The 138,400-nt window shown below is 45.6% G+C and overlaps 1 protein-coding gene across 3 annotated transcripts; it reads right to left on the bottom strand.

Annotated features, from left to right (window-relative positions):
* Nucleotides 1–39,773: 39,773 nt before the first annotated feature.
* Nucleotides 39,774–92,413, bottom strand: PURB (purine rich element binding protein B). Of its 3 annotated transcripts, XR_015869453.1 has the most exons (3): nucleotides 89,572–92,413; nucleotides 53,605–53,665; nucleotides 39,774–40,687 (listed from the first exon to the last, which is right to left on the bottom strand). XR_015869453.1 is itself a non-coding variant. In XM_088443288.1 (1 exon), the coding sequence occupies exon 1, from the start codon at nucleotides 92,183–92,185 to the stop codon at nucleotides 91,196–91,198; it is 990 nt and encodes a 329-aa protein (XP_088299414.1). In that variant the 5' UTR covers nucleotides 92,186–92,413; the 3' UTR covers nucleotides 85,153–91,195. The 3 variants fall into 3 exon arrangements, 1 of the variants encoding a protein (XP_088299414.1); XR_015869454.1 differs by lacking the exon at nucleotides 53,605–53,665; XM_088443288.1 differs by lacking the exons at nucleotides 39,774–40,687; nucleotides 53,605–53,665 and having other exon boundaries at nucleotides 85,153–92,413.
* Between the last annotated feature and the right edge of the window lie 45,987 nt (nucleotides 92,414–138,400).

Genomic DNA, 138,400 nt, shown 5'->3' with positions numbered 1-138,400 from the left:
TCTCCCTGCCGGATGTGCCGCTACCTCTGCGCTGCTATGTAGTGGGCAGAGGAGCAGCTGACCTGGCCCCCGCTGTGCCCCTCCAACTGGCCCGGGTAAGTAGCCCCCTTCTCGGCCCACCTGCTTAGAGCAAAGCACCTTTGTTCATTTTACTTGGAGATCATCTTTATTGGGGTTTTGATCCATACTTACGTGGCCTTCCACCACAGCGGTAAGCAATTCAGTGAGTTGTTAACTTTCTGTCATTTTTATTTCAAATAAACTATTTTTTTTCTGTATGTCATATTGTTATCTTATTTTGTATACATATTAAGCATTGTGTTTTGTAATATTAAACCTTATTTAATTATCGGTGGTCTGTCTATGCGCCATGGCTGCATTGCACACGCGAGGCAAATGAATTGCAGTTGAGCTCGAAGAGAGGATTCACTCGCAATTGATTGACAGGAAGAGACCGTTTTGTGGGTGGTTACTGGAAGTTCCGGCCAAGACGCAGGCGTGTCGGGGGTGTTTCCTGAACGTGTCCGGCTGTTTCCTGGGCATGTACTAGCCAGCATCTGCGATCACGCACACAGAGAACAAAGCTCTGGCGTCTCAGTTACCACGGCCATTCTGAGTGACCATAGACTTACTCAAGGAGTCCATGTTTTCAGAATCTGCTTACAATGCCGCGTTTGTGTATGCAGTTGTGGGCAGCTATGAGGGCTCTGGTGGGCGCCTCAATACAAAAACTACCGTCGGATGCATTAGCATATTTTAGCAATTGCTCAGCGGCAAAAATTGTGAATGCGTTTCCATTAGCGTACAGCTCTGAATCAGGCCCAATGTAACGACTATGGTATACTACGGTGATATCCCAGACTCAACACACATAGGGGCATATCCAATTAGCCGTGGGGTTTACCCCGCGCGCGAGTCCCCGCTGTCTGACTTTACCTCGCGCCTCATGTAGGTGCGAGGTAATTTCTGCGTGAGGCCGCCCTATTCAACCTCACGCGAGCGGGTATAACACACTGACTCTGCAGTTCTCGCAGAATCAGTGTGTTCTCGCGCGTGAATCCTGTTCTAAAGCTATTTAATTGAATAGCTAATCCCCTCGTTGCGGGACTTTTACACGATAATTAGCCACGGGTGAAACCCCGCGGCTAGTTGGATATACCCCATAATATTGCACAATCACATTATAATAAAACAGCAGTACATTATTACATTAGAGAGCAGTCCTTAATCATAGATTGAACGATAACAACAACAGATCAGTGATCAATGTTGTAGAAATATCTGATCAGTAAGAAAGGATGTCCTTCAGTAACTCAGAGTTGTATATGGTCAGTCTGACTACAACTTTACAGACTCAAGTGGTTCGATAAATCTGTATGTACAGCTTGTCTCTATTTTTCCCATTTGATTACTGGTTGAGTACCTTGCATAGGAGCTTATGATTTTGACTCTTGTCTTACCCTGCTGGACCTCCAGTCCCATTGCCTAATCTGCAGCACTTGGGTGCACCATTGCTTTGCCTTTCTGAGTCTAGAAATTGTCAGCACCAGCTCTGCAGTCAGTGTATCTTCTCACAGTAGCCCTGCAAACCTTTCCTGCCAGCTCTCCTTGATTGCTACTCTTTCATGGAGTCTCCCTGATTACTCCTTCATTATGTAGCTTGTTTTTTGGGGAAAAAAAGTAATCAGAGATATATACATTCCAATGGAATCATCAGTGCCATTTCCCTGCATTGGTTGATCCCTATGGATACATGTAATTTCATATAAGGTTTCTCGTGGCCACTTATATGGAAAGAAACCCTTGTAAAACACATGAGCAGGACCTGAAAAGTATTAGTGTGTTTTCAACAACATGTAGATCTTACTAACTGCTTTGGGGCTTGTTTCCATTTGGATGTAAGCCAGTTATATAACACGCCTCTCAGATGTAGCAGTACACCCCACTTTACCACCACGCTCATAGGTGTTGCATTCACAAGCTCCCTGAAATGCTATTTCAAAAATAGGCAAGTATGCTGCAAATATCACTTTTCTCTACTATTTGGTACATTGTGTATTGAATACAAGGTTAAAATCAGCTGTAAAAAGGCAGCAATGAACAAGCCGGACCACTGTTCAGGTGAGAAGACGGACCTTACTCTACTTCCATACTTCCTAGAACCGTGCAGTCGATATATTTGACTCGGGAGGTACGAAGTTCATAACCTCCGCCCATCTAAGGAAAGTAATTATATTTATGGTATATGTATGATTTTTTTTATATTTCATATTGATGAATGGTACCATTGCTTTGGATCATTTCATCTGATATTAGTATCCTGCATTCTATTATTAGTAGGTCGATTTATTCCATAGGTTCTATAGCGCCAGGGTCCTATTCAACTTCTTATAGGCTATTGAATGCCCCTCAATATCAACAAAAAAATTCTGAACATTTTTTTAAGGTTAAAATAGCTGATAGTCACCTTTATATGTTTGCCAAGAATTGCCATAATACTTGTTTTTAAGAATACTCCAGAAACATTTTGCCATTTTTCTAACATTGGAGTCAACATCACACATCCTTTTAGCTGAGCCCAATATGTTTGCAGGTCTTTTGAATTGTTGTGCTGTCAGTTTTCCCACCAGAAAGGTGCAATGATGTAATCACATGTCTCATCAACAGAAGCCTAAGCTAAAGCTTCTGTTTTCCCTTTTCATGTTGGACTTTAGGACTGTGATGTCATACCTCCCAACATGACCCTCTCCAGGAGGGACACAATGCTCTGGTCCTGGACTTCCCTGGTAATTTATGATTGGTGGCGGCTCCAGGGGTGGGGCTGCAGCACTGTCCAAAATTCAAATAGGGGAGTCACTCCAACTGCCAGTGAGTCCCAGCCAGTGATGTTTGGCAGTGTGTGAAATGACAGTTGGTGCAGCTCCCCTATTTGAATTTTGAACTGTGCTGTAGCCCCGCCTCTTACAAGGGAAGTCCAGGACCAGAGCATTGTGTCCCTACTGGAGAGGGTCATGTTGGGAGGTATGGTGTTGGTCCTGTATATAAATGAATGATTCCTTCTTTACAATGGAGCTGTAAGAACTCTACTATATCTAGAAATGGAAGTAAACACAGCCACATGTCTTATCAAAATGCATTTTTATTTAGCAAAATATACACATTTATTTATTAAACATCACTGGTCTTCTGTTCTTGACCTAACATAGATTTTAACCCACCCAAGCCCAAGATAAAGAAAAAAAACCCCAGCAGCACAGGAAATGGGAGGAAGAAAATTAGTGACCTGCCAGCACTCTGCAGAGGTAACGCATAGCACTCCTGCTATTGCACAACTACAGGTCACAGCACGCTGGTACGTCTGTTGTAGCATATAGTATCTGGAGAGCCACAGGTTTCTTAAAGATGCTGTATATTATGGTCAGGCAACCTGTTGCTCTCTAACATGGTTGGAACTACAAGGACTTGTTAAAAATGGGATGCGCTCATAATACTGACCATGGGGATTCAATCGGCCAGAATGCTGGTGCCGTAATCCCGACACCTATCAAAATCGCGACGCTGTCATCCCGAAGGTAAGTAGCGGGGTTAGGGATAGGCACTAAGGGGGGAGGGTTAGGTTTAGGGTGTGGGGAGGTTAGGTTTAGGCATTGGGGGGGATGGTTAGGATACCGACTGACAGGTGTTGGTATTCTAACCCTGTCGGTATTCTGACCGCCGGGATTCCGTACCCAACCCGTTAAAACCATCACTATATCAATATACAGTGCAATTTTACCCTTCAGAAGCTGCTGGTTGCTTCCTCCTGTGATCATCAACTTATAAAGAATTTAGCGGGTTTATTCATGCAGCAGTGAAACGAGTGGAGAAGTGTGCCAGTGGAGAAGTTGCCCATTGCAACCAATCAGCTCCTACCTATTATTTTATAGACTGTACTTGATAAATGCAACCTCAAAGCTGATTGGTTGCCATAGGCAACTTCTCCACTGGTACACTTCTGCACTCTTCTCACTGCTTCATGAATAGATCACCTACAGTAGATGATGTTCCCGAGGCTGCCTGGATTTTTTTCTTTTTCCCTTTCCTCCTCTCTTTTTCCTCTCTTCAGCACTACCCCCACTGTTTTCTCTTCCTCTTCCTTCTCCTCTTACTCCATCTCTCTTTTCTCCCACACGTCTATTTTTTGTGTCAGCACTTGGTTTTATCATATAGATTATCCATAGCATTATTGGCAGAATCTATAGGCGTGTATATAGGTGTAAGCGGTGTATTGGAGGTTAGTCCACATGATGAGTAGCTTAACAAAGAATTCGTTTTTTGACCAGGTAGAACACAGGATGCCAGTCAACACAGGGTTAAAGCAGCAGGTACACAATGCAGGAATATAGTGTAACAGTCAGTGCTTGAAGTGGCGTGGTATAATATACCGTCACTCAGAATGCGGGAAAAAATAAAGCGGATCCCGCAGGAGGTGCAGTGACCTATCAGCAGCGCTGTCCTGTGCTTTCAATCAATACTCTAGCAGCAGAGGCAGAGGAGAAGACCATGGAGAGTGTGCTCCGCACAGGATATGCACTTCTGAGCTGCCTGCTGAGTGTCTGGGGGCCTGTTACCATCGGGCAGGGGATGAGGCTGGCTGGTGATATACTGCAGTGCCCTCTCTGTGATATACAGGACCAGGAGAATACACAGCAAGGCAACGGAGAACTGTGGCTGCAGAGGAAGTAGTATGCGGGGATCATGTCCATGTAAGATGCCAGCAGCATGTGGTGAGACAGAAGGTGGCTTGGTCACAGGGGTTGGGTACAGGATGCCCGCACTCAGGATCCTGGCATCCCGACTGGGTTAAAATACCGACACCTTCCAGAAAGAACCCTACCGCTAAACCTAACCCTCCCTCCCCGCAGCCTAAACCAAACCCCCCGCAGCCTAACCCTCTCCCTTGCAGCTTAACCCTAATCCTCCCCCTAGTTCCTAACCCCAACCCCAGTACTTTCCGTTGGGATGGTGTCTGACTGGTGTTGGGATTCTGACTCTGTTTGGCTGGCTGTGTCTCTGTATTGCTGAGATGTGGATTAACAGTCAGTCTACCTGACTGCTACACTGGGTCTGTACAGTGAGTTCGGTTTGGTCTCGGCTGGTTAAGGGGCTGTACAGACCTACCTCACAGCTGATCTATACCTGAATGCTGCTGAGAGACAGTCAACCAAACAGGGTTCCTGTGACCAGCGCTAGTTTCTGGTCATATTAGAGCCCAGAAGCAGGCCGGGAACCAAGCGCACTTCACACACCACCTGCTGCAGCTGCCCATACTAGAAGTGGGTCTGCATAGTGGTGACAGACTATTCACAAATGTCCCCTAAACGGCTGATACCAATGAATATCTATTCCAAATCATCACGCTGCCAACTGCAATATTGTAGACTTTCATCACATCCATGGAGCGGTAACTATAACAATTTTGATCATATGCCCTATGCACTAGACTTGCTACACCCGTTTAATATGTTTTTAGAGAAAAAAATGTAATTGGGGATTGCAAGTATTAGGGAAGTCACTGTACTTGCCTAATTATTGAGTTCTGGTGGCTACTGATGCTTTAATATACTGACAAATTTGAATTATTGTTGTGAGGTTGCTGAAGGAACCTTATTTGTGTGTATTTTTGGTTTTGTTTGCTTTAAGATTCAATTAGTCACATTTGTTCATCTACCATTTCATCATGAGTGCCGATTGGGGTATTCAATTTTTAATAATATCAATATAACATGACTAATCCCTAAAGCTTCTGGGGGCCTGCGGTGGCCCCTGGCCATTTGATTTAGGTCCAGCCAGTGTTGTGTGGTACAGTATCTGGAGCACATACCTGCACATACTCTTTGTAGTGGCAATAGAATGTAAGTGGTTACTAGCGGTTGTGACACAGTGGTAAGAGTCTCCCTCAAAGAGACACTCTGGGGCACGTCTTATGGCAGACATCCACTAGCAGACCTAAAAGCGACTGCACGATTATGACATTGTAATTGTGCAGTCGTTTCACAGTCTGTGCTGTGCACTGAATGAGCAGTCGTTCAGTGTAGGCACATCAATCATCCCCTAACATGCTCAAGCTGGAGATCAGCTGACTGTAGTCCCGAAGGACATCACCGGAGCACCGATCACTGGAGGTAAATGTAATTAACAGAGGGTCTCGATCGCGGGGCTCAGCGGCGGCCGGTCAGCGCATGTGCGGGCACTTGTCATGGCATTTTTTGCAAAAATACCGTGATCAGTGTGTGGAGGGGATTCACAGGAACAGAGATTTCTCGCAAGCTCTGTCCCTGCAAGGGATTTTTGGTAAATCCCTGTGATATTGGCTGAATTCACAATGTGGATTCAGTCGGTAATATCCAGGGCCGGCTCCAGAGGTCGGAGCACCCTGTGCCGGCCCCCTCCAGAGCACCCGATCGCGACCGAAATGGGGGTGTGGCCTAATTACCATAGGCCATGCCCTCTACGTGACGTTATTAGGTGGCGTGTCCGCCTCCAAATAACGTCAGTCTGGGGGGAGCCTCACTTGCTGGGCTTCCCCCAGCACTCTCCCATCACTGAATGGATGCCGCACAGCTGCGGCGGTGGGGGTCCCCAACCTCCCGATTTAACCACCCACGGGCCACTTCGGCCCACGGGTGGAATAGTAATGTCCCGCTGAAATCGGGATGTTGGGGAGGGGTGCGCCCTCTATAGGTGGCGCCCCTGTGCAACCGTTCAGGTCGAACTCCCCTAGAGCTGGCCCTGGTAATATCACACTACAATCTGCATTCAATATGCGGATTGTAGTAAATAGAGCCCAAAGTAACTAGTTCAACCCAGGTGACTGCAATCATAAATTAAGTGGGAAGTCCAGGAGCAGAGCATTTTGTATCTAATGGAACGCATCATGTTGGAGGGTAGGCTATAGTGGGGGGCGTGGCCTATATTGACGGCACCGTTTAATATAGCACAGAGCAAGGCAGCTGCTTGCCGGGCAGTCATCAACTGTTTTAACTGACCCGGCGGCAGCTGCAGGCAGCGAGCTGTTTGATGGGGCCCAGCAGCTACTGGGGCACTGCACTACTGGGTAAATCTCATGAGACTTTGCAAAGGGGTCTAAGAAGGATGTGCTAAGCTCTGATTGGAGGAGTCCATCACATGCTCCTCTGACCCGTGGAGATCAGCAGCAGTGCAGCCTCACAGGAATAACATTGTGAGGCTCTGCCGGCTGACTGGGCTGTGGCTTCCTGTGAGTACATACAGGAAGGGACTGGGAGCTCAACTCTCTTCTCTGCTAACAGCAGGTCAGGTAAATCTTTTGTGGGGGTCTTGGACAATAATTAATGTATGTTTGTTTTTCTGTGGGGGACAATGTGTTTTATTTTTGTTCTGGTGGTCCCTAATGCTACGTGATAACAGCACCCACTTTGGGTCATATAATTGCCTAATGTTAGGGACCACCAGAACAGAGAAGCCTTGACGCAGCATGGTAGCTTAAATATATGCAAACTGAGGGCCTGATTCATTACGGATCACTATTGCGATCGCAGCTGTTATTACGCACGCAGTTCTGCTGCAAAAATATGCTGATGTTTGTAACCGCTCACCCGGCATAGAGACGCCCACTACCGCTCTCGCACATCCGCAAGACCTCGCAATACTGCGTATACATCAGTAACATCCAGTAACATCGGACCCTCATGCAGAATTACAGCAGGTCTGACCTGTCTCAGAAATTGCAACTCTCGTCGCAGGCTGCGAATGCCATCGGTGGCTAATTTATGCATGCCCAGGAAACTGCGTGCAAATGGACAGGCACGCCTGCGTTTCTCCAACCACTCCTCTGTCACCACTCCCAAAACACTGACGTCCCATCACTCACTCTGTAATGGCTTTGTATCTGCATACGTGATCACCGTGCGATTGCAATATCGACCGGCACACGTGCACTGCGATGCATACGCATGCACCATCAGCCAATCTGTGTACGCTGTTGCGATCTGTGATGAATCAGGCCCTGAGATGTCTGTATTTATATAATCATGTAGTATTCAAATCCCATTGCTGGTCCTTTGCAGAGTGCTGGGGGAACATTTTCCCCCTTCTTGTCTAGATTAACCCTGCCCTCATGTACCTGTGAAGGGCCATTAAGTTGATTTGAACAACCACCATTTTATATTACTGTTCTGAAGGCATGGATGGGATCAGCATTAGGAGGGTGTTCTGGTTCCTTCAGTGTCATTTAAAGGATTTTTGGGTTCCTTCAGGGGAGTTGGCTCTCAGCTTATGCCAGGTTCACACTAGACGATATGTCGTCCGATCTGCAGGGTGTACCTGCTATGTCGCTGACTATGCGCACTCACCGACATCACCCGTCGGACCAGCATGCAGGTCCAGCGAGCGATCTCGTCAGTGGGGGCCATGCTGTCAATTGCAGCATGGCCCCAGCTGTCGCTCCCGGCACCAGCGAGTGCGTACACACTTGCCGATGCCGGGTCCCGTCATTAACAAGGTCAGTACACACTAGACATCATCTAGTGTGTACCGGCCTTTAGATATATTAATGTATGTCCTATGATCATGTATGCAGTTATATGACCCATAGTGGGTGCTATTATCACGTAACGTTAGGGACCACCAGAACAGAGAAGCCTTGTCGGACCTGGTGGCTTAAACATATCTTTGCAAATATATGTGAACTGAAATCTCTGTATTTCTATAACCATGTAGTATTCAAATCTTATTGCTGATCCTTTGCAGAGTACTGGGGGAACATTTTTTCTTGTTACTGAACATCTGACATCCTCCCTCCAGCGGGGGCAGAAGACTTTGGGCCCTGGATAAAGCCTTGGGATGGATCGCAGGGTAAAAGGCCTGGTGGCAAAGACGGGTTGGCGGGGGTTTATTTTGTGCTTTTTGTTTAAGTTTTTGCATGAAAACACCAGGACTGGGCTTTCTTACTGAGAAGTTAGCTTGGGGGCAAACCATCCCAGGAAGAAATATACAATTAGAGATGAACACAATAAGAGAGGTAATTATAATACACCTGCCATTCTCTAGAACTCAGACACTTATTAAATACCCAGGCAAATCCATTTGGATGTCATTATAAGTATAGTGAATGTGTACACAATGCAAAGGCTGTATTTTCTTTTAATTAAATACAGGATGTGCTGCTGCTAGTGACTGGGAGGAAATAAAATACTAATGGGATGTAAAGGACACTGTGCAAATAGTATAGTTCATGTCTGATGAAACAAGTTGGCTGCTGTAAATACTTTTTTCTCCTTTGATGAGCTGAATGTAGCTCTGTCTGAGCTGACTCTCTCAGTGCGTCTCATCTTCTCTCTTCCCATGTACCGTAAATCTTTTATATCTGTCAAGCACAGAGAATAAATATAAAGCTATATACCCTCCCTTCTGTATATGCTGATCCGTGCTGTTGTGCAATTCTCAACCAGTACAAAACCAAGCGTCTTCTCTTTTTGTCAAAGTTCTGCCACTGATCCCTGTCATATAGGAATGTGTAGAATACCTGTTATGGGATGTGTCTAACCCATCATCTACCCATATACTTGTGGTTTGGTGTTGAGTACACAGATAGAAACATGTTCTGCTTTATTTAGCTGCAGCGACAAAGTTTTATAAACTGTAGATGTTTCACCTAATAATCAATAATGTTGATTTTTATCTCAATTTATGACTGCGCTGGGGATCCAACACACAGAAACCCAAGTTGGGCAGTAGGGGGAGACAAACCCTGGACCTGAACATACTACTAAAGCTCTACCTGTCCTAAGGGATCATCATATAGACTTAACGCCCCCATACATCAGCAAATGATTGCAGCAATCGTGCAATTTGCAATCGATTGTGTATAAAAATCTTTCCCTTTTTGAATCGATTGTGGCAAATCTGCAATCGATTGTGTATAAAAATCTTTCCCTTTTTCAATTGATTGCTGATGTATGGGGGCCTTAAGGGGTCTATTTATTAATGTGATCCCTGCTGAGAATCATGTTGCATGATTTAAATAGGCTTAACAAATTCTTTACATGCCATCTAATTTCCTGCAGTAGGCAAAGCATTATTCTCAATGGGGACTAGTATCTACGCCAATATTCCAAGCAATGCCTGGGCCCTATAGCTGACGCCATCTTGCATGCGCAGATTCAGTTTCGCTATTATTTCACTGCAAACTACTTCGCTGGGACAGACTCCTGTTAGAGCCGATTGCAAAGGTCTTTTGTTGTTCACACCCCCAAAAAGTTATTTCTTATAGCTGCACTATACAGTTTTAAGAAATTATATTTTTAAGGACCACCGATGATAAATAGAACCCTTAGAAAACAGATCCCACAGAAATACTATAAGATTCAAAGGGATCCCAGAGTCAATAACAGGTTTATATGCTTACCTTGAAGTGCTATTTAATACTATACGACCTGACATAGGGCCTGATTCAGATCTGCTCGCTAGCACTGAGCGCTCGCAAGCGGGTCGTTGTTGGCCAAGTGCGCAAGCCGTCGCTCCGGGTCTCATACCAAAGGGGGCGTGCTGTCGATGCTGGGGGCGTGGCTGGCCAGACGGAAGCGTTCCCATGGGAACGCCTACCGTCTGGGGCCGGCCCCACTGACATCACAATTGATATCAGTGGGAGTGCTATCGGCTCTGATAGAGCTGAAAGCATTCTAGGGCTTGCGGCAACCAGACCCTACCACAAGGGTCTCGTCGCAAGCCCAATGGTCACGATGGTCTCCCACAGCTATGCGAGCGGCCAGGAGGCCGCTCTAAAAAAACAGAGGGACGGCCCTGATTCAGAGCGAGCGCTCGGTCAGAGCGTCCGGCTCTGAATCAGGCCCATAGTTCCTGATTACTGTCAGATGGATTACAGCGGCACTGAGAGAAAGGATGCACCTTTAGGATGTGGGACTGTCCCAAACACTCATGGTGGTGCTCACATAAAGGATCATTGTTTTTTCTTTAAGGGAACAACAATATATTTCTACCCAGAGTTTGCACCCTCTACTTTATCTCGCAGGATGTAGGGGAGACTTTAAGGTGCACAAAGAATTTCTATTACATCTAGGGGGTGGAGGAGTAATCTGAAAAAACAGACCATCTCTATATTCAGTATTTCCTGATATCAGCAGACTGGAGCCTCAGTACTTAGCAGGGAGAATATAATAAAATCTTGTTTTATTCAGGGTTGCCAACATTTGGCTCCCTCCTTCCGGGAGGGAGCTGTCTGGCAACCACACGGATAATGTGTCATTGGGGGCGGGACATAGGGCGTGACAGCACAAGTCGCTGATTAATGCCGAGATTAATGGCATTGTGAGCCAGGGGGCGGGGCTACGATGACGCGACTCAGTGCGAATCGCATCACCGGCGCACCCCCCCCCCCTGCTGCCGGGGATTATACAGCCGGCTTGCTGGGGCTGGGAGGCTTGCCTGCCCTTCCAGGGGGCCGGGAGCGGAACCCGATTTTCGGGAGGATCCCGGCCGCATTCTGAGGGTAGGTTAAGTATGGCTGCAAAATACATGTAAATCCTCAATCTTAATTCATATTGCTCAGCTCACTACAAATCGTTATCTAATCACACACCTGAGAACCTTCCTGCATTAGACACTGGGGGGTGTATTTACTAAAGTGGGTTTTTTAAGAAGTGGAGTTTTTGACCATAGCAACCAATCAGATTCTAGTTATCATTTATCTAGCACCTTCTAAAAGATAAAAGCTAGAATCTAATTGGTTGCTATGGGCAAACATCCCCATTTCTAAAAACCCGCAATTTAGTAAATATACCCCTGAACCTCTTTAAATAAATAATCTCTGATAAATCTCATCAAGTCATCATCATTTTCTAAGAAACAACTGAACACAGGGCCTGATCCAGAGTTTTAGGTCAATTTGATATTTACGTAAATCTCCAATGGTGTTTGATCTGTGCTTACACAGGAACTGCTCATGTGCAGATCTGGGCCTGCGAATTCTCTCGCAGTGCCACAAAAGCTGCAGCATGATTGACATGCTGCTGGCATTTAGGGCGGTGACGGGCAGTGTTCTAGAAAATGGGACCGTGTCTGCCACAATTTCTGGGCGTGCAGAAGCCAGTGCCTGCGTCCTTGGACACACCTTCACTTGGCCCCCGGCAGCCTGAGGCTTACTCAGATGCCCGCAGGGTAGCAGCTGTGCAATATGGTACAACTAATATGCTAGTGCAGCAGGAGGCGTCTGGTGTAAACAGACGCCTTCTGACAGCATCGCAGATCTGAGTGCTGCAGCCTGAGATGCAGCATTGAATGTTCTGCGGGACCACCAGTAAACTGAGTAACCCTGAGGTTACTCATATTGTCCCTCGCAGCACCTTAGCCAGTGCCAGGAAGTCTGCATCGGAAGATACATAACCTGGCCTCGGCTTTCCCAGAAAACGGAAGCCAGCCCCGCCCACTCTCCGCTCACTCTCTGCCCCTAAACGGCAGCATCCTGTCAATCATTGTGCGGCTTGGGGGAACTGCGAGCGTTCTTGCAGAGGGAGACCTGCACATGTGCAGTGCAGATCCTGTGCTTGCGCAGGTCTCTCACAATCGGTGTTGTGCTCACACTATCAGGTTTGCATACAGCACTGAATCAGGCCCATGGACGCAGCAGCTGTGCCTGCAACATAAATCTCTGAATCAGGCCCACTTACTGATCTCGCTACTTCTGCACACTGCTTCTTGCTTTCTTGCCCTCCTCGAAAGTTTCTAAATTATCTTAATGCAGACAGTTGGAAGCGCTCTTGCAACGCTGTCTGGCTGTACCTGTGATAAATGTTATGTTCTGCTTATATTTGTTCCACTGACTGGAATATACAGCTGGGAATCATTTTAAATGAATCTCTGCAAACACTAAACAAATGTTTTATCTCTATCAATGCTATAATACAAGAGATGAATTAATCTTTAACCCCTTCATTGCTTTGGCTTTTCTCACCCCTGTGCTGAGCCTGCTTTATGACATTTTGGCTGATTACATTCCAAGACTTATGTGTGATTGTTCTATGCACTATCCATACAAATAATACCTTGTGTGACAAGAATCGCATAGACCGGAGTAAAATTCAATAAAAGTTTATTTTCTCACCACAGGTCAGTGCAGTGTTCACAGACAAGATGTTATAGCAGGAACCACAGAATCTTCCATACAGCAACACAGTTCTTTTAGTGGACCCTCAAGTCCAGGATCCCTAACACTATTCACCCCCTGGGCCTATAACCTGGGTGACTAATTCACCGTCAGGATCATTGTAGATTTGCACTGACACAACTGTAAAGACAGATAACAGGTGATGCTACTTAGCCTTGCTTTGTGGCTTACAACTGATCCCAGGAAAACCTGGACTGGATCTCATTACCATGCTGTTTATTGTTCCATCTCTGCACAAACCTGCTGCTCCTCATTAACCTCATGTGAAAGCATGCTGTCCCTGTCACACTCCTTCCTCCTTAGCTTCAACCACCCTGGTGAAGTTAAAACTTTTTTAGATGAGCTCTCTGCCTCGCCCACCTCTATTTGCATCATCCGTCCGGGAACACAATCCTCTGCCACTTTCCAGAGCTCGTCTTGCACCCCCTCTTCCTCCCCTAGCTTCACCATACGGTTGCTCGGAGGTTCGGGACTCACAAACCTTCTGGAAAGGGCATCAGCATTAAGGAGCTTTTTCCCTGGTCGATGCTGTACCTCAAATTTGAATGGCTGTAAAGCCAGATACCAATTGGTCACCCGGTCATTCACCTCCTTGTTTGAGTGCATCCACTGTACGGGAGCATGATCTGTGACTAGCCGGAATTCTCGCCCCAACAGATAATATTTTAACGACTCTACTGCCCACTTAATCGCCAAGCACTCCTGTTCCACAGTTGAGTACTGGCGTTCTCTGGGCAGCAATTTCCGGCTAAGATAGAGTATAAGTTTCTCCTCCCCATCTACCTCCTGGGAAAGGACTGGTCCTAAGCCTGTCCCAGAGGCATCAGTCTGCAACACAAACTGCTTCTTAAAGTCAAGAGCTTGCAAAACCGTCTCAACACACAAGGCTCGTCTTAAATCCTGCCAAGCAGTCTCTGCTGGCCTAGACCACATTATCTGGTCTGGGGATTGTTTCTTAAGGCACTCAGTCAGTGGAGCCGCCCTAGTGGCAAAATCAATCTGCAGTAATAACCCACCAGACCAAGGAATGTTCCGAGTTGTAATTTACATTTGGGTTTAGGCCAGGTTAAGACTGCTTCCACTTTACTGGGCTGAGGTTTAACCTTCCCTCTGCCTACGACACATCCCAAGTAATTCACCTCCACAATTCCAATGGCACATTTCTCAACGGTAAACCCATGTGCCCTTAAAGACTGTAACACTGCTTCTACCCTTGGAAGGTGTGACTCCCAGTCAGAGTTAAAGGTGACGATGTAGTCTAAACATGCAGCTGCATACTCCCTGTGGGGCCGAAGCAACTTATTCATAGCCCTCTGGAAAGTTGCTGGGGCTCCATGCAAACCAAAAGGCAGCATTTTGTACTGGAACAAGCCCTCTGGGGTAGAGAAAGCTGTTTTTGCTTTAGCAGCTTCAGTCAAAGCAATCTGCCAATACCCTTTTGTCAAATCAAGAGTGGTGAGATACTGACTTTTTGCTAATTCTCCACCAGCTCGTCAACCCGGGCCATAGGGTAGGAATCAAACTGAGAAACTTTAATTAACTTGCGAAAGTCATTACAGAATCTTAAAGCCCCCGAAGGCTTAGGCACTAAGACAATGGGGTTGTTGCATTCACTGTTTGACTCCTCTATGACCCCTAAGTGCAGCATCTCCTCCACCTCTCGTTTTACCACTACCCATTTGCCTCAGGTATGCGATAGGGTCTCTGCTTTATTATCACCCCTGGAGGAGTAACAATATCATGCTGTATGATTTGGGTCTTTCCCGGAATAGCGGAGGATACATCTTTGTTTCGTGTTACTAAGCTCACCACTTCCTGTTTTTGGCTAAGACTGAGGGTGACCTCCATGGGTACCTGACAGTCTGGGGTTTTCTTTGCCACTAAAGATGGCTGACTGGAACTTTCTTTCCAAGGTTTTAATAGATTTACATGGTAAATTTGTGCCTCCTTTCTTCTACCCTCATCATGTACCCTGTGATTTACAGGTCCCACTGCCTCTATGATCTCATAAGGGCCTCACCATTGAGCATACAATTTGCTTTCAGTAGTAGACACAAGCACGAGTATCTTGTTTCCCGGTTTGAAAGACCGGTCGACTGCGGTAACGTAATTGCGTTTCTGACGCTGTTGAGCTCTGTCCATATGTTCGTTCAGTAGTGGCGCAATCTGCCTTAACCGGCCATACAATTGGGACACAAACTGAATGATATTAGGATCTTGGCATGACTGTTGCTCCCACCCTTCCTTTAACACATCTAAAATCCCTCTAGGTTGCCTCCCATAGAGGAGTTTGAAGGGACTGAACCCCGTGGAGGATTGGGGCACCTCTCGAACTGAAAACCTCAAATAAGGCAGGAGTAAATCCCAATCTTGCTTTTCTTGTGACACCGCCCTCTTTACCATCTTTTTAAGGGTCTGCTTATAGCATTCTACTAGGCCATCTGTTTGCGGGTGATAAACTGAGGTGGTAATCCTATCTACCCTTAACAGTCGGCACAAATCTTTCATTAATTTAGATACAAAAGGGTTACCTTGATCCGTCAAGACCTCTTTTGGTATTCCCAGATGGGTAAATGGCATCAAAAGCTCCCGGGCTATAGTGCTAGATTTCATATTACGTAGCAGTATGGCCTCTGGGTACCTTGTGGCATAATCTACTACCACTAATATGTATTGATGCCCACGAGCAGATTTTTCCCTATCCGATCCATACCAATTCTCTCAAAAGGTACAGAAATAACAGGGAGGGGAACAAAGGGTGCCCGAAACCCTGGCCGGGGTGCTGTCTTCTGACACACTGGACATTCCTGATAATGGAACTCATTCAGAGTCTGTCGTAAGCGGCCGCTCGGTCATACGCCTAGCGATCGAGAATCAGAGAAGAAAAAGCAATTGCATGGCCGGGCGATCGCAACCAAAGTGACGCCCATACATGAACAAAGCACCTCCTCTAGCTAACGAGTGATAGCAGCTAGCGATCGAGTCAGTCGCTGTATGTTAATTTTCTTCTGATGGTTGCGGCCGCTTGTGTTGTGTGCAAATTACATCAAAAATTAACAAAAAAACGCATAGAATAAGCCATCCCCATGAAATATATTTATTCTTATTATTCTCTAATGCAAACACAACTGAATCAATTACAAGCCAATTAGAAGTGTTATTAGCAACAACAAACGATTATTAGCTGCTTGCATTGTGTGGCACAAAATAGAAACCTCAAACATAACATCAATAACATTCGATAGTATCGATTGTACTCTGGTGCTTGAGAGAGCACATACCCAACCTCAAGCTGTACGATCAGCCAGGCCTCTAACCTGCTCGCAGAGTGACGTTTTACTACTTCCGGTCTTCTATGTCGGCTGTAGCAGGAAATTTATGTACGCCCTGAAAACGGTGAAGAACGCCTGCGTTTTTAGAACACCACCCCCGTCAACACCCACAAACGGCCTTTCATGTCAATCAACTTTCGGAGCCACTTCCTGCTCGTAAGCCGTACGATCGACCGCATTTTGGATCGCAAGGTCTCGTACGCACATGCGCACAACTAACTGTACGCATGCGTGGTTTGTAAACATCGGATGCATACGACCAAGCGGCCGCTTACGACCGACTCTGAATGAGGGACAATATTTCTTTGCTGCTGCATGAATGCCTCGCCAAAAGAATCTTAACTGAATACGCTGGAGCGTTTTCTCCTCCCAAAAAATGGCCACCCCACAGGTGTGTATGAGCCGCCCTCAACACCATCTGCACGTGTTTCCGTGGAGCCAACAATTGGTCTACTCTCTTACCCTGCAAATATGTTACACAATATAACAAATCATTTTTCAATGCAAAGTATGGTACACCTTCTGTTGGTAAAGCCGTGATTACTTTACCATTTACTTCTACAACATGTTCAAATGCGTTTATCAAGTTCTCATCATTCTGTTGGTCTTGGCCAAAGTCCTGTAAAGACACTTCCTTGCGATGGTAATCCACTGTGGCTCAGTCTCACTCTCCTCATGCTGCTCACTGGCCGAGGAGGGTGTTACAGCCACCAAACTTTGGGATACTGCAGAGCTTAGCTGTTGGGACACCTCTGACGTGGTCCGTCTGCTGTCATCATGCCAAGTAACCACCTCTTGTAGTAATGGAAAGTCCTGACCTAAGATCAATGGGTAGGGTGGTCTGCTGGCTACCACCTTCAGAGATTGCCCTTTTATCACTGTCGGGAGGTGCACTCAGGGGCATTCTTCTACATCCCCATGTACACATATAATCTTTACCGGGGGTAGCACCTTATCAGCCCCGGGTGGAACCAGTTTGGAAGACATGATGGTTAATTCGCTGCCAGTATCCACTACGGCCCAGACCTTCCACTCGCACCATCAAATGAAGCAAGGTGGTTTCCACCGGAGAGTGCTTCCAGCAGCCATGCTGACCACTGGTCGAGTTGTTTTTCCAGTACTGCAGTCCATCGGCTCGCCCTGCTTTGGGCAGTCCCGGCGCACATGACTGGGCTTGTCGCAGTTAAAACACACAGCTGGATGTGGGTTGTTTGCTTTAAGAACTGAGACCTGGGTTCTGGGCTTAGGCACTGGATTGTAACCCTATTTGGTCTTATTCAATTTCCTAAGAGTCAAGTACCGTTCAATCACCACCGCTAACTCCTCAAGTGTTTGAGGATCAGCCTGTAGGGTCCACTGTTGTACCACACGGTCTAATACTCGTACAGCATGGTCCGAAGCCACCATCTCTTCTATATGCTGAGCCGAGCTTTTCTCCGGCTTCAACCATGCCTTACTCTGCCGGACTAATTTGGCCAGCTGGACTCTTGGAGATTTGGACGCGTTCAGCAACCATTCCTGAAACTCCTGAGCTTTGCTGGGGCCTGTCACTCCAACCTGCTGAGTATGGCTTGTTTCAGGTGAGGACAGTAGTTTGCCTCTGCTAGAGTCAAATCGACATATGCCCTCTGAGGTTCCCCTGTGAGACAGGGAGCAAGTCCGGCAGCCCACTCCTCCTTGGGCCATTTTAAACGTACAGTAGTACACTTAAAGTTGCACAGAAAAGCTTCAACGTCATCAGATGGGGAAAGCATCTGTAACACCTCTTGCTCACTCCCACCTTTCCTCATTTCAGTTAATTCTGCATGTGATAACTGAATTTGAGTCTGTTGACCCCGAATCAAAGTTTGCTGTTCTTGTACGTGTGGTTGCTGCCCTGCTGCTAGTTCAGCAAAACTTTTCAAAAGCTCCTCCATATTACACTGCTTTTCCACTTTGTGGATGAATATAGCAGGCTTAATCAACTCTCTCTTGCAAGCCAGATTCCCAGTAATCTATATCAACTGGCTTTCCTTAAAACTGCACTACATTCCCTGGTCTCCCAACCACATCCACAGGAATTAAGCAGTTTTATATTGTGCACAATTTGCATATACACATGGACAGATTATCACTGTGAACAGCTGCCGTTTTATGGCTGGCCTGCCACACTCACCTACCCAGCTTCTAGTAATGTGACTCAGACTCATGAAGCTGCTGTGCAGTGGGTAGCATCCTGCAATGTGTCTCACTGCCAGTATGGATGGATCCGGTCACTGTATCCGGGCTCTTGCTGCGTAGTAGTATCCAGCAAGGTGCCTGTTCGGGTGCCAAATGGGACAAGAATCATAGACCAGAGTAAAATTCAACAGAAGTTTATTTTCTCACCACAGGCAGATATACAGGTCAGTGCAGTGTTCACAGACAAGATGTTACAGCAGGTACATAGAATCTTCCATACAGCAACTTGGTGGACCCTCAGGTCCAGGATCCCTAACACATGGGGGGGGGGGGGGGCTAGAGGTGCACGTGCACCGGGTGCCAGATTTGAGGGGGTGCAGAAGGGCTGAGATTAAATTTTTATTCCTCCCTCACTGGCAGCAGCAGGGGAATACAACTGGGGTGTATGGAGTGAGAGGCCTCCGTAATAAGCTGCCAGCTGCAACTTGTTGATGGCGCTGAATCTAAAGGACACGTCCTGTAGGGGGTACACTGGTGGCACTAGCCTGGCCATACAGCCTGTTTATAGGTCTGATTGTGCCCCCCTGGCATATTACAGGCTGCTCAGCAGCATTTGGGGGGAGGACACGGTGATGCTCTCTCCGGATCACTGAGGCCACGTTGCTGCTTGTCCAGCTGGAAGACTGGATGTATGTCAGGGGGAGCACCAGACCTACAGCAGCAATAAGTCCCTGATCACACAGTCCCCGGGTGATGAAGGCAGAGCCCCCAGATTTCAGAGCAACTCTTGTTATGTGCAGTGGTCCCAGGAGAGAGCTGCTCCTCCTTGCCAGTCTGGCAGTACAGTGTAGAGAAAGCCTGCCTGAGGGGTAACAGCACACCAGACTCTCTCTCTATCTCTCTCATATCCCTCCTGCTAGATGGAAAATACTATACCTATAGGAGTCCTGTCACACACAATAATGAAGACACTATAGTCACACACCATTATTATTATTATCATCCTTTATTTATATGGTGCCACAAGGGTTCCACAGCGCCTTACAAAGTACAGAAACAAATGAGCACACAAGACAACAGTTATTAACAGTACAGACAATGCAGGACAAGTACATGATTTATAAACAATGCTGCATAACACCTAAATAAGCAGCAGGGTGTCAGTAACCAAGTTTTAGATGCCATTGTAAATGAAAGTAAAAGTAAGGCAAGAAGAAGCACGTGAGGGAAGAGGGCCCTGCTCGCGAGAGCTTATATTCTAAAGGGGAGGGTCAGACAAACAGGGGTGACACAGATGGGCTAGATAATGAGGAAGGAGCATAGAGTAGTGGGTTAGGATGAGCGCTGGAAAGCATTGAGGAAGAAATGGGTCTTGAGAGCCCATTTGCAGATTAATAGCCAAGAAGCCAAGTGATGGAGGAATTTTGAACGAAGGCCAGGGAGACAAAAAAAAAAGGGCAGCTACTCCAAGAAGTTGGAAGAGGCAAATGTCATGAGTGTCGAATGGAAAGAATGAGATGGAGGGTTCAGAAGGTAAGACTTGGTAGGAGTGACCCAAGGATAGCAGGACCCGAAGACCACCACCATGGAAACCTCCAGGCCAGGGTGTGTGAGAGAATGTGATGCCCCCAAAGGAGATAGCTGCAGGAGCAGTGGTGTCAGATGGGTAAATCCAGGGTTTGGTGATGGCAAGGAGAATCAAGGTGTTGCAGATGAAGTGCTCATGAACGGGGACCAGTTTGTTATAGACAAAACTGGCTTTCCAGAGGGAACAGGAGAGAGTGATAGAGTTAAGAGGCGAGAGGAGAATGGGATTATTAGGGTTGATGTGGTGTGGAGGTGATATTGATCTAGAGCAGGAGCATAAGGAGTGTGGGGGTATGTGGCTGGCTTCTGAATGAGGAAGGGTGACAGCAGGTGGTGGGTAAGGTGGAGGTTTAGTGTGGTGTAGGGGGGAAGAGGACAGGTAAATTGGAGAAAAGAGAGGTGCAGGGTTTAGTGGTGGTGCAGCAGGAGCATGGTGGAAGAGAAGTGAATAATACTGGAGTTGTGGGAGATGCAGTGGAGAGACTTATATGTGATGGAGAGACAGAGGAGGTGAAGGAGGGGGAGAATGTAGAGGGGACTATGGATGGAGAAAAGAGGTGAAAACTGGTGGTAGAGGGGAAAATAATGTAGCAGCTGAGTGAGTGAGGGAGGAGTAGAAGAAAAGAGACATAGTGTAGATGAGGCAGTTGGGGGGGAGGGGGAGTCAGTAGTAGTAATGAGTGTGAGATGCAGGAACAGTACAGTTCAAATATCAAAATCAGATAAAAGGAAGAACAGTGCTGGAAGATGTATAGGCACAACTACAATAGTATATTATACACAAAAAAGGAGTTTAGAGCTATTAAAGTTAGAAGACTTTAGAATTAGTATAAAGTATGATTATAAAAAAAAAAGGTATAGGTGTGAAACAGTGGTAGATACTACAGTGGTATAAAGATAAATTAATAATAATAATAATTTTATTTATATAGCGCTTTTCTCCTAAAGGACTCAAAGTGCTTTACATTTACAGTACAAAATACAAAATAAATCCCTACACTAGTGAAATGCTTGGGTGAATAGACAGTGGTACTGGAATGATTTAAACAGTGTAGAGAAGAAACACAAACATACAAGAATTAAATGTTTAGCAAGCATGTAGTTGCTTGCAATGTTGACGCAGGGTGTTGGCAAAAGGTGTGTCCAGGTTATAATGAAAGCTGGTGGCTGAGTAGTAGGGTTTCCAGAAGCTCAGAAGATCCTTGGAAAAATTAGCAAAGTTATAGAGAGTTCTTTTAAGACACAATACAGTAAAGTCACAAACCATAAGTCACTATACACTGTAGGGGTGTGCACCGGCCACTTTTCGTGTTTTGTGTTTTGGTTTTGGATCTGGATCTTTCTTCGTGTTTTGGATCTGGATTGGTTTTGCCAAAACCACCCTTCCGTGTTTTGGGTTCTGGGTTTTGTGTTTTGGATCTGTATTTTTTTGAAAAAAAGCATAAAAACAGCTAAAATCACAGAATTTGTAGGTTTTTCTGCTCCTATGCTATTATTAACCTCAATAACCTTAATTTCCACTCATTTCCAGTCTATTCTGAATACCTCACACCTCACAATAGTGTTTTTATGTCCAAAAGGTTGCACCGAGGTAGCTGGATGACTATGCTAAGCGACACGAGTGGGCGGCACAAACACGTGACCCATCTAGGCGTGAAACTGCAGTGGCAGACAGGATGGCATTGAAAAACTAGGCCCCAAACTGTACATAATGCAAAGAAAAAAAAGAGGTGCAAGATGGAATTGTCCTTGGGCCCTCCCACCCACCCTTATGTTGTATAAACAGGACATGCACACTTTAACAAACCAATCATTTCAGCGCCAGGGTCTGCCACACAACTGTGGCTGAAATGATTGGTTCATTTGGGCCCCCACAAAACAAGCTGGCAATTAATCTGTCCCTGCACAAACTGGCTCTACGGAGGCAAGAAGTCGTCCTCATCCTCCTCATCCACAGATTCCTCACCCTCTTCAGTGTTATGTACATCCTCATCCTCACAGAGTATTAATTCGTCCCTGCTGGAACCACAGGTCCCTCTGTACGTTCTGGAGGCTGGTCTCCCTGGAAGAGTTGATCATTCATTTTATGAACATCATCTTCTCCACATTTTGTGGAAGCAACCTCCTACGCCTTTCGCTAACAAGGTTCCCGGCTGCACTAAACACTCTTTCGGAGTACATACTGGAGGGGGGGCAACTCAGGTAAAATAGAGCCAGTTTGTACAGGGACCTCCAAATTGCTTCTTTTTCCTGCCAGTACAGGTACGGACTGTCTGACATGCCTACTTGGATGCTGTCACCGATGTAATCCTTTAACAGACAGACGCACGCTTGTCGCTGCTGCTTTGAGGATTCAAGTGCGGCTACAGCCCACACAATTCACAAAGACAGAAAAAAAAAAAGAATATTTTTATTGTTTGTGGAGCACACTTTGAGGGTTACACCACCCTCTAACAGACAGACGCACGCTTGTCGCTGCTGCTTTGAGGATGCAAGTGCGGCTACAGCCCACACAATTCACAAAGACAGAAAAAAGAAGAAGAATATTTTTATTCTTTGTGTAGCACACTTTGAGGGTGTCACCACCCTTTAACAGACAGACGCACGCTTGTCGCTGCTGCTTTAAGGATGCAGGTGCGGCTACAGCCCACACAATTCACAAAGACAGAAAAAAGAACAATATTTTAATTGTTTGTGTAGCACACTTTGAGGGTGTCACCACCCTTTAACAGACAGACGCACGCTTGTCGCTGCTGCTTTAAGGATGCAGGTGTGGCTACAGCCCACACAATTCACAAAGACAGAAAAAAGAAGAATATTTTAATTGTTTGTGTAGCACACTTTGAGGGTGTCACCACCCTTTAACAGACAGACGCACGCTTGTCGCTGCTGCTTTGAGGATGCAAGTGCGGCTACATCGCACACAAGTCACAAACACATTAAAAAAATAGTTTTTTATTTTTTGGAGCACTTCGTGAGTTACACCACCCTTTAACAGACAGACGCACGCTTGTCGCTGCTGCTTTAAGGATGCAGGTGCGGCTACAGCCCACACAATTCACAAAGACAGAAAAAAGAAGAAGAATATTTTTATTGTTTGTGTAGCACACTTTGAGGGTGTCACCACCCTTTAACAGACAGACGCACGCTTGTCGCTGCTGCTTTGAGGATGCAAGTGTGGCTACATCCCACACATTTCACAAAGACAGAAAAAAAAAGAACAATATTTTAATTGTTTGTGTAGCACACTTTGAGGGTGTCACCACCCTTTAACAGACAGACGCACGCTTGTCGCTGCTGCTTTGAGGATGCAGGTGGAATCTAGACGGGATTTGGAACCGAGGACACACTACCTCCATCAATTGTCTAAATCCCACTGCACTAATGTCGGATACCGGACGCACGTCTAACACCAACATAGCAGTCAAGGCCTCAGTTATACGTTTTGCTTCAGGATGACTGCTGTCGTACTTCATCCTCATCGCTAGGGACTGTTGGAGGGTCAATTGTTTAGTAAAAGTAGTGATGTTCCTACTTCCTCTCTGGGATGATGAACAACTCCCAGCAGCAGCAACAGCACTAGTAGGAAGTGGTTCTTGATCTTTCCCTATTTTATTTTTATCAGAGAAAGTTTGGTCCTCCATTTATGTTATATTGATATATACGTGCGGCTAAAGCGCACACAAACACAGAAAATATTTTTTTATTTTTGCTGGAGAGTAGTGCACTTTGTGGGTTACACCACCCTTTAAGAAATGAGCCAGCCGGCTCTTTACTTATGGGACACAGGCGCACGCTTGGCGCTGCTCCTTTGTTGATGCACGTGCAGCCACAGTGCACACAAGTCACAAACACAGAAAATATATATTTTTTTGGTTTGGAGTGTACTTTGGGGGTTACAGAACCCTTTAACGGTCAAGCCAGCCGGCCCTTTACTTATGACACAGGCGCACGCTTGGCACTACTTTGTTGATGCACGTGCGGCTACTGCGCACACAATTCACAAACACAGAAAATAATTTTTTTTTTGGTTTGGACTGGAGTGTACTTTCGGGGGTTACAGCACCCTTTAACGGTCAAGCCAGCCGGCCCTTTACTTATGACACAGGCGCACACTTGGCACTACTTTGTTGATGCACGTGCGGCTACTGCGCACACAATTCACAAACACAGAAAATATTTTTTTTTTTGGTTTGGACTGGAGTGTACTTTCGGGGGTTACAGCACCCTTTAACGGTCAAGCCAGCCGGCCCTTTACTTATGACACAGGCGCACACTTGGCACTACTTTGTTGATGCACGTGCGGCTACTGCGCACACAATTCACAAACACAGAAAATAATTTTTTTTTGGTTTGGACTGGAGTGTACTTTGGGGGTTACAGCACCCTTTAACGGTCAAGCCAGCCGGCCCTTTACTTATGACACAGGCGCACGCTTGGCACTACTTTGTTGATGCACGTGCGGCTACTGCGCACACAATTCACAAACACAGAAAATAATTTTTTTTCGGTTTGGACTGGAGTGTACTTTGGGGGTTACAGCACCCTTTAACGGTCAAGTCAGCTGGCCCTTTACTTATGACACAGGCGCACGCTTGGCACTACTTTGTTGATGCACATGCGGCTACTGCGCACACAATTCATAAACACAGAAAATAATTTTTTTTTTGGTTTGGACTGGAGTGTACTTTGGGGGTTACAGCACCCTTTAACGGTCAAGCCAGCCGGCCCTTTACTTATGACACAGGCGCACGCTTGGCACTACTTTGTTGATGCACGTGCGGCTACTGCGCACACAATTCACAAACACAGAAAATAATTTTTTTTTTGGTTTGGACTGGAGTGTACTTTCGGGGGTTACAGCACCCTTAACGGTCAAGCCAGCCGGCCCTTTACTTATGACACAGGCGCACGCTTGGCACTACTTTGTTGATGCACGTGCGGCTACTGCGCACACAATTCACAAACACAGAAAATAATTTTTTTTTTGGTTTGGACTGGAGTGTACTTTCGGGGGTTACAGCACCCTTAACGGTCAAGCCAGCCGGCCCTTTACTTATGACACAGGCGCACGCTTGGCACTACTTTGTTGATGCACGTGCGGCTACTGCGCACACAATTCACAAACACAGAAAATAATTTTTTTTGGGTTTGGACTGGAGTGTACTTTCGGGGGTTACAGCACCCTTTAACGGTCAAGCCAGCCGGCCCTTTACTTATGACACAGGCGCACGCTTGGCACTACTTTGTTGATGCACGTGCGGCTACTGCGCACACAATTCACAAACACAGAAAATATATTATTTTTTTAGCACTTGGGGGGAGCACCCCTGATGGACAGAGCACCCCCTGGACAACACTACAGCACCTCTTTAGGACTGGGACACTGCACAGGACTTTGGAGTGGACACAGCCCCTATGGAGAACTGACTGCACAACACAGTCCAGCCAGCCCCTATGGACTTTGAAGTAGTGGACACAGCCCCTATTAACAACAGCAGCACAGCACAACACAGCCAGCCCCTATGGACTTTGAAGTAGTGGACAACAGCAGCACTACACTACACTACACAGCCCTAACTCCCACCCTCCCTCTTCACTGTCCACAGCCGAGTGAGAAAATGGCGCCGACGTGGGTACCTTTATATAGGATCCAAAACCCGCGAGACTCGGAAGGCGGGATGATGACGTTTTGCCTCGATTTCAGATCCGAGTCAGGCGGGAAAAGTCGAGCCTGATTCGGATCGGACTCGGATCGGGGGGGCTCGGGGGGGTTCGGATTTCAGAAATCCGAACCCGCTCACCCCTACTATACAGTAAAGTCACACACCATAAGTCACACATATATATGTTGACTTTTACCTGGGAGTAAAAAGACTTCCTTCTCTTATGTGGACCACTCACACTGACACAGTTTCAAGGGAACAAATCTTTGTAAGTCACTATACCAGGGATGTCCGACCAGTGCACTGCCTTATGGAGGAGCAACGAGAAAATCCAGGTATGGGAAGTGAGGGGGGCGCAAAATTACTGCCTTGCCCCGGGTGACAGAAATCCTAGTTTCGGCCCTGGTCAAAGGATTTGCTCTGGATAGTGTTATATGACATAGATCGCAAAGGACCCCACACCACCTGCTTTACAGACCATCACTCTCGACAGCAGTTGGACTTGACCAAGCTAAAAGGGGCTGTGGCTAAATGGCACTGTGTATTCCCAGGGGTGAAGTACAGGATATTTATACAAGCATGTGTGCGGCTGAGTAGACATTTGGGGGTATATTTACTAAAAGTCGATCTTGGTCAGTTTTGTGTTGATTTGTTAGTGTGGATTAACAGATAGACAGTAAAAGGTCAACAGTGTCTACATAGACACCAGGGGGTAATTTACTAAAGGTCGATTTGGCATTTTGAGTGATTTGAGACGTGATTTTCATTCGATTTGGATTCAAATTTGGTTTTGAGTATTTACTAAAGGCCAAATCACATGTAAAATTGGACTTCAAAACGACTTTGGACTCAAATCGATCATCGGAAAAAACATTGGTACTTTTACATAGCCCAACACACAAAACCCTTATTTACTATCATTCGATTTGAAATCGTCCTCAAAATCGGACTTCAAATCACTCTTCAAATCCCCAATACAATAGACCTGCTTCATGCTTTTGATTTGAGCATGAGCAGGTCGGATTGACACAGATACATGCAGACATCAGTGAGATGCCTGCATGTATCTCACTGCAAAAAGCAATTAAAACGTTAAATTAAGAAAAAAATTGACGTGAGGTCACCCCCCAAAACACAACCAGCCCCGGACTTTGCCAACCCAGTTCTGGTTGACTAAGTACAGGGAAAAAAAATGAGGTAGGATCTCCCTGTACTTAGTACAACCAGCACTGGGCTATGGGAAGCAGAGCTGGTTCTGGATTTACAGGCAAAAATTTGTGTAGGGTTCCCCTGTAAGATCCAGAACCAACCCTGGACCCTTTCTAACGGGGGACTGATGCCACAGCCAGGGAAGCCCTATCACCGGGCTCCTCAGCTGCAGCATCAGCCCTGTTAGTCAGCCCAGGCCAGGCCCAACGGTTTATCCTGCGGCTCCCAACATTGACTTCAATGGAGGGAGCCGTTCATTGGCTGAGAGGCGGGGCATGACCTCTCTCAGCCAATGAACTCACAGACACGGAGGTTCAAAGGATGAAGCCGCGTCTGTGCGTTTCATTCGGGAAGGAATAATCATTCTGGTTAGAATGCTTATTCCTTAAAGCGATTGTCGGGTTTCTCATTTTATTATGTTAACCCATGGATGCCTACTGGAGAAGGGGACCACTGGAGGTAAGATAGGTGAGTATTGTGTGAGTGTATGTATGTATTAAAGTTATACTTTGTAAGGTGTGTGTGTGTTTCTGGCAACCTTTCTTTACAGGTGAACTGCAAGTCCCAATGGGCCCTTAATGCCCCGCATGCTGGTACTTGTGGTTCTCCAAGTACCAGCATGCGGGGGAGGCTTGCTGGGACCTGCAGTTCTACTGGAAAGACAATGTTTATTTATATCTCTTTTTACACCACACCTACACAATCAACCCACCACCCACCGCCCAGGGGTGGCGGGGATAACCCCGGGCTATCAGCCCAGGCTAGGGGTACCCTGGAAAGGGAGACCCCTTTTTTTTTTTTTAAGGGGTCTCCAATTCCCCAGGGATCCCTGGACTGGGCTGACTAACGGTCAGGGCTGATGTTGCGGATGGGGGGGCCCGGTGATAGGGCTCCCCTGGCGGTGGCATCAGTCCCCCATTAGAAAGGGTCCAGGGCCGATTCTGGATCTTACAGGGGAACCCTACGCAAATTTTTCCCTGTAAATCCAGAACCAGCTCTGCTTCCCATAACACAGTGCTGGTTGTACTAAGTACAGGGAGACCCTACGTCATTTTTTCCCTGTACTTAGTCAACCAGAACTGGGTTGGCAAAGTCCGGGGCTGGTTGTGTTTTGGCAGGTGACCTCACGTTTTTTTTTGTTTCATTTTTAACTCTGTACAACACTTTTTACAGCCAGATACATGTAGGCATCTCACTGATGTCTGCATGTATCTGTGTGACAACGAACTGCTCATGCTGAAAGTGAAAGCGTGAAGCAGTTCGTTGTGTCGGGATTTGCCGTTCGCTTTGGACATGAACTTGCCAAATCGAACAGCAAATCACTCTTCAAAACCGACTCAAATCGAATTTGTTTTGCAAATTGCAAAACAAATCGACTCATAGTAAATGCAGTGAAAAAAATGGTTTTCACTGCATGCGATTTGACTCGATTTGAGAAGTGCTAAATCACTCCTCAATTCATGCTGCAAATCGACCTTTAATAAATTTACCCCTTGATATTAGACAGTCAATAGGTCGACAGGGACAATAGGTTGAAGCACTAAAGGTCGACATGAAGAAGGTTGGCAGGTACAAAAGGTCCAAGCGTGCCCGAAAAATCACTCGAAGTGTCCAGATAAGCCAGAAACCACCAACTGTATGAAGAGGAGTGAGTGAGTCGAATAAACCATACCGGGGCATGACCAGAGATAGCTACTGGCTCAATCAATTCTGGATGAGGTGTGATCGGGCTGGACTTACTGCTGCGCCAGTCACATTCGTATCGGGCAGGATGCCAGGATTAGAGGCTTCCAGGTCCACTTTTGACAAAGCTGCACTGGATAGCAGTGAAAAGCGTTTGGTGGGCTTTTCAAGACCAATAAAGACCAATTTTTGACCACTGTGGAGCGCTTGGACCAGGACTGAACCAAGGGGCTTGACCCTATCTGGATTTAATCGGGACGCTATCATTCCCCATTCTCTTGTGATTCCATATAAGACACCGTGTATCTAGTGAGGACCGATCCTGGTGGACTTCCCATTATTAACATACGGGACTTTCTCCTCCAATGGTGATAAATCGGGTAAATACCTGAATTGTGGATTTTATCCCTATACTGAATATAGAGTCACTATTACTGACTATTTAGCCTACATAGTTCATTCCGTTTAACAGGAACAAGCTATATCAAAAACACAGTGGCATTAGTTATACGCTCAATGGACATTGGTCTTTTTTGTTGCAGTTGTTTTGATTCACTGTTTTTTAGATAGGAATATGTACAATTGTGCTTAATTATTGTTATAATTGTATTAAACCTCTGGTACAATCCTTCCTATACCTTCTAAAACCTGCCTATACCTTCTAAAATCGACGCTATTTGCGTACGCAGTCATACAGTAAAATAAAAGCCTTCAGACCTTGAAAATGTGTTTCCAAAGCACAAAGTATATTATTCAACATAAAAACTGTAGGTTACATGCTGTGATCTAAAGACAATTTAGCGCAAAGAAATTATACAGACCCAAGGTACAGTTATACATACGCACGCGCACTGGGACCAGTTACCGGCATCCATAAGAAACCTCCATCAACAGCATCAGCATGAAGACTCCAGATTGGAGTCTGTAAGCACATTTATACCCTTACAGGGATAAGCAATACAATAGAAAAGTTTGGCATGGTTCATTGGTTCCCAGTGCGGGTGCATCTGTTACAGGATACTTAACAAGTTGATTCAAATGGACACAGGTCAGCCTCCGACAGCCTATTGTCTCCTTATTCCCCCTACATGCAACTGCTAACATTACAAAGTACATTTTGGTGTTTTAACTTTGTACAGTCCATAAGTTGAGAATGCATGTTGCGATCTTCTCACCGATGACACCGGAAAGCTGTTGAGACAGAGTAGATCAGTACGCTACCAAACATGGTTGGTTTATCATGTGCTAAACCTTAGATATCAAATAATCTTTATTTCACAACATTAATAATCACTTGAGTAAACCTTGAATATTACACTTTAATATTAGGGAACTTTTCATGTAATTTGTGTAAGTGTAAGAGAATATTGCATAAAGTTGCTAATATGCGTGGTGCGTTTATTTGTAGAGTGAAACAGCGCAACTGTGCGTAATGTGCGGTGTTTATGCATGTGAGTCTATATATATATATATATATATATATATATATATATATATATATCATCCCTTACTAACATTTTTAAACTGTAATGTAATGTGTTATTAGTAATGAGTTGCACACCCAAACAGTGTGGAGACCCCCAGCTGTTTGCTGGTGCCAGCCTGTCTGACAGTGAAACTAAAGGTTTTCTTCTGCCTATTTACAAATTCAATTGTGCAGATCATTGTCTGGGTTATATTTCAATTGCCATAGCTATACCTGCCTACATGTGAGGTCTCTTAATTTACATGCAAAAACACCCACAGTATCCTGGTGTATTGTTTTTTCTAATTACTTTTCTCAGGAAGCTGTTTTTCTAGTTACTAACTGATACTGTGTTTGTTTTGGTATTTTTCTATGCAAGGTTGTCCCCAGAATGGGTTTGTCATGGCTTCTAAAAGGATTACCAAAAACATTGCCATCTGTACTTAGCTCGTGAGTTGTAACTTAAAATGGCGCTGGGAGATCAGTCGCAAAATGGCGTCTTGCAGATTCCGATTGTAGACAGATTCTTCCTCAGCCAATCATCCGGCTTCAACATTATGCTCACATGTTTTATTATTATTAACTCATCATCACCATTGCAGTTTTTATATGTTGATCTGCGCTGTAATTGTATTGGTATTATTATTTCATTAGGGAGTAGACTACTCCCTTATTTTTTAGCAGCAGCTATTACAACAACATCCTCCATTGCGCCTAATTCTTTAATTTGGTAAAAATCCTTTTGTTACTGCTGCGCCGGTCACATTCGTATCAGGCAGGATGCCGGGATTAGAGACCACCAGGTCCACTTTTCTTCTAATAAAATGCGAAAATACCCATCTTTGGGGGAGAAAGGGTTTACCTATGAGATGAGAGAGATTCCTGACTCACACAGACAAGCAGTTTTTTGGTGTTTATTACATCATGTTCAGGATGCATAGCAAAGACATCACATTGCTCTGAACATACTGTCGGCACTGGGATCACTGACCACAGTGCTCGCCCTCCTCGGCTGGTCACTCATTAAGCAGCAGAAGCCACTGGTCAAAGCAAAATGCTAAATTATCTTTTGGTGCATCAGTTTTGCTTGCAGCTCTCTCTGCCTCACTTGCTGGGGGGGATTTTTCTCAGAAGACCGTAAAATTAATTAACCAGTATAAAAACTAGGAGCAGATGGCCTTATATGTAAACGTTTGCATTCTGCGGCTACAGGTTCAAAGTACATGTGAAGCACGAGGTCATTGGAGCATCATGTCACACATGCTGAGCCAGGTCATTTTAGTAGAGCTGTGTGGTATAGGATGCCAGAGGAGGAATTTGCATAGTGTGCAGCAGATGTGTGCCTATATTATTGGTGTAAGTATCTGACAGTGACACTAAAGATCGATTGCATCACTGCCAGCTTTCAGATTTCTAGGAACAGAAGTGGTTCTGAAATACTTTCTCCCTTTTAAAAAAACCCCCCAAAAGACTGTATTGACCAGTTGCACAGACCTACCAATCCTATTCTGTATGCTGCATGTAATCCGTACAGGGCCTCGCTTAGAGTTATAAGCAGGGCCATCCTAAAGTATGGGTGCACAGGGCAGCTGCTCAATTCTAGGGGCCTTCAGGCAGGGATGGCCTGAGCCAGTGGGCATCTACATGGAGTGTGCAGCCGCTCACTTAGTGCATAGGGCAGCTGACTCAGAGTCAGGCAGAGAAGCATGCTCCCCAGCCTTCCTGATTATGAATTACGCAGAACAGCCAGGCAGCATATTCTAACTGCCTCCCAGCATGCAGCCACAGAGCCAGATTAAGAGGAGGGGGCATGTCCCCCTGGGCCTCCGTCTCTCAGGGGCCCTCCATACTTTAATCACAGCTGCAGTGAAAAGCAGGAACTACACTGCGAGCTGGAGAAGAGGGAGGTGGACTCTGTAATCCTTGCTTTACATTATGTTTTTTATGTTTACACACTGATTTTGTTTAAAGTACCAATAAATCTAAAGGTTTAAATTCATTGGCTGTTTACATTTTCTTCTTTGGGATCCACAAGGATACCATGGGGAATATTATGGCTGGATGACCAGGCACCAAACAGTGCTTTGGCTCCCAGAATGCCCTGGGTCCTCCTCCATATAAACTCCGCCCCTAGCCATAGGACTTCAGTTTGTTCGTTTTATGCGGCAGGATCAGACGCACCTTTGTAACAGGGGACTGCTCAGGCAGTCCTTAGCTTTTTATTTTCTGATTTATTTTATTTTTGGGGGGGGTTTTTTGAGTTGGCAGTACCAAGTGTCTGTATCAAGACGCACATACCGCGACTACATCTACCTCCGCCAGGCCGCAACATCAATAATTGTGCTGGTGATTTCGGCGGGTCGCGGCTGAGCTTAGTTGGCAGCAATGCTGCGACCCGGACTGCACCGGATGCTTGGAGATGTCAGGTAAGGCAATTCCTCACTTACGGGAAATCATGCGCGGCAGTCCTTGCTTCTGGTGTCAGAGACGCACCAGAAGCCACTGCTGTCAGGACCAGGGATTGTCCGCGTTCTTATTATGCCAGCCGGGGCCTTATCGTCTGACTCCGGGGATCGGCAGCAGACGCAATCTGTTACCAGGAGGCCAGCGTACTCGGCTGGTTAATGCCGCTTAGGGGAGGTAGGCGCTCCCCCAGCAGCAGGGTTGCTCCGCCTACCCTCCACGTGTATGAGACGCTCACGATCCACGCTCAGTGCGCCTGGTATCTGTTGGTCTCGGGATGGTCTGGGTCAGTCTCCCTGTATACCTCTCCCTTGGTTAAGGTATATGGTGCTCTATGTCCTACCATTCCTTTGCGTTGCTGTAGTTGATTTAGCGCCAACTGTAATTATATTACATGTGCATTGTATGTGACTGTTTGCTGACTGATACTATCACTGTTATTTCTTTCTGAGTACTTCACATTCATTGAGATTTTGTAAAGGCTGTCACATAACTGATTTTGCCTTTACTTTGAATATGTCAAAAGATAAAGAGCCACCTGTGCTGGTTTCATGTAAATCATGTAAGACTTGTGTGTCCTCACAGGATATAAAGGAGGGTTTGTGTGTTGTCTGTTATAAAGAGCCACCTCACCAGTCCGGTTTACCTGTTGTTGGACAAGAGCCATCTTGGGTTGTTTCTTTGTCCCAGGTTATGATGCAGGTGGTGGATCATTTGGCTACTCCGACAATACCTCCTTGGATGGGGTGTCCACATATGTTTACACCTCATATGCATTCCTCAATAAAGGATGTTGATGGCCATTCTAGTCAGAATATGGAACCATCTAATGTTGATAACAGACCGGTAGTGACTAAAGCGCCTAAACACAAGTTGTCTTATTTCAGTCTGACCAACATAAGGATTTAGATGCATCATCAGAGGAATCTGATGATGCACAGGATTCCTCACCAGGTTATACTTTTGGGGAGGAGGATCATCCATCTACAGTGGATGTTACTTCTTTGGTGAGGGCAGTTAAATCACTCCTAGATATTCAGGATGATGAACCGGCTCATGGTAAGAAGACTCCAATGTTTAATCACCACCGAAAGGTGGTCGAAACGGAGTTTCCTGTGTCTGAACAACTCACTGAGCTTATTGAGGAGGCATAGGGTAACCCTGGTAAGTGATTTTATGTAGATAAGAGAATAATATCATTGTATCTGTTCCCATCTTCTGTATGTGCTAAGTGGGAGGTACCTCGTACTGTAGATGCTCATGTAACGCATCTAATCAGAAAGGCTACATTGCCTATTCCATCAGCGTCTTCTCTGAGGGATTCCACAGATAAGAAGATTGAAGCCTGTGTTAAGGCAATATTTTCATCATCTGGAGCTGTTACCCGTACAGCTATAGCTGGAGCCTGGGTAGCCAAAGCTGTTGAAGAATGGATTGAGGCATTGGTAAACTCTCTACCAAATGCTACCAGAGAACAGATAATAAATATCTCCCACATATGTGAAGCAGCTTCATATCTGGGAGGGGCTGCAGTGGATGCTGGAATTTTAGCTTCTAAGCATCCATAGTAGCATGCAGGGCCCTTTGGTTAAGATCTTGGAAAGCTGATACAGGATCAAAGAGGGCGCTGGAAGTCTTACCTTTTCATGGCAAGGTACTCTTTGGAGCAGAGCTGGATAACATAATTAATACAGCGGGTCTGCCATCTAAGTCAAAGAGAAGAGCTAGGCAGGTTTCTTTTCAGTCCTTCTATCCTCAGGAAAGAGCTAAAAGACAGACTTTCTCTAGGCCAACTAGTTTTTGTAAGTCAAAGTGACAAACTAAGAGGTCTGGCCAGACAAGACGTTTAGCGCCTAAGCCAGACTACAAGCCCTCGGCCTGATGGAGCGGGCCTCCTCCTGGGAGAACCCAGGGTGGGAGATGACTTCTTCAGTTTGCGGATTATTGGCATCAAACAACTACAGATGCCTGGGTGCGAGAAGTGGTCTTTCAGGGGTATGCCCTCACTTTCAGGAGACATCCCCACCAGAAGTTTTTTGCCACAGAGCCACCATTAGATGTGGACAAGGCCTTGGCTTTTCAGGAAGCCAATCACTCCCTGCTACAGGCAGGGGTAATAGTCCCAGTTCATGTGTCCCAACAAGGAAGCCGAATGGGGAATATTGGCCTATACTGTATCTAAAAACCCTCAAAAGCTTTATCGATGTTCCCAAATTCCACATGGAAACTCTCCGGTCAATTATTTTTGCTATGGAGCCAGTAGATTACATGGTTTCCCTGGATATTCAGGATGCATATCTGCATATTCCAATTATCCCATCAGCAATTTTTTATGGTTTGCTGTCCTTCAGCAGCATTACCAATTTCAGGCTCTACCTTTTTGGCCTTTCTACGACTCCTTGGGTATTTACCAAAATCATGTCACGGCTTATCTCAGGCATTAGGGAGTCAGAATACTGCCATGTCTGGACGACCTCCTGATATTGGCATGAACTCTGGTGGTTTTGCAACACCATCTTCAACTGACTATAGCCTGCCTACAAGGGCATGGCTGGATCATCAATTGGAAGAAATCATCACTTTCTCCAACATAGCAGATGGTACATCTGGGAGCATTTCTAAATTCTCAGGCACAAAGGCTGTTTCTGCCAGAGGACAAGATTGTGGCCTTATGAAAGTGGATACACATGCTGCTGTGCAACCGAAGAGTATCCATTCTGACAGCAATGCAAGTGCTGGGATCAATGGTATCGAACTTCGACATGGTGGGGTATGCTCAGTTCCATTCCAGGCCTCTGCAAAGTTTGATTCTCTCCAGGTGGAATGGATAGCATCAGTTAATACGGTCCCAGATGATCTTTCTCACTATAGTGGTTTGTCACTCCCTCCTGTGGTGGCTAAAAAAGGAGCATCTAAACAAAGGGCGCCTGTTCTAGATTCCAAATTGGGTGCTTCTCACCACGGACACCAGTATTCGCAGATGGGGGGCAGTGGCATGTTATCACACTTTTCAGGGGAGATGGATAAATCAAGAAAGTTATCTGCCAATAAACATTCTGGAACTGCGATCAGTATACAAAGCACTTGTCAGGGCACAGGACTTGCTCCAGGGCAGGCCTGTCCAGATCCAGTCCGACAAATACTACTACAGTGGCCTATCTCAATCATCAGGGAGGCACAAGAAGTAATGCGGCCATGAAGGAAGAGACAAGGGTTTTTATTTGGGCAGAACGTAATCTTCCGGCCATCTCGGCAATATTCATTCCGGGAGTACTCAATTGGGAAGCAGACTTCCTAAGTTGCGAGGACATACACATCGGAGAGTGATCTCTCCATCCAGGAGTATTTCAGCTCCTGGTAAACAAATAGGGTCTACCAGAGATAGATCTCATGGCGTCACACCGCAACAACACGGTACCCAGGTACGGGTCCAGGTCCAGAGACCCATCAGCAGCCTTCGTGGATGCACTGGCAGTAAAATGGGACTTCACGTTGGTGTATCACTTTCCTCCAATTTCCCTGCTCCCAAGAGTACTCAGGAAATTGAAGCAGGAAGGCAGAACAGTAATACTGGTGGCTTTGGCTTGGCCCAGACGTCATTGGTTCACCAACATACAGAACCTGTCGGTAGACACTACGTATCCTCTCCCTCTGTGGCAGGATCTGCCAACATCCGGACTTGCCCCGTCTGGCTTTTAACAACGTGGCTCTTGATTCTTCCATCTTAAAAGCGAAGGGATTTTCCAGTTCTGTAATTCAAATGATACTTAGAGCATGGAAGCCTGCTTCTGCCCACATCTATTACAGAGTTTGGCATCTTTTAGTCAATGCTGTTCTCATAAGGAATATGATCCTAAGGTATTCATGATTTCCAGGATACTGGGTCGTCTGCAGGCCGGGTTAGACAATGGTCTCCGTCTGGCCACTTTGAGAGTGCAGGACTCTGCACTGTCAGTCTGGTCTCAGAAGAAGAGGTTAGAATTTGGTGAGTTCCGCCTCCTTTTCTTCCAAAAGTAGCACCGTGGGATTTGTCTTTGGTTCTTAAGGGGTTACAAGCTTCCCCATTTGAACCTTTATACTCTGTAGATTTGAAGTGGTTGATAGCAAAGACACTTTTTCTTCTTGCTATTTCTTCTGCTCGCAGAGTGTCTGATTTGGCAGCGCTCTCTTGTCGCTCCCCATTTTTCACCAGGATAAAGCTGTTCTTCGTACAAGGGATAGTTACCTTCCTAAGGTAGTGTCCCGTTTTCACGTAACTGAAGAAATTGTTGTTCCAGCTTTTCGGCTCCAGACCTTTCTGTAGGTGAAGCCTCTCTGGATGTAGTTCGTGCTCTCCGTATTTATGTGGAGCGCACAAACTGTGTTAGAAAATCAGATTCTCTTTTTGTATTATATGGTTTTCACAAACAAGGATGGCCAGCTAATAAGCAGACTCTGGCAAGATGGCTACGCATGACTATCCCTCAGGTGTACACACAGGCTGATCTTCCTGTCCCAAGCGCGGCGACCGCACATTGTACTCGGTCTGTAGGGCCATCGTGGGCATTCAGTCGTGGTGCCTCTGCTGAACAATTGTGCAAGGCTTCCACGTGGTCTTCAGTCCACACTATTCTTAGGTTTTATGCCTTTGATACTTTTGTTTCCCAGGATGCTTCCTTTGGGTGATGAGTTCTCCTTTCTGCTCAGGAGCGACCCCACCCTAGGGGAACTGCTTTAGGAAAGCCCTATGGTATCCCTGTGGATCCCTATGGACCCCGACAAAGAAATACAGATTCCTTCATCTTCTGTAAAGAGTGTTACTGATTTACGATGGTTCTTCCTTCTCCTCTTTCCTTCTCCTGCCTTTAGGCTTGTTAACAAAACTGAAGTCCTATGGCTAGGGGAGGGGTATATATGGAGGAGGACCCAGGGCATTCTGGGAGCGCAAAGCTTTAACTGTTTGGTGCCTGGTCTTCCAACCATAATATTCCCCATGGTATCCCTGTGGACACTATGGACCTCAAAGAAAAGGAGATATCTAGGTAAATCTACCATAACTTTATATTTCATTCCTGTGAATGGATGGGTAGGGGCCCCAGAGCATTGCTTTGCCCAGGGTCTACAATGCTGTTAATACGACCCTGGGGAGGAGTGAATCCAGCTGCACTTGTTGTGCTATAAGGGGGTGGTTTCAAATGTTTGGACGAAATTAGGGGGCAATGTATTAAGCTGCGATTCCATAAAATAGACAGCTTTCAGCATTTATTTGAAACAATAAGAAAGTTGCTGATTTGTGAAAGGGCGAACTGATAGCAAACCGCTGTTAGCCCTCCCAAAAATCCATCAGACAAATACAGGCACTTCTAAAGGCCCCTACACACCACACAATATTTTTAACGATTTGGCCAATTCTGACACATCGGAACGACAAATCGTTAAAAATTTGTAGTGTGTATGCACTACATTGTGTAGTGCGCGCTCCCGTCGTCCGCCTCATCGCCTGATCTTTTGTACATGCAGTAAGATCAGGCGATGCGGCTGACGATCCCATGCAGCGCTATGCAGGGGGGGGGGGCGTCATATTGGGCAGTAGGGCACCGTATTGCCCAGTGTGTATGGACTACGTGAGATGTGTAATAAAATATACTGTTGGGGGAAAAAATAAGATCTTACTTACTAACAATTATATAGACAGGGGCACTATTATTGATTTAAAACTATATGAGGGAAACTCCTTTTTGTATAACCTATACAGTATACAGTACATTAACAAACTGAGGGGGATCACTCATCTTTGTTATTTTCCTGACTCCCAACGACCAGTGGGACAAGGACAGGCCTAATACTGTTGTGCATTGGGCAGTGCATCCCTAGGTGTATGAGTCCCCTAAAGCAGAGTTTTTCAACCACTGTGCCGTGGCACATTAGTGTGCCGCGAGCGGTGTCAAGTATGCCGCGAGTTCAGCGAAGTCAGAGTTGACTTTATTCGTACTGTTGGCTGGGCAGTGTTGGGCTCTTCTGGGATGCTCAGGCGTGACATAGGTCACGCATGCCGTGTTGCATGCCCGTCTGCACACTGCTCCCAGCTCTGCACTGGGGGTCTGATTCAGACCCGGACACTAAGCTGCGATCGCACGCAGCCAGCTGATTTTTACCAACTGCGCAGTGTGCATGCACCAACCAGTCACTGCGAACGGGAGTCGCTCGCTCTCTACAAACTACCAGAGCGCAAGTTTGAGTGATAGAATGGGGGCGTGTGTGGGTGTTGACTAGGGCTGTGCTTGCACTAGCACTTGCGTGGCAGGGCTTTTTACACCAATTTAAGGACGTGCATAATTACATGTCAGCGTTAGCATACACGTCACCGAGCTGTTATACAGACAGTGGTGCTCGCAATGCTTAGAGCCCAGGGTCTACCTCAAGCACTGTGATTGCATCCGATGGTTCCAAGTTACCGATGGTTGCATACACAAAGAAGAGAGTAGCAGGTGCTGCTCATTGCAGTCAGATTGCTGTTTAAATGTGTATTTACGCCTAAGACAATTGAGTTTAAATGCAAGTACTTTTTTACTTTATTATTATGTGTGTTTACAGGTTCCAAATACATTTTAGTGAGATAACAATTTGCTTCATGTTTATTTACAATTAAAGACATTCCTAATTGTGTAATTCAAATGTCACATTAACCAATTTTTTTATTTTATAAATGGTGCTCTTTTCATGCTACTATGGAACTGCACATCCCAGCATGCCATAGAGGACATGTTTTTTTGTTATTTTGTTATCACAAAATTTAAAATGCATATTCCAAATAAAACTCTTGGATTTTAAAAATATTTTGTTTTGTTTTATGTCTCAAAATCTTATTGAAAATTAGAATTTCTACAATTAGAAATACAAATGTCCACAGAAATAGGACCAATGAGAACAGAAACAACAAAACAGCCAATAAAACAAACAAATAATACAATCTTTTTTTTTCTTTTTATTATATGTAAATAACAAATTAGTCATACATAAAACACTGAAAACAAATATGCATATAAATAGATATAATAGATATACACAAACACAGATAATAAAAATGATAATAAAAAGGGAAATGGACAGATATATACGAGCCAGAGAAATTGAGTAGAGGGGCGATGACAAAGAGGCTGGAAGCGAGGTAGGCGCAGGAGTGTAGAGAGCCACACGGGGGGCCCTGGTAAAGAGGGGGCGTGGCCTAATTTCAGAAGGTGTGGCTACGCCCCCTTGAAAAAAAAAGAGTTTTGCAGCGCCGCCAAGCGGCGCTGTGCGCCAAAGAGGGGGCGCTGTGAGCCCCTCAGCCCGGCGCAAAGCCAGTGGGGGGCGCGATCCCCCATTTTGTTTTATTTTTTAACAATCAATCTTATAAAAAAAAAAATACATGATTTTCTGGACTAATTTGGAATGGGTACACACTTGCAGATGTGGAATGTGACTTGTGCCATCACCAAATGTCCCTCCTTCACATCCTACAAATCATAATTCACCTCCAAATATGTCTGCTACATATGATGGCAAGATACAAGGTCAAATTATTCCTTGTAGGCTTTCCAGAGGCACTAAGCAAATCTTATCTTTGGCAAAAAGTTACATAAAGTTCGTGGAAAGATCTGGGGAGAAATTTTCCAAGACGATCAATCTTTTTTCAGACGCTTTACAGCCGACTCCGGAGATGTCAATTTCCAGATCCGGGTAGGCCGTTGTGTACCCTGCTCGGAGCTCGTTCCAGCCAGAGCAGGGCACTGGTCCACCTCACTCACACCTTCTGTTGGACCAGGAAGTCTGTCTTTCATCTCCCTGACATCTTGGCCAATTGACCTTAGAATGGAGGTTACGTCCACCATGCTGGCCTGGACTGTCTCAATGGCTGCAGCTTGGCGTTCCACTACCACCCTAAGCCCATTGATGACATGTCCTTTAAAAAAAAGAAATTACACGTTAGTTTTAGGCCTTGACAGATACAGAGACAGGTTTATGCAAATATTTACCAGATACAGTATGTGGGGTAGCTTGGCCAGCCACCAGATGTATTAATTGGCATTGGCCAATAACCCCCATTCTAAGGACCCCAAGAGCTGGATTTCTCTTTTGGTTAAAGCCAAGATGTCAGGGAGGGGACCCCCTGGCCCATTTTGGTGTTGGATCCAGGAATTGACTTTTGTCCGGAGTCGGCTGCAAACATCACTCCATCTAAATATTTATAAAAAATTTTAAAAATCATCTTGCTATGTTTAAAAATATATATAGAACATTAGGATCAAAAAAATTTTTTTTTTAATATAAATACTATAAATTTTAAGATTACATTTTCAAAAAATTTGCAACTTAAAATAAAAAATACCTTTTTCTCATAGTAGCAAGCGCATGAGTGGAGTGCATAAGATTGATCCGTAACTTGTTCGCCACTGAAAAATCTGGTTAGTGCCTTTTTATAGAGAGTATCCACTGCCGTCCAAACAATACTTTCACCTTGTATCTCACCATCTGGGGCAGACACATTTGGAGGTGATGTGTTTGTAGGAGGTGGAGGAGGAACATCTGGTATTGGCACAGGCCCACTCTCACCATCCACATCTGCAAGTGTGTCATCAACTTTATCTTGAGGTAATAAACCCATTCCAAATTCATACAGAAAATCAAGTATATCTGTGTAGCAGGCATCTAAATCACAGGACATATCCTCCTCCCTGACTGCCAAATTCATAAACGCAGGTGGTGCTAATTATAAGCATATGCGTTCGCAGGTATCAATGTGCATCCTACCCACGCAATCCACATGCGCACAACCACAACTAAGACACACCTATAAAACCACCCTTCCAGGTCACGGCCACTTTCTCGAGGAACTGCTAGATGGTGGGAGTGTAAGCTATGTCGCACAGGCAAACGCCAGCTGGGTCACTTGGTAAGGCACCTGTTGTATTAAGTATTGTATAGTGGAGATAGAATATAACAATAACCACTGTCCTGTGTTCAGGCGCCATTTTATTGGTGACAGCTAATCGGATCACAACATAGTTTATATAATGTATATTTGTCATTGCCATCATGAGATCCGCGAGTTTCAGTAGGAGGGAGCTGTGGATCCTGACCGAGATTATGGATCGGCGCCTGGGGTCCGTGGCCCCACATGTTCCCAACAGAATAAAGATGCGTGCCTACACGGAGGTGCGGAGAAGGTTTCGCGGCATAGGCTGCCGCTACACATTAGTGCAGCTGTAGAGGCGGTGGTCAGATCCGGAGGCGGACACTGGACCTACTAGCTCAATTGCGTGCTATTAACTGCCGCAGTAAGTCATTTTGCGTTGTGTATGCCTGTCTGTGTGTGTGCATGTATGTATGTGGGGGTATGCATTTCTTTTTTTTTTTAAAATCTGTATTGATTTTAATGGTCTGTTTGTAAATTTTATTGACACAAAGATGAAATGATCAAAGGCAACATAGGATAACACGATCAATAGCAAACCAGAAAGTTCTGTCAATCAGAATACAATTTGTCAAACTGCCATTTTTGTGTATGATTCTATATGTAGAAACATCAAAAATAGCAAGGAAACACGGGTCATATTGCTTCTTTAATGGAAACGAGGGAAGGCGGTATTTGTGACTTCCAGTTCAGTCCAATCCAACATTTTACTGCATTAAGCATGTGCCAGATAAGCTTCTGTATGTGTTTTGGGACTCCAGATATAGCTCTAGGCAGTAGGAAGTAGATGCGTGAGGTAGAATTGGTGACCTGGGTGATTAGATGGTGTTCACTACATCACACGGAGGCCAGATTTGGACAGGATCAAAACATATGGTGCAGCGTACCCTCCATACTGCAACCCTTCCAACAGTGGCCAGGGAGGTAGGGTAAATATTATTACTGAATGGGATGGTTACAGGAATATCCGTGAATGATACAGAAAAGCCCATGTGTGAAAGCTGTATAACAGGAAAACAGAGTTGCTGTCCATTTTCAGAATCAGCAAATAGAGCTGAGGCATTTCTGGAGTTGGTGCATACAGATGTGTGTGGTCTGATGGAGGTTAAATGAATAAGTGGATACAGATACTTCATCATATTCATAGATGATTTCACAAGAATGACACATTTACTTCATCAGAGAAAAGTCTGAAGTGATTAAGAAAATTGTAGACTATAATAGATTGTTATAAAACCAAACTGGTTACAGATTGAAGACCTTGAAATCTGATAATGGTGGACAATATCTAAACAAAGATGTGGAATTAATCGCGACCAAGAAAGAAAAAGATAGTGTAAGTGAAAGTTCAAATTGCACATTAGTGGAGAGAGACAGATGTATACTGAAGGATGCAAGCCTTAACAAGAAATTTTGGGCAGAAGCAGTGTCCACGCCAGTTTAGCTGAAGAATCGTATTCCCAAAGTTGCCTTAAAGACAAAACACCAATTGAAGCGTGGTCTAGAAGAAAGCATTCACATTTTTGGGAGTACCACTTATGTACACATACCCAAAGAAAGAAAACGCAAGCTGGATTCAAAGTCCATGAAGTGTATCATGCTCAGTTATTGCCATGAGAGTAAAGGGTACAGACTCTGGAATCCAAATACTAGACAGATTGTCAAGAGATGTTATATTTCAAGGAGCAACACAACTTATAAAAAAGTTGTGAGTTGGAAACTTAGAGCAAATATGTATCATTGGATATGCCAATAACTGGAGATATATCTTAACCAGAGACAGTGTGGATATCCAACCACATAAAAGAACTTCTGCAAGACCAAACATTGGAAAGCCACCAAGGAGATACTATGAGGAATTTGCAAATATTGCATTCAGTGAACCTAAAGATATCCAAGAGCAAAAGTCAAGAAATGACTGATGTGAGTGGAAATCCAAAATACCCAAAGAGACTTTGTGATTTGAGCCTCATAAGTATGTAAGACATCAACAATATCGAGAGTGGCAGTAGTCCTGAGTTCGTAAAGAAAGAGACTGTTGATGTAGTTCACACAGTCAGTGAAAAGAGTCTGACTGATACCCTTTTCAAGAAATGTGGACTTGAATTGGCTAAAATGTTGATATATTTCTACTTATCTTATCTTCAATTTTTTACAGGTTGCTACATTAAAGCTGAAAGTAAAAATTTTTTGTGTAACATGGAGAAGCTTGTAGCAAGGGGGGTGTTGAGCTGTTCAGCACTCTACTGCGCAGTCTCCATGATGCTCCTTTATGGAGGCATCAATGCATTACCAAGATGGCCGCTGTTAGGTCTTCTGTGAAGGCGCAGCGCCATCTTGTTACTGTGAATAAGCACCACAGTGGGGCACAGATGTGTCCCACATAGCTCTGAGCCAACACAGTAATATTCTAAGTGGAACCTCTTATCGTACTTTATGGAAAATTTTAAAAGTGGATTCTAAATCAGCTGTCTGATCTCCAGCCTTCATCTAAGCCCCCGCATTACAAACAGCGGCAGCTCTAGCCATCGCTGAGAGACAATACCAATAAGCGGACCTAGGATCAGCTGCCCTGCTTCTAGTTCTCTGCTGGCAGCTGAGGGGTGTTACTAGCGGCGGCAGCTTGGACATCGTCAAATCGATACAAACAAAAATCTCAACTGCTGCCACATTCGGCGATGGTGTGATCACACTCCTGCCAGAAACCGGAGTCTTGAAGCTGGGTAGTATATAATAACCGGTAAACCGTACTATTTTTTTTTCTTTTTCATATAATCTACTATATGATGAGACCCCCGCTTTGACAGCTGTGGTACCCCCATAGTTATGGGGTTACCCCTTAGTCAGTTAGGGCTTCATTTAGATACTGCAGTTTATTTTTATTTAGTGAACTTTTATTGACCCTACCCCTGTCAGCCCCTACTGAGCATGTGCGGACAAGGGGAAGAATTCATCCCTTGGTCAGTAACCCATTTTTGCGGGAAAATCCTGCCCCACTCATTGGTATCCTGGGTGTCCAGACAGAGATTCTTGTAGGTGGCCTGCTGCTGGGGGTCCCCTGTCCACTCAGAGAATCTGAACAAACAGGGAGGAGAAAGAGGGGAAGGTTATAAAAGCAGCAATCCCCTGGAAGGGAAAAGAGAGCTCTGATGGGAAGCAGCTGGGCAGTAGGAGCTGCCATGAAGCTTGTATAGTGATTCAAATACCTGGAGGGGAAAGAGGAAGGGGGTGTCCTAGCCAGTAGTAACCCAGATGCAAAGCAGGACCCGCTGGAGGTCAGCGGCTGTGGTGGAAGCCAGAGTGCTGCCGCAGTGAAAGTATCCCAGCTGCGAACAAAGACCCAACGAGAACTCCTAGCTGTAAGGACCAGTGAAGAACTGGGAGGACCCCCCCAGTATGGAAGAGCCCCCTGCTAAATATGATGGCTGTGCTGTCGCTGCCCGCTGTTTAGAGGAGTACCCCACTGGAGTGTTATAACAAGCCCCTACAAGTGCCTTACCATGGATTATAAATACTGTACTCCACAGCAGAAGAGGAGTACCCCACTGGATTGCCATACCAAACCGCTACAAGTGCCTGAGGTGTAATTACACTCACCCTGGAGGCTAAAGAGCCCCGCTGAGCCTGCCCCTGCAGGGCCCCCTAAAGTAATCACCATCTGTACCTGTCAGCCACTGCACCAGGAGAAGACTTGCTGGGACTTGCTAGGAGAGCCGTAGGACCCCTTATGCTGTGGGCTGCCCAGAGAAGTGTCCGAAGACACGGAAGGTCGGCACGGAGGAGCTGCCTACGGGATGAAGGGGAAGGAGCCTGCACCGTGACTTGTCCACCAGCGCTGACCGGAGGGATGCCCATCTGGAGCAAGGCTACACTGGAAGGAGCCGAGGACAGCGTGCAGGGAAGAGACAACCCCAAAGGAAGAGGCTGCAGTAACTTCTCTGCCAGACAGAGCCCTGAGAAGGAGAATTTCCCCTGCAAGCATCCCTGTGTACTGACATCTGAGGACTGCTTCTTGGGGCTCTCGTGCGGTGCTTAGCATCCCGGAGCTCCACTGGATTTTGTGGAGGCTGAATAGTCACAGCTTGGGGTGAGACCTGTGCATTTCCCGTGTACCTGCCTATTTGCCTTTCCCCCTACCTTCCTCCTTTACTACCTCCCTCCACCCTCCGTGCCACCAGTAGTTTTGTCCCATTTAGAGGGCCCTGTATATATGTCCTGGGGCAGAATGAGGGATTTTTTTTTCCCACTTGGCACACAGCCATGTTTAATAGTTAGTGAGTAGTACACTTAAGTGCCTGGATTTGGTGTGCGATATTACCTAAGCAGTTATTAGGGGGGAAGAAGGGACAGGATACCCCCTTTCTCATATTCATTGCTTATCTGGTGTTTTATCTTTCTTGTGAACCTCCGGTTCATGCTGGGAGGGGACGTGATTTGGATTATTGTGTCAGCTCATGTCTGATGTAATTGTAATTGCTTTAAATGCTGGTTTGATTTATTATAATGTATATCTATTCTGGCCGGTGCCTCATTTGAATGTTGCATTTCTCAAAGCACTGTGTATTTCTACTGTTATACATTTTAAATGCTGGGTCTGTAATGAAATGTATATGAATGTAATGTTTATTTAACCCTGTGTAACCCCAAGTGACAACTCCTGTGGTAATAATGAGTGGCATATGCATGTATGTATTTTCTCAGCAAAGGCTCAAGGACTGTGTTTAAGTTATTACAAGTTGCAGGTGAACTACTGCTATCAGCATAGCCTCAGTGTTATCCCTATTTTTCTCCAAGGCTCAAAGACTGTGTTTAAATTATTGCAAGTTGCCAGTGAACTATTGCTACCAGCATAGCCTCAGTGTTGTTCCTATTTTTCTCAAAGACTGTGTTTAAGTTATTGCAAATTGCTGGTGAACCACTGCGTTCAGCATAGCTTAAGAGTTGTCCCTATTTTCTCAAGGCTCAAAGACTGTGTTTAAATTATTGCAAGTTGCCGGTGAACTACTGCTACCAGCATAGCCTAAGTGTTGTCCCTTTTTTTCTCAAAACAAAGGCTTAAAAACTGTGTTTCCTGTAGTGACCTTTACTTGCCAGCTGGGGTCACCGGTAGAGGACAGGAATGTTTTAAGTAGTTATCTTGGTATTGAATTCTGCAAGATTTTATTTTGTCTATTGTTTACAGTTTCTACTAATTGTAGTTCATTTATTTGCAATAATAAAATTGCGTTGTACCTTCCTCATTGTGTCTGTCATTGTGTCTGTCATTGTGTCTGTTTTAAAAGGGAAACACATTGCTTGCCCCTCTGATTAAATTCGAACCTGGTCCCTAGTCTAATATATGGGACATTACACAACTGAGGCAAACCGCTTTTAGGTACCAAGTAAGCTCAGGGGGATAGTACCTGATACACAATATTGACATACAGCAGAATTTTGTTACAGAATCTGTATGAAGCCAGCTGCAGGGATTCAGACGTTGGCATCCCCAGTCATGTCGGGATTCCGGCGCCAGTGTTTTCTTGGTGATTGGGATTCTGGCGCCGGGATTTCCGGTATTAACTACATCCCAGCGTTACAACCTATATAACATCTACGAACTATGAAAATACCACTCCACACTTAAGCACTGATGATATTAAGACAGAGGTTCCTTTCTATATACGAAAACGTTTCCCCTAAAAGGACTCATTGTTTATATCTGCTGCACTATAACCAAGTAACATTGGCAACATTGTTACAAGTCATTGTAAACACAATTGACACAGTTACAATCTTATGTGTCATATGTTGCAATTGATACATTTTGCATGTATTTTATGTGAGTTTTACGATAGGAAAAATAATTGTCTATATTTTCTGTGATTGATATTACTGTGTTTTTTTTGGATTGTGACAATGAAGGAATATTCACTTTTGATACATAGTAAAATATATACTTTTTTGGGTCCTGACAAATTCTAGGTATGTGCAGCCAATCTTTTTATAGATGCATAGTTGAAAATAGTATACCATATTCTTTATTGGCAGCAACCAAGGATCCCATCTACAATGGTTTTATTGTGAGCGCCAGTGTCAAATAGAACTTCGCTAGCTCTGAGAGACCCTGTTATAACCTGCATTAGATGCCCACTGTCACCCCTTATACAAGCACCGCTACCAATATGCAGTCTCCAGGTGGTGACCTCTATGTTCACCCTCCATCCAATAGTCTGTACAATCACATTACTTCTTAATAAACCACAACACTGGTTAAGTACTGGGCTGTTCCATGATGTGAGGGATCCGCTGGAGTATACTGTACTCTGCTATCACCTTCAACAACAGCACAGACATATTCAAAAATCAACAGATCTCCTGATATTATCCAATGCCTGACGACCTGGAATAAATCCAATTTGGTCAGGGTGTACCAAGGTTCTTGCCAACCGATTAGTGAAAATTTCTGCAAACAATTTTAAATCAGAGTTTAGTAAAGAGATTGGGAGATATCTTCTGCAATCGGTGGGATCCTTGCCAGGTTAAAAGAAAAACACTATTCAGCCTTGGTGGTGGCCTCATCAAAAGAGGTGCCAGAACTATGTCTCCTAAAATAGGAACTAGAAATGTTTAAATTTTTTTTATAATAAATGGGTGAGAGACCATCGAGGCAGGAGTGGAAGTGTTTTAAAGGGATTTAATAACCGTTGTTATTTCTTCTAGGGAAATATATTTTTTATGAGCAGCGGGTTGTGCTGCGGTAACGGCAGGTAATGGACAGGAGGCTAAGAATTCATCTATTTTGAGGGCGAGGGAAAAGCTAGGTGAATTGCATGAAAGGTCATAAAGTTTCTTAAAGAATTCCTGAAAACTGTGGCCGGGATGTAATAGGGTAGAGTTTTTAGTGCAGGACAAACTCTCACCTTCTCGCACATTTGGAAGGTGCGAGTTTGTCACTCAATTCGCAAATGTAATAGGGTGCGAGTTTAAGGGTCCCAGTTCAACTTACATGCGAGTGCATGGGAGTTAAACCTTGGGTAAACTCGCACCTTGTAATGCAACTTTCATTACAAGATGTGAGTTATACGAAAGCATGCACAGATCAGAGAGATCGTGTATGCTTCTGTGTGAAAAAAAGCTATAAAAGTGTAAAAATTAAAAAAAGAAAAATGATGTAGGGTATGTCGAAGTCAAATAATTGGTTATGATCGTTTGTAATTATTATCTGACGATCTAGTCATCTGTGGGCTGATAAAGAGTAGATCGGATGCTACTCTGCATCGGCAAAATCGGATTTGCATAAATGCATATATATATGTATATTTATATCTATGCAAGGTTTAGTCAGTGATGAGAAACAGGTTCTGTATACATGTCTGTGACTAGTAATTGAAATACACAAAGATACTGTGAAGTATTTAGGAATATTTTAATTGCAAAGTTAGAAACAATTTTCAGAAGTTTGACTATCGTTAGCAATTGTTTGCCTTGTGTTCAATGCTAATGTGGTTAAGAAGAACTGACAATTATATTCTAAATAAGCATAGGGAAGCCTTTGTTGAGTTATCAGACTTCTTGACTCCTGCAAAAGCTTGCTATGTCACCTGTGAGCAGAACAACTTCATTGTATATAACTCCTCGGAATTAGATTCAGACAGATATAATATCAAAAATGCCAGGTAATGGGTAAAGCTATATATATATATATATATATATATATAAATCCATAACACGTTCAATGATGCACATTTGCGCACACATGTATATACATGCAAACACATAGACGATCGCATGTGTATCCACATACATACACATAGATGCTTACATACATGCTCACATACATATACATAGTTGCTATTTCAATATACAGACACACAATGCATACTGATGAAGTCCTGTAAATATCTCACATTCACTTATGCAAGCACATATATAAAAGGTTCCCTAGCATTGAGCGTAATATTAGAGGATTTATTAGCTAATCATTATGGCGTAAAATGTATATATATGATATTTAAGGTATAGAACTTAGTAGACATGTTGTGTTTGGTATCATACTGACACCCTGTTTAATTCCAGATATCCGAATCTATCGGCGAAGGAGTCGCATCTTGCGTTCAGTGGTTATCGATTATGGGGAATTATTGGTTAGAATGTGTACTCTGTATGTAGAGTCTTAATCAGTTTTAACTTGTTTGGAGGGATGGACCATATCCCTATTGTCACCATATGAACTGTCCTATGGCCTGCATCGTACCAGAATGACAAGAATCAAGAACCAATGAAATCACGTATGCTTCTCTCTATTGTTGGTATAACACTCTGGAAGGTATATAGGCTTGTGCTTTTGGGGCTAGGGCCCTGATTAAGAGCCGGACGCTCTGACCAGAGCGCTCGCTCTGAATCAGGGCCCACCTCCATTAAAATGGAGCGTCCTCCTGGACGCTCGTATAGCTGTGGGTCACCACCCACAGCATATTCGAGCGTGCAAAAAGATGGTTCTATCAGAGCCAAAATCACTCCCACTGACATCACTAGTGATGTCAGTGGGGCCGGCTTCAGACGGTAGGCGTTCCCTTGGAAACGCCTCCGTCTGGCAGGCACGCCCCCGGCACGCCCACCAAAGGGGGCGTGCTGTCAGTCACCATCGACAGCACGCCCCCTTTGGTGAGACACTCCGAGCGAAGGAAAGTCCTTCGCTCGCCGGGTCTCGCACATGCGCACGACGGAGCTCCCTCCGTCGTGCGCATGCGCAGTGGGGAACATCGACCCACTTGCGAGCATACTGCCGCTCGCGAGTGGGTCTGAATGACCCCCTAGATCTCAGTCATACCCATTTGATGACCGCAGACATCATGATTGATGACTGGGACCTGGATCCGGGGTGCATGCGTATGTATTGGCTGTAGCTTTTGTATTTAATTGTCTTTGCACTAATTGTGATAGATCAAAGCATGTAACTTACTTTTTATTGCAATAAGAACTTTTTGTGCTTTGGAACCACAATCAAAGTCTGGAAAGCAATTATTACATGTTTAGTGGTATTGGGGTATTCATAGGTAAATACAGATAAATACAAGGCTCAGTGAGCCAGTCCTGGTTGTGAAACTATGGAGGACAAAATGAGTAGGGGTCTCGTATTAGCCACAACCAGCACCGGACTCTTTCTAGCGGTGGTGTAATGCCACAGCCGTGGGGCCCACTTCACGGGGACCCTCAGCCAAAGCATTAGCACCCCACGCTAGTCAGCCCAGGCCAGGGATCCCTGGGGAGCCCCCCAGTAAAGGGATTCCCCCTCTCCAGGGCCAATTCTTAAAATAACAAAACGGCAAGCCCGGACCCATCAGAGATAGTGCCATCCTCTAAGGATGGTGCTTTGCGAATGACGTGACAGCCGCTGCATTTCCCATAAAAATGTATTGGCTGAACGTTCATTGGCTGAGAGAGGTAAGTCTCCGCCTGTAGCAGCCAATGAGCGGTTCCCACCATTGACTTCAATGGTGGGAACTGCTAGGTTACTAAAGCACACTTTAGTGACCTAGCATGAACGTTCAGCCAGTGGGAAATGCAGCCACTGTCACTTCATTCGCGGAGTACCGCCAATGAAGGTAAGTAGGGACCAGGTAAGTATGTAGTGTAAGTGTGAGTGCATGTGTAATTAAATATTAAAACCTTCGGTGTGTATCCTGTTGGCTTTTTTTTGCAGGTGAATTAGAGGTACCAGTGGGTACTTCATGTCCCGCATGCTGTTACTTGTGGTTCTCCAAGTACCAGCATGTGGGGGAGGCTTGCTGGAACCTCTAGTTCTCCTGTAAAGGACAATATTATTTATTCTATTTTGCACACAATCAACTCAGCACCCACTGCCCAGGGGTGGCGGGGATAGCCCTGGGCTATCAGCCAGGTTTTGTGGTGCCCTGGAGAGGGGAAACCCTTTTATTGGGGGCCCCTAGTGTGGGGTGCTAATGCTTTGGCCGGGGGAACCCATGACATAGGTTCCATGGCTGTGGCATTACACCACCACTAGAAAGAGCCTGGTGCTGTTGGTGGCTAATATTGGGGACCCCTAATCATTTTGTCCCCCGTATTTCCACAACCAGGACTGGATTACTGAATCTGGTGCTGGTTGTTGAAAATACGGGGGACCCCTACGTATTTTCACAACCAAGACCGGCTCAGAAAAGCCCGGTGCTGATTGTGCTTTTAGGGGGGGGACCCCATGTTGTTTTTCTTTCTTTTTAATTTTTACACTTTTAGAGCTTTATTCACACCATGCTTCTGTGTAACTCGCATCTGCTCAGATATACTCACTAGCCTGAAGCAGGTTTATTATTTTGCGAGTTTTAGGTAAGTAATATTGTGCGAGTTAAAAACTTACACTCTATTACATTGGCCGAGTTGTATGTTTTCCATGGGAAAACATCTGGATGCGAGTTGTGGGAGGGTGAGAAACATGCAAATTTGCATGTTCTCACACCATATTACATTGCGCAAGTTCTAAAAATGTGTGCGTATAAGGCTATACTTGCACATATCCAAAACTCGGATCCTGTTATATCCCGCCCTGTGCGTGATACGTTTCGGATTATACATCAATTGGTGCTGGGTATCTTTAATTATATGAATTCTATTACAGATGCAACGGGAATGTAATTTAGCAGCTCGGAAGGAGTCTGCTTTATAGCCTTTGTCATAATATTAGTGCTGCAGCCAACGTAGACATTTGGTGGCTTTAGATGATAAAATGTGGTTAAGTTGGCCTCTCAGGGAACATTATTTATTGTGAATGGAACGTTTGGGGTGTCGTCGATGTTTAAGAGTGACCTCTCCAATCTGAGTTTCAAGATCAATAACAGCTTGACGGTCCTTGAGCTTCTGACTGTCACTATGAAATGGCTTCAAAAAGTGGCCTTGTGAGCCTCCCACACCACTGCAGGAGAAATCTCCATGGACTGGGTGAGCAAGAAAAAATCCTCAAGAGCTTCTTTGTGGCTAAAACATGATTTTTTTAAGTAACAGAGAAGTATTTAGTTGCCACCGTGGATGGGGGACAGTGACTGAAACAGCGTCAGGGGCCGTAATAGTGACAGCCAGTGAGTCCCACCAAGACAGGGGGATGACCCAAGGCCAAGATAGACCAGAAGGCGCAGCCCAGTTAAGGAAAAAAAAAGTTGATCCTAGAGTTAAAATTATGTGTGTGTGTGTTGGGGGGGGGGGGGGGGGAGAGAGGAGTTGAGGAAGGAGGGAGTACATGTATGTACATTCGCAATGGTTAAAGTTCTCTCCATGCATCAAAAAGTCATTTCAATTCTCGAAGGGATGGCTTTCAGGTTTTGGGAATGGTCCTAGATCATTTCTGGAGCAGCATTAAAGTCCCCACCTATGATGACCCGGCCTTGGGCTAATTTCTCTCGGCGAGGGAAAAAATCACGGAGCAGATCACTCTGACCAGGAGAATAGAGTGATTCTATTGTGACAAAGCACTGCAAAAGTTGAGCTACAACACTAGTAACACATAGTTTTTTTTCAAGCTTACAGTCTAGGGAATTGCAAATAAGAACCGCTGTACCTCTATGTCTTTTTGGGGAAGGTGTAATAAAATGTTTCAAGGAAGGCTCCATAGGAAAGAGGTCTTGGGTTCAATTCCCTCCGATTTCCACCCATAATCTAAAAATATACTAGTAGGTTAATTGGCTCCTGACAAACAATTAAGCCTAGTGTGTATGTGTGTGTGTGCATGTGCTAGGGAAGATAGATTGTAAGCTCCACTGGGGGCAGGAGCTGATGTGAATGGGCAAATTTTCTCTGTAGAGTATGCACTAGAAGAACAATAAGATCTATAAGATCTAACAGTGGTGTCCCGGTTCTATTTGAAAATTAACCCCTTCCAGAACATGTGGAGAGAAACAGTAAAAAGTAAACTGACTTACAGTAGCTAATGATAACAGTGGCTTGCAGCCAAAGAAGAAGTCAGGAGACAATAAGGGTGACCTGCAAAGAGAGAGAAGAAAATAAATGGAGGGGGGTGGGGGCAGACACAGAACAGAGATTAACAGTCAACAGTGAGAGCACAAAGCTATGCTTACTTGTTAAGTATATGCTTAGGGCTAGGACTCAATGGAAATGAATTTAGCTTGTCTTTATGATTAGCATTTTTTAGGATGTGTTATGAAAGATCGGACATTAAAAGGTTGACATTCAGAATGTCGACACCAAAAGGTCGACTGGCTCTGAATGTCGACAGTCAATAGGTTGACATGGTCACTAGTTCGACCATCATTCTATAGACATGCATTTATGTCGACATGGTTAAATGGTCGACACATAGAAAAGGTTGACATTTAACATGCCAGCACTAAAATGTCGACACATGTTTTTTGTTGGGGTGATTTTAGCCTATCCTTAAACCGAACTCTAAACTTATCCCTAAACCTAACCCTAAATCTAAACCTAACCATCATGAAAATTGCATATGTTGATATTTAGTGTTGACATGTTACATGTCAACCTGTTGAATTAGCTTTCTTCTATCTAATGAAAGCTAGACAATGGCAATAAATGCCTGATTGGTTGCTTTGGTTGTATTGCAGATTTGCACTTTTGACCAACGTTAGTAAATAAGTCTTAATGTGTCAAATACAGTCAGGTGCATAAATATTGGGACATTGACAGAATTTTCATATTTTGGCCTCTATTCACCACCACAATGGCTTTGAAATTAAACAAACAAGATGTGCTTTAACTGCAGACTTTCAGATTTAATTTGAGGGTAATTACATCCAAATCAGGTGAACGGTGTAGGAATTACAGCGGTTTCTATATGTGCCTCCCACTTTTTAAGGGGCCAAAAGTAATGGGACAAACTAAACAATCCTAAATCTAACTTTCACTTTTTAATACTTTGTTGCAAATGCTTTGCAGGCAATTACAGCCTGAAGTCTGGAACGCATAGACATCACCAGACGCTGGGTTTCATCCCTGGTGATGCTCTACCAGGCCTCTACTGCAAATGTCTTCCGTTCCTGCTTGTTCTTGGGGCATTTTCCCTTCAGTTTTGTTTTCATCAAGTGAAATGCATGCTCAATCGGATTCAGGTCAGGGGATTGACTTGGCCATTGCATAAAATTCCACTTTTTGGCCTTCAAAAACTCTTTGGTTGCTTTTGCAGTATGCTTCGGGTCATTGTCCATCTGCACTGTGAAGCGCCGTCCAATGAGTTCTGAAGAATTTTACTGAATATGAGCATATAATATTTCCCAAAACACTTCAGAATTAATTCTGCTGCTTTTGTCAGCAGTTACATCATCAATAAATACGAGGGAACCAGTTCCATTGGCAGCCATACATGCCCACGCCATGACACTACCACCACCATGCTTCACTGATGAGGTGGTATGTTTTGAATCATGAGCAGTTCCTTTCCTTCTCCATACTCGTCTCTTCCCATCACTCTGGTACAAGTTGATCTTTGTCTCATCTGTCCATAGGATGTTGTTCCAGAACTGTAATGGCTTTTTTAGATGTTGTTTGGCAAACTCTAATCTTGTCTTCCTGTTTTTGAGGCTCACCTATGGTTTACATCTTGTGGTGAACCCTCTATATTCACTCTTGTGAAGTCTTCTCTTGATTGTTGACTTTGACACATATACACCTACCTCCTGGAGAGTCTTCTTGATTTGGCCAACTGTTGTGAAGGGATTTTTCTTCACTAGGGAAATAATTCTTCTGTCATCCACCACAGTTGTTTTCCGCGGTCTTCCGGGTCTTTTGGTGTTACTGAGCTCTCTGATGCGTTCTTTCTTTTTAAGAATGTTCCAAACAGTTGATTTGGCCACACCTAATGTTTTTACTATCTCTCTGATGGGTTTGTTTTGATTTTTCAGCCTAATGATGGCTTGCTTCACTGATAGTGACAGCTCTTTGGATTTCATATTGAGAGTCGACAGCAACTGATTCCAAATGCAAATGTCACACCTAGAATCAACTCCAGACCTTTTACCTGCTTAATTTATAATGAAATAACGAGGGAATAGCCCACACCTGTCCATGATATAGCTTTTGAGTTGATAGTCCCATTACTTTTGGCCCCTTAAAAAGTGGGAGGCACATATAGAAACCGTTGTAATTCCTACACCGTTCACCTGATTTGGATGTAATTACCCTCAAATTAAATCTGAAAGTCTGCAGTTAATGCACATCTTGTTTGTTTCATGTCAAAGCCATTGTGGTGGTGAATAGAGGCCAAAATATGAAAATTCTGTCAATGTCCCAATATTTATGCACCTGACTGTATTTTGTACGATTTGTTGATTTCGGTGCATCGGAATGACAAACCGTGCAAAACATGTGCAAATCATGAGTGTCCACTGACGATAACAATGCCGATGCGCGTACCCGCGGGTCATTCGTTGTATCTTCAGATCTTACCTACTGCAAGATCTGGCAATCTCTTTAATTATGCACTGGAAATCGTTAAGGATGCACGATAGGCCGTTAGTAGATCGTTTGTCAAAATGAACACTTTATGCATGATATCGTTTGTCCAGGACTGGCAGAGAGCTGGCAGGTAGTTCAAGGGAAATCGTTAACATCACATCGTTTGCGAGTTGTTCGGTGTGTGGTCTCCCTAAAGCTGCATACACACACAACGATTTTGTTACCAACGATTTTATGAACGATTTTCTGTCAGATTTTTTAAAGTGTAATGAACGATTTTTTTGAACTACAAACGATTTTTGCATATTTCCTTAATGAAAATAGTTCAGTTGACAAGTCTGACTGAACTACAAACTACAAATATGAACGCGCATGAACGATAATCGTTTGACTCAGAAAGTGAACGATTTTTCCAAACGTTTATCGTTAAACGATATAGTTTAACGATAATCGTTAAAAAAATTGTGTGTGTATGCAGCTTTAGAAACTCATAAAGCAGCTGGAACGTGGCCAGGAGATCAATTTGATGCAGCTACTCGGGAGGATAACCTAAAATAAATTAAACATTCAGTGTTTACCTGGGCTCCTGTGTCAGACTATCCTAATAGCACATCTCTACTTCTCTCACTATAGTGTGATGGCCTTGTATGAACTGTGCACAGCAGGTGAGTGAGAATACCCTGCAGATTTACTTTTGACCTATTTTCCTTCTGTTTTCTAATCGGCTGAACTGAAGGGGGGCCGGGAAGCTGCATGGTTTAAAACATTTATCACCTTCATTGCAGATATTTTTAAATATTTTCCAGGGACTCTCTGTTGCTGAGTCGGTGCATCTAAATACAGCACGCACGATACTGTCTCAGTGGAGCTTTGTGCACACAATACCCATTATATCACACTCCTCAAATGGGTTGTAATATAATATTTCTGCTAATTAAAATAAATGTCATCATAGAATGACCTGAAAATAAGAATAAATGGTGAAACTAAGGAGACTTTTATTGCTCAGTTGGTCAGTGTTATAAATGAAGGACATTTCCAGGAACAATTCTCTGAAACCTGGGACTATTCTTGAAAATTAGGGTCAGTTGTCAACTCAGCATCGCCCATCCCCCTCCTCTATATATAGATGTGTCTGCTGCAGCTGCATACACACAGGACTGCGCTCCCAGCTGTCACTCGGCTACTTCGGCGTACACATGGAGCAAGCACATGGGATGGGAACATGAGAAATATTTTATGTAGACAACAATATCTTAGTCTCAGGGGGCAAAACAGAGCAGCGCCATCTGTTACGTTCTGCAAACCTGAGCCCAGGTCACATACATTCCCTGTCTGACTTCACCATTCTTATTCATGTTCCTGATTATTAGAGGTCATATGCACAGAGACACTGGGGTCTGTGTACTAAACCTTGGAGAGAGATAAAGTGGATGGAGATAAAGTACCAATCAATCAGCTAACTAATTTTTCAAACAAGCCTGTAAAGTGACAGTTAGGAGCTGATTGGTTGGAACTTTATCTCTGCCCACTTTATCTTTCTCCAAGGCTTAGTACATAGACCCCACTGATTTTAAGGGCTTTATTTATCAACCAGTTTTATCATTGACAACGAGTGATAAAAATCATTCCATATGATAAATGGTGCTCCAGCCAATCAGCTCCCAACTGTCTTTTTTCAAACAGATGACAGTTGGGAGCTGATTGGCTGGAGCACCATTATCATACGCAACAAGGTTTATCACTCGTTGTGAATCATAGAACTCGTTGATAAATAAGACCCTGAGTTCTAAAGCACATACTGAGACAATAGCCACATTCACAAGCTGGATCATAGTGCATGACTATGGAGCAAAAATTATAACCCTCAAATGGGCATTGTTAGCTTTTCAAAATGTTATATTATTTTTGCTAGGTGTCATTAAATATAATTATGTCTAATTTAACACAGATGCTTTATTAACCCAAGCAACTGACTTGTTCTGTAGTCTTATAAAGAGGTGAAGTCACCAGCCAGGTTTTCTATTGGTCACAGAACTCCTCCACCAGAATATTGTACTGACTGTCCATATCACACCACTGCTATCACTGTTTATATCACCACCACTGCTAATACTGTCCATATCACCACCACTGCTATTACTGTCCATATCACCACCACTGCTATTACTGTCCATATCACACCACTGTTATTACTGTCCATATCACCACCACTGCTATCACTGTTTATATCACCACCACTGCTATTATTGTCCATATCACCACCACTGTTATTACTGTCCATATCACCACCACTGTTATTACTGTCCATTTCACCGCCACTGTTATTACTGTCCATATCACCACCACTGCTATTACTGTCCATATCACCACCACTGTTATTACTGTCCATATCACCACCATTGTTATTACTGTCCATATAAATAAGACCCTGAGTTCTAAAGTACATACTGAGACAATAGCCACATTCACAAGCTGGATCATAGTGCATGACTATGGAGCAAAAATTATAACCCTGAAATGGGCATTGTTAGCTTTTCAAAATGTTATATTATTTTTCCTAGGTGTCATTAAATATAATTATGTCTAATTTAATACAGATGCTTTATTAACCCAAGCAACTGACTTGTTCTGTAGTCTTATAAAGAGGTGAAGTCACCAGCCAGGTTTTCTATTGGTCACAGAACTCCTCCACCAGAATATTGTACTGACTGTGCATAACACTGCTGTTACTGTCCATATCACCACCACTGCTATTACTGTCCATATCACCACCACTATTAATGTCCATATCACCACCACTGCTAATAATGTCCATATCACCACCACTGCTATTACTGTCCATATCACACCACTTCTATTACTGTCCATATCACCACCACCACTGTTAATAATGTCCATATCACCACCACTGCTATTACTGTCCATATCACCATCACCACGGTTATTACTGTCCATATCACCAACACTGCTGTTACTGTCCATATCACCACCACTGCTATTACTGTCCATATCACCACCGCTATTACTGTCCATATCACCACCACTATTGCTGTCCATATCACCACCACTGCTAATACTGTCCATATCACCACCACTGCTATTACTGTCCATATCACCACCACTGCTATTACTGTCCATATCACACCACTGTTATTACTGTCCATATCACCACCACTGCTATTACTGTTACACCACTGCTATCACTGTTTATATCACCACCACTGCTAATACTGTCCATATCACCACCACTGCTATTACTGTCCATATCACTACCACTGCTATTACTGTCCATATCACCACCACTGTTATTACTGTCCATATCACCACCACTGCTAATACTGTCCATATCACACCACTGTTATTACTGTCCATATCACCACCACTGCTATTACTGTCCATATCACCACCACTGCTATTACTGTCCATATCACACCACTGTTATTACTGTCCATATCACCACCACTGCTAATACTGTCCATATCACCACCACTGCTATTACTGTCCATATCACCACCACTGCTATTACTGTCCATATCACACCACTGTTATTACTGTCCATATCACCACTACTGCTATTACTGTCCCTATCACCACCACTGTTATTACTGTCCCTATCACCACCACTGCTACTACTGTCCCTATCACCACCACTGCTATCACTGTTTATATCTCCACCACTGTCATTACTGTCCATATCACCACCACTGCTATTACTGTATCACACCACTATTATTACTGTCCATATCACCACCACTGCTATTACTGTCCATATCATCACCACTGCTCATAATGTCTATATCTCCACCACTGTATTACTGTCCATATCACCACCACTGTTATTACTGTCCCTATCACCACCACTGCTACTACTGTCCCTATCACCACCACTGCTATCACTGTTTATATCTCCACCACTGTTATTACTGTCCATATCACCAACACTGCTATTACTGTCCATATCACACCACTGTTATTACTGTCCATATCACCACCACTGCTATCACTGTTTATATCACCACCACTGCTAATACTGTCCATATCACCACCACTGCTATTACTGTCCATATCACCACCACTGCTATTACTGTCCATATCACACCACTGTTATTACTGTCCATATCACCACCACTGCTAATAATGTCCATATCACCACCACTGCTATTACTGTCCATATCACCACCACTGCTATTACTGTCCATATCACACCACTGTTATTACTGTCCATATCACCACCACTGCTAATAATGTCCATATCACCACCACTGCTATTACTGTCCATATCACACCACTTCTATTACTGTCCATATCACCACCACCACTGTTAATAATGTCCATATCACCACCACTGCTATTACTGTCCATATCACCATCACCACGGTTATTACTGTCCATATCACCAACACTGCTGTTACTGTCCATATCACCACCACTGCTATTACTGTCCATATCACCACCGCTATTACTGTCCATATCACCACCACTATTACTGTCCATATCACCACCACTGCTAATACTGTCCATATCACCACCACTGCTATTACTGTCCATATCACCACCACTGCTATTACTGTCCATATCACACCACTGTTATTACTGTCCATATCACCACCACTGCTATTACTGTTACACCACTGCTATCACTGTTTATATCACCACCACTGCTAATACTGTCCATATCACCACCACTGCTATTACTGTCCATATCACTACCACTGCTATTACTGTCCATATCACCACCACTGTTATTACTGTCCATATCACCACCACTGCTAATACTGTCCATATCACACCACTGTTATTACTGTCCATATCACCACCACTGCTATTACTGTCCATATCATCACCACTGTTATTACTGTCCATATCACCACCACTGCTACTACTGTCCCTATCACCACCACTGCTACTACTGTCCCTATCACCACCACTGTTATTACTGTCCATATCACCACCACTGCTATTACTGTATCACACCACTATTATTACTGTCCATATCACCACCACTGCTATTACTGTCCATATCATCACCACTGCTCTTAATGTCTATATCTCCACCAGTGTATTACTGTCCATATCACCACCACTGTTATTACTGTCCATATCACACCACTGCTATTACTGTCCATATCACCACCACCACTGTTAATAATGTCCGTATCACCACCACTGCTATTACTGTCCATATCACCATCACTGTTATTACTGTCCATATCACCACCACTGCTATTACTGTCCATATCACCACCACTATTACTGTCCATATCACCACCACTGCTAATAATGTCCATATCACCACCACCACTGTTAATAATGTCCATATCACCACCACTGCTATTACTGTCCATATCACCACCACCACGGTTATTACTGTCCATATCACCAACACTGCTGTTACTGTCCATATCACCACCACTGCTATTACTGTCCATATCACCACCACTATTACTGTCCATATCACCACCACTGCTAATAATGTCCATATCACCACCACTGCTAATACTGTCCATATCACCACCACTGCTAATACTGTCCATATCACCACCACTGCTATTACTGTCCATATCACCACCACTGCTATTACTGTCCATATCACCACCACTGCTATTACTGTCCATTTCACCACCACTGCTATTACTGTCCATATCACCACCACTGCTATTACTGTTACACCACTGCTATCACTGTTTATATCACCACCACTGCTAATACTGTCCATATCACCACCACTGCTATTACTGTCCATATCACCACCACTGCTATTACTGTCCATATCACACCACTGTTATTACTGTCCATATCACCACCACTGCTATTACTGTCCATATCACCACCACTGCTATTACTGTCCATATCACACCACTGTTATTACTGTCCATATCACCACCACTGCTAATACTGTCCATATCACCACCACTGCTATTACTGTCCATATCACCACCACTGCTATTACTGTCCATATCACACCACTGTTATTACTGTCCATATCACCACTACTGCTATTACTGTCCCTATCACCACCACTGTTATTACTGTCCCTATCACCACCACTGCTACTACTGTCCCTATCACCACCACTGCTATCACTGTTTATATCTCCACCACTGTCATTACTGTCCATATCACCACCACTGCTATTACTGTATCACACCACTATTATTACTGTCCATATCACCACCACTGCTATTACTGTCCATATCATCACCACTGCTCATAATGTCTATATCTCCACCACTGTATTACTGTCCCTATCACCACCACTGTTATTACTGTCCCTATCACCACCACTGCTACTACTGTCCCTATCACCACCACTGCTATCACTGTTTATATCTCCACCACTGTTATTACTGTCCATATCACCAACACTGCTATTACTGTCCATATCACACCACTGTTATTACTGTCCATATCACCACCACTGCTATTACTGTTACACCACTGCTATCACTGTTTATATCACCACCACTGCTAATACTGTCCATATCACCACCACTGCTATTACTGTCCATATCACCACCACTGCTATTACTGTCCATATCACACCACTGTTATTACTGTCCATATCACCACCACTGCTAATAATGTCCATATCACCACCACTGCTATTACTGTCCATATCACCACCACTGCTATTACTGTCCATATCACACCACTGTTATTACTGTCCATATCACCACCACTGCTAATACTGTCCATATCACCACCACTGCTATTACTGTCCATATCACCACCACTGCTAATACTGTCCATATCACCACCACTGCTATTACTGTCCATATCACCACCACTGCTATTACTGTCCATATCACACCACTGTTATTACTGTCCATATCACCACTACTGCTATTACTGTCCATATCACCACCACTGCTATTACTGTCCATATCATCACCACTGCTCATAATGTCTATATCTCCACCACTGTATTACTGTCCATATCACCACCACTGTTATTACTGTCCATATCACACCACTGCTATTACTGTCCATATCACCACCACCACTGTTAATAATGTCCGTATCACCACCACTGCTATTACTGTCCATATCACCATCACTGTTATTACTGTCCATATCACCACCACTGCTGTTACTGTCCATATCACCACCACTGCTATTACTGTCCATATCACCACCACTATTACTGTCCATATCACCACCACTGCTAATAATGTCCATATCACCACCACCACTGTTAATAATGTCCATATCACCACCACTGCTATTACTGTCCATATCACCACCACCACGGTTATTACTGTCCATATCACCACCACTGCTATTACTGTCCATATCATCACCACTGCTCTTAATGTCTATATCTCCACCAGTGTATTACTGTCCATATCACCACCACTGTTATTACTGTCCATATCACACCACTGCTATTACTGTCCATATCACCACCACCACTGTTAATAATGTCCGTATCACCACCACTGCTATTACTGTCCATATCACCATCACTGTTATTACTGTCCATATCACCACCACTGCTATTACTGTCCATATCACCACCACTATTACTGTCCATATCACCACCACTGCTAATAATGTCCATATCACCACCACCACTGTTAATAATGTCCATATCACCACCACTGCTATTACTGTCCATATCACCACCACCACGGTTATTACTGTCCATATCACCAACACTGCTGTTACTGTCCATATCACCACCACTGCTATTACTGTCCATATCACCACCACTATTACTGTCCATATCACCACCACTGCTAATAATGTCCATATCACCACCACTGCTAATACTGTCCATATCACCACCACTGCTAATACTGTCCATATCACCACCACTGCTATTACTGTCCATATCACCACCACTGCTATTACTGTCCATATCACCACCACTGCTATTACTGTCCATTTCACCACCACTGCTATTACTGTCCATATCACACCACTGTTATTACTGTCCATATCACCACCACTGCTATTACTGTTACACCACTGCTATCACTGTTTATATCACCACCACTGCTAATACTGTCCATATCACCACCACTGCTATTACTGTCCATATCACCACCACTGCTATTACTGTCCATATCACACCACTGTTATTACTGTCCATATCACCACCACTGCTATTACTGTCCATATCACCACCACTGCTATTACTGTCCATATCACACCACTGTTATTACTGTCCATATCACCACCACTGCTAATACTGTCCATATCACCACCACTGCTATTACTGTCCATATCACCACCACTGCTATTACTGTCCATATCACACCACTGTTATTACTGTCCATATCACCACTACTGCTATTACTGTCCCTATCACCACCACTGTTATTACTGTCCCTATCACCACCACTGCTACTACTGTCCCTATCACCACCACTGCTATCACTGTTTATATCTCCACCACTGTCATTACTGTCCATATCACCACCACTGCTATTACTGTATCACACCACTATTATTACTGTCCATATCACCACCACTGCTATTACTGTCCATATCATCACCACTGCTCATAATGTCTATATCTCCACCACTGTATTACTGTCCATATCACCACCACTGTTATTACTGTCCCTATCACCACCACTGCTACTACTGTCCCTATCACCACCACTGCTATCACTGTTTATATCTCCACCACTGTTATTACTGTCCATATCACCAACACTGCTATTACTGTCCATATCACACCACTGTTATTACTGTCCATATCACCACCACTGCTATTACTGTTACACCACTGCTATCACTGTTTATATCACCACCACTGCTAATACTGTCCATATCACCACCACTGCTATTACTGTCCATATCACCACCACTGCTATTACTGTCCATATCACACCACTGTTATTACTGTCCATATCACCACCACTGCTAATAATGTCCATATCACCACCACTGCTATTACTGTTCATATCACCACCACTGCTATTACTGTCCATATCACACCACTGTTATTACTGTCCATATCACCACCACTGCTAATACTGTCCATATCACCACCACTGCTATTACTGTCCATATCACCACCACTGCTAATACTGTCCATATCACCACCACTGCTATTACTGTCCATATCACCACCACTGCTATTACTGTCCATATCACACCACTGTTATTACTGTCCATATCACCACTACTGCTATTACTGTCCATATCACCACCACTGCTATTACTGTCCATATCATCACCACTGCTCATAATGTCTATATCTCCACCACTGTATTACTGTCCATATCACCACCACTGTTATTACTGTCCCTATCACCACCACTGCTACTACTGTCCCTATCACCACCACTGCTATCACTGTTTATATCACCACCACTGTTATTACTGTCCATATCACCACCACTGCTATTACTGTATCACACCACTATTATTACTGTCCATATCACCACCACTGCTATTACTGTCCATATCATCACCACTGCTCATAATGTCTATATCTCCACCACTGTATTACTGTCCATATCACCACCACTGTTATTACTGTCCATATCACACCACTGCTATTACTGTCCATATCACCACCACCACTGTTAATAATGTCCGTATCACCACCACTGCTATTACTGTCCATATCACCACCACTGTTATTACTGTCCATATCACCACCACTGCTATTACTGTCCATATCACCACCACTGTTATTACTGTCCATATCACCACCACTGCTACTACTGTCCCTATCACCACCACTGCTATCACTGTTTATATCACCACCACTGTTATTACTGTCCATATCACCACCACTGCTATTACTGTATCACACCACTATTATTACTGTCCATATCACCACCACTGCTATTACTGTCCATATCATCACCACTGCTCATAATGTCTATATCTCCACCACTGTATTACTGTCCATATCAACACCACTGTTATTACTGTCCATATCACACCACTGCTATTACTGTCCATATCACCACCACTATTACTGTCCATATCACCACCACTGCTAATAATGTCCATATCACCACCACTGCTATTACTGTCCATATCACACCACTTCTATTACTGTCCATATCACCACCACCACTGTTAATAATGTCCATATCACCAACTCTGCTATTACTGTCCATATCACCACCACCACGGTTATTACTGTCCATATCACCAACACTGCTGTTACTGTCCATATCACTACCACGGCTATTACTGTCCATATCACCACCGCTATTACTGTCCATATCACCACCACTGCTAATAATGTCCATATCACCACCACTGCTATTACTGTCCATATCACCACAACTGCTATTACTGTCCAATATATGATAGTGCTTACTAACTTACTAGGAGCAGATGTAGCTGTAGCTCAGAGCGAGATTATTATCTGTAAATAAAGTTACTGCTCCTTTCCCTCCTGTACATTTATGGCTTATATTATTTCAGTTTCTACTAAAATATAGCTAGATAAGCCAACAAGATCCATCTCTTGGAGGAGATATCCCCCCCCCTCCCCCCAATTTTTTTTTTGTAATAGGCATGTAATCAATGTTTTCACTAAGGTAGCACCACCTTGAGGTAGTATACAGGCGGAGGTTTGTAATTGTGACCAGGGCCAAAACTATGGGTGTGCGAGCGGCGCCAACACACAGAGAGCTGCCCCACAGCACCTGCATCCAGGTAGCCAGAACTGGTGCTGCAGTGCCACCCGGAGTGTCAGACATGCACACTGCAGCGTGTACAGGTTGGATACGGGATGCTGGAGCTCAGGATCCCGGTGATCAGAATCCCGACACCAGCATCCCAAAAGGTTAGGACACCTGTCGGTAAGTATCCTAACCCTACCCCTAAATATAACCCACCCTCCCCGCAGCCTAAACCTAACCCCCTCCCCCCGCAGCTTAACCCTAACCCTTCCTCCCTGCAGTCTAACCCTCCCCCTAGTGCCTTACCCTAACCTCTAACCCCAATACCTACCGACGGGATGCTGAGGGTTGAGGTGTAGGTGCCAGGATTCTGCCCCCCCCAATCCATTTCCCTCCCCTCCATAACTCTCCTTATACCTGTTCGCTTATTTTGAAATGATTGACATGTTAACTATTGCATGATGATAATATCATACCATTTTTCAATAGATGTTTTCTTCATTAACGACTAAATACAAGTTTATATATTGATGACCACATTTTATTCTCTTCTAGTCTATATTGTAGTCATCTTTGTATTCAGTACTTATATCTATGTATAGCAAAAAGCTTAATAAAAAAAATGCACAAAATAAAATCTAATGTTAAAATAGTTTTTTAGATGGACCAATCAATTGGTGCACAGTACCTATCAGACTTTGGGGCCACAACACTGTGGGGTCTATTGATCATCGGAGGCCGTATGGCCCCCCCAATAATGAAGTATTCACCTCGCCACGGGGGATACCTATCGCGGGAGTTCCGGTGCCAGGACAGCTGCTCCAAAAAGCAGCTATACCCGCGATTAGTAACACTGCTACAGAATAGTAACGTTGCTCACCTGTCCCCGTCGCCGGTTTCTGCACATGTGTGACCTGAGGTCGCGCATGCGCAAAGTCGCTGGGGAGTCAGTGAGGAGGAAGCGGCAGAGGGATCCGCTCGGATCCCACTTCGCATCCCCGGAAGTCCTTCCCATAGGAGTAGCGGGGCTCAAGAAACAAGCGCCATCTGAAGTTTTCGGAGTTTGCTGAATATTACGTGGTTCTATCTGACCCCTGATGATGAATGGCCCGTTACCTTAAATATGCGGAAACTAGCGTTCCCGCATGTGTTATGGGCCATTTTAGTTATGATGAATAGGCCCCTGTTTTTCAGTAAAGGATTACTGTGGAAACACTGATCACTTCTTACGGAACTAAAGACTTTTACTGGGTAGAAAGCCAAGAAACATGAGAATCAATCATAGTACAGAGCCAAGAAGCCATATTGCCCCTGGCATTTAAGTCATTTCAAGCTTTTAGCAGCTTTCAAAAATCTCTCAGACATAATCTAAGCTTCACAGGAAGACCTAGGAAAGTGTGGAAAGTGTCTGTCAACTGTTTTCATTTGCAAAGGGGAATTGGTGTCCAATTAACGTTTGTAGTATTAAGGTATAATTCCATTTAGACCCTTTTGAGCATAATCTGTGATTAGTCTCCGGGATCAGGAATGCCAAGAGGGTACAGCCCAGGGCACATGGCCCCAAGTTGTTGAGGTCACACAGCAACTACAGGTGGTTCAGATATTCACAGTGGAGTGTGGACACCCCCCTCTGCCCCCCCCCCCCTCACACACACAACCTATGGTCCACACTTTTTTAAGGAAAAGTGGGGGAGAAAGAGACCCAAACCAGTATCTTAGGCCTCCAAGGTTTCTTAATCAAGCTCTGATCCACCCTTTGTGAGCTTCTGACCACAATGGTAAGGGTCCTGTTCCTATACTACTCATCACCTAACACTGGGTCTCCAAATCCCTGTGGTTTAATCTTAACTTCTGTCTTCAGTATATACCTAAAGTCCCAGCTCACAGCAGTGTAAATCTAACAGCATATCGTTTATATATCGTCCAGTGTGTATGCCTTGAACGATCGATGATGCGCGCTCCCGCGAGACGATAATATCCTCCATCGACTAAACATACAGCTCAATCTGGGGATATCGTTAGCGATGCTATCCTTCCAAATGCAGCATGGCCCCGCTTCCCCCCACCGTCGTTCGCTGTGGCCGACATCGGCAAGTGTATATACACTTACCGATGTCGGCACCCCCTCCGGGTCCGCTGCTGCCGATATCGGCTCATACACACATCATCTAGTGTGTATGAGCCTTTACTGTCATTTTTCAAACACAGCTTATAAAGTGACAGTCATGGCTCCCATACACTAGCGATGGATTGTCGCGTTCCTGCGATTCGGAGATGCCGGGTTGTAGGATCGGTGAAATCCATTTGCCAAATACGATCAAACTATGAATGTGATTTGCAAATTGCTGAAATTTAACATGTATAATTTCACTGATCCTCCGAGGGGTCGTGAAACATTGATGGCCGCCGGTCGGCATATATGATCCGATGGCAAGTGTATGGCCCCCTTTAGGAGCTGATTGGTTGGTACTTTATATTTATCCTCTTTTTAGTACTCTCCAATGCTTAGTATATCTACCCCACAGTCTCCAGCCTTATCCTAATTCAGCAAAATAAACAGAACAGCCTAACTAACCATAGCACTCTGCTCATGCAATCTGATGTCACTTTGCCCAGCAACTGAAGTCTGAACATAAAGACTGAGATAATATTAACCACGATTCTCAACTGCTAATTCCAACCTCCTTCTGTAGTCTAAAGGCCCCCATACATCTGCAATGAATTGGGGGAATTTTGATTTGTCCTGATAAATCGCCAATGTATGTGCATCCCTAATTGACATGTGGACAACCTGATTTGGCGATTGCGATCACTATTTGATCACAATCGCCAAATCAGGTTGTCCAACATGTTGCATTTCACAGATCAATTGGGGCTGGATTGCTAGAGTATGATAACGAACAGCCGATTTGCCAGACGTTACTAGTAAAATGATGAGCCTTTCAAGATTGGCTGATCTGTCTTTCCTGAAAAATACCTGCAATGTAGGGGCACAGATTGCTAGATTGATGAGATCGGTAAATCAGGCAACAAATGGTCAAATCGTTCAATCGTGGTTTTCTGATTGATGATGTATGGGGGCCTTAATCTTCACCCCTTCCCCTGTACCTGACGTAACTACCATTCACTGTAGTTGTTTTATTTCCCTACTAATATGTGAGTAATTTTCTCAAGCAACAACAGTCTCACAGAGAATTGCCCTGGCATCTAGTCTAGCACCTAAAATTTTTGTTTTCTTTTGTTTTTTCAAATGGTAAACCTTCCCCAACTTATTTCTAACTAATTAATTCTCTACCTCTGTACCCAGTGTTCAAGCCATTATACACAGAACATCTCACTGTGACCAATCTTGGAGAGGAAGGCAAAATTTACTAAGGTGCAGGTTCTAAAACCCGGCAGTTTGGTGGTGGTTTGATGGTGGGTTCTAAACCCCGGGGGATTGGTGGCGGTTTGGCGGTGGTTTCTAAATTACAGAAAAAAGAAGAAATACTACTCAGTGGCGCTGCACTTCAAAGCTGAAAAGGTTAGTAAACGAGTCACCAACTCCTGATAATGCAAAACATAAAAATACAACCTCACTTGCGCTTATGTATTTAGTCCCGAAAGTTCATAAAATGTTCAAGTTGCTCCAATACAGATGATCCACAGTACATGGAAAAAACAATGAAAAAATGAAGCTGGGTGCAATAGTGTAATACAGTCACTTCTTGAGTGCACACCACTGCAAAGATGTGTGTGATGAAAAAAGCCAAGGTGAAAAGGGATCCTCTACCAGCATAAAATCCTCCTCCCTTGAAGAAATATCACTCGAAAGTGAGGGAAGAAAGTATACGGTGAGATTCTCAAATGTATGCTTACTACTGGCAACGTAGTCATTGCATATAAAGGTATCTTTGGATTGTCAATGATGTGGAATCCTCACATCAGATAGAATCTCATCAACCAATGTAAATTAAAAAGATCAAAAAACAAGGCAGGCACCTGGTTTATAATATAATCCAAGACTTGGATATGTTTATTATAGCCAATAAAAGCCTACCATCAAAGATGGTCTAATGCTCATCTCTATATCCTTAACAGAAATTCTGATAAGGATATAGAGATGAGCCTTAGACTTTCTTTCCACCTTTTGGGTGATATTTCTTCAAGGGAGGAGGATTTTATGCTGGTAGAGGATCCCTTTTCACCTTGGCTTTCTCATCACACACATCTTTGCGGTGGTGTGCGCTCAAGAAGTGACTGTATTATACTATTGGTTTTTTTCATTGTTTTTTCCATGCACCGTGGATCATCCGTATTGGAGCAACTTGAAAATTTTATGAACTTTCGGGACTAAATTCATAAGCGCAAGTGAGGTTGTATTTTTATGTTTCTTAATGACAGCCCTATTCTATTCTATCATAATATTTGTTTTGACAGCGGTTTTGGCCTTAGTAAATCTGTGGATAGCAAAAACGCCACCAAACTGCCGGGGTTTAGAACCCACCGCTTAGTAAATTTTGCCCGAAGTCTTCTTAAATGCTGATCACCTCCCACTGTCACTACTGAATGTTGTTGATAGACCATTTTTAAAAACCAACGTTTATTTAAGGCTTACTGACTCTTTAACAAGTACCATAACCTTATCAACAGGTACTGGTCACCAGAGCTGGACTGGATAATAGGTGTTGGTCTAAGGTACAATTGCTTTTTTTATAATTTTAGAATTGCCAGCTAACTTCCTAATGGGTCTATTTACTAAGCAGTGTTAGGAGACAGAGTGAAAAGTGATAAGGTGCCAGCCAATCAGCTCCTAACTGTCATTTTTCAAACACAGCCTGTGAGATGGCAGTTAAGGTGCCAGCCAATCAGCTCCTATCACTTTTCACTCTGTCTCCTAACACTGCTTAGTAAATAGACCCCTAAAACTTAGAAGAAACCAGGTTGCAACAAACCCACTATTTCTTTCTTCAAAGGGGTCTTTCACATCTTGTTGTGTGTTATATGACCAGTTTATCCTTCTTTACATCTTGGCATGTGTGTAGTGTTTATAGAACTACCATTTACAGCAAGATTTCAGCAATCTCCATGAAGCTCTAGGGGGTCACCATTGCAGATTGGGTATTATTCTTGCATCCCTAAATATGAAGAGATACATATACAAGATAAAAAGAAGCATGTACAACTTATGTTGGGAGTCCTACTTATTCTACAAGAGAAAGAATGCTAAATGGCAGCTGGCAGGACATACTGACAGGTGGATTTAATGTCAGCTGTGTTAAGAAACAGAAGGTTCGTATATTTTAGCACTGGTAGAAAAATGCAGCAAGACACTAAACTGCTACCGAGTCCAGGGAACAGCTGGGACCTGCCAATAGCCTACTTGATTGAGTGCTCTCTAGTTTTGTATTTAGCCAAATAATAACTGTTTTATTCATTTATTTATCTATTTTGTGTGACTGAAGTTTTGCATATACAGTATATATTGTAACATTATTTAGTTTGTATTATTATTGAAATCTGCTGCTGTTAGTATTGTTCTCTCATTGGTCTAATTATAAAGATGCGGCACTTACAAAGATTCAGCGATAGAAAATCAGTTATTTACTAATAAATGGGCAGTGGAGTAAACCTCAGTGCCCTGTCAATGCTGGCTGGCAGTGGTAAGAGGCCAGTCCTGTATCTTTGCCAGGTCACGCATGCACAGTGGACTTAAAGTCTGGTTGGGCTTCCAGTTCCACTTTCATTCAGAAAATAAATAAAACACAAATACTTTTAGCTGTGACCCCCAAGCATAATTGTGCTTTTATTCTGGAGTGTAAAGTGCCAGTGTGCTCTTTATTTCTGGGAACTAGGGATTGGCATCATTAATGGTCTCCATAGATGGTAACATCAGGGATTTACATCAATGGCAATAAACCATCTATGGGAAAACCACTGATGGGCATCCCTGTTGTGTGTTATGGGACGGCAGTTGGCCAGTCAGGGAGGTAGCGTCAGCTAAGTGATGCAGGGGGGGGGGCACTTTTCCACCATCAATGGTGCAGAATCAAGGACCATCAGTGGCAAACCACCAATGATCAATGGCGATCCCTACAGGGATTCTAAGAGGATTATTCAATATGAAAGGTTAACTTCCCTGGCGAAGTTAACGTTTCATATCGGAGTTTTTTTCAGCGTAAAGGTATGGTGCGCGCTCCCGCTTATCCCCGTATTCAAAATAAAATTAACGAAAACGGGAAACTCCGAAGTTGGATTTGCGTAAAGTTACGAAGTTTTCCTTAAAATAATTGTAAGACCCCCCTAAAGTTGTAAAAATATGGGGGAACACTATGGGTACCCCCGTTTTAGCCTTTAATTGAAAGTCGGGGATTGAAATAGGTGTTTTTTTCCCGACATTGAAGAAGTGATGCAGAAGAGCACTTAGGTTATTTTTTTCGTTTTTTTTGAAGTGGTCCCATAAAATTTGGGGTACATGAAAATGGCTACTAGCATATTTTGGTGTCCCTAAAGTAATTTTTTTTAAATTCTGCATTTGTGCACCTGCCGCTATAATTCTATTCTAGAAAACACATGCCGCATACTTGCAGAATAGCCCTGAACCTATTTCCCTATTGTTTAACAATTTTTTCCCTTTTTTTTTTTTTGCAGCCCAATTTTTAAATTAATTTTTTGGGGTGTCCCTATTTTTTTTTTTAACTTTTTTTTGACACAGTTCTTTTTTAAATGTCAATCTCAGGGGTGCAGGCTATTTTTTTTAAGCCTGCACCCCTAAACCCCAATTCTGCACTTTTTTCGACACCTATTCAATGGTGAAAAGTTATCACCGTTTTTTATCAAAGACTTGTAAAAACTGCGATAAGTCTTTGAAATTGAATAGGGTGTAAAAGTAAAACAAGTGATATTAACGCAAAAACGTTAAAAAGTGCGATATTAACGCAAAAAACGATGTTATCGCACCCATATTGAATACCCCTATAAGAACTTAAGAAGCAATGGAATGCATCACTTTTCTGACAATCACAGAAACCAGAAATAGATGGGGTTCAGAGTCAGACACACAGATTGCACATCTGGTCTATGATCTAAGGAACCTAATATAGGCAAATTCGGTGAACAGGAATTACTAAGTAAAAGCTGACTGTAAGATGCAGTGATCCTGCACACACAGGCATTATGTCACTATACTGTACATTATTCTCATGACAGTGCTGTTTTTTTCAGTACTCTAACTGTTGTGGGGGTGATTTATGAAACATTCTAAATAGGAGGTGTTTCCCATAGCAACCAATCAGCTACTAGCTATAATTTTATAGAATGCACTAGATAAATGACAGCTAGGATCTGATAGGTTGCTGTGGGAAACACCCCCCTTGTCCTCTAAAGACGGTTTGATAAATCTCCCTGACAGCGCTTTGCGGTGTATGGTCTTGTTCATTCAGGCATACCATGTCCGTGTGTGTTCTATCCAGATTAGTCATACAAATAGTGCGCTCTTCAGAAGACTTCTTGTAGCATTGCTCCACCTTTACGCCCCATGCTCGGCAGAGACATCACATCATGCCAGATTGTGATATTTCCTAGCAAAGCGTTCTTTGTTTGTAATAGAGATGAGCGGTTCGGTTCTACTCTGTTACATTCGAATCTGAAAAATAGCATCTTATCAGCTATTTGGCTCTCATGTGTTGTGGAGAGCCAATAGGATAAATCCAAACTTTCGCTAATTTGGCGAAAAGATCAGAGTAGAACCGAGCTGCTCATCTCTAGTTTTTAAGATTCCGTTTTTAAGTACAATAAAACACCTGCACATAAACTCTATGAGGTTGTTACTGGAATGAATAGAGAATTCTAAGGCACATAGGCAAATATACTAATTTAAGAACACCTGAAGGAGTTGCAGTGTCCTGGAGTAACCCTAGCCTGGGAGCCCCTCTGAGATTGGAGAGGAATATATACAAGACTTACTGTATATTTCTCATACAGGCAGGCCGCTCTTCTTCTCCTTATGTCATACTGGCCGCCCCCTCGTTATTGTTTATTTATAACACACTACAATATTTAATTCACATGATCATATGAGTAAATTGGAGCTATATATATATATATATATTCTACCTAATGCTGGGGAGATGCATAGATAGAGAGGAGCATAGGGACATACAAATGTCTATGACCTGTTATGGTAATCATGTATTAGGTTGAAGTCACAGAAATGTATTCACTCAGCAGAAAAATAGCAAGTAAAAATACTTCAGTACTTCATAGCACTCCTGGCAGGTAAAATGCTGCCTGCAAATGTGCATACTGTATATATATATATATATATTAGGGATGTGCAGGCTCAGATAGGTTCGAGTTTGCACGTGGAGTTCGGATTTTTCCCTCCAAAAAAACGGAACTCAGAACGAGGCAAAACGTCATCTTACATGGACGAACATCATCATTCCTGGTCTTTTGTCCAGGAATGATGATGTTCGTCCATGTAAGATGACGTTTTGCCTCGTTCTGAGTTCCGTTTTTTTGGAGGGAAAAATCCGAACTCCACGTGCAAACTCGAACCTATCCGAGCCTGCACATCCCTAATATATATATATATATATATATATATATATATAATTATATATATATATATACAGTTCCTCAGCAGCTGTTTAGTCTTTTCTGTGGTTGGTGCAGGAGCAATAACGAAATTCTATGAATCACTTCTTTGCTTGAGCTGTTTTCCTGCTGGCCGTAAACGGTACGTGCAGCTTTTGTTAGTGGCATATTTATGGGAATATGTATTTTAGGCCATTGAACTCAGCTTTATGCTGCTGTACATACTGTAGAAGGCAGAATCATAAAAAATAACATTTGTTATTTTTGTATTTATAATGGATTACCGTATAAGAAGGGTAAGAGAGCAGCTACAATAAGGGATTCTGGAATATCTAATATACTCTTCAAGAGAAATAAAAATGTATGCTATATTACTCTTATTAAAAAGATAAATGACTACAAAGCTAAAATATTAAAGAGATTTACAAAAAATAATAATAAAAATAACAATATTTAGCATTGAAAATATAAACATCATTGTGCATTTAATTCGTGTGGTCGGAAATCATTTACTGATCTGCAGATCTCTAGTATGGAAGGTAAACCAGTCTATGGAACTAGAATGAGTCCCTCTGGTCAGCCAGCAGACTACTATAAATTAAATGACTGGCATATATCTCACCACTCCAACCTCTCCACTGGACTCATTTCTCCTGGTACGCAAAGGTCTTAGTTGTTGGGAGACTTTAAACATAGGTGGAATCTCATACTAAATAGTAAAGTGCAACAGAATATACTGGCACTATATAAAAAAATAATAATAGTAATAATAATAATAATTTTGTATCTGCAAGTGTAGATCTTTAATAGTTTTGATATAGCAATGAAGCTTTATAAGGCTTTTTACAATGTGTTTCTTTGCTTGAATTGCAGCTTCATCAGAAACATAAATTATCAGCATCCACAGCCAGTAATTAAACACTGACCATTAAAATGGGCTTGTGGCTTTAATTATTGTTTTACCTGACTCCTCTGATTGAAGGGTACTGTATATGGTGGCAGTCTAGCCTCTGGTCAGGATGAGTGTTTTATATTTATCTACTCACATACTAACTTTAATTCTGTAGCATAAAATACAATTATAATAAGCTTTACACATGATCACTTTTGGAACGTTGCCCCAGCGCCATTACTAAATAGTGTGCACATTATGCTTTATAGTGTTCCTTAAGTAAATTAAGGAAGTTCCATTAACTAATGCTATCACAGATACCCCAAAATCAGCATGTAACCTTACACGGATGGGATGAGTCTGCTATTCACATACAGAAGCGAGTGTCAGTAGTTTATGTGAGTCCGGCCGGCAGCACACCACCCAGGTCACATGTATATGTTTCCATCTACCACTTTATCACTCCACTGTCATTGTTAAATGTATTTAACTTTTTATTGTTTGGGTCATCCATTTTCTGGTGCATTTATCGAAGGAGGAATATCTAGCTGGTATACTGGAGTGTACCCTAAAGAAACCACTAAACAAGTGGAATAGCATCACTTACTGTGAGTACGGTATGCTAATTATATCCATGTCTCAGTGCCTTGGTACGACTATTTGATGTTCTAATCGGTTGTTGGAGGAAAGGGGTCATGCAATGTTTTTGTTACCTCACCCATGTGTGAGTATGGTACGCTACCTTTCTGCACTATAAGGAAGAGTTTTCTATTTTGATTCTCTGGGAATACATTACCTACTTGTAGTACTCGGCACTACTATCTGTATAAAATCCAACAGTGTTCGGTGCCTTCCTCAGAATAGGTAACAAATATAGTAACGTTTAGGCGGCACTCACACAGTTAATGAAACAAATAAAGACACGGATGCTCTGCAAGTCTAAGTCAACGCTTCAATTCTATTAAAATAATTTTCATCACATCAGTCATATATATATATATATATATATATATATATATATTACACTATGGATTGTTCCTTTCTTCTTTTATTTATGATCACATAATATAAAGGAGAAGAAAGACGGACGACCAAGAATTGAAGTGAAATCTCAGCGGGATATATGGACTACAGATTAATATGGACTACGTATTATCCATGTATTATATTGCATTGGTTGATTATCTGTAACATATTGCTTTACGTTTGACTAGTGCTCCTAGACCCGTTATTCCGTTTCTGCAATTTGATTTTATTGAGGATTTGGTGGTCCTCAGTTCACGGGTGGCAGCCATAGTGACAGTTGTGCCTTGGGTCTCTATTATTATTGTTTATTAGGACTATGCAGTAACCTTTGTCCAATCACATCATCAGAATATTATCAGCATATAAAAGTTCAGAAAATACAGTAAGTATACTGATCTTGTGGAGGCCAGTTCTGCATGTAACATAACTCTCAAAGTCAACTTTTTATATTAGGGAACCGGGACAAGTGAGAAAGGGGCGGGATCATGCATCACGCAATGCGTGTTTATCACAACTGATGTGCTGGACATCCCAATTTCATTTCCCTCCCCTAAGAAAACCATTAAGATCTAAGTGACTTTGACAAGGGCCACATTGTGATAGCTAGACGACTGGGTCAATTAAACATCACACTGCCTTTGCCAGCTTGTCTTCTTCCCATAATGCATCTGCTCTTCCCCTGGGTCAGAGCATCTCCAAAACGGCAGGTCCTGAAGAGTGTTCCCAGTCTGCAGTGGTTAGGACCTATCAAAAGTAGCCCAAGGAAGCACAAACGGTGAACCAGCGACAGGGTCATGGGCGCCCAAGGGTCATTGATGATCCGATCCCACAAAAGAGCTACTGTAGCACAAGTTGCTGAAAAAGTTATGATAGGTGTCAGAACACACTGTGCATTGCAGCTTGCTGCATAGCCACAGACTGGTCAGAGTGCCCGTGTTGACCCCATCCATCCCCAAAAGCAATGACAATGGAAATGTGAGTGTCAAAGCTGGACCATGGAGTACTGGAAGAAGGTGGCCTGGTCTGATTAATCACGTTTTCTTTGTTACATCGTGTGGACGGCTGGGTGCATGTGCGTCGTTTACCTTGGGAAGAGATGACACCAGGATGCATTATGGGAAGGAGGCAAGCTGGCAGTGTGATGTTACTTTGACACTTAGCACCTACCCAAACATTGCTGCAGACCAAGTACAGCCCTTCATGGCAACAGTATTCCCTGATGGCAGTGGTCTCTTTCAGCAGGATGCCACACTGCAAAAATTGTTCAGGAATGGTTTGAGGAACATGACAAAGAGTTCAAGGTGTTAACATGGCCTCCACATTCCCTAGATCTCAATCCGATCAAGCATTTGTGGGATGGCCCCACCTCGCAACTTACAGGACTCAAAGGATCTGCTGCTAACGTCTTGGTGCCAGATACCACAGGACACCTTCAGAGGTCTCGTGGAGTCCATGCCTCGAGAGGTCAGAGCTGTTTCGGCACCACGAGGGGCACCTTCACAATATTAGGCAGGTGGTTTAATGTTATGGCTGATCAGTGTACATGTGTATGAATATTTATAAATGTACCTGTTATTTTAAAGTTGCTTTTTAAACATTGAAATTGATAGTAAAAAGAACCTACAGGACCAGTAGATCTAGTCTTCCCTTTTTGTGTGTGTTTGTTTTACTTAATATTTTCTTAAGTCTTAACAATAATCATATGTGTGAAGAGAGTGGAGTACTAGGCACTGTTAATAGGTGCACTTGGAAGACTGTCTCATTTGGAACAACGCCCACTTTATTTTTAAATGCCTTGTGGCACTGATGTATAATTTCATTTACAAATAATGTTGAGACTAGAAATATGTGGTTTGCTTTTACTCGGATATGTTCGGATCTCAAAAAAACGGCATCATATTGGCTATCCACTGTCACGTGTTTTGGATAGCCAATAAGAGAAATCCGAACTTCGTGATAAGAACAGAATAAAACCGAACCCGCACATCTATAGCGGAAACGTATATGTATTGTGAAGCTGCTATGACTACCATGGAGTCTTTTTTTCACCAAAAAGTTCTACAGAGCATCATTACCTCCAAGTACGGCAATCACTCACTATTACTACTTCAGTGACGGGACGTCACGCTTAGGTGGTTGGCCATTACGAAAAGGAGCAGCCGGTTGTCTTCAAGCTCCATCTATCCTGAAAAGGGCTAAATCTGGCAGTAGATCACCACTCACCCGTGTCTATTATGATTATACCACTTTGTCGGACAAGGTTGGTGCCTCAGAGAGCTATCATCGGTAGGGTATCCGGGAGGTTGAGACGCATTAATCCAGCCCTCTGATTATAAAAAGCTACCAATTGGGACACCGCCCGTGCAGCCCCCCTCCACTGGAATGAGCTTCCTCGCTTGATCAGGCTCTCCCCGACCTTGCAGAGCTTCAAATGTGCACTGAAAACCCACCTGTTCACCAAAGCATACACTTCCACCACATAACCATGCTACCAGGTCTCTGTCCCTCCTGCCTCAGCCATCTCTTGCTTACTTCCTGCACTCAGGTCCCCCTCTACACACTCATTCCTCGTGTCATCTGTCTGTCTCCCCTAGATTGTAAGCTCCTAGGAGCAGGGTCCTCTTCCCCACTGTCTCACAGCCTTCTTCTCTAGCACTTCTATGACAGCCTTCACCTTCAGAGCTGTACTATGCATGGGGAATTGTGTTGCTAATTGTTGTGTTCTGTTTATATATTGGTTACTGTATTGTAATGTTCTCTGTACCCTTTACTGTATCTACGGCGCTGGGGACCACTTGTGGCGCCCTATAAATAAAATGTAATAATAATAATTGTGGGTACAAGTAAAAAAATAATAATAATGTGCAGGGGTGTGGAGTCTCCCAGTCTAAGCATCCCTTCCGGTTGGGGGGTACATCTGCAAAACAGGTCCGTAAATTCAGTAAAGAGCAAGGCAACACAGCAATAGATTCTTGAGTCTAAACATTCTCATTACAGCTATTTCATTGACGCAGAACAGAAATACAAGGTGACAACTTAAAAGAAGCAGACATTTTGCGGCTGCAAAAAAAAAATTGCCTTTTTCAAGTGCAGAAAGAATATTTTCTTTAAATCTAGGCAGATGCCTGCTGGCTATTACATATATTCCTATAAATCTAAGGTACCTTTTCTCTGTTCCTATTGACATTTTATCACCATTCTGGTATTCTTCTTTCTGATTCCCACGTTTTATTTTACATTTTGAAGGAATTTTTTTCAGTCCCGAGATGTCTGCTTCTTTTAAGATGTCGCCTGTATGCCTGTTATGCTTCAATAAAATATCTGTAATGACCATGTCTTGATTCAAGAAACAATTGGCGTGAAGCCTGCTTCTTTCTGGATTTATACATTGTGGGAAGAAATGAATCAGAAAAAGCAGTGACTTGCATTGGCAGGAGTGGTTGGGAATTACGGTTCCCGCTGGACTATCCAGAAGCAAGACTGTCAGTCAGAATAAGATAGGAGGAATTTACAGAACATTCTTCACCTTCACTAATATTTGCCTTTATGTGTGTCCGCTGAAAGTGAGTGACATTTGGGCGTTAGATCTACTTTTCAGTGTCTTGTCAACGCTGCCAATAATCAGTGGCTCTGACCGTTAAACTTAAAGCACCAACAGAAATAAATGCTAAACAAGCCTGATTTAGCATTTATTTCTGTTACCGCTTAAAGTCCATTGGTGAAAGCTGTCGATCATTGGACTGAATGTAAATATAGCAATTGGGTTTGATTGTTACCTAGCCTCAAGGAGTATCCAATCTGAATTTGCCATTGAATGTCTCTGAATTTAATGTAATGCTATAGAGTGCACTTAATCTTAAAAAACACACCACTTGCTGAGTGAGGCTTCAGTACCTACATTAACACACACCTCCCAAATTTTGGGAGTTTGTATTTGGGGTGGTACTGAAGCACACTGGTGGACATAGCCAGGTCATAGTGATCATCATTTGTATTTCTACAAGCACTGGAGGCCACAGCTACTTGCTTGCGTTTGCTGTGGCCATGGGTTACCTTCCAACCCCCCCGCTAATCTGGACGAACATCCAAATTACAAGATGGCTGGAGTCCCCTCAAATCTTAACTGTCCCACTGAATTCTGGACAGTTGTATGGTAAGCTAATGCTGGGAACACACTTAAAAGACGACTAACCAGCCGTCGCGCTGACCTATTTGCTAAGCTATACACACTTACCAATCATCCGCTCTAGATGTCTGGCCAGACGTCACAACTGGCCGCCATTGAAATTTGCCTACCCATTTGTGATGTCAGCGTCAGCGGTTCCTGCAGCCAGTGAATGGGGAGTTAGCAGGTCACCCGCACACAGCAGCAGTTGCACCGATATAGCTGCAATACATATCGACATCGGCTGTCCTGCAGGGCAAACCTGATATGTCTGCGAGCAACAGCTGAACAGCCACAGATGGGCCAGGCCTGCCCTAAACATATAGTGCTATGTAAGTAACAGATGCTACATTGTTGCATTTCTTTGTGTAGTGGAGTGGCATGTATCATTTACTTATAATCTGGAATTATACCTGGCCGCCGACATTAACAGGTTTGGTTAATGGCACTGCCAGCGCTACCATGAATTATTTTAATACACTTGGGGTATATATCTGGAGATGACAACATATGCTTTTCCTTTATTAGAGCACGAGACATGCCTCCTCTGTAATAATACTGGTGTGGATGGTACAGTAGGGGAGTATCTTTCCCTTCTAGTGCTAGTAACCTCTGGAAATTCCAACAGTGTACAATACAAAGCAAAAGCAGTTATGTTATGTATGCAGTTTGTCCATATGTACATATTCACACTCGGTAGCGTAAACATTCATCCCTTCATATCCATTTGCCCTCTTCTACATGACTGCACAATCTTTTCCTGTGTTTTCGCCTTAGCATGTGTGTATTGTGTATTTATCCTGTTAGACTAGCTATATGTGCCTTTTTATTCTCATTATATTCCTAATTAGCTGTTGTTTCCAGCGCTGCCTGGGTTTTCCCTCCCTCTCCTATCTTCTCTCCCTTCCTTACACTACCAACCACCCCCTCCTTTTCTGCTCCTCTCCATCTTCCCATCTACCCCCCCTCATTTTCTACTCCCCTTTTATTTACTCTTCCTACATACAATATCTCCAGGAATCTATTAGACAACAGATTCACAATCGCAGCATGCGTGTCACCTAATAGCCTACATAGGATCTAAAGTAAAAATGACCCATGTTGCCCGGTCATTAACGGGAGCCATTATTAAAATGTAATATCAGCCAATTTGCAGAACCATGTTGAAACAAACTAAATGATAAACCACGTGGGACTCCCCCATCAGGAAGAAGGCTGGTGACATGTTCTCCAAGTATAAATGTAGCCATGCAGTGATAAGGTATTATTGTGTGTGTGTATATATATATCTATATATATATATTATATACATCTATACACACACAATAAAGAACCCGAGGGCACTAATCAACAGACAGTTACTACTCTCTAATGGAGGTCCATTTAATAAAAACAAAAGATAAATTCTTGTCTAAAGCTGGGCATCCACTATACAAGTTTCTGTCAGATATCTTCTGGCTGGTTGGAATGAAAACCTGGCAATGTATGGGAGCAAATGACAATCGTCCATTTGCTCACAAAAACTGGAAAACAGTCAAAAATGTTAACTCAGACAAATTAGTTAAAACACAGGAATGTAACAAATTTGAACAATTTTTTTTTGTCCTTTTTTCAATTTTTAAGACCATATGGTTGTCATTTGCTCCAATACATTACCAGGTTTTCATTCCAACCAGCCAGATTGGACAGATAACTGTATAGTGGATGCTCAGCTTTAGTTTCTAATTAGGCCCATCGGCCTTCTTTCTTGGGTGACATTGTGGTGTGACATTCCCTCCCATCGTAACAGTTCCTTCACATCTTATGAAGAAAAAGTTTAATGAATAATTTCCTGGACTGCTTTGACTCTTCCTAAATTGGAACAATCATCATTTCATATAAAGCTATGGACTGTTAAAATTGTATTCAAATTTATTGTTTTCATTGTTGATTAGGGTTCTTTATTGTATCTGTGTATTATTTGTTAGGTCCCTGCTGACAGGGGTCCTGCTTTGAGGTGCTGCTTGAATTACCCTTAGCGTGAAATAAGGGTTATGTGTGATTATATACGTATATACACACACACCTGGAAAGAGCTACAGCCACCCAAGGAACACTAATCCTACCAGAAATGTCACAGATATATCTCTGCTCCAGGTGATTTCATGCACTCTGCAAGTACAAGGGAGAGGTGCTAAGGTGGCTAGTGCGCATCAAGCAGATGTGCCACCGAGTCCAGAGTGGAAACCACTAAAACAGACATTAATAGAAATTAATTCCCAGCGGATCCACCCCTCTCCACTCTTACCATGGGTGATTATGCACCTTTGTTGCTCAAGGTCAAAGCCCCAGCAAAGTATGATGAGACGTTACAAAGCTTAAAGGTCATATCCCCATGGAGATGGGGGGAGATATATTTGCCAATAGCTGGGTGACATGGAGCTTAACCACTGCTTGCCAGAGGTAGCTTTAAGCCAGTAGAAAGTAGACAAGCATGTAGAGCCCAAGGCCTGACTTTATGATTATTGTGTATATAGTTGTTTTCCTTTTTAATGTTGTTTCATAGCACTGCAGAGTATATATTTCATAAAAGTGCTGTAGCCCTTCAGGGAGGTGTTAAAATATTTACTTATTGGCTAAAGAAGTAACGTACCCATGTAAGCATAAATGGTGGCTGGGAGCAAACTGAAAGGCAACCGCGCTAGTGCCAATTCAGAGTTGGAGTTCTCTCTGCAAATGTGCCAGTTGGAACGGGTAGAGCGTTAAGAAATAGTCTTGGCAAAGTAACATTCAACCAGTCACACTTCTTTCATCATCTTAACAGCCACAATTGCCACAGATAGAGGTGTTAGTGACAGCACTATGTAAATGTCCCATTGTACTGGTTTATCAGCACCAGGATGAAGACTGCAGCCCCAGGACGCATTGCATTGATTATACATGGTTCTTCTAGATGTTGGCTTTTAAGGCAGGGCTTGACAAATATTTCTAAAATCTAGCAGCCAGGATGAAAGTGTAAGAGCCAGACCACCCTCCCCCCAAAAAAGTTACAGGAGCGAGTGAGGAGCACAGCTCTTTTATGCAACAGTTATACACACTATACTAGTCCACAAAATGGTCACAGTTGAATGGATATAGTAAAATGGAGGCCCCTTCACTGCTCTGCACAGCTCCCCTGCTCCACCCCCCATCCTCCAGTAATAACAGACCACATTTCACATAAAATAATGGTGCCAGAAAGTATAACAAAACCCCCCCCTCCCCTCGTGGTCACACCACTATCCCTCTGAAGCCACTCTGCAATCCCTGGCCACGCATAGACCCTACTACCCAACAGCTCTATGCAGCCAGAGATAGGAGACAGACAGCCGGGACGTACAATGAGGATCAGCGTAGACTGGGACAGACAGCAGGGATCAGAGCAGGCCAGGATGGAGGAGTCGTCAGTGGAGGCCGGGAAGGACAGAGGCACAGCAGTTACCGCAGGCAACACTCAGCACATGCACTCCTGTGCATGATAGGAACACCGCAATACTACAGGCACGAATCTCCACTGGAGCTGATGAGGATCTGCTTGCTCCCTCACTGCAAAATCTAGTAGCCAGGCAGCAGAATCTGGAAGCCATGGCGACCTGGCCCCCGGGATTTGTCAAGCCCTTAACACTCCCCCGTAACCCACAAGTGTGACAATCCGTAAAACGCACTGATGGAAGAGCAGCCAGCTATACACCCTACAATGTGACTTCAGCGTTAACGTTTGACATCACGTGCAATACACAAACCACTGGACACAAATGGATATGGTTTCATTCACTTTCCGCATACTTTATTTGTTACAAACATACAATTTTTTAAATATATAGATTGTAAAACTCAATTTGCAAAATTCTGTTATTGTAAGGAGTGCTGACAAGCATGAGTTCTGAACTTTATGCTTTTAAAATTGCTTGTTCTCTTAAATGGTTAAAATTCCCCCCTGCTTTGTAAAGCTAGTGGTAAATCCAAAACTCATGTCCAGCCTGTAGCACTGGCTTCTTTATCAGGGAATCACAATAGGGACAGAACACTCTCAGCCACCTCCTCATGGGGAAGTCTCACCCAGACCAGTTTTTACAATAGCCGAACAAGTCCATAGGAGAGGAATGGTACAACTGGTTACTGGGAAAACCTGGCCTGGCTGCCCTGAGGAGCATTGGGGAAAAGGCTGAAGCTGTGAGCAGCAGGCTGAATGGGAGGGTCTGAGGAATAACTACCAATCGTCTAACCTCACGGGGAAGACATACGGATATATTCCACTTGTAGTCACTAATGGAACAGCGCATTGAGCTGTTTTACTATTTAAAGTGCTTTTAAACAGAAACAAAAAATATACTTTTTTTCTTTCAATATAATTCTTTTTATTAGTGAGCTAAATGCATTTGAAGAAATGTAGATTAAATGCCTACAGCAGAAATGCTTTTTATAATCTTAATAGGGTAGTTCTAAACTCTCTGTGCTCAACCTATTAGCACACCTTGGGTACAAGGGTCACCCCCTACATGTGCTACTAACATGTCTCCACTTGGTTTGAGCCAGTGCAATAGTCAATATTAATCTGTGCTTTCCACTTAACCACATAATGCATCTGCCACTTCTCTACGTTAAAGTAAATGTGCCATACAATTCTGGATTTACAGTAGGATTTAAGGAATGGCTTGCTAAACAGCCACAGGGGTCTGTGCTGTAATTGCACAAAGAATATTTGTAATCCTTAGAAATGTGTAACTCAAAATGTCCCTGTTTTAATGCGAGACATAAAATATTTCTGGTTTCCAGCATACTGAGATTCAGTCCGCTTTACACACTAAGGCTCCTCAAGTAACAAAGTGAGAATTCGAATTACAGACAAGTACCTCCTCAAATAGCATTAGTGTATCTGAACTACAGACAGGAGGTTGGGTTCCCTTCACAGGGGAAGGGGGGGGGGGTAAATATGGCAACCAGGATCATTTCTGCTGCAGCATTCAAACCACAGCTCCAAAATAGGACCACAATCATCAAAGCAGCACAACAGTTCTAAACTGTGGGGGCTGGTTATATACAGGTCTTTGGATGAAAAATGGCAGCCCTATGCAATCGTGGTGATGGGAGATGACACACTGGGTATAATAACTGCATCTTCAAATATATTATACCGCATGTCACCAAACATAAGTAAAACAGGGTACTCCTATAGTCATAAGGTCAATTTGCATGTTCATTCATCAATACCAATGTGGACTGAATTGCTGACCCCATTGCAATTCAACTGTTAATTGTGCAACGCTGAAACATTTTCCTACACATGCACAATATACTTTATTTCCCTGTCTGCAAAAATCTACATTCTAAAACCTTTCTTTATACAATGCTTGGGGATGTGTAGATTAACACACAGCGTTTGTGCTCCGCAGCACGGTCTGTAGGTCACTATGCAGGTTTGAGCTGCAACAATTTAATCTGATTTTAATGCAGCTTTAACACCTATTTAGCCAAAAAACACACAGCATAGGATGTTTTGTTAAACGGGGTTTGCTTCCCTATTACATTCAATGGAGTAATAGAGGATTTCTAAAGTCTTGTCAGTTTTACATGTTCATCTATTTCCAGTTAATGCGGAGTATTTGCAAGAGTTCCCTAACGAGTAGACTCTGGAAATGTTAATTGGAACAGGTCCCCAGAAGACAATGTAGCTGACACAATCACCAGCAGGGGGCAGCAGGCTGTGGTAGTTTATAGACTGTCAGAGCAAGAAGAAATATTACTAGGGGGGTATAGAACCATCTGTAAAACATATTCAGATATTCACCCCCACCTGTATATTACTATACAGATATTGATTTAAGAGGTTATACAACATTTACAGGCAAGGATCTGCACATTTTATACAGGTGTTTGATATTATGGACAAGCTGCATATGACAATGAGTCTAGCAGAGAAAGTAGCCAAGGCTACGGCAACTAAACGCCCTGTAGTTCTCAAATGAACGTAAAAGATTACTGGAAGCGACCAGTATTACTAGTAGCAGTCATCTACTACATAAAAACATTTGCTCTATTCTTATGAGAAAATGTTAGTATTTCAAGATCAATATTGCTCGTGGCTCAATTATCCCATTAGCTGACAATGGTCTATATTGCGCTAAAATGCCATATGGCAGTAAAGGGTTAGAAAGTCATTCTTTCTGAATGCACTGCAATTTTGTAGGTAAAAAACAAAACTAATAATAGTTTTAGACAACATCGGCCGCGTCAGTTGTCCTCCTAACTAAATTGTTGAGTAATTAAACGTGGGTGCATGAGACAAGGACAGATCAGGTTATGCCTGAAGTGTCTTTATGTAATGCAAGATGTCTGCAAATGAAGTTAAAACCCTTTAATTGTCCCATGAACAACTCTGCACTCTTACAATGCAATGCTTAGTAGGGTTTGAGACTGTAATCTAATATTGAAATTGTGGGGGGGGATTCACCTTTCTAAACAATTGCCATACTTGATAGCTTATTTCTCTTATTAGTAAACCAGTGAATTCAGAGTGAGCGAGAGGAGGGAGGTCTGGGCAATCTTTTACAAACCTCCCCAGTAGGTAGAGGATACACAGGACAACTGGCAGCTCATTGAGCGTGTGTGATATATATATGCCCATGATTGGTTTACACTGGGTGCAAATATGAATATAGCTTTGGAGCAAGCCTCCTCTTGCATTTTATGTGCAACTGACAAAAAAATGTCAGAGGATTTTCTACAAACCCTGCATGGGCTGTAATTCGCTGTTCTAGCTGTGGATGAAGCATGAAGCCTGCTACTAGTAACAGGAAGAAGGAAAATCCACATAAGACTGATACAGCAGGACACACTATACAGCTGCCTTGCAGGTACAAAAATACAGTACAATATACTGATGTGATTAAAACATCAAGAAATACTATTGCTCCCATACAGTTTAAAAAAAAAAAAAAAAAAGTTTGCAACAATTAGATGACATGATAAACAAGCTGCGATAAGCCTAGTTGCTGGAAAATTAATACAGCAGCGTATCTCATCCTTGAATTCACAGCAGACCCATCTTGTACACACAGTGTCGGCGGCCATTTTGCGGGCTGCATCAATATTCAGTCAATTAATTAATTAAGAAGCAGCGACATCACTGGAACATAAAGTACCTCATACTTCGGTGATGTCATTAGTCTCTATTGAAACAGTAGACTGAGTATAGGTTGAGCCCAGAAGACGTTTGCCTCTGCTGTGTAGGCGACAGGTCTGCAACCTGCCACCTGTAACGCAATGCTCTGCATTTCATTACACGTCACATTTAGTGACAGATTCTGCCCTTCTAGATCTTTCTATAAACCGTAACATTCTCCTACCACTGCCAGAGCGGTCTACAGCAGCCGAGGCCCTTTTGGCAGTGACCAGATCAAACCATTAAGTCAGTACATGAATACATTAATAAACATACCCAATAACTCATGATGTGGTGTAAAGAAAATAAAGGCAGCTCACGTGAAGATATAAAATTACCTCTATGCATGAAATACTGCAAGCTGCAAATCAACTGAACATTTCCAGAAGCCTTTACAATAAAGATTTTTTGTACTCTATTACCATATTGTAGAGGCGTGGGAGATGGTCATGACAATAACTGCACACCAACATGAAAACTAGTAGGGAGTTCATGATAATCGCATTTAAAACTACATGTACGCACAAAAGAAAATAAAAATACTATAGATTTCAACTATTTGGGGACAGAGGAAAATCTGGAAATCCATGCACCTCTGTTCTCAAAAGGTTTATTTCTTGTCAAAACGTATAAGCAAGGGAGCAATGCAGTATAGTTAAAACCATTTGTAAAGAATTCATATTAAAATTCGTTTGAGAGCTACATACAGGAGCCCCCATCATCTTTACTAGGGGAAGAGACCATCTTCTACACAGTAAGTTCACTCTATAACTGAATATATGCCCGGATGGTAACGGGCAACGTGCTCTTCTCCCCATTTATCGTACTGCTGTGGACTATTCACCACCTGGATAGCTTCTTCCTGGCATTCGCCAAGAACATTGTGGAGGCACCATTACCCTCCGAGGTACTGAGAATTGAATGCAGGTTTTTTTTAGTAGTAAAAAAAGCCTGTAAGAGAATAATCATGGTCCTGAGCTTATCTTATTTGACAATTGTCTGTTTGCATGAACTTACAATTTTCTTTTTTTTTTGTCTTTTTCACTTCCTCAGTGGAAGGGTTTAATTGGGAGATTTCACAGACTTCAGGTTGTATGGTTTGCTCATAAATGTAGGTTTTCAAAACGTTCCCCATTCTGAAGATCTTTTGTTATCCATGTGTCGATAGTGCTGGTATTAAAAGAAAGGTGATTTATGGCAGTCAGAAATTATCCTCTATGATTGCATTGGCAGGATCAGAATTCAGTCCTGATTGGAACGGTGGCTGGTTCTGCCACCAGATACTGCGGATATTACAGCAGTCTGCAAGAAATCCAACAAGTTTTCCTTGTGCTTTAGGAATTAATGGACTTGTTAGGCGTTTGCAGAGCATGGTGGGAACAGAACTGCTGGTCTTTTCTCCTTGGGGAAGGGCATCACTGTAGGCTCCTTAAAAACAGAAGCAAACTGAAATGGTGGTGAGAGAGGCAAGGAAGAAAGGGGTGTGTTTCATAACTAGCTCTCATTTACTTGATTCTACCCCAGCCTGAACCCAACATCTTTCAGCTGAATGTTGAAATAAATGTATTAAGATAAAGCTATTGAGACTTGAGTATGCAAACACCACATACATCTGGAAATAGGGGAAGGTGGTCATTTTTAAAAACCTACTCATGCTGGCTTCCCAAGCTCTCCGCCTGCTCGTACCACCAAGGATAGTAGAAAGACATGTTAGCTTTGCTTTGTTGAGTAGCATCTGATAGATCACCTAGCACCAATATAACACAATGCAGGCCTCTCTATACTGTATCTGTAGGGAAGGTAGGGTAGTCAGGTCTAAATGGTGCTTGAGCCACAATCCAACCAACCATACTCTAGAGCCAGTGTCAATAATAGATTCACTAGCCGTAAATAAATTGCCAGTTGGACCCTGACTCCAGATGATGAAATTAGCACCAATTTAGTAAACGGAAATATATTGGAGGACAGAGTGGCTGAAAGCCAACAACTGTGTATTTATTTGCAGGGTGCACGCTTTATGATGAGGGAACTAGCTCAAGAGACAAACTAGACTTAAAACCCATGAATTGCATAAAAAAATAATAATCAGAAGGTGTTTTATACCCCCCCCCCTACCCAAGCTTTTTCCTTTTAATGAAACATCGCCACAGTGCAAGTATCTCCTATAGCAACATTTAGGACTGGTTCACACACACTAAAAACGCAGCTAGGGCATGTGGTATTTTTGACAAATTTTCCAAAAAGGAATAATGTGCGAACAAGTCCTGAATGTAGTTTTTGTAACATTGCTCTGCCTAAAACCAGAGGACAGAGGCCTCCTGGTCTCCCTTCGTCCCCCAGTTTAACTATGGTTCATAACTATTTTGCCCACCTGGATTCCCTGCTAGACCCCAACGAAGTCCCTGACACCCCAAATCTGCTACTCTAAGTCAGACTGGGGTAACCTGCGGCTTTTCAGCTGCCATGGAGGTACAAGTCTCAGCATACCCGCAGAGTAGCTCCACGGCAGCCGCTAACAGGTCATGCTGAGAGTTGTAGTTCCCTGGCAGCAGGAGAGCCCTAGGCCGCCCAGTGTGATAACTGTGTATGTGTGTGTTACTGACCTCCCCCCGCTTTCTCCTCTGCCCCCCTCACTCTCTGCTCAATCGTCGTCCACATCTTCTGTCTCAGAGTCTTCTCCTCCACCACCGGAGCCTAGGCCACCGCTTCTCTCCCCGGGTCCCCGGCGGTCGTACAGCTTGTCTCGCTGCCTCTCCTGGATCTCCTTCATCTCCTCCGCATAGCGGCAGAAGGCGCCCCCAAACTTGCCCCAGGCCTTGAGGGGCACAGTGATGGAGTTGCGGTAGCTGGGCTTCACCTCACTCACCCGCAGGAACACCCCGTACTTGTTGCAACCCACATCGAAAAAGAATCGCTTGGAATCCACGGTGATGGACGTGCCCTCCGGGAGCTCTCCGTACATGCCGCCGGTCGCTCCGCCACCTCCTCCAGGGCCCAGACCTGCGCCCAGCTCGTCATCCTCCCCGCCGTAATCATCGATGAGCTTGGCCAAGGCGTCACGAAACTCGATGAGGCCCTGGGCAGGTAGGGCGATGGTCTGACCGCTCTGCAGCCCCGCTCCCCCTCCGGCTCCGCCACTGAAACCCGGGCCACGGTTGATGGTCTGGCGGATGCGCAGGAAGCGGCCTCGCTGGTTCTCCTTCAGGTCCAGGTAATACTTGCGGTTCTCTCGGACCAGGAACTCACTCTTCAGGGCCCTGCGGGGCCCCCCGGCTCCGGCCCCATCCTCGCCCGAGGACTGTGCGATCTGCTCGGGGCTGCTGGGACCCAGCTGGGCGTAGTGCTCGATGAAGTCGCCCAGGTAATCGCGAAACTCGGCGGCCACGGCCATGGAGAGAGTCAGCCGGCTCTTGGACCCCCCGGCTCCGACCTCTGCGATCTTGATGAAGCGGCCCTTGGCGTTCTGCTTGACGTCCAGGTAGAAGCGCTTGTTCTGGATGTCCAGCCGCTTAGAGGCCAGCTCCTGGGTCTCCTGGTCCCGGGACATGTGCTGCTGGAAGCCGCCGCCGCCGGGGCCCCCGCCTCCTCCGCTGCTGCCCCCTCTCTCGCTCCCGCTGTCCCCGTCCGCCATCTTCTTCTCCTCCTCCGCACTCACAGCCGCCACCTGCACTGACTCCTCTAGACTTCCGTCTGTCCCTGGCCCCGGGACTCCCTCCTCCTTCTCCCCGCGGGCTGCCCGTCTCTCAGTTACCCGCTCTCTGCCACTCCTCACCCTCCTCCGCACTGCTCGCCCCTCTTCTTCCCTCTCGTTCTCTCTGCCTCAGCTTCAACCTCTCCGCCTCTTCCTGTTGGCGTCCTGCGCAGCTACGACGGACTGCGGGAACCTGGCCCTGAAGCTGCCGGCGCCATTTTGACTGTGGGTATATGACAAGTTCCAAAAAAAATAAATGGATCAACATAGCGTATAGAGAGATATCCATTCACCCTGTCACAGCTGACACCCTTTTCAGTATACCAGGAATGTACCAGGAAATTCACTAAAGCCCTAAAATTCGCCTCATACTCCCCTCTTAAAAAGAACAGATAAAATAACTTATTCCCTCTCAGTCTGTTCATTTTGGTGATATTTACATGATGCAAAATTTTGTGGGGGGAGGAGAAAGGGGAATGTCCAAAAACAGGGCAACCTGGGAGTTCCCTGCTCCAGAGTCCCTCTGTCTGTGCATGTCATCTTGTCCTTGTAGCATGGATTACTTATTCCTAAAGAGTCAGTCTCATTCAAAGCAGCATAAGGAATTTAAAGCCTTAAGGGAATTGGAAAAGAATGAGAACATAGTGGTAAAACCAGCAGATAAGGGAGGGGAGGGGAGGGTTTGTGGTGCTAGATAAAACCAAAAATATAGAAAGGTCATAATTATACTAGGGGATAGCAATACATATTGTATACTAAAAGGTGATCCTACTACACAATACAAAGTGGAATTGGACGTATTACTCAGGCACGGACTTGCCACTGGGATACTCACAAAACAAGAATTCACATATCTACAGAATGAACATCCGATACTACACGTTTTGTACCATATTCCCAAATTGTACAAAGACGGGACAAACCTACCGGGATGCCCAATAATCTCGGGGATAAACTAATTGACAGCGAACCTTTCACAATATGCAGACACATTCCTACAAGATCTGGTAAAATCACTTCCATCATATATTAGGGACACTACAGACATACTCAACATTCTTCAAACAATAAACTGGCAACCAGATTACTGGATAGCAACCAGTGACGTCACGTCACTATATAGAATTATTGACCATACACAAGGACTTGATGGCACCAGACACTATTTGCAAAAAAAGACAGACATGGATTTCATCCTGGCAGTTATTCACTTTATAATACACCATAACTATGTTTGGTTCAATAATAGCTTCTACCTACAAACAACAGGTATCGCCATGGGATCGAGGGTCGTACCGAGCTATGCCAATCTCTTCATGGGGAAGTGGGAAGAGGAGTATATATGAAGTGGGCATAGCTTCGGTGAGAACCTCGTCCTATTGTGGAGGTATATTGATGATATTATATTCATCTGGAAGGGCATGCATTCATCCTCACAGGAATTCATAGGACATATGGAAAAGAACAATCGGAACCTGAAATTTACGACCCACACTAGCCAAGAGAAAGTGGAGTTCCTCGATCTTGAGATATTCATAAGTGAGAATACGATACATACTGGAACATACAAGAAAAGTTTAGACGTGAATAGTTATATACTATCTACCAGTGGGCATCACAAAACGGGTAAACAGCATACCAATGGGCCAATTTAGGAGAATTAGGAGGAACTGTTCCAAATTAGAAGACTATATAACAAAAGGGAAACAATTGAGCGAACAATTCATAGAGAAGTTATATGGTCCAACACTTGTCGAACAAGCATTTACCGAGACAGCAACAAAAGACAGTTACTTCTCAAAAAGAAAGAAAATAAGATTGAAGAGGAAAAAGAGTTCATATATTTCATTACCCAGTACAATAAATCAGCTGACAGGATAAAACAAATACTCCGCAGACATTGGGATATACAGTACTACTGCAGGACCAAGATCTCTATAATATCCTTGGCACCGCTCCAGATGTGGTCTTTAGGAAGGCTCCAGACATCAAAAAGAAATTAGTAAGGAGCCTCATAAAACCGACTTCCTATACACAGACCACATTACCATTCACCAAACACACCAAAGGACTCCAGTATTGTGGAAAATGTGCAGGATGCAAAAATATACAGAAGAGGAACACTAAGAAACAAATAGAGGTCCACTCCAACACAGTGAACAGAACCTTCAACAGAACAGAACAGGAAAGATAACAGTACCATATACAATGTCCACGCTACTTCTCACTGATTATGATTATAGTCCGTTTTTCAGTGTATAGTCCAGTTTTCAGTGTATATGTAATTCGAGTTGTGTACATACCCTTTTGGTTGTTGGAATGTAATATTATACATTCACATATTGCCCTCTCTCACACTAACAGATTACAATACTATGGAAATCTCCATTTAATAGACTTATGAGGATGGATTGATACTGTAAAATTTTGGCCATATGGGTATATGGAAATAATGGTAAGTGGAGACAGAAGGCTAGACAAGCTGTGACTCAGAAAGCCAGAAGACGCCGACTGGTAAGAACAGGAGTGCGGGACGCCGCCTCTGCTACCATGCATTCCCATTACCCAATTATATCGCTGACTCACACAAAAGCAGGGAGGAGAACGTATGTCATAGCCACACATTCGGCAGGTCACCCCTTAGCAAGGGCAGACCGACACTCTGTGCTGAAACAAAATCAGAGCATGCCGCTGTGAGAACAAACAACATCACAGGACTGTAGTGGAGGGTTGATGGAGCTCACCCATTTTCCTGTCAGCTCACTACAACAGCAATAGTGGGGACTCTTAGGAGATATTACTCAGCAATACACCAGTGCAGTGGTGTAAGTTCATCCCAGACACCCGGAGGCAGGTTATAATTTGGTGCCCCCCCCTTCCCCCTCTAAACAAAAAAGGAAAAATAAATATGGTGCATATCTATCTATTACATATGCACAAAAAACACTAATATAGAACAGCCTGGTGAATATATTGTGGGGAAATGGAGGAGGTGCCCCTTCAGTGCTGGCGCCTGGACTCGATATTGTGTGGTAGGATTGAGCTGGCTCATTGTGAGGGTGGACAGATGGGGCAACAAATGGATCTCCTAAAAAGGAAAAGTATGCCTGGCATCTGTATATTCATATACTGACAAATGGGTGTAAGAGTAGGGCACTAAATTAGGAATGAGAGAAGAGGTGGAGAGAGGACAGGAGATTCAGACATGTGGGAAAAGAGATGGAGGACAGGAGAGGCAGACACAGAGGGCAAGAAACATAGCCATGGGGGAAACATACAGTTGGGGACGGGGAATGTGGGCATGAGAGACTCAGAGCTTAGGGAACATGAGCATAAGACACATTTATAGGGCAGGGAACATAAGCATGACAGAAACATAGAGGGCAGGGAACATTGACATGGGAAATACACAGAGGACAGGAGACATAGGCATGGGAGATACACAGAGGACAGGAGACATAGGAATGGTAGATATACAGAGGACAAGAGACATAGGCATGGGTGATACACAGAGTACAGGAGACATAGGCATGGGAGATACACAGAGGACAGGAGACATAGGCAAGGGAGATACACAGTACAGGAGGCATAGGCATGGGAGATACACAGAGCACAGGAGACATAGGCATGGGAGATACACAGAGTACAGGAGACATACTGTAGGCATGGGAGATACACAGAGTACAGGAGACATAGGCATGGGAGATTCACAGAGGACAGGAGACATAGGCATGGGAGATACACAGAAGACAGGAGACATAGGAATGGGAGATACACAGAGGAAAGGAGACATAGGCATGGGAGATACACAGTACAGGAGGCATAGACATGGGAGATACACAGAGGACAGGAGACATAGGCATGGGAGATACACAGAGAACAGGAGACATAGGCATGGGAGATACACAGAGGACAGGAGACATAGGCATGGGGGATACACAGTGGACAGGAGACATAGGCATGGGAGATACACAGAGGACAGGAGACATAGGCATGGGAGATACACAGAGTACAGGAGACATAGGCATGGGAGATACACAGAGGACAGGAGACATAGGCATGGGAGATACACAGAGGACAGGAGACATAGGCAAGGGAGATACACAGAGTACAGGAAACATAGGCATGGGAGATACACAGAGGACAGGAGACATAGGCATGGGAGATACACAGAGGACAGGAGACATAGGAATGGGAGCTACACAGAGGACAGGAGACATAGGCATGGGAGATACACAATACAGGAGGCATAGGCATGGGAGATACACAGAGGACAGGAGACATAGGCATGGGAGATACAAAGTACAGGAGGCACAGACATGGGAGATACACAGAGGACAGGAGACATAGGCATGGGAGATACACAGAGGACAGGAGACATAGGCATGGGAGATACACAGAGGACAGGAGACATAGGCATGGGAGATACACAGAGTACAGGAGACATAGGAATGGGAGATACACAGTACAGGAGGCATAGGCATGGGAGATACACAGAGTACAGGAGACATACTGTAGGCATGGGAGATACACAGAGGACAGGAGACATAGGAATGGGAGATACATAGAGGACAGGAGACATAGGCATGGGAGATACACAGTACAGGAGGCATAGGCATGGGAGATACACAGAGTACAGGAGACATACTGTAGGCATGGGAGATACACAGAGGACAGGAGACATAGGAATGGGAGATACATAGAGGACAGGAAACATAGGCATGGGAGATACACAGTACAGGAGGCATAGGCATGGGAGATACACAGAGTACAGGAGACATACTGTAGGCATGGGAGATACACAGAGGACAGGAGACATAGGAATGGGAGATACATAGAGGACAGGAAACATAGGCATGGGAGATACGGAGAGTACAGGAGACATACTGTAGGCATGGGAGATACACAGAGGAGACATAGGAATGGGAGATACACAGAGGACAGGAGACATAGGCATGGGAGATACACAGAGGACAGGAGACATAGGCATGGGAGATACACAGTACAGGAGGCATAGGCATGGGAGATACACAGAGGACAGGAGAAATAGGCATGGGAGATACACAGAGGACAGGAGACATAGGCATGGGAGATACATAGAGGAGAGGAGACATAGGAATGGGAGATACACAGAGGACAGGAGACATAGGAATGGGAGATACACAGAGGACAGGAGACATAGGCATGGGAGATACACAGAGTACAGGAGACATAGGCATGGGAGATACACAGTACAGGAGGCATAGGCATGGGAGATACACAGAGGACAGGAGACATAGGCATGGGAGATACACAGAGGACAGGAGACATAGGCATGGGAGATACACAGAGGACAGGAGACATAGGCATGGGAGATACACAGAGGACAGGAGACATAGGAATGCGAGATACAGAGAGGACAGGAGACATAGGAATGGGAGATATCAGAGGACAGGAAACATAGGCATGGGAGATACACAGAAGACAGGAGACATAGGCATGGGAGATAAACAGAACAGGAGGCATAGGCATGGGAGATACACAGAGTACAGGAGACATAGGCATGGGAGATACACAGTACAGGAGACATAGGCATGGGAGATACACAGAGGACAGGAGACATAGGAATGGGAGATACATAGAGGACAGGAGACATAGGCATGGGAGATACACAGAGTACAGGAGACATACTGTAGGCATGGGAGAAACACAGAGGAGACATAGGAATGGGAGATACACAGAGGACAGGAGACATAGGCATGGGAGATACACAAAGGACAGGAGACATAGACATGGGAGATACACAGAGGACAGGAGACATAGGCATGGGAGATACACAGAGGACAGGATACATAGGCATGGGAGATACACAGAGGACAGGAGACATAGGCATGGGAGATACACAGAGGACAGGAGACATAGGCATGGGAGATACACAGAGGACAGGAGCCATAGGTATGGGAGATACACAGCGGACAGGACACATAGGCATGGGAGATACATAGAGGACAGGAGACATAGGCATGGGAGACACATAGAGGACAGGAGACATAGGCATGGGAGATACACAGTACAGGAGGCATAGGCATGGGAGATACACAGAGTACAGGAGACATACTGTAGGCATGGGAGATACACAGAGGACAGGAGACATAGGCATGGGAGATACACAGTACAGGAGGCATAGGCAAGGGAGATACACAGAGTACAGGAGACATACTATAGGCATGGGAGATACACAGAGGACAGGAGACATAGGCATGGGAGATACACAGAGTACAGGAGACATAGGCATGGGAGATACATAGAGTACAGGAGACATACTGTAGGCATGGGAGATACACAGAGGACAGGAGACATAGGCATGGGAGATACACAGAGGACAGGAGACATAGGCATGGGAGATACACAGTACAGGAGGCATAGGCATGGGAGATACACAGAGTACAGGAGACATAGGCATGGGAGATACACAGAGTACAGAAGACATAGGCAAGGGAGATACACAGTACAGGAGGCATAGGCATGGGAGATACACAGAGGACAGGAGACATAGGCATGGGAGATACACAGAGTACATGAGACATTCTGTAGGCATGGGAGATACACAGAGTACAGAAGACATAGGCATGGGAGATACACAGAGGACAGGAGACATAGTCATGGGAGATACACAGAGGACAGGAGACATAGGAATGGGAGATACACAGAGGACAGGAGACATAGGCATGGGAGATACACAGTACAGGAGGCATAGGCATGGGAGATACACAGAGGACAGGAGACATAGGCATGGGAGATATAAAGTACAGGAGGCATAGACATGGGAGATACACAGAGGACAGGAGACATAGGCATGGGAGATACACAGAGGACAGGAGACATAGGCATGGGAGATACACAGAGGACAGGAGACATAGGAATGGGAGATACAGAGAGGACAGGAGACATAGGAATGGGAGATATCAGAGGAAAGGAGACATAGGCATGGAAGATACACAGAGGACAGGAGACATAGGCATTGGAGATACACAGTACAGGAGGCATAGGCATGGGAGATACACAGAGTACAGGAGACATAGGCATGGGAGATACACAGTACAGGAGGCATAGGCATGGGAGATACACAGAGTACAGGAGACATACTGTAGGCATGGGAGATACACAGAGGACAGGAGACATAGGAATGGGAAATACACAGAGGACAGGAGACATAGGCATGGGAGATACACAGAGTACAGGAGACATACTGTAGGCATGGGAGATACACAGAGGACAGGAGACATAGGCATGGGAGATACACAGAGGACAGGAGACATAGGCATGGGAGATACACAGAGGACAGGAGACATAGGCATGGGAGATACACAGAGGACAGGAGACATAGGCATGGGAGATACACAGAGTACAGGAGACATTCTGTAGGCATGGGAGATACACAGAGTACAGAAGACATAGGCATGGGAGATACACAGAGGACAGGAGACATAGGCATGGGAGATACACAGAGGACAGGAGACATAGGAATGGGAGATACACAGAGGACAGGAGACATAGGCATGGGAGATACACAGAGTACAGGAGACATAGGCATGGGAGATACACAGTACAGGAGGCATAGGCATGGGAGATACACAGAGGACAGGAGACATAGGAATGGGAGATACAGAGAGGACAGGAGACATAGGAATGGGAGATACAGAGAGGACAGGAGACATAGGAATGGGAGATATCAGAGGACAGGAGACATAGGCATGGGAGATACACAGTACAGGAGGCATAGGCATGGGAGATACACAGAGTACAGGAGACATAGGCATGGGAGATACACAGTACAGGAGGCATTGGCATAGGAGATACACAGAGTACAGGAGACATACTGTAGGCATGGGAGATGCACAGAGGACAGGAGACATAGGAATGGGAGATACGTAGAGGACAGGAGACATAGGCATGGGAGATACACAGAGTACAGGAGACATACTGTAGGCATGGGAGATACACAGAGGACAGGAGACATAGGCATGGGAGATACACAGAGGACAGGAGACATAGGCATGGGAGATACACAGAGGACAGGAGACATAGGCATGGGAGATACACAGAGGACAGGAGACATAGGCATGGGAGATACACAGAGGACAGGAGACATAGGCATGGGAGATACACAGTACAGGAGGCATAGACATGGGAGATACACAGAGGACAGGAGACATAGGCATGGGAGATACACAGAGGACAGGAGACATAGGCATGGGAGATACACAGAGGACAGGAGACATAGGCATGGCAGATACACAGAGGACAGGAGACATAGGCATGGGAGATACACAGAGGACAGGAGACATAGGCATGGGAGATACACAGTACTGGAGGCATAGGCATGGGAGATACACAGAGTACAGGAGACATAGGCATGGGAGATACACAGAGGACAGGAGACATAGGCATGGGAGATACACAGAGGACAGGAGACATAGGCATGGGAGATACAGAGAGGACAGGAGACATAGGCATGGGAGATACATAGATCACAGGAGACATAGGCATGGGAGATACACAGAGGACAGGAGACATAGGCATGGGAGATACACAGAACAGGAGGCATAGGCATGGGAGATACACAGAACAGGAGGCATAGGCATGGGAGATACAAAGAGTACAGGAGACATAGGCATGGGAGATACATAGAGGACAGGAAACGTAGGCATGGGAGATACGGAGAGTACAGGAGACATACTGTAGGCATGGGAGATACACAGAGGAGACATAGGAATGGGAGATACACAGAGGACAGGAGACATAGGCATGGGAGATACACAGAGGACAGGAGACATAGGCATGGGAGATACATAGAGGACAGGAGACATAGGCATGGGAGATACACAGTACAGGAGGCATAGACATGGGAGATACACAGAGGACAGGAGAAATAGGCATGGGAGATACACAGAGGACTGGAGACATAGGCATGGGAGATACACAGAGGAGAGGAGACATAGGAATGGGAGATACACAGAGGACAGGAGACATAGGAATGGGAGATACACAGAGGACAGGAGACATAGGCATGGGAGATACACAGAGTACAGGAGACATAGGCATGGGAGATACACAGTACAGGAGGCATAGGCATGGGAGATACACAGAGGACAGGAGACATAGGCATGGGAGATACACAGAGGACAGGAGACATAGGCATGGGAGATACACAGAGGACAGGAGACATAGGCATGGGAGATACACAGAGGACAGGAGACATAGGAATGCGAGATACAGAGAGGACAGGAGACATAGGAATGGGAGATATCAGAGGACAGGAAACATAGGCATGGGAGATACACAGAAGACAGGAGACATAGGCATGGGAGATACACAGAACAGGAGGCATAGGCATGGGAGATACACAGAGTACAGGAGACATAGGCATGGGAGATACACAGTACAGGAGACATAGGCATGGGAGATACACAGAGGACAGGAGACATAGGAGTGGGAGATACATAGAGGACAGGAGACATAGGCATGGGAGATACACAGAGTACAGGAGACATACTGTAGGCATGGGAGAAACACAGAGGAGACATAGGAATGGGAGATACACAGAGGACTGGAGACATAGGCATGGGAGATACACAAAGGACAGGAGACATAGACATGGGAGATACACAGAGGACAGGAGACATAGGCATGGGAGATACACAGAGGACAGGATACATAGGCATGGGAGATACACAGAGGACAGGAGACATAGGCATGGGAGATACACAGAGGACAGGAGACATAGGCATGGGAGATACATAGAGGACAGGAGCCATAGGTATGGGAGATACACAGCGGACAGGACACATAGGCATGGGAGATACATAGAGGACAGGAGACATAGGCATGGGAGACACATAGAGGACAGGAGACATAGGCATGGGAGATACACAGTACAGGAGGCATAGGCATGGGAGATACACAGAGTACAGGAGACATACTGTAGGCATGGGAGATACACAGAGGACAGGAGACATAGGCATGGGAGATACACAGTACAGGAGGCATAGGCAAGGGAGATACACAGAGTACAGGAGACATACTATAGGCATGGGAGATACACAGATTACAGGAGACATAGGCATGGGAGATACACAGAGTACAGGAGACATAGGCATGGGAGATACATAGAGTACAGGAGACATACTGTAGGCATGGGAGATACACAGAGGACAGGAGACATAGGCATGGGAGATACACAGAGGACAGGAGACATAGGCATGGGAGATACACAGTACAGGAGGCATAGGCATGGGAGATACACAGAGTACAGGAAACATAGGCATGGGAGATACACAGAGTACAGAAGACATAGGCAAGGGAGATACACAGTACAGGAGGCATAGGCATGGGAGATACTCAGAGGACAGGAGACATAGGCATGGGAGATACACAGATTACATGAGACATTCTGTAGGCATGGGAGATACACAGAGTACAGAAGACATAGGCATGGGAGATACACAGAGGACAGGAGACATAGTCATGGGAGATACACAGAGGACAGGAGACATAGGAATGGGAGATACACAGAGGACAGGAGACATAGGCATGGGAGATACACAGTACAGGAGGCATAGGCATGGGAGATACACAGAGGACAGGAGACATAGGCATGGGAGATATAAAGTACAGGAGGCATAGACATGGGAGATACACAGAGGACAGGAGACATAGGCATGGGAGATACACAGAGGACAGGAGACATAGGCATGGGAGATACACAGAGGACAGGAGACATAGGAATGGGAGATACACAGAGGACAGGAGACATAGGAATGGGAGATACAGAGAGGACAGGAGACATAGGAATGGGAGATATCAGAGTACAGGAGACATAGGCATGGGAGATACACAGTACAGGAGGCATAGGCATGGGAGATACACAGAGTACAGGAGACATACTGTAGGCATGGGAGATACACAGAGGACAGGAGACATAGGCATGGGAAATACACAGAGGACAGGAGACATAGGCATGGGAGATACACAGAGTACAGGAGACATACTGTAGGCATGGGAGATACACAGAGGACAGGAGACATAGGCATGGGAGATACACAGAGGACAGGAGACATAGGCATGGGAGATACACAGAGGACAGGAGACATAGGCATGGGAGATACACAGTGGACAGGAGACATAGGCATTGGAGATACACAGAGTACAGGAGACATTCTGTAGGCATGGGAGATACACAGAGTACAGGAGACATAGGCATGGGAGATACACAGAGGACAGGAGACATAGGCATGGGAGATACACAGAGGACAGGAGACATAGGAATGGGAGATACACAGAGGACAGGAGACATAGGCATGGGAGATACACAGAGTACAGGAGACATAGGCATGGGAGATACACAGTACAGGAGGCATAGGCATGGGAGATACACAGAGGACAGGAGACATAGGAATGGGAGATACAGAGAGGACAGGAGACATAGGAATGGGAGAGACAGAGAGGACAGGAGACATGGGAATGGGAGATATCAGAGGACAGGAGACATAGGCATGGGAGATACACAGTACAGGAGGCATAGGCATGGGAGATACACAGAGTACAGGAGACATAGGCATGGGAGATACACAGTACAGGAGGCATTGGCATAGGAGATACACAGAGTACAGGAGACATACTGTAGGCATGGGAGATGCACAGAGGACAGGAGACATAGGAATGGGAGATACATAGAGGACAGGAGACATAGACATGGGAGATACACAGAGTACAGGAGACATACTGTAGGCATGGGAGATACACAGAGGACAGGAGACATAGGCATGGGAGATACACAGAGGACAGGAGACATAGGCATGGGAGATACACAGAGGACAGGAGACATAGGCATGGGAGATACACAGAGGACAGGAGACATAGGCATGGGAGATACACAGTACAGGAGGCATAGACATGGGAGATACACAGAGGACAGGAGACATAGGCATGGGAGATACACAGAGGACAGGAGACATAGGCATGGGAGATACACAGAGGACAGGAGACATAGGCATGGCAGATACACAGAGGACAGGAGACATAGGCATGGGAGATACACAGAGGACAGGAGACATAGGCATGGGAGATACACAGTACTGGAGGCATAGGCATGGGAGATACACAGAGTACAGGAGACATAGGCATGGGAGATACACAGAGGACAGGAGACATAGGCATGGGAGATACACAGAGGACAGGAGACATAGGCATGGGAGATACAGAGAGGACAGGAGACATAGGCATGGGAGATACATAGATCACAGGAGACATAGGCATGGGAGATACACAGAGGACAGGAGACATAGGCATGGGAGATACACAGAACCGGAGGCATAGGCATGGGAGATACACAGAACAGGAGGCATAGGCATGGGAGATACAAAGAGTACAGGAGACATAGGCATGGGAGATACACAGTGCAGGAGGCATAGGCATGGGAGATACATAGAGGACAGGAGACATAGGCATGGGAGATACACAGAGGACAGGAGACATAGGCATGGGAGATACACAGAACAGGAGGCATAGGCATGGGAGATACACAGAACAGGAGGCATAGCTATGGGAGATACACAGAGTACAGGAGACATAGGCATGGGAGATACACAGTACAGGAGGCATAGGCATGGGAGATACACAGAGTACAGGAGACATACTGTAGGCATGGGAGATACACAGAGGACAGGAGACATAGGAATGGCAGATACATAGAGGACAGGAGACATAGGTATGGGAGATACACAGTACAGGAGGCATAGGCATGGGTGATACACAGAGTACAGGAGACATACTGTAGGCATGGGAGATACACAGAGGACAGGAGACATAGGCACGGGAGATACACAGAGTACAGGAGACATAGACATTGGAGATACACAGTACAGGAGGCATAGGCATGGGAGATACACAGAGTACAGGAGACATAGGCATGGGAGATACACAGAGGACAGGAGACATAGGCATGGGAGATACACAGTACAGAAGGCATAGGCATGGGAGATACACAGAGTACAGGAGACATAGGCATGGGAGATACACAGAGGACAGGAGACATAGACATGGGAGATACACAGAGGACAGGAGACATAGGAATGGGAGATACACAGAGGACAGGAGACATAGGAATGGGAGATACAGAGAGGACAGGAGACATAGGAATGGGAGATACACAGAGGACAAGAGACATAGGCATGGGAGATACACAGAGGACAGGAGACATAGGCATGGGAGATACACAGAACAGGAGGCATAGGCATGGGAGATACACAGAGTACAGGAGACATAGGCATGGGAGATACACAGTACAGGAGGCATAGGCATGGGAGATACACAGAGTACAGGAGACATACTGTAGGCATGGGAGATACACAGAGGACAGGACACATAGGAATGGGAGATACATAGAGGACAGGAGACATAGGCATGGGAGATACACAGTACAGGAGGCATAGGCATGGGAGATACACAGAGTACAGGAGACATACTGTAGGCATGGGAGATACACAGAGGACAGGAGACATAGGAATGGGAGATACATAGAGGACAGGAAACATAGGCATGGGAGATACGGAGAGTACAGGAGACATACTGTAGGCATGGGAGATACACAGAGGAGACATAGGAATGGGAGATACACAGAGGACAGGAGACATAGGCATGGGAGATACACAGAGGACAGGAGATATAGGCATGGGAGATACATAGAGGACAGGAGACATAGGCATGGGAGATACACAGTACAGGAGGCATAGACATGGGAGATACACAGAGGACAGGAGACATAGGCATGGGAGATACACAGAGGACAGGAGACATAGGCATGGGAGATACATAGAGGAGAGGAGACATAGGAATGGGAGATACACAGAGGACAGGAGACATAGGAATGGGAGATACACAGAGGACAGGAGACATAGGCATGGGAGGTACACAGAGTACAGGAGACATAGGCATGGGAGATACACAGTACAGGAGGCATAGGCATGGGAGATACACAGAGGACAGGAGACATAGGCATGGGAGATACACAGAGGACAGGAGACATAGGCATGGGAGATACACAGAGGACAGGAGACATAGGCATGGGAGATACACAGAGGACAGGAGACATAGGAATGCGAGATACACAGAGGACAGGAGACATAGGAATGGGAGATATCAGAGGACAGGAAACATAGGCATGGGAGATACACAGAAGACAGGAGACATAGGCATGGGAGATACAGAGAACAGGAGGCATAGGCATGGGAGATACACAGAGTACAGGAGACATAGGCATGGGAGATACACAGTACAGGAGGCATAGGCATGGGAGATACACAGAGGACAGGAGACATAGGAATGGGAGATACATAGAGGACAGGAGACATAGGCATGGGAGATACACAGAGTACAGGAGACATACTGTAGGCATGGGAGAAACACAGAGGAGACATAGGAATGGGAGATACACAGAGGACAGGAGACATAGGCATGGGAGATACACAAAGGACAGGAGACATAGACATGGGAGATACACAGAGGACAGGAGACATAGGCATGGGAGATACACAGAGGACAGGAGACATAGGCATGGGAGATACACAGAGGACAGGAGACATAGGCATGGGAGATACACAGAGGACAGGAGACATAGGCATGGGAGATACACAGAGGACAGGAGCCATAGGTATGGGAGATACACAGCGGACAGGACACATAGGCATGGGAGATACATAGAGGACAGGAGACATAGGCATGGGAGACACATAGAGGACAGGAGACATAGGCATGGGAGATACACAGTACTGGAGGCATAGGCATGGGAGATACACAGAGTACAGGAGACATACTGTAGGCATGGGAGATACACAGAGGACAGGAGACATAGGCATGGGAGATACACAGTACAGGAGGCATAGGCAAGGGAGATACACAGAGTACAGGAGACATACTATAGGCATGGGAGATACACAGAGGACAGGAGACATAGGCATGGGAGATACACAGAGTACAGGAGACATAGGCATGGGAGATACATAGAGTACAGGAGACATACTGTAGGCATGGGAGATACACAGAGGACAGGAGACATAGGCATGGGAGATACACAGAGGACAGGAGACATAGGCATGGGAGATACACAGTACAGGAGGCATAGGCATGGGAGATACACAGAGTACAGGAGACATAGGCATGGGAGATACACAGAGTACAGAAGACATAGGCAAGGGAGATACACAGTACAGGAGGCATAGGCATGGGAGATACACAGAGGACAGGAGACATAGGCATGGGAGATACACAGAGTACATGAGACATTCTGTAGGCATGGGAGATACACAGAGTACAGAAGACATAGGCATGGGAGATACACAGAGGACAGGAGACATAGTCATGGGAGATACACAGAGGACAGGAGACATAGGAATGGGAGATACACAGAGGACAGGAGACATAGGCATGGGAGATACACAGTACAGGAGGCATAGGCATGGGAGATACACAGAGGACAGGAGACATAGGCATGGGAGATATAAAGTACAGGAGGCATAGACATGGGAGATACACAGAGGACAGGAGACATAGGCATGGGAGATACACAGAGGACAGGAGACATAGGCATGGGAGATACACAGAGGACAGGAGACATAGGAATGGGAGATACACAGAGGACAGGAGACATAGGAATGGGAGATACAGAGAGGACAGGAGACATAGGAATGGGAGATATCAGAGGACAGGAGACATAGGCATGGAAGATACACAGAGGACAGGAGACATAGGCATTGGAGATACACAGTACAGGAGGCATAGGCATGGGAGATACACAGAGTACAGGAGACATAGGCATGGGAGATACACATTACAGGAGGCATAGGCATGGGAGATACACAGAGTACAGGAGACATACTGTAGGCATGGGAGATACACAGAGGACAGGAGACATAGGAATGGGAGATACACAGAGGACAGGAGACATAGGCATGGGAGATACACAGAGTACAGGAGACATACTGTAGGCATGGGAGATACACAGAGGACAGGAGACATAGGCATGGGAGATACACAGAGGACAGGAGACATAGGCATGGGAGATACACAGAGGACAGGAGACATAGGTATGGGAGATACACAGAGGACAGGAGACATAGGCATGGGAGATACACAGAGTACAGGAGACATTCTGTAGGCATGGGAGATACACAGAGTACAGGAGACATAGGCATGGGAGATACACAGAGGACAGGAGACATAGGCATGGGAGATACACAGAGGACAGGAGACATAGGCATGGGAGATACACAGAGGACAGGAGACATAGGCATGGGAGATACACAGAGTACAGGAGACTTAGGCATGGGAGATACACAGTACAGGAGGCATAGGCATGGGAGATACACAGAGGACAGGAGACATAGGAATGGGAGATACAGAGAGGACAGGAGACATAGGAATGGGAGATACAGAGAGGACAGGAGACATAGGAATGGGAGATATCAGAGGACAGGAGACATAGGCATGGGAGATACACAGTACAGGAGGCATAGGCATGGGAGATACACAGAGTACAGGAGACATAGGCATGGGAGATACACAGTACAGGAGGCATTGGCATAGGAGATACACAGAGTACAGGAGACATACTGTAGGCATGGGAGATGCACAGAGGACAGGAGACATAGGAATGGGAGATACATAGAGGACAGGAGACATAGGCATGGGAGATACACAGAGTACAGGAGACATACTGTAGGCATGGGAGATACACAGAGGACAGGAGACATAGGCATGGGAGATACACAGAGGACAGGAGACATAGGCATGGGAGATACACAGAGGACAGGAGACATAGGCATGGGAGATACACAGAGGACAGGAGACATAGGCATGGGAGATACACAGAGGACAGGAGACATAGGCATGGGAGATACACAGTACAGGAGGCATAGACATGGGAGATACACAGAGGACAGGAGACATAGGCATGGGAGATACACAGAGGACAGGAGACATAGGCATGGGAGATACACAGAGGACAGGAGACATAGGCATGGCAGATACACAGAGGACAGGAGACATAGGCATGGGAGATACACAGAGGACAGGAGACATAGGCATGGGAGATACACAGTACTGGAGGCATAGGCATGGGAGATACACAGAGTACAGGAGACATAGGCATGGGAGATACACAGAGGACAGGAGACATAGGCATGGGAGATACACAGAGGACAGGAGACATAGGCATGGGAGATACAGAGAGGACAGGAGACATAGGCATGGGAGATACATAGATCACAGGAGACATAGGCATGGGAGATACACAGAGGACAGGAGACATAGGCATGGGAGATACACAGAACAGGAGGCATAGGCATGGGAGATACACAGAATAGGAGGCATAGGCATGGGAGATACAAAGAGTACAGGAGACATAGGCATGGGAGATACACAGTACAGGAGGCATAGGCATGGGAGATACACAGAGTACAGGAGACATACTGTAGGCATGGGAGATACACAGAGGACAGGAGACATAGGAATGGCAGATACATAGAGGACAGGAGACATAGGTATGGGAGATACACAGTACAGGAGGCATAGGCATGGGTGATACACAGAGTACAGGAGACATACTGTAGGCATGGGAGATACACAGAGGACAGGAGACATAGGCATGGGAGATACATAGAGGACAGGAGACATAGGCATGGGAGATACACAGAGTACAGGAGACATACTGTAGGCATGGGAGATACACAGAGGAGACTTAGGAATGGGAGATACACAGAGGACAGGAGACATAGGCATGGGAGATACACAGAGGACAGGAGACATAGGCATGGGAGATACACAGAGGACAGGAGACATAGGCATGCGAGATACACAGAGGACAGGAGACATAGGAATGGGAGATACAGAGAGGACAGGAGACATAGAAATGGGAGATATCAGAGGACAGGAGACATAGGCATGGGATATACACAGTACAGAAGGCATAGGCATGGGAGATACACAGAGTACAGGAGACATAGGCATGGGAGATACACAGTACAGGAGGCATAGGCATAGGAGATACACAGAGTACAGGAGACATACTGTAGGCATGGGAGATACACAGAGGACAGGTGACATAGGCATGGGAGATACACAGAGGACAGGAGACATAGGCATGGGAGATACACAGAGTACAGGAGACATACTGTAGGCATGGGAGATACACAGAGGACAGGAGACATAGGCATGGGAGATGCACAGAGGACAAGAGACATAGGCATGGGAGATACACAGAGGACAGGAGACATAGGCATGGGAGATACACAGAGGACAGGAGACATAGGCATGGGAGATACACAGAGGACAGGAGACATAGGCATGGGAGATACACAGAGGACAGGAGACATAGGCATGGGAGATACACAGAGGACAGGAGACATAGGCATGGGAGAAACACAGAGGACAGGAGACATAGGGATGGGAGATACACAGAGGACAGGAGACATAGGGATGGGAGATACACGGTACAGGAGGCATAGACATGGGAGATACACAGAGGACAGGAGACATTGGCATGGGAGATACACAGAGGACAGGAGACATAGGAATGGCAGATACACAGAGGACAGGAGACATAGGCATGGGAGATACACAGAGGACAGGAGACATAGGCATGGGAGATACACAGTACAGGAGGCATAGGCATGGGAGTTACACAGAGGACAGGAGACATAGGCATGGGAGATACACAGAGGACAGGAGACATAGGCATGGGAGATACACAGAGGACAGGAGATATAGGTATGGGAGATACACAGAGGACAGGAGACATAGGAATGGGATATACAGAGAGGACAGGAGACATAGGCATGGGAGATACACAGAGGACAGGAGACATAGACATGGGAGATACACAGAGGACAGGAGACATAGGCATGGGAGATACACAGAACAGGAGGCATAGGCATGGGAGATACACAGAGTACAGGAGACATAGGCATGGGAGATACACAGTACAGGAGGCATAGGCATGGGAGATACACAGAGTACAGGAGACATACTGTAGGCATGGGAGATACACAGAGGACTGGAGACATAGGAATGGGAGATACATAGAGGACAGGAGACATAGGCATGGGAGATACACAGTACAGGAGGCATAGGCATGGGAGATACAGAGAGTACAGGAGACATACTGTAGGCTTGGGAGATACACAGAGGACAGGAGACATAGGAATGGGAGGTACATAGAGGACAGGAGACATAGGCATGGGAGATACACAGAGTACAGGAGACATACTGTACGCATGGGAGATACACAGAGGAGACATAGAAATGGGAGATACACAGAGGACAGGAGACATAGGCATGGGAGATACACAGAGGACAGGAGACATAGGCATGGGAGATACACAGAGGACAGGAGACATAGGCATGGGAGATACGCAGAGGACAGGAGACATAGGCATGGGAGATACGCAGAGGACAGGAGACATAGGCATGGGAGATACGCAGAGGACAGGACACATAGGCATGAGAGATACATAGAGGACAGGAGACATAGGCATGGGAGATACATAGAGGACAGGAGACATAGGCATGGGAGATACACAGTACAGGAGGCATAGGCATGGGAGATACACATAGTACAGGAGACATACTGTAGGTATGGGAGATACACAGAGGACAGGAGACATAGGCATGGGAGATACACAGAGGACAGGAGGCATAGGCAAGGGAGATACACAGAGTACAGGAGACATAGGCATGGGAGATACACAGTACAGGAGGCATAGACATGGGAGATACACAGAGGACAGGAGAAATAGGCATGGGAGATACACAGAGGACAGGAGACATAGGCAAGGGAGATACATAGAGGACAGGAGACATAGGAATGGGAGATACACAGAGGACAGGAGACATAGGAATGGGAGATACACAGAGGACAGGAGACATAGGCATGGGAGATACACAGAGGACAGGAGACATAGGCATGGGAGATACACAGAGGACAGGAGACATAGGAATGCGAGATACAGAGAGGACAGGAGACATAGGCATGGGAGATATCAGAGGACAGGAAACATAGGCATGGGAGATACACAGAGGACAGGAGACATAGGCATGGGAGATACACAGAACAGGAGGCATAGGCATGGGAGATACACAGAGTACAGGAGACATAGGCATGGGAGATGCACAGTACAGGAGGCATAGGCATGGGAGATACACAGAGTACAGGAGACATACTGTAGGCATGGGAGATACACAGAGGACAGGAGACATAGGAATGGGAGATACATAGAGGACAGGAGACATAGGCATGGGAGATACACAGTACAGGAGGCATAGGCATGGGAGATACACAGAGTACAGGAGACATACTGTAGGCTTGGGAGATACACAGAGGACAGGAGACATAGGAATGGGAGGTACATAGAGGACAGGAGACATAGGCATGGGACATACACAGAGTACAGGAGACATACTGTAGGCATGGGAGATACACAGAGGAGACATAGAAATGGGAGATACACAGAGGACAGGAGACATAGGCATGGGAGATACACAGAGGACAGGAGACATAGGCATGGGAGATACGCAGAGGACAGGAGACATAGGCATGGGAGATACGCAGAGGACAGGAGACATAGGCATGGGAGATACGCAGAGGACAGGACACATAGGCATGAGAGATACATAGAGGACAGGAGACATAGGCATGGGAGATACATAGAGGACAGGAGACATAGGCATGGGAGATACACAGTACAGGAGGCATAGGCATGGGAGATACACATAGTACAGGAGACATACTGTAGGTATGGGAGATACACAGAGGACAGGAGACATAGGCATGGGAGATACACAGAGGACAGGAGGCATAGGCAAGGGAGATACACAGAGTACAGGAGACATAGGCATGGGAGATACACAGTACAGGAGGCATAGACATGGGAGATACACAGAGGACAGGAGAAATAGGCATAGGAGATACACAGAGGACAGGAGACATAGGCAAGGGAGATACATAGAGGACAGGAGACATAGGCATGGGAGATACACAGAGGACAGGAGACATAGGCATGGGAGATACACAGAGGACAGGAGACATAGGCATGGGAGATACACAGAGGACAGGAGACATAGGCATGGGAGATACACAGAGGACAGGAGACATAGGAATGCGAGATACAGAGAGGACAGGAGACATAGGAATGGGAGATATCAGAGGACAGGAAACATAGGCATGGGAGATACACAGAGGACAGGAGACATAGGCATGGGAGATACACAGAACAGGAGGCATAGGCATGGGAGATACACAGAGTACAGGAGACATAGGCATATGAGATGCACAGTACAGGAGGCATAGGCATGGGAGATACACAGACTACAGGAGACATACTGTAGGCATGGGAGATACACAGAGGACAGGAGACATAGGCATGGGAGATACATAGAGGACAGGAGACATAGGCATGGGAGATACACAGAGTAGAGGAGACATACTGTAGGCATGGGAGATACACAGAGGAGACATAGGCATGGGAGATACACAGAGGACAGGAGACATAGGCATGGGAGATACACAGAGGACAGGAGACATAGACATGGGAGATACATAGAGGACAGGAGACATAGGCATGGGAGATACACAGAGGACAGGATACATAGGCATGGGAGATACACAGAGGACAGGAGACATAGGCATGGGAGATACACAGAGGACAGGAGACATAGGCATGGGAGATACACATAGGACAGGAGACATAGGTATGGGAGATACACAGAGGACAGGACACATAGGCATGGGAGACACATAGAGGACAGGTGACATAGGCATGGGAGAAACATAGAGGACAGGAGACATAGGCATGGGAGATACACAGTACAGGAGGCATAGGCATGGGAGATACACAGAGTACAGGAGACATACTGTAGGCATGGGAGATACACAGAGGACAGGAGACATAGGCATGGGAGATACACAGTACAGGAGGCATAGGCAAGGGAGATACACAGAGTACAGGAGACATACTGTAGGCATGGGAGATACACAGAGGACAGGAGACATAGGCATGGGAGAAACACAGAGGACAGGAGACATAGGCATGGGAGATACACAGTACAGGAGGCATAGGCATGGGAGATACACAGAGTACAGGAGACATAGGCATAGGAGATACACAGAGTACAGGAGACATAGGCAAGGGAGATACACAGTACAGGAGGCATAGGCATGGGAGATACACAGAGGACAGGAGACATAGGCATGTGAGATAAACAGAGTACAGGAGACATTCTGTAGGCATGGGAGATACACAGATGACAGGAGACATAGGCATGGGAGATACACAGAGGACAGGAGACATAGGCATGGGAGATACACAGAGGACAGGAGATATAGGCATGGGAGATACACAGAGTACAGGAGACATAGGCATGGGAGATACACAGTACAGGAGGCATAGGCATGGGAGATACACAGAGGACAGGAGACATAGGCATGGGAGATACAAAGTACAGGAGGCATAGATATGGGAGATACACAGAGGACAGGAGACATAGGCATGGGAGATACACAGAGGACAGGAGACATAGGCATGGGAGATACATAGAGGACAGGAGACATAGGAATGGGAGATACATAGAGGACAGGAGACATAGGAATGGGAGATACAGAGAGGACAGGAGACATAGGAATGGGAGATATCAGAGGACAGGAGACATAGGCATGGAAGATACACAGAGGACAGGAGACATAGGCATGGGAGATACACAGTACAGGAGGCATAGGCATGGGAGATACACAGAGTACAGGAGACATAGGCATGGGAGATAAACAGTACAGGAGGCATAGGCATGGGAGATACACAGAGTACAGGAGACATACTGTAGGCATGGGAGATACACAGAGGACAGGAGACATAGGAATGGGAGATACACAGAGGACAGGAGACATAGGCATGGGAGATACACAGAGTACAGGAGACATACTGTAGGCATGGGAGATACACAGAGGACAGGAGACATAGGCATGGGAGATACACAGAGGACAGGATACATAGGCATGGGAGATACACAGAGGACAGGAGACATAGGCATGGGAGATACACAGAGGACAGGAGACATAGGCATGGGAGATACACAGAGGACAGGAGACATAGGCATGGGAGATACACAGAGGACAGGAGACATAGGCATGGGAGATACACAGTACAGGAGGAATAGACATGGGAGATACACAGAGGACAGGAGACATAGGCATGGGAGATACACAGAGGACAGGAGACATAGGCATGGGAGATACACAGAGGACAGGAGACATTCTGTAGGCATGGGAGATACACAGAGGACAGGAGACATAGGCATGGGAGATACACAGAGGACAGGAGACATAGGCATGGGAGATACACAGAGGACAGGAGACATAGGCATGGGAGATACACAGAGAACAGGAGACATAGGAATGGGAGATACACAGAGGACAGGAGACATAGGAATGGGAGATACAGAGAGGACAGGAGACATAGGCATGGGAGATATCAGAGGACAGGAGACATAGGCATGTGAGATACACAGTACAGGAGGCATAGGCATGGGAGATACACCGAGTACAGGAGACATAGGCATGGGAGATACACAGTACAGGAGGCATAGGCATGGGAGATACACAGAGTACAGGAGACATACTGTAGGCATGGGAGATACACAGAGGACAGGAGACATAGGCATGGGAGATACACAGAGGACAGGAGACATAGGCATGGGAGATACACAGAGGACAGGAGACATAGGCATGGGAGATACACAGAGGACAGGAGACATAGGCATGGTACACAGAGGACAGGAGACATAGGCATGGGAGATACACAGAGGACAGGAGACATAGAAATGGGAGATACACAGAGGACAGGAGACATAGGCATGGGAGATACACAGAGGACAGGAGACATAGGCATGGGAGATACACAGAGGACAGGAGACATAGGCATGGGAGATACACAGAGGACAGGAGACATAGGCATGGGAGATACACAGAGGACAGGAGACATAGGCATGGGAGATACACATAGGACAGGAGACATAGGTATGGGAGATACACAGAGTACAGGACACATAGGCATGGGAGACACATAGAGGACAGGAGACATAGGCATGGGAGACACATAGAGGACAGGAGACATAGGCATGGGAGATACACAGTACAGGAGGCATAGGCATGGGAGATACACAGAGTACAGGAGACATACTGTAGGCATGGGAGATACACAGAGGACAGGAGACATAGGCATGGGAGATACACAGTACAGGAGGCATAGGCAAGGGAGATACACAGAGTACAGGAGACATACTGTAGGCATGGGAGATACACAGAGGACAGGAGACATAGGCATGGGATATACACAGAGGACAGGAGACATAGGCATGGGAGATACACAGTACAGGAGGCATAGGCATGGGAGATACACAGAGTACAGGAGACATAGGCATGGGAGATACACAGAGTACAGGAGACATAGGCATGGGAGATACACAGAGGACAGGAGACATAGGCATGGGAGATACACAGAGGACAGGAGACATAGGCATGGGAGATACACAGAGGACAGGAGACATAGGCATGGGAGATACACAGTACAGGTGGCATAGGCATGGGAGATACACAGAGGACAGGAGACATAGGCATGGGAGATACAAAGTACAGGAAGCATAGACATGGGAGATACACAGAGGACAGGAGACATAGGCATTGGAGATACACAGAGGACAGGAGACATAGGCATGGGAGATTCATAGAGGACAGGAGACATGGGAATGGAAGATTCACAGAGGACAGGAGACATAGGCATGGGAGATACACAGAGTACAGGAGACATAGGAATGGGAGATACACAGAGGACAGGAGACATAGGCATGGGAGATACACAGAGTACAGGAGACATACTGTAGGCATGGGAGATATACAGAGGACAGGAGACATAGGAATGGGAGATACACAGAGGACAGGAGACATAGGCATGGGAGATACACAGAGTACAGGAGACATACTGTAGGCATGGGAGATACAAAGAGGACAGGAGACATAGGCATGGGAGATACACAGAGGACAGGAGACATAGGCATGGGAGATACACAGAGGACAGGAGACATAGGCATGGGAGATACACAGAGGACAGGAGACATAGGCATGGGAGATACACAGAGGACTGGAGACATAGGCATGGGAGATACACAGAGGACAGGAGACATAGGCATGGGAGATACACAGTACAGGAGGCATAGACATGGGAGATACACAGAGGAAAGGAGACATAGGCATGGGAGATACACAGAGGACAGGAGACATAGGCATGGGAGATACACAGAGGACAGGAGACATTCTGTAGGCATGGGAGATACACAGAGTACAGGAGACATAGGCATGGGAGATACACAGAGGACAGGAGACATAGGCATGGAAGATACACAGAGGACAGGAGACATAGGCATGGGAGATACACAGAGGACAGGAGACATAGGAATGGGAGATACACAGAGTACAGGAGACATAGGCATGGGAGATACACAGTACAGGAGGCATAGGCATGGGAGATACACAGAGGACAGGAGACATAGGCATGGGAGATACAAAGTACAGGAGGCATAGACATGGGAGATACACAGAGGACAGGAGACATAGGCATGGGAGATACACAGAGGACAGGAGACATAGGCATGGGAGATACACAGAGGACAGGAGACATAGGAATGGGAGATACACAGAGGACAGGAGACATAGGAATGGGAGATACAGAGAGGACAGGAGACATAGGAATGGGAGTTATCAGAGGACAGGAGACATAGGCATGGGAGATACACAGTACAGGAGGCATAGGCATGGGAGATACACAGAGTACAGGAGACATAGGCATGGGAGATACACAGTACAGGAGGCATAGGCATGGGAGATACACAGAGGACAGGATACATAGGCATGGTACACAGAGGACAGGAGACATAGGCATGGGAGATACACAGTACAGAAGGCATAGGCATGGGAGATACACAGAGTACAGGAGACATACTGTAGGCATGGGAGATACACAGAGGACAGGAGACATAGGAATGGGAGATACATAGAGGACAGGAGACATAGGCATTGGAGATACACAGTACAGGAGGCATAGGCATGGGAGATACACAGAGTACAGGAGACATACTGTAGGCTTGGGAGATACACAGAGGACAGGAGACATAGGAATGGGAGGTACATAGAGGACAGGAGACATAGGCATGGGAGATACACAGAGTACAGGAGACATACTGTAGGCATTAGAGATACACAGAGGAGACATAGAAATGGGAGATACACAGAGGACAGGAGACATAGGCATGGGAGATACACAGAGGACAGGAGACATAGGCATGGGAGATACGCAGAGGACAGGAGACATAGGCATGGGAGATACGCAGAGGACAGGAGACATAGGCATGGGAGATACGCAGAGGACAGGAGACATAGGCATGGGAGATACGCAGAGGACAGGACACATAGGCATGAGAGATACATAGAGGACAGGAGACATAGGCATGGGAGATACATAGAGGACAGGAGACATAGGCATGGGAGATACACAGTACAGGAGGCATAGGCATGGGAGATACACAGAGTACAGGAGACATACTGTAGGCATGGGAGATACACAGAGGACAGGAGACATAGGCATGGGAGATACACAGAGGACAGGAGGCATAGGCAAGGGAGATACACAGAGTACAGGAGACATAGGCATGGGAGATACACAGTACAGGAGGCATAGACATGGGAGATACACAGAGGACAGGAGAAATAGGCATGGGAGATACACAGAGGACAGGAGACATAGGCAAGGGAGATACACAGAGGACAGGAGACATAGGCATGGGAGATACACAGAGGATAGGAGACATAGGCATGGGAGATACACAGAGGACAGGAGACATAGGCATGGGAGATACACAGAGTACAGGAGACATAGGCATGGGAGATACACAGTACAGGAGGCATAGGCATGGGAGATACACAGAGGACAGGAGACATAGGCATGGGAGATACACAGAGGACAGGAGACATAGGCATGGGAGATACACAGAGGACAGGAGACATAGGCATGGGAGATACACAGAGGACAGGAGACATAGGAATGCGAGATACAGAGAGGACAGGAGACATAGGAATGGGAGATATCAGAGGACAGGAAACATAGGCATGGGAGATACACAGAGGACAGGCGACATAGGCATGGGAGATACACAGAACAGGAGGCATAGGCATGAGAGATACACAGAGTACAGGAGACATAGGCATGGGAGATGCACAGTACAGGAGGCATAGGCATGGGAGATACACAGAGTACAGGAGACATACTGTAGGCATGGGAGATACACAGAGGACAGGAGACATAGGAATGGGAGATACATAGAGGACAAGAGACATAGGCATGGGAGATACACAGAGGACAGGAGACATAGGCATGGGAGATACACAGAGGACAGGAGACATAGGCATGGGAGATACGCAGAGGACAGGAGACATAGGCATGGGAGATACGCAGAGGACAGGAGACATAGGCATGGGAGATACGCAGAGGACTGGAGACATAGGCATGGGAGATACGCAGAGGACAGGACACATAGGCATGAGAGATACATAGAGGACAGGAGACATAGGCATGGGAGATACATAGAGGACAGGAGACATAGGCATGGGAGATACACAGTACAGGAGGCATAGGCATGGGAGATACACAGAGTACAGGAGACATACTGTAGGCATGGGAGATACACAGAGGACAGGAGACATAGGCATGGGAGATACACAGAGGACAGGAGGCATAGGCAAGGGAGATACACAGAGTACAGGAGACATAGGCATGGGAGATACACAGTACAGGAGGCATAGACATGGGAGATACACAGAGGACAGGAGAAATAGGCATGGGAGATACACAGAGGACAGGAGACATAGGCACGGGAGATACACAGAGGACAGGAGACATAGGCATGGGAGATACACAGAGGATAGGAGACATAGGCATGGGAGATACACAGAGGACAGGAGACATAGGCATGGGAGATACACAGAGTACAGGAGACATAGGCATGGGAGATACACAGTACAGGAGGCATAGGCATGGGAGATACACAGAGGACAGGAGACATAGGCATGGGAGATACACAGAGGACAGGAGACATAGGCATGGGAGATACACAGAGGACAGGAGACATAGGCATGGGAGATACACAGAGGACAGGAGACATAGGAATGCGAGATACAGAGAGGACAGGAGACATAGGAATGGGAGATATCAGAGGACAGGAAACATAGGCATGGGAGATACACAGAGGACAGGAGACATAGGCATGGGAGGTACACAGAGTACAGGAGACATAGGCATGGGAGATACACAGAGGACAGGAGACATAGGCATGGGAGATACACAGAGTACAGGAGACATACTGTAGGCATGGGAGATACACAGAGGACAGGAGACATAGGCATGGGAGATACACAGAGGACAGGAGACATAGGCATGGGAGATACACAGAGGACAGGAGACATAGGCATGGTACACAGAGGACAGGAGACATAGGCATGGGAGATACACAGAGGACAGGAGACATAGACATGGGAGATACACAGAGGACAGGAGACATAGGCATGGGAGATACACAGAGGACAGGAGACATAGGCATGGGAGATACACAGAGGACAGGAGACATAGGCATGGGAGATACACAGAGGACAGGAGACATAGGCATGGGAGATACACAGAGGACAGGAGACATAGGCATGGGAGATACACATAGGACAGGAGACATAGGTATGGGAGATACACAGAGGACAGGACACATAGGCATGGGAGACACATAGAGGACAGGAGACATAGGCATGGGAGACACATAGAGGACAGGAGACATAGGCATGGGAGATACACAGTACAGGAGGCATAGGCATGGGAGATACACAGAGTACAGGAGACATACTGTAGGCATGGGAGATACACAGAGGACAGGAGACATAGGCATGGGAGATACACAGTACAGGAGGCATAGGCAAGGGAGATACACAGAGTACAGGAGACATACTGTAGGCATGGGAGATACACAGAGGACAGGAGACATAGGCATGGGATATACACAGAGGACAGGAGACATAGGCTTTGGAGATACACAGTACAGGAGGCATAGGCATGGGAGATACACAGAGTACAGGAGACATAGGCATGGGAGATACACAGAGTACAGGAGACATAGGCAAGGGAGATACACAGTACAGGAGGCATAGGCATGGGAGATACACAGAGGACAGGAGACATAGGCATGGGAGATACACAGAGGACAGGAGACATAGGCATGGGAGATACACAGAGTACAGGAGACATAGGCATGGGAGATACACAGAGGACAGGAGACATAGGCATGGGAGATACACAGAGGACAGGAGACATAGGCATGGGAGATACACAGAGGACAGAAGACATAGGCATGGGAGATACACAGAGGACAGGAGACATAGGCATGGGAGATACACAGTACAGGTGGCATATGCATGGGAGATACACAGAGGACAGGAGACATAGGCATGGGAGATACAAAGTACAGGAAGCATAGACATGGGAGATACACAGAGGACAGGAGACATAGGCATTGGAGATACACAGAGGACAGGAGACATAGGCATGGGAGATACATAGAGGACAGGAGACATGGGAATGGAAGATTCACAGAGGACAGGAGACATAGGCATGGGAGATACACAGAGTACAGGAGACATAGGAATGGGAGATACACAGAGGACAGGAGACATAGGCATGGGAGATACACAGAGTACAGGAGACATACTGTAGGCATGGGAGATATACAGAGGACAGGAGACATAGGAATGGGAGATACACAGAGGACAGGAGACATAGGCATGGGAGATACACAGAGTACAGGAGACATACTGTAGGCATGGGAGATACAAAGAGGACAGGAGACATAGGCATGGGAGATACACAGAGGACAGGAGACATAGGCATGGGAGATACACAGAGGACAGGAGACATAGGCATGGGAGATACACAGAGGACAGGAGACATAGGCATGGGAGATACACAGAGGACTGGAGACATAGGCATGGGAGATACACAGAGGACAGGAGACATAGGCATGGGAGATACACAGTACAGGAGGCATAGACATGGGAGATACACAGAGGAAAGGAGACATAGGCATGGGAGATACACAGAGGACAGGAGACATAGGCATGGGAGATACACAGAGGACAGGAGACATTCTGTAGGCATGGGAGATACACAGAGTACAGGAGACATAGGCATGGGAGATACACAGAGGACAGGAGACATAGGCATGGAAGATACACAGAGGACAGGAGACATAGGCATGGGAGATACACAGAGGACAGGAGACATAGGAATGGGAGATACACAGAGTACAGGAGACATAGGCATGGGAGATACACAGTACAGGAGGCATAGGCATGGGAGATACACAGAGGACAGGAGACATAGGCATGGGAGATACAAAGTACAGGAGGCATAGACATGGGAGATACACAGAGGACAGGAGACATAGGCATGGGAGATACACAGAGGACAGGAGACATAGGCATGGGAGATACACAGAGGACAGGAGACATAGGAATGGGAGATACACAGAGGACAGGAGACATAGGAATGGGAGATACAGAGAGGACAGGAGACATAGGAATGGGAGTTATCAGAGGACAGGAGACATAGGCATGGGAGATACACAGTACAGGAGGCATAGGCATGGGAGATACACAGAGTACAGGAGACATAGGCATGGGAGATACACAGTACAGGAGGCATAGGCATGGGAGATACACAGAGGACAGGATACATAGGCATGGTACACAGAGGACAGGAGACATAGGCATGGGAGATACACAGTACAGAAGGCATAGGCATGGGAGATACACAGAGTACAGGAGACATACTGTAGGCATGGGAGATACACAGAGGACAGGAGACATAGGAATGGGAGATACATAGAGGACAGGAGACATAGGCATGGGAGATACACAGTACAGGAGGCATAGGCATGGGAGATACACAGAGTACAGGAGACATACTGTAGGCTTGGGAGATACACAGAGGACAGGAGACATAGGAATGGGAGGTACATAGAGGACAGGAGACATAGGCATGGGAGATACACAGAGTACAGGAGACATACTGTAGGCATGGGAGATACACAGAGGAGACATAGAAATGGGAGATACACAGAGGACAGGAGACATAGGCATGGGAGATACACAGAGGACAGGAGACATAGGCATGGGAGATACGCAGAGGACAGGAGACATAGGCATGGGAGATACGCAGAGGACAGGAGACATAGGCATGGGAGATACGCAGAGGACAGGAGACATAGGCATGGGAGATACGCAGAGGACAGGACACATAGGCATGAGAGATACATAGAGGACAGGAGACATAGGCATGGGAGATACATAGAGGACAGGAGACATAGGCATGGGAGATACACAGTACAGGAGGCATAGGCATGGGAGATACACAGAGTACAGGAGACATACTGTAGGCATGGGAGATACACAGAGGACAGGAGACATAGGCATGGGAGATACACAGAGGACAGGAGGCATAGGCAAGGGAGATACACAGAGTACAGGAGACATAGGCATGGGAGATACACAGTACAGGAGGCATAGACATGGGAGATACACAGAGGACAGGAGAAATAGGCATGGGAGATACACAGAGGACAGGAGACATAGGCAAGGGAGATACACAGAGGACAGGAGACATAGGAATGGGAGATACACAGAGGATAGGAGACATAGGCATGGGAGATACACAGAGGACAGGAGACATAGGCATGGGAGATACACAGAGTACAGGAGACATAGGCATGGGAGATACACAGTACAGGAGGCATAGGCATGGGAGATACACAGAGGACAGGAGACATAGGCATGGGAGATACACAGAGGACAGGAGACATAGGCATGGGAGATACACAGAGGACAGGAGACATAGGCATGGGAGATACACAGAGGACAGGAGACATAGGAATGCGAGATACAGAGAGGACAGGAGACATAGGAATGGGAGATATCAGAGGACAGGAAACATAGGCATGGGAGATACACAGAGGACAGGAGACATAGGCATGGGAGATACACAGAACAGGAGGCATAGGCATGAGAGATACACAGAGTACAGGAGACATAGGCATGGGAGATGCACAGTACAGGAGGCATAGGCATGGGAGATACACAGAGTACAGGAGACATACTGTAGGCATGGGAGATACACAGAGGACAGGAGACATAGGAATGGGAGATACATAGAGGACAAGAGACATAGGCATGGGAGATACACAGAGGACAGGAGACATAGGCATGGGAGATACACAGAGGACAGGAGACATAGGCATGGGAGATACGCAGAGGACAGGAGACATAGGCATGGGAGATACGCAGAGGACAGGAGACATAGGCATGGGAGATACGCAGAGGACAGGACACATAGGCATGGGAGATACATAGAGGACAGGAGACATAGGCATGGGAGATACACAGTACAGGAGGCATAGGCATGGGAGATACACAGAGTACAGGAGACATACTGTAGGCATGGGAGATACACAGAGGACAGGAGACATAGGCATGGGAGATACACAGAGGACAGGAGGCATAGGCAAGGGAGATACACAGAGTACAGGAGACATAGGCATGGGAGATACACAGTACAGGAGGCATAGACATGGGAGATACACAGAGGACAGGAGAAATAGGCATGGGAGATACACAGAGGACAGGAGACATAGGCAAGGGAGATACACAGAGGACAGGAGACATAGGAATGGGAGATACACAGAGGATAGGAGACATAGGCATGGGAGATACACAGAGGACAGGAGACATAGGCATGGGAGATACACAGAGTACAGGAGACATAGGCATGGGAGATACACAGTACAGGAGGCATAGGCATGGGAGATACACAGAGGACAGGAGACATAGGCATGGGAGATACACAGAGGACAGGAGACATAGGCATGGGAGATACACAGAGGACAGGAGACATAGGCATGGGAGATACACAGAGGACAGGAGACATAGGAATGCGAGATACAGAGAGGACAGGAGACATAGGAATGCGAGATATCAGAGGACAGGAAACATAGGCATGGGAGATACACAGAGGACAGGAGACATAGGCATGGGAGATACACAGAACAGGAGGCATAGGCATGAGAGATACACAGAGTACAGGAGACATAGGCATGGGAGATGCACAGTACAGGAGGCATAGGCATGGGAGATACACAGAGTACAGGAGACATACTGTAGGCATGGGAGATACACAGAGGACAGGAGACATAGGAATGGGAGATACATAGAGGACAAGAGACATAGGCATGGGAGATACACAGAGTAGAGGAGACATACTGTAGGAAAGGGAGATACACAGAGGAGACATAGGCATGGGAGATACACAGAGGACAGGAGACATAGGCATGGGAGATACACAGAGGACAGGAGACATAGACATGGGAGATACATAGAGGACAGGAGACATAGGCATGGGAGATACACAGAGGACAGGAGACATAGGCATGGGAGATACACAGAGGACAGGAGACATAGGTATGGGAGATACACAGAGGACAGGACACATAGGCATGGGAGACACATAGAGGACAGGAGACATAGGCATGGGAGACACATAGAGGACAGGAGACATAGGCATGGGAGATACACAGTACAGGAGGCATAGGCATGGGAGATACACAGAGTACAGGAGACATACTGTAGGCATGGGAGATACACAGAGGACAGGAGACATAGGCATGGGAGATACACAGTACAGGAGGCATAGGCAAGGGAGATACACAGAGTACAGGAGACATACTGTAGGCATGGGAGATACACAGAGGACAGGAGACATAGGCATGGGAGATACACAGAGGACAGGAGACATAGCCATGGGAGATACACAGTACAGGAGGCATAGGCATGGGAGATACACAGAGTACAGGAGACATAGGCATGGGAGATACACAGAGTACAGGAGACATAGGCAAGGGAGATACACAGTACAGGAGGCATAGGCATGGGAGATACACAGAGGACAGGAGACATAGGCATGGGAGATACACAGAGTACAGGAGACATTCTGTAGGCATGGGAGATACACAGAGTACAGGAGACATAGGCATGGGAGATACACAGAGGACAGGAGACATAGGCATGGGAGATACACAGAGGACTGGAGACATAGGCATGGGAGATACACAGAGGACAGGAGACATAGGCATGGGAGATACACAGAGGACAGGAGACATAGGCATGGGAGATACACAGAGGACAGGAGACATAGGCATGGGAGATACACAGTACAGGAGGCATAGGCATGGGAGATACACAGAGGACAGGAGACATAGGCATGGGAGATACAAAGTACAGGAGGCATAGATATGGGAGATACACAGTGGACAGGAGACATAGGCATGGGAGATACACAGAGGACAGGAGACATAGGCATGGGAGATACATAGAGGACAGGAGACATAGGAATGGGAGATACATAGGGGACAGGAGACATAGGAATGGGAGATACAGAGAGGACAGGAGACATAGGAATGGGAGATATCAGAGGACAGGAGACATAGGCATGGAAGATACACAGAGGACATGAGACATAGGCATGGGAGATACACAGTACAGGAGGAATAGGCATGGGAGATACACAGAGTACAGGAGACATAGGCATGGGAGTTACACAGTACAGTAGGCATGGGCATGGGAGATACACAGAGTACAGGAGACATACTGTAGGCATGGGAGATACACAGAGGACAGGAGACATAGGAATGGGAGATACACAGAGGACAGGAGACATAGGCATGGGAGATACACAGAGTACAGGAGACATACTGTAGGCATGGGAGATACACAGAGGACATGAGACATAGGCATGGGAGATACACAGAGGACAGGAGACATAGGCATGGGAGATACACAGAGGACAGGAGACATAGGCATGGGAGATACACAGAGGACAGGAGACATAGGCATGGGAGATACACAGAGGACAGGAGACATAGGCATGGGAGATACACAGAGGACAGGAGACATAGGCATGGGAGATACACAGAGGACAGGAGACATAGGCATGGGAGATACACAGTACAGGAGGCATAGACATGGGAGATACACAGAGGACAGGAGACATAGGCATGGGAGATACACAGAGGACAGGAGACATAGGCATGGGAGATACACAGAGGACAGGAGACATTCTGTAGGCATGGGAGATACACAGAGTACAGGAGACATAGGCATGGGAGATACACAGAGGACAGGAGACATAGGCATGGAAGATACACAGAGGACAGGAGACATAGGCATGGGAGATACACAGAGGACAGGAGACATAGGCATGGGAGATACAAAGTACAGGAGGCATAGACATGGGATATACACAGAGGACAGGAGACATAGGCATGGGAGATACACAGAGGACAGGAGACATAGGCATGGGAGATACACAGAGGACAGGAGACATAGGAATGGGAGATACACAGAGGACAGGAGACATAGGAATGGGAGATACAGAGAGGACAGGAGACATAGGCATGGGAGATACACAGTACAGGAGGCATAGGCATGGGAGATACACCGAATACAGGAGACATAGGCATGGGAGATACACAGTACAGGAGGCATAGGCATGGGAGATACACAGAGTACAGGAGACATACAGTAGGCATGGGAGATACACAGAGGACAGGAGACATAGGAATGGGAGATACACAGAGGACAGGAGACATAGGCATGGGAGATACACAGAGGACAGGAGACATACTGTAGGCATGGGAGATACACAGAGGACAGGAGACATAGGCATGGGAGATACACAGAGGACAGGAGACATAGGCATGGGAGATACACAGAGGACAGGAGACATAGGCATGGGAGATACACAGAGGACAGGAGACATAGGCATGGGAGATACACAGAGGACAGGAGACATAGGCATGGTACACAGAGGACAGGAGACATAGGCATGGGAGATACACAGTACAGGAGGCATAGGCATGGGAGATACACAGAGTACAGGAGACATACTGTAGGCATGGGAGATACACAAAGGACAGGAGACATAGGAATGGGAGATACATAGAGGACAGGAGACATAGGCATGGGAGATACACAGAGTAGAGGAGACATACTGTAGGCATGGGAGATACACAGAGGAGACATAGGCATGGGAGATACACAGAGGACAGGAGACATAGGCATGGGAGATACACAGAGGACAGGAGACATAGACATGGGAGATACACAGAGGACAGGAGACATAGGCATGGGAGATACACAGAGGACAGGAGACATAGGCATGGGAGATACACAGAGGACAGGAGACATAGGCATGGGAGATACACAGAGGACAGGAGACATAGGCATGGGAGATACACATAGGACAGGAGACATAGGTATGGGAGATACACAGAGGACAGGACACATAGGCATGGGAGATACATAGAGGACAGGAGACATAGGCATGGGAGACACATAGAGGACAGGAGACATAGGCATGGGAGATACACAGTACAGGAGGCATAGGCATGGGAGATACACAGAGTACAGGAGACATACTGTAGGCATGGGAGATACACAGAGGACAGGAGACATAGGCATGGGAGATACACAGTACAGGAGGCATAGGCAAGGGAGATACACAGAGTACAGGAGACATACTGTAGGCATGGGAGATACACAGAGGACAGGAGACATAGGCATGGGAGATACACAGAGGACAGGAGACATAGGCATGGGAGATACACAGAGGCCAGGAGACATAGGCATGGGAGATACACAGTACAGGAGGCATAGACATGGGAGATACACAGAGGACAGGAGACATAGGCATGGGAGATACACAGAGGACAGGAGACATAGGCATGGGAGATACACAGAGGACAGGAGACATTCTGTAGGCATGGGAGATACACAGAGTACAGGAGACATAGGCATGGGAGATACACAGAGGACAGGAGACATAGGCATGGAAGATACACAGAGGACAGGAGACATAGGCATGGGAGATACACAGAGGACAGGAGACATAGGCATGGGAGATACAAAGTACAGGAGGCATAGACATGGGATATACACAGAGTACAGGAGACATACTGTAGGCATGGGAGATACACAGAGGACAGGAGACATAGGCATGGGAGATACACAGTACAGGAGTCATAGGCAAGGGAGATACACAGAGTACAGGAGACATACTGTAGGCATGGGAGATACACAGAGGACAGGAGACATAGGCATGGGAGATACACAGAGGACAGGAGACATAGCCATGGGAGATACACAGTACAGGAGGCATAGGCATGGGAGATACACAGAGTACAGGAGACATAGGCATGGGAGATACACAGAGTACAGGAGACATAGGCAAGGGAGATACACAGTACAGGAGGCATAGGCATGGGAGATACACAGAGGACAGGAGACATAGGCATGGGAGATACACAGAGTACAGGAGACATTCTGTAGGCATGGGAGATACACAGAGTACAGGAGACATAGGCATGGGAGATACACAGAGGACAGGAGACATAGGCATGGGAGATACACAGAGGACTGGAGACATAGGCATGGGAGATACACAGAGGACAGGAGACATAGGCATGGGAGATACACAGAGGACAGGAGACATAGGAATGGGAGATACACATAGGACAGGAGACATAGGCATGGGAGATACACAGTACAGGAGGCATAGGCATGGGAGATACACAGAGGACAGGAGACATAGGCATGGGAGATACAAAGTACAGGAGGCATAGATATGGGAGATACACAGTGGACAGGAGACATAGGCATGGGAGATACACAGAGGACAGGAGACATAGGCATGGGAGATACATAGAGGACAGGAGACATAGGAATGGGAGATACATAGGGGACAGGAGACATAGGAATGGGAGATACAGAGAGGACAGGAGACATAGGAATGGGAGATATCAGAGGACAGGAGACATAGGCATGGAAGATACACAGAGGACATGAGACATAGGCATGGGAGATACACAGTACAGGAGGAATAGGCATGGGAGATACACAGAGTACAGGAGACATAGGCATGGGAGTTACACAGTACAGTAGGCATGGGCATGGGAGATACACAGAGTACAGGAGACATACTGTAGGCATGGGAGATACACAGAGAACAGGAGACATAGGAATGGGAGATACACAGAGGACAGGAGACATAGGCATGGGAGATACACAGAGTACAGGAGACATACTGTAGGCATGGGAGATACACAGAGGACATGAGACATAGGCATGGGAGATACACAGAGGACAGGAGACATAGGCATGGGAGATACACAGAGGACAGGAGACATAGGCATGGGAGATACACAGAGGACAGGAGACATAGGCATGGGAGATACACAGAGGACAGGAGACATAGGCATGGGAGATACACAGAGGACAGGAGACATAGGCATGGGAGATACACAGAGGACAGGAGACATAGGCATGGGAGATACACAGTACAGGAGGCATAGACATGGGAGATACACAGAGGACAGGGGACATAGGCATGGGAGATACACAGAGGACAGGAGACATAGGCATGGGAGATACACAGAGGACAGGAGACATTCTGTAGGCATGGGAGATACACAGAGTACAGGAGACATAGGCATGGGAGATACACAGAGGACAGGAGACATAGGCATGGAAGATACACAGAGGACAGGAGACATAGGCATGGGAGATACACAGAGGACAGGAGACATAGGCATGGGAGATACAAAGTACAGGAGGCATAGACATGGGATATACACAGAGGACAGGAGACATAGGCATGGGAGATACACAGAGGACAGGAGACATAGGCATGGGAGATACACAGAGGACAGGAGACATAGGAATGGGAGATACACAGAGGACAGGAGACATAGGAATGGGAGATACAGAGAGGACAGGAGACATAGGCATGGGAGATACACAGTACAGGAGGCATAGGCATGGGAGATACACCGAGTACAGGAGACATAGGCATGGGAGATACACAGTACAGGAGGCATAGGCATGGGAGATACACAGAGTACAGGAGACATACAGTAGGCATGGGAGATACACAGAGGACAGGAGACATAGGAATGGGAGATACACAGAGGACAGGAGACATAGGCATGGGAGATACACAGAGGACAGGAGACATACTGTAGGCATGGGAGATACACAGAGGACAGGAGACATAGGCATGGGAGATACACAGAGGACAGGAGACATAGGCATGGGAGATACACAGAGGACAGGAGACATAGGCATGGGAGATACACAGAGGACAGGAGACATAGGCATGGGAGATACACAGAGGACAGGAGACATAGGCATGGTACACAGAGGACAGGAGACATAGGCATGGGAGATACACAGTACAGGAGGCATAGGCATGGGAGATACACAGAGTACAGGAGACATACTGTAGGCATGGGAGATACACAAAGGACAGGAGACATAGGAATGGGAGATACATAGAGGACAGGAGACATAGGCATGGGAGATACACAGAGTAGAGGAGACATACTGTAGGCATGGGAGATACACAGAGGAGACATAGGCATGGGAGATACACAGAGGACAGGAGACATAGGCATGGGAGATACACAGAGGACAGGAGACATAGACATGGGAGATACACAGAGGACAGGAGACATAGGCATGGGAGATACACAGAGGACAGGAGACATAGGCATGGGAGATACACAGAGGACAGGAGACATAGGCATGGGAGATACACAGAGGACAGGAGACATAGGCATGGGAGATACACATAGGACAGGAGACATAGGTATGGGAGATACACAGAGGACAGGACACATAGGCATGGGAGATACATAGAGGACAGGAGACATAGGCATGGGAGACACATAGAGGACAGGAGACATAGGCATGGGAGATACACAGTACAGGAGGCATAGGCATGGGAGATACACAGAGTACAGGAGACATACTGTAGGCATGGGAGATACACAGAGGACAGGAGACATAGGCATGGGAGATACACAGTACAGGAGGCATAGGCAAGGGAGATACACAGAGTACAGGAGACATACTGTAGGCATGGGAGATACACAGAGGACAGGAGACATAGGCATGGGAGATACACAGAGGACAGGAGACATAGGCATGGGAGATACACAGAGGACAGGAGACATAGGCATGGGAGATACACAGTACAGGAGGCATAGACATGGGAGATACACAGAGGACAGGAGACATAGGCATGGGAGATACACAGAGGACAGGAGACATAGGCATGGGAGATACACAGAGGACAGGAGACATTCTGTAGGCATGGGAGATACACAGAGTACAGGAGACATAGGCATGGGAGATACACAGAGGACAGGAGACATAGGCATGGAAGATACACAGAGGACAGGAGACATAGGCATGGGAGATACACAGAGGACAGGAGACATAGGCATGGGAGATACAAAGTACAGGAGGCATAGACATGGGATATACACAGAGGACAGGAGACATAGGCATGGGAGATACACAGAGGACAGGAGACATAGGCATGGGAGATACACAGAGGACAGGAGACATAGGAATGGGAGATACACAGAGGACAGGAGACATAGGAATGGGAGATACAGAGAGGACAGGAGACATAGGCATGGGAGATACACAGTACAGGAGGCATAGGCATGGGAGATACACCGAGTACAGGAGACATAGGCATGGGAGATACACAGTACAGGAGGCATAGGCATGGGAGATACACAGAGGACAGGAGACATACTGTAGGCATGGGAGATACACAGAGGACAGGAGACATAGGAATGGGAGATACACAGAGGACAGGAGACATAGGCATGGGAGATACACAGAGGACAGGAGACATACTGTAGGCATGGGAGATACACAGAGGACAGGAGACATAGGCATGGGAGATACACAGAGGACAGGAGACATAGGCATGGGAGATACACAGAGGACAGGAGACATAGGCATGGGAGATACACAGAGGACAGGAGACATAGGCATGGGAGATACACAGAGGACAGGAGACATAGGCATGGTACACAGAGGACAGGAGACATAGGCATGGGAGATACACAGTACAGGAGGCATAGGCATGGGAGATACACAGAGTACAGGAGACATACTGTAGGCATGGGAGATACACAAAGGACAGGAGACATAGGAATGGGAGATACATAGAGGACAGGAGACATAGGCATGGGAGATACACAGAGTAGAGGAGACATACTGTAGGCATGGGAGATACACAGAGGAGACATAGGCATGGGAGATACACAGAGGACAGGAGACATAGGCATGGGAGATACACAGAGGACAGGAGACATAGACATGGGAGATACATAGAGGACAGGAGACATAGGCATGGGAGATACACAGAGGACAGGATACATAGGCATGGGAGATACACAGAGGACAGGAGACATAGGCATGGGAGATACACAGAGGACAGGAGACATAGGCATGGGAGATACACATAGGACAGGAGACATAGGTATGGGAGATACACAGAGGACAGGACACATAGGCATGGGAGATACATAGAGGACAGGAGACATAGGCATGGGAGACACATAGAGGACAGGAGACATAGGCATGGGAGATACACAGTACAGGAGGCATAGGCATGGGAGATACACAGAGTACAGGAGACATACTGTAGGCATGGGAGATACACAGAGGACAGGAGACATAGGCATGGGAGATACACAGTACAGGAGGCATAGGCAAGGGAGATACACAGAGTACAGGAGACATACTGTAGGCATGGGAGATACACAGAGGACAGGAGACATAGGCATGGGATATACACAGAGGACAGGAGACATAGGCATGGGAGATACACAGTACAGGAGGCATAGGCATGGGAGATACACAGAGTACAGGAGACATAGGCAAGGGAGATACACAGTACAGGAGGCATAGGCATGGGAGATACACAGAGGACAGGAGACATAGGCATGGGAGATACACAGAGGACAGGAGACATAGGCATGGGAGATACACAGAGGACAGGAGACATGGGAATGGGAGATACACAGAGTACAGGAGACATAGGCATGGGAGATACACAGAGGACAGGAGACATAGGCATGGGAGATACACAGAGGACAGGAGACATAGGCATGGGAGATACACAGAGGACAGGAGACATAGGCATGGGAGATACACAGAGTACAGGAGACATAGGCATGGGAGATACACAGTACAGGAGGCATAGGCATGGGAGATACACAGAGGACAGGAGACATAGGCATGGGAGATACAAAGTACAGGAGGCATAGACATGGGAGATACACAGAGGACAGGAGACATAGGCATGGGAGATACACAGAGGACAGGAGACATAGGCATGGGAGATACATAGAGGACAGGAGACATAGGAATGGAAGATACACAGAGGACAGGAGACATAGGAATGGGAGATACAGAGAGGACAGGAGACATAGGAATGGGAGATATCAGAGGACAGGAGACATAGGCATGGAAGATACACAGAGGACAGGAGACATAGGCATGGGAGATACAATGTACAGGAGGCATAGGCATGGGAGATACACAGAGTACAGGAGACATAGGCATGGGAGATACATAGTACAGGAGGCATAGGCATGGGAGATACACAGAGTACAGGAGACATACTGTAGGCATGGGAGATATACAGAGGACAGGAGACATAGGAATGGGAGATACACAGAGGACAGGAGACATAGGCATGGGAGATACACAGAGTACAGGAGACATACTGTAGGCATGGGAGATACACAGAGGACAGGAGACATAGGCATGGGAGATACACAGAGGACAGGAGACATAGGCATGGGAGATACACAGAGGACAGGAGACATAGGCATGGGAGATACACAGAGGACAGGAGACATAGGCATGGGAGATACACAGAGTACAGGAGACATAGGCAAGGGAGATACACAGTACAGGAGGCATAGGCATGGGAGATACACAGAGGACAGGAGACATAGGCATGGGAGATACACAGAGGACAGGAGACATAGGCATGGGAGATACACAGAGGACAGGAGACATGGGAATGGGAGATACACAGAGTACAGGAGACATAGGCATGGGAGATACACAGAGGACAGGAGACATAGGCATGGGAGATACACAGAGGACAGGAGACATAGGCATGGGAGATACACAGAGGACAGGAGACATAGGCATGGGAGATACACAGAGTACAGGAGACATAGGCATGGGAGATACACAGTACAGGAGGCATAGGCATGGGAGATACACAGAGGACAGGAGACATAGGCATGGGAGATACAAAGTACAGGAGGCATAGACATGGGAGATACACAGAGGACAGGAGACATAGGCATGGGAGATACACAGAGGACAGGAGACATAGGCATGGGAGATACATAGAGGACAGGAGACATAGGAATGGAAGATACACAGAGGACAGGAGACATAGGAATGGGAGATACAGAGAGGACAGGAGACATAGGAATGGGAGATATCAGAGGACAGGAGACATAGGCATGGAAGATACACAGAGGACAGGAGACATAGGCATGGGAGATACAATGTACAGGAGGCATAGGCATGGGAGATACACAGAGTACAGGAGACATAGGCATGGGAGATACATAGTACAGGAGGCATAGGCATGGGAGATACACAGAGTACAGGAGACATACTGTAGGCATGGGAGATATACAGAGGACAGGAGACATAGGAATGGGAGATACACAGAGGACAGGAGACATAGGCATGGGAGATACACAGAGTACAGGAGACATACTGTAGGCATGGGAGATACACAGAGGACAGGAGACATAGGCATGGGAGATACACAGAGGACAGGAGACATAGGCATGGGAGATACACAGAGGACAGGAGACATAGGCATGGGAGATACACAGAGGACAGGAGACATAGGCATGGGAGATACACAGAGGACTGGAGACATAGGCAAGGGAGATACACAGAGGACAGGAGACATAGGCATGGGAGATACACAGAGGACAGGAGACATAGGCATGGGAGATACACAGTACAGGAGGCATAGACATGGGAGATACACAGAGGACAGGAGACATAGGCATGGGAGATACACAGAGGACAGGAGACATAGTCATGGGAGATACACAGAGGACAGGAGACATAGGCATGGAAGATACACAGAGGACAGGAGACATAGGCATGGGAGATACACAGAGGACAGGAGACATAGGAATGGGAGATACACAGAGTACAGGAGACATAGGCATGGGAGATACACAGTACAGGAGGCATAGGCATGGGAGATACACAGAGGACAGGAGACATAGGCATGGGAGATACAAAGTACAGGAGGCATAGACATGGGAGATGCACAGAGGACAGGAGACATAGGCATGGGAGATACACAGAGGACAGGAGACATAGGCATGGGAGATACACAGAGGACAGGAGACATAGGAATGGGAGATACACAGAGGACAGGAGACATAGGAATGGGAGATACAGAGAGGACAGGAGACATATTAATGGGAGTTATCAGAGGACAGGAGACATAGGCATGGGAGATACACAGTACAGGAGGCATAGGCATGGGAGATACACAGAGTACAGGAGACATAGGCATGGGAGATACACAGTACAGGAGGCATAGGCATGGGAGATACACAGAGGACAGGAGACATAGGCATGGTACACAGAGGACAGGAGACATAGGCATGGGAGATACACAGTACAGGAGGCATAGGCATGGGAGATACACAGAGTACAGGAGACATACTGTAGGCATGGGAGATACACAGAGGACAGGAGACATAGGCATGGGAGATACACAGAGGACAGGAGACATAGGCATGGGAGATACACAGAGGACAGGAGACATAGGCATGGGAGATACACAGTACAGGAGGCATAGACATGGGAGATACACAGAGGACAGGAGACATAGGCATGGGAGATACACAGAGGACAGGAGACATAGGCATGGGAGATACACAGAGGACAGGAGACATAGGAATGGCAGATACACAGAGGACAGGAGACATAGGAATGGGAGATACACAGAGGACAGGAGACATAGGCATGGGAGATACACAGAGGACAGGAGACATAGGCATGGGAGATACACAGTACAGGAGGCTTAGGCATGGGAGATACACAGAGTACAGGAGACATAGGCATGGGAGATACACAGACGACAGGAGACATAGGCAGGGGTGATACACAGAGGACAGGAGACATAGGCATGGGAGATACAGAGAGGACAGGAGACATAGGAATGGGAGATACAGAGAGGACAGGAGACATAGGAATGGGAGATACACAGAGGACAGGAGACATAGGCATGAGAGATACACAGAACAGGAGGCATAGGCATGGGAGATACATAGAGTACAGGAGGCATAGGCATGGGAGATACACAGAGTACAGGAGACATACTGTAGGCATGGGAGATACACAGAGGACAGGAGACATAGGAATGGGAGATACATAGAGGACAGGAGACATAGGCATGGGAGATACACAGAGGACAGGAGACATACTGTATGCATGGGAGATACACAGAGGAGACATAGGCATGGGAGATACACAGAGGACAGGAGACATAGGCATGGGAGATACACAGAGGACAGGAGACATAGGCATGGGAGATACACAGTACAGGAGGCATAGGCATGGGAGATACACAGATTACAGGAGACATAGGCATGGGAGATACACAGAGTACAGGAGACATAGGCAAGGGAGATACACAGTACAGGAGGCATAGGCATGGGAGATACACAGAGGACAGGAGACATAGGCATGGGAGATACACAGAGTACAGGAGACATTCTGTAGGCATGGGAGATACACAGAGTACAGGAGACATAGGCATGGGAGATACACAAAGGACAGGAGACATAGGCATGGGATATACACAGAGGACAGGAGACATAGGTATGGGAGATACACAGAGGACAGGAGACATAGGCATGGGAGATACACAGAGTACAGGAGACATAGGCATGTGAGATACACAGAGGACAGGAGACATAGGCATGGGAGATACACAGAGGACAGGAGACATAGGC

This window comes from Taudactylus pleione, unplaced genomic scaffold, assembly GCF_031769625.1.
Source record: "Taudactylus pleione unplaced genomic scaffold, aTauple2 ptg000329l, whole genome shotgun sequence".
Classification (NCBI taxonomy): Eukaryota; Metazoa; Chordata; class Amphibia; order Anura; family Myobatrachidae; genus Taudactylus; species Taudactylus pleione.
The sequence above is the reverse complement of the archived record's forward strand: the minus strand, read 5'-3'. Positions and strand labels throughout refer to the sequence as shown.

Excerpts from the sequence above, each read along its gene's own strand:
- PURB (XM_088443288.1), bottom strand. The coding sequence starts at position 92,185 with ATGGCGGACGGGGACAGCGGGAGCGAGAGAGGGGGCAGCAGCGGAGGA.